This window comes from Pyrus communis, chromosome 12, assembly GCF_041283825.1.
Source record: "Pyrus communis isolate YQ-2024b chromosome 12, ASM4128382v1, whole genome shotgun sequence".
NCBI classification, from domain to species: Eukaryota; Viridiplantae; Streptophyta; class Magnoliopsida; order Rosales; family Rosaceae; genus Pyrus; species Pyrus communis.
Window position 1 is genome coordinate 3,967,173 of NC_142576.1, and position 106,221 is coordinate 4,073,393.

Genomic DNA, 106,221 nt, shown 5'->3' on the forward strand with positions numbered 1-106,221 from the left:
GATCTCTCCTTTCCTGTCAATCAAGTTTCTCAATTCATGCATGCTCCTAGGGAACAACATATGCAGGCTGCCAAACGTATTCTTCGCTTTCTCAAAGGTACTCTTACACAAGGTATCTGGTTTAAAAAGGGTTCTTTAGATCTCACTGCCTATTCTGATGCTGATTGGGCTGGTTGTACTTATGATCGGCGCTCTACCAGCGGGTTTTGTGTTTTTCTGGGTGCGAATTTACTTAGTTGGATTGCTAAAAAGCAACCAACTGTTGCCCGATCCTCAACAGAGGTTGAATACTGTTCTTTAGCTCATACTGCAGTTGAACTTACTTGGATCTGTAAGGTGTTTTCTGATATTCATCTTTCTCTGTCTAAAGTTCCTGTCATTTGGTGTGATAATATTTCTGCGATCTCTCTTGCTTCCAATCCTGTTTTCCATGCTCGGACAAAGCATGTTGAGGTAGATTATCATTATATTCGGGAACTTGTCTTGGCTCGGTTGGTTAAGGTTCTCTATGTTTGTAGCCACGATCAACTTGCTGACTTACACACCAAGTCTCTATCCAAGCACAGATTCTGTTTTCTTCGGTCCAAGCTTCCTCTTGGCACCTTTCATGCACCAAGTCTCAGCTTGAGGGGGTGTAAAGAGTCTAATAGCAGTAGCTGTATAGCTGGAGTTAGTTAGACAAGGGCAGTGTGTAATTAGTTGTAAATGTTAGGGTTATTTTTACTCTTGTATTGGTGTCTATATATATATATTGTTGTAAATGTATTATTAGTACACAATGAAATAAAAAGATATTTTTCTACTTCTCTGAGTTCCTTACAAGCTAAGCTTCTACATTCCTCATCAAAACAGAACAATCCATCAAAACATAATTCAGTAATTTCAAGACAGAAATCGATACTCGGAACAAGAAACATGTAATGGTGAGCTTCGCTCCAATAGGAAATTGTTTAAGGCATCAGAATTTAGGATTTTCTTACTAAAAACATAAACAAAACAAAAAATCATCAGTAGCAACTTTAAAAATGTGTATTTCTTTACCTACAGATTTTTGCATCAAGCTACTACAAAGATTCCTAGTAAATTGAACACATACAATTGAAACACGGCAGAGATTGGAGAACCCTAATTTTGTTGATTTGGGAATGGGCAACCAGATTCAAAATTCAGTGTCAGTTAATAAATTACAGAGAGTGAGGATATTTGCCTGACAAAGCTGAAAGGAAATTGGTAGAATCAAGCCTTTTTTTGCTGAGAGTGAGGGATCTTCCCCCTTGAAAATCAATACTATAAAAAAGTTGAGCTTGGGCTTCTCTATTTTCTGCTGTAATTTGTATCTCTTCGTTGTTGCCTTCCTATTTTGTTTGCCATTTTTTATCTTCCGTTACAAAGTGCTGGATAAAAGTCGCACACATAAGGTTGGTGGTGGATAGGAGTAGCTCAAACCGTGTTGCTCTTGTTCTTCAACTGTTACTGCCCATACTTGATAAAAGTCACACATAGTGTGTCTAAATATATAATAATTTAAAAAATAAACAAAATTGAAAAAGATAAAAAAAGAAGGAAGTGGGAGAGAGAAAGTGACGGAGTACAACTATGATTAGATGTGGGTGACCGAAAGGAAAAAAATATCTAAAGTTTAGTTTACTGGCACTTGATCCTCTTAGGAATCATAAGTAGAAATTCAACATTCTATCCATTAAGATTTCGCCAGTGATCTCTGATAAAAGTTGATCACCATTCATTGCTCATATAACAGAATTGACATGCTCAATTGATATAGACTAAACACACAATATTAGTTCCACAAAAATATATACATTGACATAAAGTGCACACTGCAACTGAGAGTTTTGACACATAAACACCTTCTTCTGCAGAATAAAATAGCTTCTCTTCTTTTTCATGTCCTTTCTTTTCCCAACTACTTTATGCGAAAGACAACTTCAGCATTGGAAATCTCCTTGCTTTTCATCAACTTGTCAAGAGAGGACTTCGCGAACTGGGGTGAATGAATAATGACCATTTTCTTCAAATTTGGAGCATGCTCGAGGATGAACCTTGAAAAGTTAACGGGGTTAGACCCATAGGATTTTCGGGAAAGCTCTACAGTTACCTCATTAAGAAGAGGAATGAAAGGAAGGTTTTGTGACTTCCAGTACTTCATATTATAACCTGAACACTGACAACGAAACAAGAGAAGAAAACAAAGTTGATCAAGTACAAACTTCAAACACATATATATATCAAGAGGCCAATAATTTCCAAGCACAACCATTTACTTCAATTTTTTGGTGGAAATCGCAATGCCAAGAAGAATTCATGTACAATGTGCTCAAATTCGGCATTCTCCTAAGAAGAGAGACCAATGCCAACACCAAGTCATCAAACAAGCCTCTGATATTGATACACAAATAGGAAACATCATCAAATGGTGGTCCCGAAATGGAACCGCCCTTGAACAAAGCCTGCATTTTTCAAAGTAAAGTAAATAGATAGTAAAATCTGTAATAAAACGTACAAGTAAGAACATATGCAGTTACTAGTAAAATCAAGTAATGCATAAATTAGTTATCACTCAAATCTAATACTTTTTTTTTTGGAAAAACAACAGAAAAAGTAAAAACAGTTAGGCGAAGAGTGGTTTCTTTACCATGATGGTCTCATAGTGTAGAGTAAGAGCTTTAACCCTGTGTATACTCCGAAGTACGTCTAATACCTTGCCGGAGTCATCGCCCTCATCTACTCCAGGCCACATCCAAATATCAGCCTTTTCTAAATGCAAAAATCTCCCCAGCTGGTTACTGATCGGATATCCAATCATTTCCAAATTTTTCAGATTTGGAGCAAAGATTTTTAATGACCTGCCGTGGAATGTAGATACATACATGTGTATATCTTCAAGTTTCTCACCAGAAATTTGAAAATGGCGAAGATTAGAATTGCCAGTATCAATACTAAATGATTTCCGGGATGCACTTTCAATGGTGATGTCCATTTTCCCATGAACATTTTGAAGATGTAATACTTTAATGCACTGGCATGACTATGAAATCCATTTGTAGAACCCCTGATCCAAAGTTACATGTGCCAACTTCAAGCATTGCAGATTAGACGAACAAGCTAATGGCGGCGTTTTGATAGTTACATAACCCTTGCTCACCGACAGAGTCCTCAAAGATCGACAAAGAAAGATGGAAGTTGGAAATTTAAAAGTCCCCTCGAAATATACTTTATCGATATCAATATAAAGCTCTTCAACTTTGCACCTTAAAGCGTTACTGAGCCACGGGAGGATTCGAATTCGCACATCATCACAAACGCAAGGGTTTGCACAAAAGAGAGGACGATGTGACCAATGAATACGAAAGTGAATTATTTTGTTATAGCCTCGAAGGCTCAAGAATCTGTCCACAGAATTGAAAAACCTTGACCACTCTTTGCGCGTTGATGTATGTTCGGCAATATAAAGTTCAGCCTCGGAGTTGACAGATAGAGTGCTCTACAGGTTTTAGATAAACTGCCGAAACAAGCGAGGTCTTTAAATGTAAGCAAGGAAAGGATTTTATGAGCAACTCCCTCCGGAAGATTACTAATCCTGTCAACCGTACACTCTGTACGAACTTTTTGACGTTTAGAACTTCCAGTGGTACGCCGCTTCCTCATTGTGTGTCCTGGTTTGCAGGATAAGCAATTGAAAGAGAAATAGAGGATTATGGCACCGAAATAGAAACTAGATGAGTTCAAAAAACATGTTAGGGGTCAGATCAGCTCCCATCGTAAATTGTTCAAAGCATCCAAACTAAAGACAAGTAGAACGGAGCTAGCATTGTTGTTGCCCGACGGATGCTGTTGGGCAAACTTTAGGCGACGAAAAGGTATTTGGCCCGATTTCCTCTAGAAAGGGTGTTTTTTTGTAGTGTGCTGTAACAGTACTATTAACATACATTAACAACAATGCATGTACTAGCAATAACACTAGCTACTACCTAGTAACTTAAAAAAAATTGGCAATTCAAACCCAAGACAAGCGTAGCACAAAAACACTTGACAACAATGATAATATGTTCAGCACAAATCACATGCATCCTCTCATTTGGAGATAATAAAGGATAAATAAGCCGCTCCAAAATAAGAAGGATAAGATAACATTACTGCAAATTATTTACATCTGATTATCCGGAGAAATTCAACAATATAAATAGAAAAGGAAACTTCACCATAGAAGCTATTTTGAAAATAGTGCAAACTTTTATTTAAATAATTGATATCATCTCATAACCTAAATGAACGTGGATGAATAAGTGTCAATGCCAAAATCAATGAGCCAAAAATTGCATCTAATTGTTCATCAATTAATATAATTCACAAATCATTAGCTTATAATTCAACTAATAATAACAAAATACAAATAGATCTGTCATGTCCCGTTCCACATAGTAAGATTTGTTTGCTTTGAGCCAAGCTAGCATGGATCTATTTTTAGGCCTTCAAACTCAAAATCCGTCTTACTATGGAGATGCATTTTTGTACATACAAGACATTTCACCCTTTATTACCCTGAAGGTGCGAGATCTAGAGCATCTCGTAGTCTACTAGCGTCTTCGCACTTGTCCACACAGAGTCACTACAAGATTTGGCTTGGATCTGATTAGAAAATGAAGGAGAGGAGAAATAGAAGAAAAGGCGTGAAAACTAAGAGAAAATGAAGAGAACACAAGCACTCAGAAAGGAAAGAGAGAGCGGAAGAGGGAGAGATGGACATGTCAAAACAATACAAGTGAGAGAGAGGACATGTCAAAACACTACAGGCAAGAGAGAGGACACGTCAAAACACTACATGCGAGAGAGGTGACACGTGAAAACACAATAGGCAAGAAAGGTGATATGTGAAAATACAATAGGCGAGGGAGGAGACATGTAAAAATGTTACAACTTCAAGATATCTATCTTTCATTTATATATTTAAAGTGGTGATTTTAACATCTCCGTTTTCTCTTTCTACGTTCCATTTTTTCAATTCCTATATATAACCTAAAACTACAAAAAAACATATATAGAGAAGTGCATGTAGAGAAAAGTGGAGTGCAAAAATCAGTATCCTAATCAAACCTCAAATAGAAAATAGTTTCAGCACAATCTTATTTTATTTTAGACTTAGTCCAACCATTTCTACAGGATTAGATTATAATCAGCCCAAACAAAAGAGAGAAGCCACATTCTCTCTCACTCTCTGTCTCTCTCTCAACCAACGAATCAACAAGGAGAAATTTGTTTTCTTCGTATCATCTGCCTTTTCTTACATCTTTCATATATATCTTCTTCCATGGCTGACTAGTGAATGCTATCTAACTAGAAGGTGGCGGATTTTAAGAAGACAGTGGAAATCTTAAGCAGGAGGTGGATGAGCTAGGGGTGTTGTGGGAGTCTATGGCTGTAAGTGGCAGTCCATGGTGGTTTTAGATTGCTCTGTAAGCAGTCTATATAGCTGAGGAAACTAAAGTTATGAAGCAGGTGGTGGAAATTAAGTCTAATTTTAGATTCCAATCATGACATTTCCCTACAAATAGATGAAGTTTGAATAGGAATTTTCATAGCAAAGTTCATTCAGTTTACTATAGAAATAGAGAGAAAAACAGCGAGAACTCTGAAGAGAAGGAAAGAGGGTTGAGTTTGAGAGGAAGGCCCAAGGGTAAGAATTTGAATTTTGGGTGTCTTGATTCATTCTTTTCAATTCGATTTATCATGTTTGCTTCTCTATTTTGATCTGCAAACAAAACTTTTCAGTGTCTATTTGATTTTCTTACGATCCTATTTGATGCTCCGGAAAATCAAAAGAATTTAAGTTGCCAAGTGTTCATAATTTTCTTGGTGCAGATTTCAGAACTTCAGTTTCGTAGTCCCTTCTTTCATCCATATTTTCTTTCATTACGAAGTTTGTTTTCCAAATCCTTTTTTAGTAGGATTGAAAAGGGATTCATAAGTTTTTAATCTAAGTATTTCTAAAGTCCCACATCGGTGGTGGGAAAGGAAACCAAGGGGTTTAAATATGTTTACCCCACTCTAACTAACGCAAAGATTTTTTATGATAAAACTGTACACCCGACGGATTGGGTAAGTGATTAAGTTGGGAACAGTAACGATCCCGTTAGAGTAGGAAGGGTCAGCGATCCAAAAATCCAACATGGTATCAAAGCTCACGGTTGCGGGACTGACAATGAGCTTGTCATCATTTGGAAGGAAACAGGTTTGAACTCTTAATATAGAGATGATCACTGAGATCCAATTAAAAACAAATGGGCTCAACGTGAGCCGACCTCTGAGTTTTATTTACCCACGGTTGCGCGGGCCTGTGCAAGCCAATGAACTTGTCACTACCGGAAAGGAAAAAAGTTTGAGTTCTTAATATAGAGACGACCGTTGAGTTCCAATTGAAAACAAGTGGGCCCAACGTGAGCTGACATCTGAGTTTCAATTACCGATGTGAGGATGTGGGAAAGGAAACCAAAGGATTTAAATATGTTTACCCCACTTGTAAAAGCCCACACCTGATAAATTAGGCAGATGGTAAAGTTGAAGATAGTCTGGGTGTCACTAGAGTAGAACGGGCGGCGATCCAAAAATCGAACAGTATTTATGCGAGATTTTCATCTAGATTTGACGGGTCAAAATCATGTTCAAAAAGGTGCTTTTAACCCGTGTAAAACCCTGGTGCAGTTTTTCTACACGTACTTGCTGTTCTGGAATGAATTTTTTTTGTGCAGTTTGCAACCGAGAGATGGAAAGTGATATTTTTGAATTGAATATGTTACGAAGGTTAGTACATGAATATAGGAGAAAATAAGTCAAACAATTACAATATACACACCTATAAACTGAAATTTTAGTAAATTAGTAAAAGTATCACCACAACCGTAAGCTTTATACAAATTCACTTGAAACAGAAAGGGAAAATGCTACGAAAACCATATTATTAGTCCGTGAGCTCACTATTAGTGTGCGAAATTCCTTTTCTGAACTTCTCCATTGATAAGTCAGAATTCTCGGACTTCAAAGAAAACTTTGGCATTCGAACTCTTGGCGCTGGTTGTTAACTTATTGAGAGACGACTTTGCACACTGGGGTGAATGAACAATAACCATTCTCTTCAGGTTCTCAGCATCCTCGAGGATAAACGTTAAAAAGTTGATCAAGTTAGACCCGCGGGAGTCCTTGCAGATCTCTACAGTCACCTCTTCAAGCTGAGAAATGAAAGGAAGGTTTCGGGATTCCCAGTATGCCGTACCGAATTTTGAACACTGAAAAGCAATAAGCATATCAATTGCAAATTTCCAAAAGATACGATGAGAGTAATAAATTGCCAAGATCAAGATTAAGGACTTAAAGATAACAATCAGATTCCAAAACTGATGAACTGTAAAATGTACTTTGAGGGGGTGAAAACGCAAACTTTTACTTACAGCAGCCTTCAACAGGTAATATTCTACTTGGTCGGTCTTGATGTACAAAGTACTCAAGTTACGCATACCCCTGAAAAGCAAGACCACTCTAGGTACTAACTCATTGCTAAAGTTGCCAAGATCAAGTTGCAAATGTGAAACATCGTCGAAGGGCGCAGGCAAGAGACCTCCTTCGAACAGATTCTGCAATAATTTTGAGGAACAAGTAAAAAAAATTTATGTGCAGTGTGTGACCAAAATAAAGCAGAATAGACGTTAATTGGACAAAGCTAAACGATATGTTGTTCTCAATTTACCTCGATCATCTCTGCGTGTAGTACAAGAGCTTTAACCCTGCGTATATTACAAAGAAACTCATATACTGTGTCAATGTCCTCTTCTTCGAAAAACAGATTAATCCTCACCTTTTCCAAACACAATAATCCCCCCAGCTGGGGCTTGAGTTCATACATATGCCCAATCCACTCCAAATATTTAAGATTGGGAGCAGTTACATTTAATGATCTGCATCGTCTAGTACTCCACCATATACGTATATCTTCAAGGTTCTTCCCAGAGATTGTAAGATTATGAAGTTCGTGAGCACCTTCAATAGTAAATGATTTCAAAGACGAGCTTTCAATGGTGATATCTCTAAGTTTCCCGCCGTGATATGATAGGCGTAGCTCCTTAATGCATTTGCAGGACGACGAGATCCATTTGAAAAACCCCTCATCTATATTCGCATGACGTAAATCCATATTCAGGTATTCCAAACAAGAGAAAGATGGTATGGGCACTTTGATGATTACTGAGTACCACATGCTCACCGAAAGTGACCTCAAAGAGCTAGACACAAAGACGGAAGATGGAAGTACAAAGGGTGTCACATCATCGATATCGATCTCAAGATGAAGAACTTCAACTTTACACCTTAATGCGCACTCGATCCACGATATCATTCTAGCTTTCTCATTATGATCACAAAAGCAAGGTGTTTCACTATGGCGAGAGAGACTCGACCAACATATACGTAATTTGTCTATCTTATTATCCTCGCGAAGATCGAAGAACCTATGCAAAGAATCCAACAACCTTAACCGTTTATCACAAGATCCGGTATTGGTATGCGAAAACTTATCGAAACCTAATGACGGAGTTGACAGAGAAAGTTCTCTACATCTTTTGGACACACAGCTGAAACGAGCAAGGTCGGTTATAGTAACAAAGGAAAGAATGTGATGAGCAACTCCCTCGGTAAGACTACTGAATCTGTCCACCTTCCTTTTACGAGCCATTAAGCTGTCTTCGCTTTTCAGAACTCCAATAAAATTGATAAATACTAGACAGAAACTAGGAACTGCAACTTAAAACATGCTAATATTGGTCATCTCCATAACTGAAATTGTTCCAAAACATGAAAAACCGTAAATTTAATATGTATTTCTTCCAAAAAACTAAAAATTAACCCTAAACCATGGATGATGATAAAGATTAAAGACTTAACATACCATCATCAACTCTACTACTTAACTAGGATTTTTGGTATTCGAAAATTAAAAATTAAATTATTATTGGAGAGAACTCAGAGAAGTATTACCTCCAAAAGAAATTGGTGGAACAGGAGGACGCAAAACTGATTTCAGCTTCCTTCCACGAGCGCCCTTTAGCAGTTTCAGTTTCTGGAAATCGATAACAGAGGTTTTCTTTCGCGCTCGATTTGTTTAAGCATGAAGAGCGGTAGCGGTGGTGCGCTAGAGTCAATCAACAGCTCATTTGCTTTTCCACTTGTTTGTTTCCAGATATGACGCGTGGCTTTTATGCAAAAGAAAAACGCATTTCAAGCTTAAACTATTTTTCAGTAACATGGAAGTAGAAAAAGAAAACACTAAGAAACAACTAATCTAGCTGTAGCAACTCTAGAGCAGTTATCCGAGAGAGTTTGAACTAAACAGGGGAGGCTCCACAAGCTTTTGAAACTCCATCTCGCTATTTAAACTTAATTTGGCTAACCCATCAGCTGCAAAATTACGCTCTCTATAAACATGTTGCGCATTACAACTCCAATTCTCTATGATCAAACTTCTGCACTCCGAGATAAGATCATAGAGCGGATGATTAATAAGGCTAGATAAACCATGGATGAGAGAGACCACCATAGCAGAATACTAGAAACACAAAACATTACAATCAAGTACAAAATACATACAGCAGTATACAGTTTAGAAACACAACACATTACAATCAAGTACAAAATACATACAGTAGTAATACAATTTTTCAGTATACTAGAAACACAATGTGTATAATAAATGTCATAATATAAGTGCTTGAATTTTTTTTTTTTTTAAAGTATGCAATAACCCAGTAGACCTAAAAAAATAAAAACAATAAATGTACTAGTATGTTTAGTACAAGTGCTCTCATTTGAAAATAAGAAGCTTTTAAGAAAGAGTAAACCTTTTTTTTTTTTTTTTTTTGTCAAATAAGAAAGAGTAAACTTGATACAAGCAATTTTGTACGTAATTATTAGGTATAGTTTAATTTTACTTGATTATTGGGTTAGATCCGTTGATTCATTGTTTACATCATCTTATTTTTATTATTGGGAATATCTTACACATCCTTTTCAATTCCGAATGTCAAGAATGACATTTTTGTAGTGTTAACAATAACTCACAATTTATATATTTATATATATATATATATATATGTTAATATTTGTGTTTTTTTATTTGTTTTATATATAAACGCTTTTGGTACTATACAATTCTTATTAAATTGCTTAATCTAAAAGCAAATCTTTAGTTTTTAGGATAATACCATACTTTGCATCACCTACGAGGAAATGCACATTTCACCCCCTTGTGAATAAGGCAAGGTATGTTCATCGTTCAAATTTCATAACAATGTTCATTTTCTTAAACCTTTAGTTAAAGATTATTTCTACAATAACCACTGAATCGGAGATCTTTAATTTCAATCAGCTTAAGAAGATTCATGGTGTATTTAATCCAAGTGAGATGTAGACCGGTTCGGTGAATGATGAACCTCAATGCCCAGAAAATAGTGTAGGCTAGGGAACCAAGATCTTTAATTCCAAATTCGCTACCAGGTACTTCAAATCAATAAAGGATGCCGTAAGGAGAGGAGAGTGAGTACAATATCATCAACATTTAACTAAGAAAAGGACTAAGAAAACAGTACAGGTTGCAACGAAATATAAAAGAAAAATAATCAAGTCTTATGGTTCAGCAACAGATTCAATTGTTTCTATTTTCTTCCCTTCATCCATTGGTGTTGTGTTTGACGTTTCGGTTTTGGTGGTGATCTGATGCTCACTTTCTTCGTTAAATCTATCCACGCTGTGCAGAAAGATTCCTATAAACCATATTAGAGCTGCTGGAAAGAAAATAGATGTTAGAATAAGAGCGGTCGCCCTCCAGTTGTTAATGGCATCCTGGAGAACTCCGACAAGAGGCGCGGAAGGTACATCCCCGAAAAGGTGAATTGCAACTGTAGAAATCGCCATAGATAGTGGCCTCATGCTAGGTTTAACACAATGGAGACAAACGTAGTTTACAGGACCCTGAGTTGCAAAGACGAGTAGTTGGCCGATTGCAAAAAGAGCCAGGAAAGCATACAAATTCTTCATCCAGAAGGCACCTAAGCAAAAGGCACCCCCAATTAACGTTACCGATGAAAGAAGCTTGAAAGCATTAGAGATAGTGCCAGTCATATAATCCAGAAGAAAGCCTCCTCCTAGTGTGCCCAATATCCCGCACGCAATTGTGACACCTCCAAATATCATATCTGCATTACTCATATGATATATGTTATAACCAGCCTTAGGCCCCCAATATGAGTATGCACCTATGACAAAGTTGTATGCTATGTAACCTAGAACATTCACAACATAAACCTTATCCCCCAAAAGCACCTTCATATCTTTCATAAACCTTGAAATTGGATTCACTTTTGAATTGGAAGGCTTTTGTATGGTAGAATCTCTGACGTCTTCCTTCATCGAAATATCTGAACCTTGAACTTCTTCAATAGCAGTTTCCACGGCTATCGGTGCTTTTTTTGATTCAGGATGAGAAAAACCTTTCATCTGCAAAGGCTTCATAACAAACCCTAGAATAGCAAATGGAAGCATAAGGATTGCCTCCCCAACAAATGCATAGCGCCACTTGGTGTGACTTCCAACCACCCCACCATAAACATAGCCAAGTGCATATCCACTTGATATGCACATGTAGAATATAGAAAGCCATGCAGTTTTCTGAGTAGCTGGGGCATTGTCGTCGATGAATGGAGCTGCAAGACTAATAAACGAAGCCTCGCCAACACCGACTAGCATGCGGAAAACAGCAATTGACCAGAAGCCGAATGAACAACCACAACCAAGTGTAGCAAAGGTCCAAACTGATAATCCAACTCCAATGAGCCTAAATGGATTTACACTCTTTGCTAATGATGCAAATATAGGAGAAGCGATAAGAAGTCCAGCCATAAAAGCTGATGACAGAATCCCATCTTGAAAGTTGTTCAAGTTAAATTCCCCTTGTATCCCGGTACCAGGCGTGCATACACCACTTTCTGTGCAAGTTTTGCGGCTCCCATTGACACCATTGCTTGCTATTGTTCCTCGGTCCACATAGTTTAACAAGTTAATCAAGCAAAAGATAACGAGTAGCCTTTTGGGCGTGAACCATGAAGGAGCTGCCAGAGCTGCGGTTGAAGCAATAATCATGGATGTCTCCGCCGGGGACGGGGGCTTGGCTTCTTCAGAAGCCTTTGCTTCCTTTTGAGCCATAGAAGTAGAGTCAGAATATACTTTTACTATTGAACTGAACGTAGTAATCCCTTTATATATACATCACTAGCTTTGGACTACAGGGAGGGATTAGGATTCCTAAATTAGGTTAAATTACAATTCTTGTGGAATAAGGAATTCTAACTAGGGTTTACTTCTCTCAAATGATGTCTTCTTGTTAACTGGAAGATATTAAGATCAACCACTTCAACCATTTCTTAGTGGCCAACCAAGAATATGCCTTTGCTTACTGAAAGAATGCTACTGGATTCACATAAGAATTCTCATCGAACCGGGTTAACCAAGAATTAATATGCCTTTGATTCATTGTGCCAACAAATTATTCCAAACCTAATTCGTGAAAATTATTATTATTATTTTCATTTCAAACTTTAAACTAAAATAGAAAGTTGTTGTTGAAAATCAGAGTGACGAAGAACAACAAACCAATAAACCGAAGAACGAATCTACCACAAATTAATAATAAAAAATGCTACTCTTACAATTTATTTGTACCATAATTTGTACCATCTCTTTAATAAAAATGAGATTCACATGAGTTGGCAGGCCCTATCTTTATTAGAGAGACGATGCAAATGATGGTACAACTAGGTAGTAAGTGTAACATTACTCATTAATAGTATACTAACTGAAGAAGATTGTCACGACGACTACATAACCCAAGAGACTACATTGTTAATGACGACGGTGACTTGTACAGCAAAAGTGATAGAAAAGACTTCTAATAATAATCCACGACGACTACATAACCTAAAAGACTACATTGTGAATTACTTATTTTTCAAACTAAATTACAAGATATATTTATAGCGACGTAAACTTAAGAAAACCTAATGCGCAAATACCAAAACTACCCTACTACAAATCAAATCAAATCTCTAATTAATTTCTTGAATAAACTAATAAATTTCAACAGTTGCTGCTCGTCCACTTCAATTTATATTTTATTTTGCACTATTTCACTGTTTGCCTTCCTCACTAGTAAGAAAGAGAGTGGAGATTAAGATATATTGATGAGAACAAGAATACAAGGGTAGTCAGTGAAAAAAATTTGAGGTTTCTTCTTAAAATCATTGATATTATGAGGTAGTCCAACTTCTTATAAGTTTATGCAAGATATCTTCTCCCATCAATATGAGATTCATTCTCACCTCAGGTGTACCGAATTTTCAAGCCTAACACGTGAACAACACAAATGAAGTAAGTATTAAGCATCTATTTCTCAACAAAATTTAACATCTGACCCAGGAAAATTGAAAATACAACAAAATCCAACAAATCTTGGTGGTTACTCATCACACCACTTATGTCCTCTCACTAAACAATCAGATCGAAGGGGGAAAAATATGGAATTATAACAAAGCAGGGAAATTGCTAACAAAGATATCACATACAAAAAATTTACGCGTGTTTCTTCCTAACACGAAGACGACGACGACGACTCGAGATTATATGGCTACAGTACATCTCCTTTGATTATTCCGTCCTATGATGATGAAGTACCGAATCGTCCAAAAATCTGTGCATGGAAACCACCCATTCTTCAACTCGAACATCCACGAATCTAGAGCAAGAGACGCTCCCATGGCTGAATTCAAAATAATGCTCCATCACTATTTTTTCCAGGTAAATAATGCTCAACCAGTCTACAGATGAGGCATCTAATCGGCTTAGTAAACATCCTGCCAGATTGCGGTGAGCGGTGAAAATCTTAGAGCACAAGCATTTCGAATCTGGCTATCTCAGTGTGAAGCAACATCTAATAAATGCCATAATTTCACAGCAGTCATTACCTCTACATTACGGATTTTGCTGGACTTGCCGGTGTACTTGTATTATCCAATCAACATAACCATTGCTTCCACCCATCTGCTCCTCAACAAGATTGGCGAGTATAAGATGGCCTTCTCGGGGCTGCTCACCTTGTCTTACAAGATGACACAACTGGTAATATGACGGATCACTTTCTCTAAGTTTCTTTAGTATCCTCATTAGCTTCTTTGACATTTCATTATCGTGCTCACGAAGGGTAACCTGATCAGCCAAAACAATAAGAATACAGTAAACGAGAGTACTAAACAATGCCAGTTCAACAAGTTACAAGATAAAAAAAAATCAGAAAAAGAGGGGAAGAAGCAAAGAATTCTTGGGCCAACGTTAGAAACTTCAAGAAAGGTTTGGACTACAAAGATCTCTCCAACAATATCTAAACCAAAGGCTGATCACAGAATAAGAATCCAATACAGTTCTTACGTAAAACCATAGAGCTAGTACTGGGTCATCCAAATGATAAAAGAAAAGAATGTGATATACTAAAGTCATATAAACTACGGAAGGAAAAGAGGGGCATTCTCAAGGCTGTTTGGGAAACATTTTAGTCAGCGGTGCATAAGCCAGCCATATTGACAATTATATGTTTCTTATAACACTCTTCTCTAATAGGGAGCTCGGGTGCATTTGAATTCCAGCATAATGCAGCAGGGACGGAGATTAAGAAATTAAACTTCAGATATCTTATATAAAACATGCATTGAAATCACAAAACAAAGAATACGCAGAAAGTAATGATGAATGTTTAGACATGATACTTCTTTTGTTCTACTTTGTCTTTATGGGGCTTTATCATACCTTTGATAACTCTGCTGCAAAGTCAGGCCCAAGTAGATTCTTAGCTATATCAGGTGGAAGAACTCTACCAAACCATAGAACATAGCGAAACCCATCATCGAATATATAAAGGCCTCTGAAATCTAAGCTCTCAGCAAGTAATGGTAACCTATTCTCTATGATTTTGACGTCATCAGCTTCAGAAGATGCCTACAAATACAAGAAGCGGAAACAAATTTAACGATTGTGAAATGACATCACTCAAGTTTTAACTTTTAAGTAAATGGCATTATATTACCTTCAAAAGATACTCATCGAGCCGTATTAAACTAGGATATAGGAGCTTCAACAATTTTTTAACTGGTAAGGTCATCATTGTGTGCCCTGCCGCACAACGTTCATCAAGTGACACGTCTGCATACCCCCCACGAAGAGGTGCTGATTTACAAAGTGCCAATCCATACAAAGGCAAGAACTTCAAAGACTCTGAGTATATCATCTTCCCTCCTAAGCGGTGTTGTACAGCATAGAGATTTCGAAATTCTTTGAGGGCTTTGACAATTCTTAGCTGCAAAGAGTTCCGAGCATCTTCCAACTTATGGGACAAAGTTTTCTCAATTGCTGCAATTTGATTCAGAAAAATAAGAACCACTGATATTCAAAACATACCACATTACTAACATAGAGTTTCAGTTACCCATACTAACATAGAGTTTCAGTTACCCACCTAGCCTGGAAAGCAAGGTGACAATGGCACCAGTATCAGCCTGCCGATACATCTCAGACAGATCTGTAACCACCGGTACTGCTGCTGTATGTACTCTAATACGCCTCTCTCCGCAGGATGCAGTGTATCTTTAAACGTTAAGGACACTTCACCATCAATAACCTTACAAATATCATTACGAAATTTCCCCCAGCACAACTTAAACTAGAGAGTATGTGTGAATAATCAAAGTATAAAGAATGAAACAACTTTATTATGCAACTGAAAAGAAAACTTAGGAAAAAGAATATCAGAAGGAAATGATTTGTGAATAATCAAAAGAAAAACAAGCACCGCAATACCATACGGGATGTCTATCTGTAGATAAAACTTAAAATCGAACATTAAGCGGAAGGATACAGCAAGGCAACTTGGAAATATACTGTCTGAATAGTCAGTAGCGTCTCTTCAAGAGATAACTGCATCGCAAATGCTTTATCACAATCTACAGCAGGAAGTGCTAATAAGTCTGTGGACCTTAGCATAAAGTTCCCATGATAAGACGTAAAGCGCACTCCTAGAAGCACAAACAAAAAAACATTAGCATATTTCCGAGCACAGGCAAAATAACATATTTATGTGAGCACAATGGGGTTGTTCTGGAGAATCATCAATGGCAGACCTTTTCCACATCTTATGCGCATCACTGCTTCCCAGGCAGTTTCCCTAGTAAGATCTCTTGCTAATTCATGTTTCAACTTATATCCGTGAATGGTAGATTGAAAATTTGGGTAATAATACACCTGACCCCCAGTATATTTTGCCAGAGTACCTACATTTGGAAGACCATAGCAGTTATACACTATACAACTTTTAGCTGTACAATAAATATAGTTCACGGGAGAGTATACAACACAATATTACACCCTGATATGGGTCTATTAATAGCTGCTGGAAACAAGAACTACAAACAAGATAATAAAAGTTTCAAATATATAAATTCAGATTCTTTCTTCAAAAATGTTCACTACAGGGAAGAAACACTACAATATTCTAGGAGAACAGTTAATGCAATAAATTGGAGAAAACCATTGCTAAAGCATATTTCCCGACAAGGGCAACAACTACAAAATTGGTGGATAATATAAGAGTTCCCAACATATGAATGTAGAGAAGTATCATCAGAAGATCCTACTATCTGTCAACATCATCTTGACCTTTGGTTCTATGAAAGTGAAACAGAATATGATTAAACTATAAACATGTACCTAATGAAGCTATATCCGTGTACTTGTCACTGAAGGCATATACATCCACCCCTATCTGGAACTTGGTAAATTCTGCAGCCATCTGCTTGTAGAAAGGATCCTCTGGTAGTCTTAGTGGATGCTCTTTATCAGAGCCATAGACACGAAGATCATCTCCACGCAACTTCAAGCGACCAACACCAAGAGATGGCAGTGTATTTTGAAAAATTAACAATTTTCCCCCAAGGTTGCTCTGCAAAAGCACACGTGTGGACATAAGTTAATGCAAAGTAAATGAACGACCAGACTCTTGGAACTGCATAATGAACTACTTAATAGCCAATTACTCAAGGAATAAAAAACTTAACACACTGCTTTTATAATTGGTGATAAATTTTATCCAAATGTAAAATTCAAATTGCTATGTGTGAAAAAAGCTCACACACCATAAGCATAAGCGAGGCCTTAAGAGCTGGACCAAAAGCAGACTCCACATTCACGTTGTCTTGAAACATAGACGGCAAGCTATCTAGGAAGCTCTCCACTACGCTTCTTGATTCAGAGAGATTAACAAGAAGATCATCTGGCAATGGAATAAATACATCATCTAGATCTGAGACCACCATCATTTGAGGCTGAGTCAAAGAAGACTGCACATAAAACTCACAGGATCTCAGCACAAATGTTGGTAGTCGGAAAAAAAATAAGAAAAGAAAATAACAAATTATGTTAACACTTAACAATGATAACAGAAAACACATACTTTCATGTTATAAAAATGTATTGTGCTGTCAAAAGTTGCAAACCCAATTTGTGTTCTGGGGAAGCCAGGAAGCTCATCCAAGCATGACTGGATAGTTTGGGCCACAACCTGCAAAGAGGTCATCAATAAATTTCAATAATTCCAACAGAGAGGCAAACGGACTTTTGGTAGTAGGTAATCAAAGATGTAATAAAAAAAACTCAAATGAAAAGACATCCCAACCATCCATGAGACTAACACTATTAAAAGTCCTTACATGAACTATTTCATAAACAAGAGAAGTTCATCTCAGAAGAACCCATTCTATCAGTGCCATGTATGAGAAAATTCCCAAAGTTAGGCATCTGAGCCAGCCTACTTTATCTTTTTCACAAAATAAAACCAGACACAGCATACCAGATATGATATTGTTTATTAATAAATCGTCTTTCATCCTAATCTGAATCCAAGAGCCTCTGACACTATACTCTCCAGGGCAACCAAGAACAATATACACTAGCACTACTGGGTGATCAATAAACCATGCAAATACTCCCAAGGGTCTGTAGTTGTATATTAGCAATAAATCATAAACCAACAGGTTTCAGAATACAAGGTTGAGTTTCTGTAAAAGCATTAGAAAAAGTATTTACCTCAATCATACCACTTCTGACAGCAGACATCGAAACGTCAATGAGGAAAAAATACAGTGGCGGCATAGGAGGCCGGACCATATATTCAGTTGGAGCAACAAATTCCACACTACCCTGTGTAAGCTCAGGTCGTTGATCCAAATCAATTCTTCTGCCAACGGCATCCAAATGAGCAAAGTAATCCCCAGGGACTGAACAAGAAAGTAAATACATTTTATCACTCAGTGCTTGACCAGAAATATTAAATAAGGTATATTTTCCCAGAATCAAACAACATCCCACTGCTCTGGTTAATTTTAGTAACCTAAAACAAGTACTATCTAGCAAGAAAACTTGATTGCATTCAGGTAAAACCAGGATTAACAATAAAGCAAAGCTGCTGTATATTCATCATGATATTAGAAACTTCGGTGCACTAGGGGAAATTACTGAGAGTTAGAAAATACCAAAAAAGTACTCTAGCATGACAGGTTGCAGTTGTAGAAAATATCTGCGTTATGAAATAAAAAATGAAATAATAACTACATTTTTTTTTTTTTTTGGAGAACATAATAACTACATTTTGGACTATAAGGCAAGCAGCAATATTACATACATATATTGCAGAATATATTACAGAAATCCTATTTGGGGAAGTATAACTAACAAACATGAATAAAATATAAGGCAAACTCAGCTGCTTAATGCTGCCCAACATGAAGAAGCATGAAGTTGAACATAGGAAAATTTTGTGTCAACATTCTGTATCCTTCCATACATTGGTTTATAATAACAAGTTAAATTTATTCTCTTAGGGGAAAAGAGAAGAGCTAGTCCATTTACCATCATTAAGTAAAGCACAAATGTTGCAACGCCACTTTCTTCCAGCATCTGTAAATGTCACATAGGGGTTCACATACGTCCGACATCTTCTACAGCGAATAATCCCGGATGAACCAAAATTAACAATTGGAACTTCCTCCTAGATAGAGAACACAGAACAAGATAATTACAGCGAATCCAACTTCAATCAATTTTGATCATTTTGAATGTTTGAGTATAGATGCACTAACCCCATCAGGTGGTTCAGCAAGTGGACAAACAACTGCTCCCAAAGGTAAATGCCACCTTGAAGACAAAGACTGAGAACTTGGTATTGCACCAGTTGTAAGCCGTAGAAATCTACGATTGCAATTCATGGGGTACATCTGAGCAAGTGATGTTGGCTCCGCGTCACCAGCCAAAGGCCTTGGCAAAGCTTTAGGGTCGAGTCCAGGTTCAATTGATCCAGGAACAGATCCAATAGATAGTGCGCTGAAGTCGTCTGTCAAGGCTTGGACGGCACCAACGGGAGGTCCAGAACCATGATGTTGCATGTGGTCCCTTGACATACCCAATGGAGCTGCACCTTGCGTAGGTGGAGCATAACCTCCTTGGTGAGCTGCAAAAGGAGAGGACACTGCTGGTGGAGCAGCTGCATAGCTTCCTTGATGAGTAAGAAATGGAGACTGAGCAGGTGGGGCTAGTGAATCTGCACTAGACTGCTTACGGGGAAATCCAGGAAGAGATGTCTGAGCATTTGGTAGGGAAGCTGGGAATGATGAATCTGATGGAGACTGAAAAGCATTCACACTTGGTGGTGCAGAATTAATGCTTTGAGGTGGGGGTCCCATTGGCACAGAAGGTATGTGCTGTTGTGGTCGTTGAAATGGTGCTTGACCAGGAGGAAGTTGAAACGGCATTTGGCCTACAGGTGGACCACGTGCAGTTGGTGCTTGCGCTGCTGGTGGATATTGTGGTGTTGGGAAACGGGAGTAAGGTCCAACACTCGGCGGGACACTTGAAGTTGGTGGAGGAGGCACAGATGGATCATGAAACCTACTTGGCAGTGTAGGCCTAAAAGGAGAGGCTTGTGGTCCAACTGCAGATCCAGATGATGAGAACGGCACATTAGTCTGTGGAGGAACTGATGGAGTAGGTCTGAAGTTAGAGGCATCTGGTCCAACCACAGGCCCAGACGATGAAAAAGGTGTCTGTTGCGTGACAGGTGGAGGAGGTCTAAAACCATATGCCTCCTGTCCACCCATGGGACCTGAAGATGAAAAAGGCATCATGTTTTGAGGAGGAGCCGCCAAAGGTGCAGTGGCAGGTCTTGCAGTAAAATTCGGACGACTAGGGTTTTCAGTCCCCATAACTTTGGTTACAAACACCTGCTAATTCAGTAGAAACAATGCTCTCATGACCTAGACCTGCTCCTACAGCCAAGAGAAGAGGTTTGAGTTATCATCCAAGAAGGACCAATATGTCACTACATCACAGCTTAGACACTCACAGTATTACAGTATGGAATCATACAAACACAAAGACATACATTTAAATTACTTTTTTTTTTCTGCATCAAACATAACAAAGAAACCGATGGAATAAGTAAATAATGTACTTGAAAATAGATCAAACCCTCTATGTCAACACTAAGCTCATCTAGTCTCACAAAATTAATAGAGCAGCCCGAGCAAGAATGTCAGATTAAATCCTTAATCTTGCATTTTTAATATTTGACTACACCCAAGCACCACTAGCAATTCATTTAAAATTCCAGTAGCAATCCTAAGTTAGACCAGTTAACAAGGTCAAAACTCATAAACCACGCAATCCTAACTCTTAACTCCTAAGGTTTACCTCTCACATGATCGAATCGTATACGGTGCACAATGGATCACGATATACCATTACTAATTAACCTATAAGGAATTAAGGACCAAACACGGCTCAACAAGATGTGATTAATTAAGCATAATTTAGCACTAAAAATATTAATTTTATGATTGCTGATACTAAAAACCATAATCCCACAACCCAAAAACTAATTACAACAAAGAGAGTGCATAATTTAGCATGCATACAGAAACAGAGTAGCAGATCTTAATCGGAAAAAATCGAAAGAAAAGCACTACCCAAATCGCAAATTTGCAACATCTAAATGGATCAAGAAAACCCAGACGAAAATTAGAGCCAAATTCGTGAGCCCGATGGAAATGATTGCAAAACCCAATGAAAAAACAGACCCGACTGAGATTGGGAGTTGAATTTTGGAAAAAAATTTAGACCAAAGGCAGGGAAAAGTGAATTATATTGGACGAAACGAGATGAAGGACTAGTTGTTGGGTTGATTTAATCGCAGACCGGCAAATCGAGATTCAGAGAGAGAGAGAGAGAGAGAGAGAGAGAGAGAGAGAGAGAGAGAGGAAGAAGCTTACCTTTGCTTCCGCCGGAGGAGAGAGAGTCTAGAGAGAGATTGAAATATGAGCAAGATGAGAGAGAGACTATTACCGGGCTAATCATTTTTCATCGACTTCTACGATGTCGTTTTGTTCTTGTATGATTAGGCCCAATAAACGTTCGGATTTACAACCCAAAACTCGTTGGGTCGGGTCAGTCTGTCATTCTATTTTCATTTTTCAATATTTTCAATTCTAGAGTCGTTAATACTTTTATTTATTTTTATCTTTTTAAATTTTTATTTAAGATCCTTTTGTTTAAAACGAAGGTTTTAACGAAATTCGTGAAAAAAATCATTGCAACTGTCAAATTTATTTAATAATTCTAATAGATTTAATCCAATGTATAATAAATGTTTTTAGTTGTTCCAAATATTTGATTTGTTGTCTTAATAAATAGACCACACAAAGAGATAATTTTTTTTAATAGAATTACACCGTATTTAACATATCTGATGGATAAAAAAAATTTACAAAATGTTAAATTGCGACATAAGCAATCAAATATCATTTTGATATTTTAAATTTGACATTTACTTTAGAAATGCTATAATTAAGCTAGGAAATAGATCATTTTTGGATCTCTTCCACTAAAACCTCCCGGATCAAGTGATCTAGACTCTTGAAATTTGATCAAACTGCTAAAAACAGAGGTTCCTTTTCAAAGTGATAATAATTTTAGCTGTTGGATCAAATTTTAAGGGCTCATATCACTTGATCCTGGAGCCTTAGTGGAACCAAAGTTTAGAAATCATTGCTCCAATTACCTCAATAAAAAAATGTTAACTTGCTTAGGTGGAAATTATTTTGTCCAGCTCAACTTCTGCAAGGCCAAAAATATGAACAGAAAGTGAAAATCAGGTCACCATTCATAACACCATCGTCATCCCTCTCTCTCTCTCTCTCTCTCTCTCTCTCTGTGTTTCCAACTCTCAATTATTATTAGTTCTTCGATTGATCCTCTCTAAACCTCTCATTTCGATCCAAATCCATCCTCCATTTCCCCCCAAAACCAGCTCACTTTTCTGTTTTGGCACCAGTTTCAGAGACCCAATTGGCAAACGAGTCCTCCATTGAATCATCCACCCGAAGCTGGTAAAGTTCAAGTTTTCAATCAATTCATGCAACTGGGTCTTGCTTTTTTCCTTCAAATTTTGAGGATTTGAATCCAAGTAGCTGGCTTTAGCTTCCGTCAATCCGATGATTATGTTTAGATTCTGCATCGAAAATTACAAAAAAATTGAAATTCTATCAGTAAATGGATGTTGTTTGTTTCTTCAGATTCTGAAACTTTGAGAAGAAAATTTAGCAACTTGGAAATAATTTTGTTAATTACGTATTGGAAATGGTTTTTATCAGGTCAGGCATGACGAATCAAGCTGGGAGCTTCATTTGGGAGATTGAGAAATTAGCTGGGAACAAGTTTTCGAAATCTTTTCGATCCATCGCTAAGTAAGTACTTAAACAAGTTTTCGATTTCAATGGTTTTGTTGTTAATTTTTTTATGGTAAGAAGTTAACTTGTATTGATATTGTTGACTGCTCCAGATGGGATCCTCTGTTTTTTTTTTTTTTTTTTGGTGTGTGATACTCTGTTTCATTCAAACTTTAGGTATGAAAAGTGGGACGAAAGATTGAAATTTCACTGTTCTTGAAGGTCGTAGTGAGAATTATACAATTTCGTAGTGCTCTTTGAGCTTAAATCTCAATGTAGGTAATAAATTTTGATGCCAAGTTCTCTAGAGTGAATGATATTTGGATTTTACATGTGCTGGTGTTAGTATGTTCTACTGGTATACTATATGAAGGAAAGCTAAATCAAGAAAAGTTTTCAGGTCAACTTTTCACTATGTGGAGAGCGGGAAGCGAACTGATAAACATTTGTTATTTCTCACAGTTTCTGCTGATCAGCACACTCAGCAGGAGCAGGCTGAATTTCCAAGGTTGTACAATCTATATCTGAAGTGTCATCAATGGCTGAGCAACGTAAGGGTAATGTCAAACCTGCAAATGGGAAGCCATCAGCAACCGCCACAGCAACCGCCAGTGCATATTCCATTGATCTCAATAACTTCAGCAAGCGGTTAAAGATGATGTATTTGCATTGGAGGGAACATCGTAGTGATCTATGGGGTGAATCTGATGCACTTGCAATAGCAACTCCTCCAACTTCTGAGGATCTGCGGTACCTGAAATCCTCCGCAATGAATATCTGGTTGCTCGGTTATGAGTTCCCAGAAACTATCATGGTTTTCTCAAAGAAGCAGATCCATGTTTTGTGTAGCCAGAAAAAGGCTTCTCTTCTTGATGTTGTGATAAAGCCTGCAAAAGAGGCTGTTGGTGTTGAAGTTGTGATGCATGTGAAACTCAAAGGCCAGGATGGAACTGGACTGATGGATAGCATATTTAGAGCTATAAATGCCCACTCGAGTTCCGATGCTCCTATTGTTGGACACATAGCAAGAGAGGCTCCTGAAGGGAAGCTTTTGGAGACTTGGAGTGAGAAGTTGAAGAATGCTAATTTTGAGTTGAGTGATGTGACCAATGGGTTCTCAGACTTGTTTGCCGTCAAAGACCTGGTTGAGCTTACATATGTGAAGAAAGCGGCATACTTGACTTCATCAGTGATGAAGACATTTGTGGTACCTAAGCTTGAGAAGGTCATTGATGAGGAAAAGAAAATTTCCCATTCTTCATTGATGGATGAAACGGAAAAGGTCATATTGGAGCCTGCAAGAATTAAGGTGAAGCTGACAGCAGCAAATGTTGATATTTGCTATCCTCCAATTTTTCAGAGTGGGGGAGAATTTGATCTGAAGCCAAGTGCTTCAAGCAATGATGAGAACCTTTGTTATGACTCTACTAGTGTGATTATATGTGCTGTTGGATCAAGGTATAAAAGCTACTGCTCAAATATTGCTCGAACCTATCTGATTGATGCAAATTCTATGCAGAGCAAGGCATATGAGGTTCTGCTTAAAGCTCAAGAAACTGCAATCAGTAATTTAAAATCTGGGAAGAAGTTAAGTGCTGCATACCAAGCTGCACTCTCAGTAGTTGAAAAGGAGGCTCCAGAGCTGACTGGAAACTTGACCAAAACAGCTGGAACTGGAATTGGCCTTGAATTTCGTGAGTCGGGGCTTAATCTTAATGCTAAGAATGATCGAGTTTTGAGACCAGGCATGGTTTTCAACGTTTCTCTGGGTTTCCAGAACGTGCAGGCAAAGACAAAAGACCCTAAGACCCAGATATTTTCACTGTTAATAGCAGATACAGTTATTGTTGGTAAAGAGACTCCAGAAGTATTGACTAATTCAAGCAAAGCTGTTAAGGATGTGGCATACTCATTCAATGATGACGATGATGAAGAAGAAGAGCGTGCAAAACCTAGATCCAGTAGTAAAGGTGCCAGGAGTGCCATGAGTAAGGCCACACTTAGATCAGACAACCATGAAATGTCTAAAGAAGAGCTACGAAGGCAGCACCAAGCCGAACTTGCCCGCCAAAAGAATGAAGAAACTGCTAGAAGGCTTGCTGGTGGGGGTTCTACAGCTAACGATAATTGTGGTGCTGGGAAGACGGTTGGTGATCTGATTGCATATAAGAATGCCAATGATCTGCCTGCTCCAAAAGAGTTGATGATTCAGGTTGACCAGAGGAATGAAGCTATCCTCTTGCCGGTTTATGGAAACATGATTCCTTTCCACATAGCCACTGTGAAGAGTGTTTCCAGCCAGCAGGACACTAACCGGAATTGCTACATCCGTATAATCTTTAATGTACCTGGTACCCCATTTAGCCCTCATGATGCAAACACCCTGAAGTTTCAAGGGTCAATTTATTTAAAGGAAGTTTCATTCCGTTCCAAGGACCCAAGGCATATAAGTGAAGTAGTACAGCAAATTAAAACTCTTCGCAGACAGGTTGCCTCAAGGGAGTCTGAAAGAGCTGAAAGGGCAACTTTAGTCACACAGGAGAAGCTGCAAATTTCAGGAGCCAAATTCAAGCCAAAAAGATTGCCAGACCTATGGATTCGTCCTGTTTTTGGGGGTCGTGGAAGAAAGCTCACTGGATCACTGGAAGCCCACGCAAATGGGTTCCGGTATTCTACTTCAAGGTCTGAAGAACGTGTCGATGTTATGTTTAGCAATATCAAACATGCATTTTTCCAGCCAGCTGAGAAGGAAATGATTACCCTGCTGCACTTTCATCTGCACGATCATATTATGGTAGGAAACAAAAAGACCAAGGACGTGCAATTTTATGCGGAGGTGATGGATGTAGTGCAGACACTGGGAGGTGGAAGGAGGTCAAACTATGATCCTGATGAGATCGAGGAAGAGCAACGTGAAAGGGAAAGAAAGAACAAAATTAATATGGAGTTCCAGAACTTTGTGAACCGAGTAAATGATTCGTGGGGGCAACCTCCATTCAAATCACTTGATCTTGAGTTTGATCAGCCCCTTAGGGAGCTTGGCTTCCATGGAGTACCTCATAAAGCCTCAGCTTACATTGTCCCGACTTCAAGCTGTCTGGTTGAGCTGATAGAGACACCTTTTGTGGTAATTACTCTGAGCGAGATTGAAATAGTAAACCTTGAGAGAGTTGGTTTAGGGCAAAAGAACTTTGATTTGACTGTTGTTTTCAAGGACTTCAAGCGAGATGTCTTCCGAATTGATTCCATTCCCTCGACATCACTAGATGGCATTAAGGAGTGGTTAGACACAACTGATCTCAAGTATTATGAGAGTAGGTTGAATCTCAACTGGCGTCCTATTCTCAAAACCATTACTGAAGACCCTGAGAAGTTCATAGAGGATGGTGGATGGGAATTTTTGAACATGGATATTAGTGATTCGGATTCTGACAATTCTCAGGAGTCTGACCGTGGGTATGTACCTTCAGATGTGCAGTCGGATTCAGGTTCAGACGAGGAGGATGATGACAGCGAGTCATTAGTGGAGTCGGAAGATGATGAGGAAGAAGAATCTGGAGAAGACTCAGAAGAGGCCGAAGGAAAGACATGGGAAGAGTTGGAGAGAGAAGCAAGCCACGCAGACAGGGAAAAAGGGAATGCGTCTGACAGTGAAGAGGAGAGGGCCAGAAGGAAGGTCAAGGCTTTTGGAAAGGCTCGAGTACCCGACAAGAGGAACCTTGGTGGCAGCCTTCCCAAGAGGCCAAAATTTAGGTGACATTGTTTTTGTCTTCAATTTTTTAAGTTTTGCAGCAGCTTAAGCAGCAGCATTAGATTGGATTGTGTGTTTTATTTTTAAGATGTTAAGAACAAGTAAAGAGTTACCAAAAGGGGAAGCGGAAGGTAAAGGGAAAGAATGCATCCGGCACAACACCAACATGAATATCCCTTGACGGATGCATGCAAGGCTTGGTTTAGTTGTATCAGGGTAAGGAAAGAATATGCATTTGAACTTGTGGATTTGGGTATATGAATTGATGGTTGGATTTTGGTATGAATCGTTAACTATTGCATTTCAAGAACCAGCATTTTACTTGAGTGCTTACTAAGCGACTCTTAAGCTGCTTCTGCATCTCCACAGTTCACGTAACAATCGATCATCGCCCCGCGTCGTTACAACAAATAACATCGTTCGATTCTCCTCTGCTTCCTGCAGAACCTCAGAAACTGCATACATTTGAATGCACATGGATAAGGAATGGTGGACGTCGGAACTACACAAAAATGAGTATCCCTTGAATGTACGCAAAACAATAATCTCCGAGGGGGGCTCGAACTCGGGAAAAACAAACCAGCGTACTGCCTTTAACCAGCTAGCCTAACTCGCATCAACATGTTTGCAAGAACAATACGTTGTTGCGAAAAGTTCATTCGCTTTTTGGGAAACAAAGAACAAAAAGAGGTGCAAAACAGAAAGCAAAATTCAGTAGTCTTCCAACACCGGAAATTAAACAAGAAGAAAAACGGGCAAGCAGAAACTAAACAAGTTAAAACCACATAAACGATGATAAAGCTCTGACTTCCAGCAAGGAGACTGATAATACTACCAATTTACAACTCTGCATCTTCAACATAAGTCTGTAGTTCAAAAAGATAACGAAACTAGTTAAAGCCAAAATAAAATTATAAGTTCCAAGCTACTACCGTCAGACAACCACTTAAAACATAACGTGTGAATGACATGAAACAATCGCACGATCTATCGCATCTTAGTCCGCTTCGGGATGCTACTAGGAGGTGGGGCTCGAGACTTCCCAAAAGCTTTCGTCTTCCTTCTCTTCCTGTCCTCCTCACTGTCATATTCGTTCCCTTTCTCCCTATCTGCATTGCTTGCTTCCCTCTCTAGCTCATCCCACGATAACCCATCCTCATCTGACTCTGCTTCTCCGTCATCATCCTCAGACTCCACAACCGACTCACTGTCAGAATCCTCATCGTCTGATTCTTCCGATTCAGCAGATTCTATATCCGATGGTTCATAACCCTGGTCTGACTCCTCCGACTGTTCAGACTCTGAATCAGACGCTTCCAAATTCAAAAATTCCCAACCTCCATCTTCAATGAAGCTCTGCGGGTCATCGGTGATTGTCTTCAGTATCTGTTTCCAGTTCAGATTCAGCCTGCTCTCATAATACTTGAGGTCAGTCGTGTCAAGCCATTCCTTGATACCATCAAGCGCTGTTGAAGGGATTGAATCAATCCGGAGAACATCCCTTTTGAAGTCCTTGAATACAATTGTCATGTCAAAATTCTTCTGCCCAAGGCCAACTCTTTCCAGATTCACAATCTCAATCTCACTTAGACTGACAACAAGGAAAGGAGTTTCTATCAGTTCAACCAAGCAGGCTGAAGTAGGGACAATAAATGCCGAGGATTTATGAGGTACACCATGGAAACCAAGCTCTCTCAGAGGTTGATCAAACTCAAGGTCCCTAAACTGTGACTGCCCCCAAAGCTCATTAACCCGATTCACAAAGCTCTGAAAATTCATATTGACTTTGTTTTTCCTATCCCTCTCTCGCTGCTCTTCTTCAATCTCATCTGGATCATAGGCAGACCTCCTGCTTCCTCCCAAGGTCTGAACTGTGTCCATCACCTCAACATAGAATTGCACGTTTTTTGTTTTCTTGTTGCCCACCATGATGTCATTGTGCAGATGAAAGTGCAGGAGAGTGATCATTTCATTCTCTGCTGGCTGGAAAAAGGCATGCTTAATATTTGCAAACATGACATCCAGGCGCTCCTCTTGCCTGGTGGTAGAATAGCGAAACCCATTTGCATGAGCTTCAAGAGTACCAGGAATCTTTCTTCCACGGCCACCAAAAACAGGTCTAATCCAAAGGTCAGACAATCTTATTGGCTTAAATCTGTTACCCGCTATTTGGAGTTTCTCCTGAGTAACCAGTGTCGCCTTCTCAGCTATCAAGGACTCCCTGGATACAACTTGCCTTCGCAGCCCTTTAATCGCCTGTACCACTTCACTTATGTGCCTTGGATCCTTGGAGCGAAATGAAACTTCTTTTAAATATATAGACCCAAGGTTTTTCAGTGAGTTGGCATCATGAGGACTGAAAGGAGTCCCAGGGACATTAAACATGATTCTGATATAACAGTTCCGATTGGTGTCCTGTTGACTGGAAACTGTCCTTATGGTGGCAACATGAAAAGGGATCATACTGCCATAAATAGGCAACAGAACAGCTTCGTTCTTCTGGTCAATCTGAATCATCAGTTGATTCAGACCTTTTGGAGGAACGACATCGTTTACATTCTTGTAGGCAACTAAATCCGTTAAAGCCTTTGCTGCAGAACGATTGTCACCCGACCCAGATCCACCACCAGCAAGTCTGCGGGCAGTTTCTTCATTTTTCTGACGGGCAAGTTCTGCCTGATGTTGCCTGCGGAGTTCCTCCTTCGAAATCTCATGATTGTCTGACCTCAGTGTTGTCTTAGACAATAAGGCCTCCTTTCCATTAGCCTCACCTTTTGGTTTTTTTGGTTCTTCAGCTTCCTCTTCATCTCCATCATTAAAGGAGTACGCCACATCCTGAAGATTCTTAGAGCTTCTACCTGTCACCACCTCTGGCTTGTCATTGCCGATAACCACAGTGTCCGCAAGCAACAAAGCATAGTTCTGGTTTTTGGGATTACTGCGACCACTCTGTAAGTTCTGAAACCCAAGCGACACATTAAAGACCATGCCTGCTTTCACCAACCGCTCATTCTTTGCATTTATATTCAACCCAGATTCACGGAACTCAAGGCCAATACCAGTCCCAGCCGATTTTGTCAAATTTGATACAAATTCAGGAGCCTCCTTCTCCACCACAGCAAGGGCAGCTTGATAAGCATCACTGACCTTTTTCCCAGGCTTCAACTCACTAATGGCTGCATTATGGGCCTTGAAGAGAACTTCATATGCCTTACTCTGACTGGAAGTAGCATCAATCAAAAAGGACCTGGCAATATTTGAGCAGTAACTCTTGTAGCGGGACCCAACTGCACATATGATCGCACTAGCAGAATCATAATAAAGCAACTCATCATTGCTAGCAGCACTGGGTCTGAGATCAAACTGTCCTCCACTCTGAAATATTGGGGGGTAACATATATCAACATTATCAGCCCGGAGCTTCACTTTAGCTTTAGAGGGTTCCATTATAGCCTTCTCTGCCTCATCCATCAAAGAAGAATGGGTGACTTTCTTCTCCTCATCAATAACAGTCTCAAGTTTTTTTACAACTACTTCGGTCATGACACTAGCAGACAAGACAGCAGCTCTCTTGATATTCAAAATCTCTTCATTGTCCTTAACAGCAAACAGGTCAGACAACCCATTTGTTACATCGCCCAACTCAAAATTTGCATCCTCAAGTTTCTTGGACCATGATTCCAAGAGGTTTCCCTCAGGGGCCTCCCTTGCAATATGTCCAACAACAGCTGTGTCATGGCCATCAGCCTTCGACTGAGCACGAATGGCACGGAAAATTGCCTCCATCAGACCACTTCCATCATCACTCCTTATCTTCTCATGCATCACAACATCAACACCCACAGCTTCCTTGGCAGACTTTTTTACAACTTCCAGCAAAGACACCTTCTTCGCACTGCACAGGAAATGAATCTGCTTCTTCATGAAAACCATAATGGTCTCCGGAAACTCATAACCCACCAACCAAATATTCAATGCTGAAGATTTAAGGTACCGCAGATCTTCTGATGCTTTTGGTGTCGCTATTGCAACAACATCAGAAGAGCCCCACAAATCAGATCGATGTTCATTCCAATGAGAATAAAGTAACTTCAACCTCTCACTGAATACTTTCAAATCAATATTATAGGCACTTCCTGCTCCGGCGGCAGTCTTCCCATTAGCGGGCTGGCTATTTCCATGTCGACGATCAGCCATTACAAACAGTTTCTACAAATGACAAACATCAACTAATCACTTTCGGCCAATTAAATATACTTTTTAAATCAAGAACAAAATTTACGCTTTCTCAATATTAAAAAATAATTTCTTTTTTGAACAATCAAAACCCTAAAAATCAAAATGGTCAATTAGGGTTTCGCACAAGTTCGTATTATTAGGATTTCGAGACGCCATCTCCACTCATAGAAAGCTAAATTATATCTGGAAAAACCCAGAAAATCATCATCTCCAACCCCCTCACTTTCCAATCACAAGTCCCCAGCTCGATAACCAAATTAGGGTTCCTATTCCCTCCCCCAAACATACAAAAGTCTTCAAAAATTACTAAATTAATCGACCAACAGCGATACAGAAACGGAAACTGTACCTTTCCAAACCTTCAGGGACGGGCTTCTGCGAACTTCTGCGGCTCCGCAATGTCGAATAGGGTTTTGGTTTGGGGCTCTAGGGCCTGGCGGCCACAAGTGCCCGATACATCAACCAAAACACAAATTTATATGGAGAGAGAGAGAGAGAGAGCGCGAGCGGGAGAGAGAAAACCTAGGGTTTCGAAGCGAGGGATGAGAGAGAATGAGAGAGAATTCGAAGGGACAACGAGAGAGAAATGGAAAAATGAAAAATCGCAGAGATGGTTTTCTTCGAATCGGAGGGAGCTCTGGAGTGGAGCGGTTGGTTTAAAGGAGCTGATTTTTCTTTGAGACGAAAAAGGACTGAGGATTGTGACGTATTACTTCTCCGTTTGGGTAGTTTCTGCGGTCATTGTGATTTTTACGAGGGTATTTTCGGGGATTGAGTCTTGTTCTGTCAGGGTGAGGGATTTTGCATCCGACGGCGTCGTTTGGTTGAGAGGGAAAAAGGAGCTGGTGTTGGGCTTGGGCGCTGCGGCGTCGTTTGAGTTAGTCGTGGCGGGAATGAGCCCGGGCTTTGTTGAAAATAAGGCGGGAAAATCATATGATTTGGTGGGATAATGTTGTTGGATGAGTGGTGAAAGCATCTGATTCTGTGATTTTTGACATTTTAATTTTGTTTTTTACATGCAATTTTATTCATAATTGTAGTAACTACTATCTAATAACCAATTGTGGTGATTGACCCCAAAAAAAAAAAAAAAAAATATTACTATATCATTCTTTTATTCATAACAAATTAATTCGATTCATACTTCATATCGTTAATGAACCAAATTTGACACTTGCATGTCTCGTTCAAGGTTTTTTGCATTTTTGAGTTTGAAATTCATGGAGCATATAAAATCTCAATTTAAACATCCAAAATCTATTATTTTCTCCAACTAGGTAAAGAGGAGACACTTCCTCTTGAATTGAGATTCTCTTTGCATCTTTATGTTTGGAGCCGGCATGGTCAGAGATCTAGCCACTCATTTTAAACTTACGGATACTATTAACCCATCTCATTGGCTCATCTCAGTTAAGGATCCATATTTTTTTCTTTTTCCCTTGAACAATCTAGATTTGGCTCCAAACTTCGAAATCCAGAGAGAAACTCGATTCCTTCCTCTTAAAACACTATAAATCTCAAAAAGTTACACAAGTGCCACATACATGATGACGCAACTGGAGCAACAAAAAAAAAATGAAGAAAACTAAAGGAGTGAAATTGTCAAAATTGACACCACAAAAACGAGTGTGGAAAATTGCTCTAACTACATGATCCAAAAAAATCAATCACCAAACAGGGTTATTTGATTTATTTCCCCAGTCTCTTACATTTCAACCAATCAGTTCATATTTTATTCATGTGAACGTTACAAACCTATTTCTTGAGTGTGAAGAAATTCTTTTTACCACCGACATTTAAGATGGCAAGTTAAACTTACTATCGAAAGCGAGGTATCACCTTACAGGATCCAACTTCTCTGAAGAAAGTTCCCTCCTCTTCTCATCTATGACAGCTGAAAGCTCCATCATTTGGCAACCAACCCCCTTCAAAAATTATCAGATGAGAGAGAGACCCACTTCGTTGTTTGGAAACAAAGTCTGTAATTTTGAGCTTGAATTTTGTGGTGATAGGTCGTCATTTGCATCACAAAATGGTAAAGAGAAAGGCACAAGTTTTTCCTTATATTTTCTCTTTTATTTATGCTCATCTTTTCGATATATTGTCGAAGAAACATTGTCTGGTGATCGTTAATTTTTCAGTTTTTATACATGCTTCCTTAGTACAATGAGGACCTCAATGATTCCAAGAGATTTCCCTCAAGCACATCCCTTGCGATATGACCAACAACAGCAGTGTCATGGCCATCAGCCTTTGATGGCACGAAAAAACTGCCTCCATCGGAGCACTGCCATAATCACTCCTTCCCTTCACATCCATCCCAACATCTACAGCCACAAGGCCACAGCCTCCTTGGCAGGTTTCTTTAAAACTTCTAGCAAAGACGCGTTCTGGCTGCACAAGAAATGAATCTGCTTCATGAAAACCATGATGGTCTCCGGGAACTCATAACCCGCCAGCCAAATATTCAATGCTGAAGATTTAAGGTACTGCAGATCTTCTGATGAATTCGGTGTTGCTATTGCAAGAACATCAGACGAACCCCACAAATCATATCGGTGTTTTTTCCCAAGGCTATATCCATTCGATGTTCAGCCGCTGAAAGCAGTTCTAGCATAGAGTCCATGCATGCATCCACTAACCTAAGACAAAAAGCCAACTAAATTCAAATTAATTTTTCAATAAAAACCCCTCAAATCCTAATTGTGTTATAGTGTTTATGTTTAGTTTTGTATTTTGATTTTACGAATTGGAAGCAAACGAAATCTGCAAGAGCTTAATTCAAATGCGAGCAAGAAGAGGAAGGAAAGAAGTAATGAGACGTTGCTCCAATTCCATTAGATTCGATTACATCTGTTGGAGTTTTGAGCTCCTTTAGTCCCACATTAGGGAACTCAAGGGAACTTGAGGTCCTTATATTAGTCATCTTTATTAGTGATTAGGCCCTGTTTGGTAGATCGGATAAAGGATCGGATAGGATTAGTTATACGGACTCGGGTGTTTGGCGTTCACTTGTACTAAATAAGCAGCGGATTAATTTAACCGGTCGGATAGGATAACACGGTATACACCCGCTTAATAAAACCAACCAAAATGCCCGGATTATTTAGTCGGGGAAGAAGAATATGGGAGAGAAAGGGAGGGAGTTTGGGGGGTGTGGCGGAGAGAGCTGGGAACAATTATTTGGGATTCTTCTGCAGTCGGGGAAGAAGAAGGGAGAGAGAGGGAGGGTCTTTGGGGGGTGCGGAGAGATCTAGGAACAAAAAAATGATTTCACTTTTTTTTTAATTTTTTTTTAAGTTTGATTCCTCCTATCTAGTATAATACCAAACACAGTATAAATAATACAGTCACTAGTCCGATACTGCACCAAACACTCGACTAATTTAGTCAGTACCATCCGGTGGCTATTTATCCTATCCGACAGAAATAGTCAGTACAGTCCGAGCTGTCAAACGAGGCCCTAGGTGTTGTACCATCTGGAATGAGGTTTGATGTCTAGGCCACTAATTGTGTGGATTAGACTTATGATTATACCATAATATTAATATTAATTAATCAAGATAAGGGCCATGGGGCCTAAGAATTAATTTCGAATTAAGTTTTTAATTAAAATTAATTAAAAACGTTTTGATTAGTAGGTGTAGCTTCAGATACATCCAAAAGATATTTGAAGAGGTATGAAAGAGCCTATATAACTGGAGTCTCAGTTCCATTGTATATCATCTTTTTCTTTTTCCCATCCTCCCATACAAAACCTTTCAGAGAGTAAACATACAAAACAATTCGCTAAAATTCTATAATCCAGTGCAGGTTGTAGAATTAGGTAGTTGTATCCTGGTCGAGCAGATGTTGTAAAACCACAAGCACAAGAGTAGGACGGAAATACTGTTCGAATGACATAGCTTTTGCGCTAGCCTCTACCTTTGATTCATTCAAGTTAGTACCATTTTAATTATGTATTTATTGTGTAATTTCATTCTGTATTGAAAGTATTTTTAAGGAATAAAGTATAAGTATTTCAAGTTCTATATTTCTGTTATTTTTGTTTCTAAATTGTTCTCCAACAACATCAACACAAGAAATGTGTGAGAGATATAATGTAGAATTATTAGAGAGACGGGCCAAATGTGTTTCAACAATATCGATATTGTCCCCAACTTGGTAACTACCACCTGCACAATCTGTCACGTTTGAGGTTTTATCATAAAATGTCTCAATATTAGTTGAATAAGGTTAAAATATTAAAACTCTTCTTTTCTTACCGATACGATCGATGTGAAATAATTTAACGTATAGCCATTGCAACTCACGCCCCGCACAACTTGGTGATGTGCACAACATACATACCACTTAAGTTACAAATCTGTTATGACAGCTGGCACAAATTCAACAATTTAACATGTTCTAATCCTAGCCGTTTGTTACAACTAAGAACACTAAGATTTTTTTTTATAGAGTTTTAACAAAACATTTTTGGTACTGTTCACTTTTAATAAAAAATCATATTTTTACCTTTATCTAGTACTATTCACTACACTTTTATTTGTTTTTTTCATTAAAACTAAAGATTTTTTGAACTTTTTGTTATTATTATTATTTTGTTTTTTAACGATTCAAGAAAAAAGTTGTAGTCCTTCGTACTTTTTGGTCAACAAAGAAAAGTTGTAATCTGTGAACAGAGAAACACTATACGAAAACGTACCTTTCTTGAACCTTCAGAAATGGCCTTCAGTAATCGATTAAGGTTTTGATTATGGACAATCGGGGGCCGATCAAAAAGAACTGGGGGATTAAGACATATGACTTTCACTTGTAGGGTGCTTCCTGTGGTCATTAAGATTTTTCATTGGGGTATTTTTGGGATTGTAATACGCCTGTGGTTTGGGTGAGTGGGGAAAGAGGTTTGGCTTTGTTGAAAGTATGGCGAGAAATCATAAATTGACAGGTTTGGGTCAGGTTGATTAAAAATTGTATTTTTAACGAGTCATCCAAACTCAACGGTTAAGATAATAGATAATTTAAACCTGACCCCTTATATTAGCAAATTAACCATTACTCATTAACAAAAAATAAATTTTATCATTTCAATCCATCTTAGGTTCTTAGCCTTGTGGATAAACGTTTTTGGATTAGCCTTGTACAACACTGGAGAATAAAGAGCTAAAACGTTTAATCTTTTGCATTTGTTAACCCGAATCGAACCATATAAGTAAGTGATCATTAACAGGTCCAACTTTTACTAGCACGAATTGGTATGCCTCCACCCAAATACTAATTTTAGCGAATGTGTTGAGTAAGATTAACGAATTGGATACAAATTGCCATCTCTGATCACTTATGTTCATTAAAAAATTTTATTTACTCAATCTAAAGACTAAAAAATAATGACACCATGAGCATGAGAAGACAATAACAAAAATAAGGGATGTATGTCTTTGTCAATACTTGCTTGGTAGTTTGCCAACTTCATTTTGAACAAGTTTTTTGCCGTTGTTTAAAAACTTGGGCTAGTTCATCACCAGTGAACTAAAATAGATGGCCTGCAATACTATGACTTTGTCAAACTACAGATATATTTTGTTGTTTTGTCATTTCAATAAGATATCAATTATTTGAAGCAGTTGCCAAATACTAAATCAACTTAAACTTATTATATGCATGTAACTCTAACAAAAGCTTGTTTCCTTTTGCAAATCTTTGTCATACAATGGCAAATTCAAGAATCTTCAATCGGGGATGCAACACGAATGTCACAGTTTCCTTAAAATATTTTGTCAAAGATCTTGCATGCATTGTAATCATCCTCGACGTGAATATCAAATAAACACTATACAGTTTTTTATGTCTCATTAGAAGGGTGGAGACAATTGCATACCCTAACTCCTATGTGGATCTGCTAGCCACAAAATTGTCTTAGTTTATATCTAAAGATCTAAAATATTTGATAACTTAACAAAACAACCAATTTAAAATTCATGAACCATTAGAAAACTTATTTTCTTGTTTTGCTTTATTAAGTTGTTAAATATTTTAAGCATTTAGACCTAAACTAACATAATCATGTGGCTAATATGCATTTAATCCTCACAGGTCCTCAAATGAGGACCTTGAGAGAGTAGGACTCAAATAAATTTTGCACACCTTCTTTCTCGTTTCTATGCACGCTCTTATTTAATTGTTCATTAGATCTCCTTTGCTTTGTTAGATCAAAAGCCAAAATAAACATGGAGTGAATAGCACCCTACCAGATCGGCCATCAACCTAATCATTTGGCATTATTTTGTGACTTTTTGTAAGTGGTGGTATGGAAGTTTCCCAAACCATCCTCTTCATTGCCAGTTGATATCTTTCAAAAATAAGATAATTAATTAGTGAAAACTTAAAACCATGAAAGTTTGCTAATGGAAATGTTCAAACTAAGACAGCTTCAAATTAGTGTGCTTAGCAGCTAGCTAAAACACGTTTTACCAAATCTACACTTTACCATTTCTCTTAACCTATAAAATGCAATTAACTTCAACTATTTCTTCCATCTCAAATCAACTTAATTTCTAATCTTCTCTATACTTGCTCAAGTCTTTAGCTGTTGAAATGGCTGCTGCCCCAGTGTTAAGATTGTGTTTGATATTCTTTTTGGCCATGTCGATGATGGTTTTCGTGTCATCGGCAGCTCCGACAGTTGGGTTTTATCGATCAAGTTGCCCTTCTGCAGAGGCAATTGTGAGAAAAGCCGTGACGAAAGCTGTGGCAAGGAATCCTGGCATAGCTGCTGGCCTCATCAGAATGCATTTCCATGATTGTTTCGTTAGGGTATGCTTACATTTTGAATTTTAATCTACATACAGATTTGTTATTAGCACTAGAAATAATAATTATACATTAGGAAAGTACGGAATGATTATTTTGAAGTGCCGATAACAGCTTTCTAATTATGTTAAAACTAATATTTAAGCACAAATAACATTCGTACGTTGCTTATTTCAGGGTTGTGATGCTTCTGTCCTACTTGATTCAACTCCCGAAAACCCATCCGAAAAAGAGCATCCAGCAAACTTTCCAAGCCTGAGAGGGTTTGAAGTGATTGATGAGGCAAAGGCAGAACTCGAAGCAAAATGTCCAAATACCGTGTCATGTGCTGACATCCTTGCATTTGCAGCACGTGACGGCGCACTTCAAGTTGGTGGAATAAACTATGCAGTGCCATCAGGTCGGCGTGATGGGAGAATCTCCCTCCGAGATGAGCCTAACGACCACCTCCCCCCACCTTCCTTCGGCGCCAACCAACTCGAGGAGAATTTCGCTCGAAAAGGCCTTAGCTTGGACGAAATGGTCACATTGTCCGGGGCACATTCTATTGGTGTGACACGCTGTTCTACCATCTTGGATCGCTTGTATTCCTTCAATGCAACTCACCCTACAGATCCTTCAATGGATCCCATATTTGCTAGAAACTTGAAGAAGAAGTGCCCTAGATCGTCTGACGATCGAAAAACTGTGCCGCTTGATGTTCTTACACCAAATGAGCTTGACAATAAGTACTACACTGATTTGAAGAACCACCAGGGTATGCTTGCATCGGATCAAACGCTTCTCACTAGCCGGTCGACGGCTGGGTTTGTAAGGAACAATGCCAGATTTGGTGCTGCATGGGCTACTAAGTTTGGAGCAGCCATGGTGAAAATGGGATCTATTGATGTCCTCACGGGAAGACAGGGTGAAATCAGGAAGAACTGCAGGGTTGTCAATTAGAATATCTGGGAATTTTATTGGCTCTAAATTTAATTGTAATTAAATTCATTATTAAATTTGTTAGTAAAATCTTTTCTGCTTGATTCCTTTCTTCACAAAACATTTTCGGAAATTATATGGATACAGGATAAATGTAGATCAAAATTCAAACAATAATATGTCACTGCATAAGTATGTATCGCATCATCGTTGATGCTACAAGTACTGACTATGATGCTGCTTTTAGGGGATTGCTCAAACATTTTTGTCACTTTTACTACAACTTTTTCATCTGTCTCACTTATCTTGTAACATGATTTTACGAGACGGCTTATTTTTACCTACTATCTCTAAAACTCGATTTCAATCTCACTGTCATTTGAAACTCAAAAGTCGTCTTGTTGCTCCTTAGAACTCGACTTTGATTCCACTTTGCCTCCTGAAACTCAAAAACCGCCACTTTATTCTCTAAAACTCAATATTCACTCAAATTTGATTTGTTTCTATATATGTATTCTGTTACATAACTATTATGTTTACTTATGTTGCATAATTAGGGCCCCTCTCCCTAATCGTTATCCATAAATTCATCCCTTTTCCCTCCATCTCCAACCACCTTATTACTAGTTCCATTAGTTTCGTTATTTCTTATGTTCTTAATGAAGGTGGGTGGTGAAAAGAGAAGATGTTTCTTTTTGTTTTTTTTTTTTACTATTCATTTATTTCGGGGAGTTTGGCATATTACCAATTTTGAGATTTGAGTAATTTTCTTGATATGATCACTTGGATTTCGAAGGGAGCAAGAAGAATAAAAAAAGAAGAAGCTAAACAGAAAGAGTCAGAGAGAATATTTCACAGCTGCAACATTCTAACCGTTACAGAATGATGCTCCACTTTCATATATTCATTCATTCCTTACATCAGTCATCATCACCATCCAAATACATAAGCCATTGTGATTATGACACATGGCAATTACAAGGCATGTGAGCCATTGAAAATGAAAATTGATCTACATTTACCGATGAAGCGGAAGCCCTTTTGAAAGAAGCTATTCAGGAACAGATGGAACGTTTTCTACTTCAGGAACAAGTATAAACAAAGTAATTACTTTGAATCTTCATCAATCTTAATTTAATTCTATTAATTCTACACTTGGCATATGAGTTCAAGCTATCTCAACAGAAAACAGTTTCACAAAATGACAAAATAGAAAATCTAAGGTAAATCATTTACTAACAAGAAATTAGTAAGCAATTTACTTTTCAACAACCAAGTATAAATTTGAATGGCATGAAAGGATGTTGAGAACTCATCTACGAGAATAGAAACTTATAAGAAAACATGAAGTTGAATATTAATTCTCATGTGGGAACTACACGAAACTGAATTTAAAAAACTTTATTAGATATGTGAGGGTTGACATAGTCCAAACTTAAGGGAAAGCATCTGTTTCCTTTCATTGGAACACTTGCAATCAAATCTTCCATCTGTCTATCTCCATACATATCAACCATGTAATCACCAAACACAAGCCAATATCCATGCTCTACCATTTGCCATACAATCAACAAATTCTCATCCAATCCAGGTACAATCATAACCTCTTTAATATATCTAGTCACACCCTTCATTTCTATAACCAAGGTACCTTTGCCTATTGACTGCATTAAATCTCCAGTAACCATTTTAACTCTACACCTCACATTTTTATCAACATCAATAAACAAAGATTCATGAGAGGTCGTATGATTACTACATGCACTGTTTACATACCATATGTTCATATTTCTTCCAATAGTAGCTGAATGACAAGCATAAAACATGGTTGTAGGTTCTGTTACCTGATTGGCAAAATTTACAAGCTTTCCAGCCTTGTTTGGTTGATCACAGTCCTTGATGAAGTGACCAAATCGATTGCAACCATGGCATTTTGGCTTCCCTTTAAATCAACACTCATCATAGTTTAGCTTATCACAATGCTTACATTTTCCCTTAGCCTGATCAGGTTTTCCTCCTTGGTCATACTTGCTACCTTGCTTAACAAGGTTCTAAGGTGTAGGGTCCCATTTCTTTCCCTTCAATTTCTAGTTCTTCTTTGGTTTAGAGTTACCAAAAGTGGAATTTGACTGAGTTCCCTTTGGATTCACACTCATACTACTGAAAACTCTCTCAGTGGTACTTTCAGCATGCCTATCAAGGTGCTGTGCAAATCCTCTCAATGCAGCAATAACCTCTTGCACCTTAATACTTTCAATGTCCTTAGTTTGTTCAACCACATAGCAAACAGGATCAAATTCTTTGGTCAAGCTTATCAGCAATTTCTGAACCAAAGACTTTCTGGGTAAATCTTCCCCATACCTTTCATTTGATTCACCAGCTCGAGAAGACAAGTGAGATACACAGACAAGGTTTCATCATCTTTCATCCTCGTGTACTTGAAATCTTGGCGTAGACCCTATAGTTTGATAGATCTCACTTGTTTACCACCACAAAATTCCTGGTGTAAAATATCCTAAGCGCCCTTTGAGGTCTCCTCATTTTAGATTCTGGGAAAAATATCCTTTGAAACAGCTCATTGGATGATACCCAACGCCTTAGCATCCTTCATTAGCTTATCAATTAGAGAACCTTTCTCTGAATCTGATGAGCCTTCATCTTCAACCTTTTTACCCTTCGATTCTGGAATTTCAAGACCCTTTTCGACTAAATCCCAGACTCCATGCAATTTGAAAATGGTTCCCATCCGGATCTTCCAAAATTCATAGTTGTCACCATTGAATATTGGAGCCCGGAGATCACCACCGCTTGATTTAACCATTTGAGACCTAAATCGATGAACTGAGCTGAAAATTTCACGTTGGATTTCCGAGCACATCCCTCACAGGTCTGATGCCCCGATTCCAGATAGAACCTAGGCTTGCGATACCATGTTGAGATTTGAGTAATTTTCCATTGATCCGATCACTTGGATTTCGAAGGGAACAAGAAGAATAAAAAAAGAAGAAGTTAGGGAGAGAGTCAGAGAGAATATTTCACAGCTACAACATTCTAACCGTTATAGAATGATGCTCCACTTTCATATATTCATTCATTCCTTACATCAGTCATCATCACCATCCAAATACATAAGCCATTGTGATTATGACACACGGCAATTACAAGGCATGTGAGTCATTGAAAATGAAAATTGATCTAAGTCCTGCACTTGGCATATGAGTTCAAGCTATCTCAACAGAAAACAGTTTCACAAAATGACAAAATAGAAAATCTAAGGTAAATCATTTACTAACAAGAAATTAGTAAGCAATTTACTTTTCAACAACCAAGTATAAATTTGAATGGCACGAGAGGAGGCTGAGAACTCATCTATGAGAACAGAAACTTACAAGAAAACATGAAGTTGAATATTAATTCTCAAGTGGGAACTACACGAAACTGAATTTAAAAAACTTTATTAGATTGTCGTGAACCGCTTATAGAGTCCGAAACTTGTTCTTGCTCTGGTTGCTATGGGATGCATCAATTGATTAAGTTTGATGGTATAAGGCTGTAGAAGAAGATGGAATCTGGAATCTGAAACCAATCCGGATGTGATAGTTGAAAATAAAACTTGGAAGTTCAATGTCTTTTAAAATGTTTTTTTCCAAGCTTGTTACTTGGATGGCTTTGTTAACTCCCTTATTATACTAATTAAGACTCCTAAATATATTTCTTGTAGATCACCGCAGCTAAGAGCGGTGCGAGTAAGGGAAAGGGATAGAAAGCATCGAATTCCAGCATTACACCGAAAAGAATCTCTCTCATTAATGGATGTATACGCAAACTTGTTATATTTGTATTAGGGTAAGGAATGAATGTGTATCTGAATTTGAACTTGGATAAATGTATTTTGATTTTAATCTGAAATGAATGGACGGATGGATGGATGATTTTTATCCACAAATACATATGGATTGATATATAGATATAGAATGTCTTCGATATAACAATTGCTAGGCATTAATTCAGAAAAAATGAAGAAGAAGAAGATTGTGATCACATGATTAACAGGATGATCATGTGTAAAATTTTCATCACAATGTGTAAAATTTGCCATCAGAATGTTTAAAATTGCATGATCAAAAGATTAAGAGTGAATGCTTGATTAAATATCTGTAACAAGCCATTAAACCAGTTAAAACTTTCTGGTCAGAGTCTTTGTTATATATCAAGGAATTTAGCAGGGGTGCAGTGTGGTAGATGTGAATTAAATCAGAACAGTAGTTAAAACTGGAAAGGTAATAAAGTGCAAGGAAAATGTCATGTACGGCGATTTAAGGCTCTTACCCATCTCAACTGGACCACCATAAATTCCACACCAATACCATAGATCCACTGTAATTACAGTTTGTACTGGAGGGATGGGTGGTGGCCGTGGCATGTCCGTCCCTTGCAAATTATTACCGTTCCAAAACAACTACTCCATTTACCAAAAGTTAATATGCTGGTTAATTAGTGTCATTTAGCATGGTTAAAAACCACCCTCTGGCTACTTAGTATTACGGCAGTGATATTCCTCTTCACTTGTAAGTGAGAGGTCTTAAATTCGATTCTCGGCAAAGGCGAATTTGAACCATATTATTACGCAGATAATTTGGATAATACATACGAGTAAAGAAAAAAACTCACTACTCTAGTTGACTGGACTAACCTCAAATCTATACATATCAGTTGAGTTTTTTCTTTGTGATTAACTAATTAACGGGGAAATTTGCCGCATACACAAGTGGTTATAAACTTTAACAACATAAAATGAAAAGAATTGAGGATACTAACTTTCTTTTGTTCAAATTGAGGATACTAATAAACGGACAAAAATAAAAAATTTTGCTAGGAGCAAAGGGCACTAATTAAACAGTCAGTAAAACACGTTTTAGTATCTTTTTAGTGTCAATTTATTGTCTGTGTTTAGTGTCTCTCTGTATTGTAAGTATACCTATTTCTAATCGAGATTTTTAAAAAGTCTTATCCACGACCACGAGTACTCTAGCTAGTTCTTCTAATTTTGATTAAAAGCTTATTACCCGTTATATTGGTGTATGTTTCCCTTAATTAACCATAACAGTAACAACTGCATTTAGCAAGGAAACCATGCATCCCTCTATAAATGGCAAGATAAAAGTGTTATTATGATCTTCATCAAATGGAAATCTTTTTCGCTATAAGAAGACTGATGTTACTTCACTTCCCAGTGTGAGTGACGTGTGAAGCTGAAAGAGAGCTTATAAACCCTAGCTTGTTCTTTACTATTCTTGAGAATCCTCTTTTTAAGATCATGGAGAGAGTGAGTAAGCTGGCGCTGCTCCTGACCGCCATCCTGGTGGTGGCTGCAATGCCGGTTGAGGGAGGCAGGATGCTCAAGAGCAACGAAAAGGGGGAGGTTGTTGCTCAGCCTCAGAACATTTACGGCGGTGTAGGTGGTATTTACCCAGGCTCACCAGGCTTTACTGGGATAGGGTTTGGGCCGTCAGGCTTCTGCTCTCTCCCTGGAGGCTGTGTACCTACAGGCGGTACAGGTTTTGGCTCAGTCCCACTCCTGCCCACCAATACCCCTGGTGTTCCTCTTGGCGGCGGTGGTATTCCTTTAGGTGCAGGTGGTGGCTCAGCTCCAGTTGTTCCATGAACTCTCAGAGACGACCAATTTGCTCCAGTGGGGTCCAGTTGGGTTTGGTTTAATGGTCTGGTTTTAAGTCCTTAATTAGAAATAATTTGTGTCTGGTTAGTTTTAATTAGTAGCAATATCGATCTCTCTCGTTGGTGTGTCTGCAGTCTGTTTAGGGTTTCCAGTGTTTGGTGGAGAAGCAAATAGCTGAGTCTATTTTGCTTGCTCTTAAAAGATTTAGACACGGTTTTAACTTGGCTGTCACGTGTTGTACTACTTCTTCGAGTATGCTATTAAATAATGTTCTTCGTTTTATTTTTAAGCATATTCACTTACGCAAACCTTGCTACGATTTTTTTTTCCTTGATGGTAAATTTCCCCTAAACTAAACATGAGAAACTCCCACTGTCTATATAGGCTCAATTCAATGAAACAAAATTTATCCTCGTGTTAATATGTTGCTCGAGGGTTTTAGCTCAGAGTGTTCAAATTATACCAGTCAAACCAACTGTGGATGCCTTGATCGAGGTTTGAACGACCCATCAGACTGGATGAAGTAAATAATAAAACCCTAATTTTGATGTCACCTTCCATACGTATAATCAAATTATAGAAGTTGAGCTGGTTTTTAAGGAGCAAGTTTCATCTAGCTAGAGTCCTTCCTTCTACTTGATAAGGGAGAGGATTAATTGCCGTTTCATATTTGCATACCAGTTTCCTTGGCAAAGTGCCACCTTGTAATTCTGTATTGAGATTTTTCCTTAGTTTATATGAAACACGTACACCACAACCGTAGCATTCCGGTTCAATAGTACATCATGTGTAAGTCTTTTTTTTTTTTTTTCTTTCACGGGAAGCTGTATTAATTATTGATTTGAAACTACATATAGTGGCGTACCGATTTGATGTAAGTCTCTCTGCTTTTGACATTGTTCAAAACTTGAAACTTGAAACATGAAACCACAATGTTGCTATCGATCTTCTCTATTGGATCTTTTCGTTCTAACTCATTGGCATTCTTTCTCATCTTGTTGTGTTGTACGATGACAAAACCGTTTAATTTTTAGTTTACTATTTAAAGATCATCTCTGCAAAAAAATAAAAATAAAATAAAAAAATAATAGTTTGAATAGCGTTGTCAAAATTTCAATATTTAAAAGAACAACATGGTTTATCTACTTATTGGATATCCATTACAATTAGATGACTAAACTATTTCGAATTTAGTTAACCTTTTGAAGTTTGACATTATAGAGTGACCTAAAAAATAGACGATTTGTAACATCATGCAAAATTACATAATAAAAGGGAAAACTGAAAAACTAGAATGATAAAGTTTATAAAAGAAGGTTGCTAGCATTCTTTTAAGTAGACATAGACCTGGTTTGGTACTGAGGTGATTCTGAAAAAAACTGGTATAAAAAAAAGTTGGGAGCTGTTTTTGTGTTTGGTAAACATTCAGCTTCAGTTTTTTTTCACAGTTTTGGGTGAAAAAAAACCAAAAACAAGAAGCTGCAAAACCCAGCTTTGAAAAATCGGTTTTTTTTCAAATCTGTTTTACATAAAAGTTTACCAAACACTATAATACTGTTTTTTTTTTTCTTTTCAAAAACACTTTTACAAAAAAGTTTACCAAACACTCTGCTGCTTTATTTCACAGCTGCTTATTCTCACAGCACAACAGAATCAACTTTTTTTCAAAGCACATCAATACCAAACCAGCCCATAATCATGTAAAAAGAATCGGCAGTTGGTCATCAACCACCAACTGGGACTATAAATGAAGCATAAAGTTTATGGTTGTAAACAAGTTTGGAGTTTGTAGTTATTAGTCTCATTCAGTGGGACTTCTTCAAGATTTCATAGCAACATAAGTATGCTCAAGTCTCAATCACCCAACAGCCTTATAATTTTGTTACCCAAAAGAAGCAAACCTAGTACTACTGTAGGATTGTGGCATTGTGCTATCAAAGCAAGGTGCATGAAAATCTCAAACCCTTGACTAATAGGTAGGTTGCCTTATCTATCCATGCACCTTAACCAAGTCTCAATCAACCTTTGTCTTTAACAATTTAGATTTAAGAAACATAAAACCACGTTGATGTGGGTTAGGTCGATTAGTTAATTAGAACTGAGTGTTCACCTACGTAGACTCGAGTTTGAATTTTTTTCCATACAAATTAGAGTAGTTTAGTTTGTCGCATTGTCATAAAAACCACATTAAGAAACCGTCTAATTTCTAGTAAGTAGTAAGTACAAAAGTGTTTTTATTATAAACATGTATATGAAGTTGGAATCATTGGGGCTAAGGGCTCATTTGGAACTCATTTGTAGTAAGCACAAAAATGAAAAGGAGAAATTAGAATCCCCTACATTTTTTCAATACATTTTAGATCAAACATTGGTTCCTTTCTAAGATTAGATCACACATTCATATCTAACAACGAGTTTTGTTACATTCTATTTAATTTACTAAAATAAATATTTTAATAAAAAAATCTTAAATCATCATAATAAGAGGCATAAAAATAGGAGGAAAAAAGGAAATGCTAACTTGAATAGACTTCTAATGAAATAAAATGAAATAAAATTAAGCACCAAAATTGTAGGGAAATTGTTTAATCAAATTTGTAAAAGGAATAGATACTTAGTTTATGACATTTAAAAACGAGGCATATATATCAAAACGTCGCAAATGAAAAAGACGTTACTTTATTCCGACTCTCCTATACGACGTCCCTTTTGGGTGGTCTTCGTCCCTTCGGCATTTGTTCCATCGACCTCTGGAAAATCGAAGGAAGATAGCCAAGAAAGTACTCACTGCGGGAGCTGGTCATAAGCAAGGGAAAAAGACTCCAAAGTTTCTCAGAAACCGCCTTGGTAGCGATGCAACAAAACTCTCTGAACTTGGTGATTGTCCTGACCTGATTTAAGAAAAAAAGGATGGAAACAAGGATCCACCAGAAGGATTGCTGGTACGTGGAGTTTGGCAAAATGGAGGTGGTCGTAAGCTCGTGAAGATGATCGTAGAAGTGAATCAAGTGATTGTCTAGTCCAAGCAAGAACCCATCCGTTTGTAATTGCACGGGTTGCCACCAGATGAACTCTCTTTTTTTGTATGAATGTGTTTCTGTGTCATATGCGGTCTGTATGTTTTCTGTAGTACTAGAAAAAAACTTGTAGCCGTTAAGGGAGTTATGACGAGTGATTATGGTTTAGAAGTAGCCTCGAAGGACCGTTTGACAACCATTTTGTTTAACAACAGAAACTAAAAAACGAAATGGTTATTGAATGGCCCGTTATATTACTTTGAATATCTGAATACTGTAACATTTATATGAAGTTTGCTCGTCGTTTATGTAGCTGTGCATATAAGGGCTGCTTATGGTGCAAGGCCGACAATTATAATTCATATGGATCATTACACCCATTCCAAATTAAGTTTGGTTTCGATTAATTTTAACGAAAATTCTAGTATGCGTTGATGTATTGCACACACTGTCAAAGAAACACTCGATCAGTGTAGTTTAATCATGTCATAAGGTCATTTCTAATCGAAGGGTCCAGAAGGTCAGAGGGCCAAAAATAACCCGAAAATCGTCTCCAACCAAGGGCTAGGCCAAAGGGCTCGTGGCATCTGAGATGGCCCCATGGAATCTGAAAGGGCCAAAGGGCTGGCCAGAAAAACATTAATCATATTGGTTATAACGGACAGAAATGCTTAAAAAGAAATTTGAATCCAACGGCTAGCTGGTGCGATTTACCGTTGGATTCATTTTTTTTTTTTTAATTCTCAAAAATTCTAATTTTTTTTCCTATAAATACCTAAACCATTCATTCACCATTCCTCACAAAATTTTCACCATTCCTACACCCTTTCAATTCTCATATTTTCTTTCCTCTTTCAAAAATCTATCCTTCAATTTTTTCAATAATTTTCAAATGTCCTTGTCTGCAATGAAAGATAGGGCTTGGGCCCAAAAAGAAGATGAAGTTCTTTGCAAGGCTTATAGATGGGTGTCGGAAGATAGTGTGAGGGGGAATTGTCAAACAAATGACGGTGTTTGGACTTGTGTGTCAAAAAAATACTTAGAGTTCTATGAAGGCACCATTCCAGTGAATATTCGAAACCACGAGAGTTGTTCTTTAAGATGGAAGAAACATCTTTAACCAAGTTTGAACAAATGACATCAAGCATTATTAGCAGCCGCAAGTACACATGAAAGCGGCACTAATTACTACAACAAAGTAAGTGTTTTCACAATTTATTTTAAATATTTAATTATATTACATTTAATTTCATAAATTAATTTCCTTTAATTTTTTTCTAGGTACGCCAAGCGGAGGAATTGTATATGGATAGCAGCTCGAAACCCTTTCAGTTTCACAGTTGTTGGGAAATTTGTAAAGGATGGGTGTTATTTGAAGATCCACCACATAGAGCTCCTATGCCGGTGTTCGGAACTGCATCCTCAGCTGCAGATATGGATGAAAATGGATCTCCAACCATTCAACAAATAAGGGTAGAAAATCCGTCTTCGGGTGAAGGTTCCATACCTAGGGCTATAGGACGAAACAAGGCTCGAAGGTTGAAGGAAAAGAGCAAGGCAAATGATGATTATGCCGCTCAACATGAAGTGGCGGCCTCATTGCGATTAATGGCGGAGCAAAATGCCCTTGAGGTGGAAGAAAGGAAAAGTAGGCATGAAGAATGGGCCAAACAAATACAAGAAGAGATGGATGATAAGAATATGAAAAGGAACACTTCGAATTACACTCCAATGAGTAAAGCCTATTTTGATAGAAAAAAAAAAAAAAAAAAAAAAATTATGATCCAGCGGCAGTTGTTTACTTCTGACTATACTCCTACAATGGCGGATGATGAAGATGATGTTGATTATGGATATTAAATTTAAGTTGTTGTAGTTTTTAAATTCAAGTTAATGTTGTTTTTAAATTTTATTTGCAATTTTTAAATTTAATTCGTCGTTTTTAAATTTAAGTTGTAGTTTTTAAATTTAAGTTGTTGTTGGATTTGAATTTAAGTTGTTGTAGTTTTTAAATTTAAATAATAAATTATATTTGGCCCTTTGGCCCTTGGTTAGAGACGGTTTTTTGTGACAGGGCTAAACGAGCCCTTTGGCCCTTAGTTGGAGACAGAGACAAATATGGCCTTATACTGTTCATTAAAATATTAATATCTTGGAGGGTCAGAGGTCTAAAACGAGTCCTCTGGCCAGCCCTTGGTTGGAGGTGGCCTAATACATTTGTCGAAATCAACTATTGGATCTTATTAAAATAATAATGTATTTAATGTTCAATGCATCAATGTCTAGAATACATTGTCAAAATCAACTAATGGTTCTTATTAAAGTTGTAATGTATCTAACTTTCAATGCTTGATCTTATTAAAATGATAATGTATTTAGTTTTCAACGCATCAATGTCTTGAATACATTGTTTAAATCAACTAATGGTTCTTATTAAAATGATAATTGATCAAATTTCCAATGCTCGTAATGTATCTGATAATCGAAGGTGACGAGTTTTCAAGTATGTGACTTTCTAGTTACCTAAAGACTCACGCATATGAGGGGCTAAGCTACATTAGTGTGTCTGACTGCTTAAATCCTAGTCTAGATTCTTTTTTCGTAAATTAAAGTAGTTTAAAAAAAAAATCTTGTCCCACAAAAAAAAAAAAAAAAAAAAAAAAAAAAAACAAAACAAAACAAAACAAAGCTGTCAGTAAAAAATCGGAACAACTGTCTACTACATGCAGGCACGCGGGGATAGCTCAGTTGGGAGAGCGTCAGACTGAAGATCTGAAGGTCAGGTGTTCGATCCACCTTCACCGCAAACTATTTTTTATTTTTAATCCTTTTTACGCCTTTCTTTGGCGATGCGTGGGGCCTAATACGACAATATCCTGTGTCGTTTCCTTCAAAGCTGAGAAACTGGAGAAGGTGAGTGTCATGAAACATGACAAAAATAAAATCACTATTTAACTTTATTTTCTTTTTTCTTTTCTTTTTTGAAAAACCAGAGAGCCATTTTCTTTTGTTAAAGCAAATTCCACATCAGCTTTGTGACATCACGCGTGCTAATAATTTTGGTAAGATTTAAGAAAATTAGCTTAATTATATGTTAATCAGCTGAGATTAGACCAACCATAATCCAACAACCGACTTGACAAATCATCAAACGGAATGATGGGTTAGGTGAGAAGAGATCTTATCCGGATCTCTTTCACTAAGATCATCAGATTAAGTGATCCGAGTCTTTAAAATTTCATCAAACGGTCAAAAATTATTATAGCTTTTAGGGAATCAAAACAGGTGGACCGTTGGATGAAATTTCAAAGATCTGGATTACTTGATTCGGTGACCTTGGTGGAAGAGATCCGAAGATGATCTCTTCTTCTAAGGTTAAGGGGAGACCATTTGCATGATGTGTATTCAACGTGGACTCCAATACTTTTACCAATAATGAAAATAAAGCTCAATCATCATAAATTTTATACTTATGCCCTTTGTGTGATTAGATGTTTTTTTTCCTTAATTTATTAATATTAAGAAGAGCGAAAAAAATTCAAAATTATTATAATAATTTTAAAATTTTAGAGTTTTCAGATTCGGAATGTACCGATAAAAATCCAATACTAAATTTACTAGAATATTAGATCACATGCCTATGTTTGGTTGATTCGAGTTCAAATGCAAAATCTAATTACCCACCTAAAAGGGTAAAAGCAAAGCAACTTTTTAAATTTGATTAGTCAATTGCTTAGCATGACAAATTATTAGTATGTGGGAGTATCAGTTGTGCAACAAGGGCGAATCCACTAAGGGACTAGATGCCTTCGAGGGGGGAAAAACTCTTTAGAGACTCTATGATAGTCATGTAGAAAATTCAGTCGTGATCACCAAGTGTTTGATGAATATGATGGGAAAAACGTCCACATGTGTCGAAGTTTCAACAAGTTTCAACATCATGGCTCCTCAGATGGTGACAAACACATTATTTCTATTGATTCCACGATATTCCCATTATTTTTGTTAATTCTTTTTTTATACTTCACATTTAAGTTTCCTAAATTATGATTATTGAATATTTCCTAAATTATGATTATTGAATACACGATGACGTAACGTGACATTACTTCCAACATGGAAAATGCCTCTTATAGTGGACAAGTGTAAACAATAACATATGATCAATCATGCAACGTGCAAGGGAGTGTGAACTACTTTATATACTTTTTCAAAGATCAACATGCTTATTTTATTTTTATCAAAAAGCATAAATCAATTCATCTCAAATTTCACATCCGGGAGTTGGTGAACCCCCAAATAACCCACCCCCATGCACTTACTCTTTGGATCTTTTCCTCCAAATTCACCAAATCAGGAAATTAGTGCTATTGAAATTTGATTTAACGACTACAAACAGGGACTCACTGTAAAAGTTATAATAATTTCAGCCGTTGGATCAAATTTCAATAGTACAGATCTCCTAATTTAATGAATTAGGAGGAAGGGATCCGGAAAGGATCTCTTTTCCACTTACAATACACTATTAATTCCAAAAAGTTAAAAAATAATAATTAATCAAAATACCAAAAGTAATCATTTAGAAAAAGAAAAGAAACTGGTGATGAGTTTCTATAAGAGTAATGTTAGGTGGATAAAATTTGTAAACTAAGCACGTTTATCAATACTTAATAATAATTCAATCATTAACTTCTATGTTATTTAGTTTGCACATCTACTCTCCATAGTATTACCCTTTCTATAAAGGCTTTTTATTCAAAATGGTTTATGAGATTGACATAATTCTTCATTTGGTCGTTGAGATATAAAATCAATAGAATTGATCCCTCATATTGTCTACTGTCAATCATTTGGTCATGGGAGTAATCTCAGTTAAATTGAGAGTAGTTTTGTCAAATCAACCCTCCCTTTGAATTAGTGGTTTTCTCAATTTAATAAATATTTTCCACAAAATGATTGACATAGGATATTGATTTTAAATCTCTGAGATCAAATGAGAAATTATGTTAATCTCATAAACTATTTTGAATAAAAAAAGGCTCTAAAAATTAGGTGTAAACAAAAAAGATACTGCAAATACATACTTACACGAACAAAGGATCAAAACCAAATCGGACGGACTGTCGCTTTATTTCACCGACTCCCTCCAATCCCAGCCCTCAATCTACCCTCATCCAACGGCCGTAATCTTCAGCCTCCCACGTCATCACCAAAAACAAAGCTTAACCGTCAATTCCCAGAGACTCCAAAAAATATGAACAAAAAAAAGCGGTGAAAAATTGAAAAACAAGTGGAGTGTAACCTGACTCTGTGTTTAAGCAACCACTATCAGAACGCTCCTCTGTCTATAAATAAAGCCCGGAGGTCTCGGATTCGGTGTGGCAAAGATTCGAGCTTTCAGGCAGCGAGACACTGGGAACAACCTGAACCTCAAGACCCAGGACTCAGATTTCCGCTTTTAGCAAGTAAGCACTTTTGAGAAGCTCAACATTTCATGCAAATGCTTTTGCTTTTCTTGTTTTTGAGTTGTATTTTCTGTTAGGTGCTGTAAGCCGTTCGGATCTCGCCCTCTGCAGTTTAAATTAATGTAAAGTAGAATATCGATTGTATTATAAGTTGAGCAGTTGGGTTTTGTTTTTTTAAGATTTGGGTTACTGGGTTTTTTTGTAAGAACTTGACTACTCAAGATGAGTATGAATTCTTATTCAAAATTCTTGATGTTTTTAATCATATAGTTATGTGTTTATGATCAAAACCGTTCATACAAGATCATATCTGAAAAAAATAAATTAAAACTAGGTCGTTTAGTTAATCTATTGTAGCAAATACATAGACGGTTTGTAATACTTTTACCAATATCATTCATTTGTTTTTAAACAATTTTACGATTAAACGACCTTAGTTTTAATTAATTTCTTGCAAAGACGATCTTTATATGGTGATTTATAATATGAACGGTTCTGATTATAAACATGAAGTTCTATAAATAGACAACGAACAATTTTGAGAAATTTTGAGCAGGAGTTCCTACTCATCTTTAATTAGCCATTGTTCTTCTTATAATTGCTTTTGTTGGGTGCGTTCAATTTGTGTTTGTAATGATGTCTATGTTTTTAGCTTCTTTAGGCTCATTTGGTGTCTAGGTATTGTTGGATTGGACAACGAACTAGATTTTGTGTATATAAGCACGAAATGGACGTTAACTTCCAAATCTTGTCCAAGTTGAAGGGAGAAGATGAATTGGTTATGAAAACAACTTATCCCTTCTGCCTTTGTAGAATTGGGAGGAATAAGTTTTCTTCGTGAATAAATCCATCTTTAAGTCGGACATGATTTGGAAGTTGACGTCCATTCTCTAAATCCGAGTTCGGATTTTCGATCATTTCTATAAGATGTGGTTAACGGAATATTCTCCGGTTGATAGAGTTCAGCTACTGCTGAATTATATGGTGAGGTACTTATTAACTCTGATTCTGTTTTTTGTTGCAGCTTGTAAGAATGGAAGACACCTTCCTGTTTACTTCGGAGTCTGTGAACGAGGGACACCCCGATAAACTCTGTGATCAGATTTCTGATGCAGTGCTCGACGCCTGCCTCGAACAAGACCCCGACAGCAAAGTTGCCTGCGAGACTTGCACCAAGACGAACATGGTCATGGTCTTCGGAGAGATTACAACCAAAGCCAAAGTGGACTACGAGAAGATTGTGCGAGATACCTGCCGTACAATTGGATTTGTTTCAGATGATGTTGGTCTTGATGCTGACAACTGCAAGGTCTTGGTTAACATCGAGCAACAGAGCCCTGATATTGCCCAGGGCGTTCACGGTCACTTGACCAAGCGGCCTGAGGAGATTGGTGCGGGTGACCAGGGTCACATGTTTGGTTATGCCACTGACGAGACCCCTGAGCTTATGCCTCTGAGCCATGTTCTTGCCACCAAGCTTGGTGCCCGTCTCACTGAAGTTCGCAAGAATGGAACCTTGCCGTGGCTGAGACCTGATGGCAAGACGCAAGTCACTGTTGAATACTACAATGACCATGGCGCTATGGTTCCAATCCGTGTCCACACGGTTCTCATTTCAACTCAGCATGACGAAACTGTTACCAACGACGAGATTGCTGCTGACCTCAAAGAGCATGTTATCAAGCCTGTTGTTCCTGAGAAGTACCTAGATGAGAAGACTATTTTCCATCTCAACCCATCAGGTCGATTTGTCATTGGTGGACCGCACGGTGATGCTGGCCTCACTGGCCGCAAAATCATCATTGACACCTACGGTGGTTGGGGAGCTCATGGTGGTGGTGCCTTCTCCGGCAAGGACCCTACCAAGGTAGACAGGAGTGGTGCCTACATTGTTAGGCAGGCTGCTAAGAGCATTGTCGCCAATGGTCTTGCTCGCAGGTGCATAGTGCAGGTCTCGTATGCCATTGGTGTTCCCGAGCCACTATCAGTGTTTGTTGACAGTTATGGCACCGGAAAGATTCCTGACAAGGAGATTCTTAAACTAGTAAAGGAGAACTTTGATTTCAGGCCCGGGATGATTGCGATTAACCTCGATCTCAAGCGGGGCAGGTACTTGAAAACGGCTGCTTACGGACACTTCGGTAGGGATGACCCTGACTTCTCATGGGAAGTGGTGAAGCCATTGAAGTGGGAAAAGCCCCAAGAGTAGAACAAGTGCTTTTCCTCTCTGCTTGCAGTTGATCAATAATCTGCTTCTTCCGAGCAGCCGGTTTTTGAAATCAAGAGTCTTGCTTTTGCTTTTTCTTGTAATTGTCTTTCCCTTATCTTTTTTTCCACTTGAAATATTTCAATTTGGCATGTTTGGATCACATTATACAAGATGTATTGAATTCTGAGTCTTGGTGTATGAAAACATATAGAAAAAAAGCTGGTTTCTTATTAGCTGCAAGGCAACTTCAATGTGTTGTTGCATTTGTTTGGTAAAAAAAGAATCAAAAGTATGATACATTATTATTAAGCTAAGGAATTAACGGATTTGAATCTTATGCGGATTTTTCATATTCTATTAATTATATCAGATTCGAATTTTTGTTACTTCTTGTGGCATTGCTTACGCTATTTTTCCTCGGCTTTTTAGCCAAAATGGTTCTTGAGATTTGCATAACATATCACTTTGGTCCTTGAGATGGAAAATCAATAGAAATGGTCTTTGAGATTGTCCACCATCCATTATTTTGGTCCTTCCGTTAAGTGTCCCAAAGCTTTTGGCCGAAAGTTTGGGCAATTTTCAAAGTTTCATAACTTAATCGTTTCTTAATCAAATTTGACCTATAATATATTAAAGTGAAGATAGGAAAGTGTAGAACAAGATTATACCATTTGGAAGCCCAATGATTGCCGGAGATAGCCGAAAAATAGCCTGAAAGGTGACTGGTCTGCGAGAAAACTGGAAAAGTCGCCGAAAACTAGGTAAAATTTAAACGTTTATGACTTCTTCTACCCAATGAAATTGAGTGATTCAAAAACGAAAATAATACTTCTCGACGAGACAAAGAGCATGGTACCTTTTTCGATGGATAAATCGTCGTGGTTTGGCCGGAAAACAACTTGAAAGTGGCTGTCTTGATCTTGAGTTAGCCACTTACACTGTTTTTTCCTCTTTGTTTGTTCTCTTCCTCGGTGAGGTTTGGTTTTACGTTCTCCTCGTATGTATTTATCTATTATAAAAGAACATAGGTGTTCCTTTGGTCATCTGATGACAAAGAAATATATGATCACTTACCATTGAATTTGACATCAAGGGTGGAGAACACATGGATTTACCTTAATTGTTTTAGTTTTGTTATAGCATCTATAATGGCCTCCAGTTTAGATGGACAGCCCGGCAAATAGACAATCTCAACTCTTGATATCAAATCTAACGGTACGTGACCATGTATTGTTCCTTACTCACAAGGCGACCAAGAAAACGAGACGGGGGCAATTTCATCCACCAAATTTGAAGAGCAAATCACTCTGTACATAAACCCCCTACTGTTTTGGGTTTTTCACAAACACCACCACTTACATGCACAAACAATATATTTCTCCATCTACAAAAAAATAACAAAAAACAAAGAAAAAAAAAAAGGAGGGGAAAAAATGAATAGATCATCCCTCTTCCCCATCAACCCCTTCTACCACATATGTCCTAATAGCATCAGCTCAGAGTCTCAGACAGACAAACCCAACAATTAAGAGTAGAAAAAAAAAAAAAATTTAAGAATTAACCTCACTTTCTATATTTCCGAGATCCTTAAACGAATCACTGGGTTATTACGTTCGTTGGTAGCCTTTGCTCTCTGATCTTGAACCCGGATAATCACTGCGATCGGTATCTGAATTTTCGCGCTGGGAATCAATGTCCGCGCTATCTCCTTCAGTTCTTCGGTGCCTTCGATCCTGAACATTGAGAAGAAAACTTGTTTTCAGAAGACATGTGATATCATCTCTTTGTATAAAAGTTAACAAAGCCTGGATCTTATGGGGATGAAAACAAAATGGTTAAGACCATGGGAGAACGAAATGTAACATGCGGAGAGAGATTTTGACAGAATATTGAGCGATTAAAACGCGCGAAAAGGGTTAAATCTTTTGCATGGGGAAAACATTTTGGTCCTTTGAATCGAAATTCAACTCGGAAGACAGCTTAAAATCCAACAGAAATTGTGTTCTAGAGATAGAATGAAAATCTAACCTCTCTTGGTATAGGATATTCCTCGGACTCAAGCATACGGACAACTTGGCTCATCTTGGGTCTTTTTTCAGAATCTGGATCAACACACCTCAAAGCAGTCAAGAGGGCTCGTTTCAGGGCTCTTGTTGATGGTCTCACCTCAATGTTTGGGTCTACCACTTCTTCGGATCTTCTGCTTCCAACCATCATTTTTAGCCAATCAACCAGATTCACCTGTGAGCATTAAGACTACATGTCAAACAAAACTCCACAAACAGCAAAATAAAATAGTGATCAAACGATTGACATTGCAACATTAAAGTTCTATTGCCATTTCTGTCTGTTGAGTATCAAAGTCAAATGTAAACCCCTACCAGATCACCCCTCGGGTAAGCTCAGCAGTTTGTCAGAAAAGTACACGAAAGTTTAGGCTTTTACAAATCCAGAACCAGGCCAAGTATATTTAATAGGAAAAAACAGAACCAAAGCGATTCAGAAGGGTCAATTTTAGGGAGGACCTATGTTGGGCTAAACAATCTGGACACTCCTAAGCATAATTAGACTGTAAAATGTCTGATAGTAACCGTTGTCATTCACTACATAATATGTATTTTCAAAAGACATTCACTACTTAGTACAAAAAATAAATCCAACCTGCATCAAACACTTATGATTCTATGTTGACAAAAATGTGGTATCTTAGGATGGTTAGAGTGCATACCTCATGAGCAGGGCGACCATAGTCCACAGGGTCCCTTCCAGTAATTGCCTCTAAGAGCAAAACCCCAAAGCTATATACATCGCTCTTTTCATTCAAAAGTCCGGTATTAGCATATTCAGGGGCCACATACCTGAAATTTTTTGGAAGCAGGGACAAGCATTACACGAGAAATAATTAATTATCAGCATCAGTTATCAACTTACTCTGCACATCTAAAACCAAAAGACACAAGATTGCTTAAGGGCCAAAACAAGTCGTGCTCAAGAAAGAATACTAACCCGAAAGTTCCCATAACACGCGTTGTCACATGACTAGTTCCTGCACCCAGCAGCTTGGCCAGCCCAAAATCAGATACCTTGGAATTGAAGTCTTCATCAATCAATATATTGCTTGATTTAATGTCTCGGTGTATAACTTTCGGTTCAATGGCCTCATGTAAATAGGCAAGACTGCAACAAGTATATCTCATTAAGTGAAACTAGAAAACCTGGAAAAAAGAAAGCACTTGTGTAGGTTATTGGACTTACGCTTTTGCGGTCCCAAGGAGAACCTTTATGCGGGCTTCCCAAGTGAGATATCCATGGTGACGCATTGCTCCGTGAAGCCACTGCTCCAAGTTTCCATTGTTGACATACTCATAGACCAAAATCCTGAAATTTTGAAATGCAAGTGAGAACAGTGATTATATACTCAACACACTTCTCAGATACCAAGGCCACAAAAAACCAATTAAAAGAAAATGGTACCTATGAGTTCCTTCGACGCAGTATCCCAGGAGGCGAACTAAATTCTTGTGGCGCACATGGCCAATTGCTTCAACTTCCACCCTGAATTCTTTCTCTGCTTGGCCTCTAAAGACATTATAACAGTTTAGGTTACAAGTTCATGAAACCAAGAATGGTGAATGGACAAACCACAATGGATTCAAGGTACATTCGTTTTTAAACTCACAGGTTGTTTAGGATCTTTTTAACTGCCACTGGAGTCCCATTGATGAGATGTCCCCTGTAAACAACTCCATATCCACCTTCACCAAGGACATTGTCCTTTGCAAACCGATTTGTTGCAAGCTCAAGGTCCCTTAATGTAAACCAGTGTCCCCAACCCAAATGCGAGAATTCAGGCAGGCCAACTAGAGGAGACGGGGTGGTTATTGGATAAGATGATGAAGGCTTATGTCCTGTAACGGTGCTGGAACTCCCCTCTTCTCCAGATTGGGACAGGACACCGTCGTTTTCTAAATGATTAAATGAACCTGACTGGCTGCTATTCTCTCCATTCTTCGATTTTCCCATATCCAGATGGACCATGATCTTATCTGATCCTTTGTCACTAGATTTGTCATGAATGGTGAGAAGAATTCCATCACGAGGAGCAAACTCCCTAGCAGATACTTGCTCAACCCGAACTTCCTTAATCTCTTTTGAGACAGTTGGGATTTGACTAAGGGGAATCTTGTCCCTAGCTTTCCTCGATTTCTTACGCCAAGTAAGACACATTGATAGCACAGTGAGGATGACTATGATAAACAGTGCAACAGCAATTCCAATTACTTCCCAGACTTTTAGATTAAAAATGGGAGTTTTCTTGGATAACTCTGATTGGAGATCAGAAGCCATTCTATCAGCTAACAACAAGCCTACACGTACACAGAAGAATCTCACATCAAAATTTATTCTGATTCATCATTCATATCACTGTAAAAAAAAATTCAAAATCTATTCTTTCAATCCATTGCAGCATCTAGAGATTGATAAAATACAAAGCTAGTAAATTTTTTCACCAATTCCACAAATATATACACACACACATATATAAACGCAATAAAGGAGTCAACCTTGACATGCTACCAGCTTAAATTTCACTACAATCATTTTACCACCAACATAAACAACAATTCACAAGTAATTGGAATTGTAAATTCACTCACTTACCTCTCTGAGATGGAACTCAAAAGAGCAATCTTGAAAAGCCAGATCTTTGAAACCCCTTCAGCATTCTTTATCCTAAAACAAGGCACAATTCCCAGATCTATAAACCAGAAAACCCAGAAACACACACCAAGAAAACCTCTCAAGGAACCCAAAAGATCCCACTTTTCAATAAAATTAATTAAAAAAATCAAATATATAACAGTAAAACTCAAATCCCTTTGTGGGTTTTCACTGTGGGCCAAAAGTGTGTCTGAATCTAAGTTGGGAAAGAGCTTTCAGGCACCAAAACTAATCCATCTCAAAAACCCACACCCAAAAGCAACCAGAAAACTCCTGCCTGTGCAAAATTGTAAAGGGTCATGAAAAAAAAAAAAAGATCTTTGTAAGTGGGTGGGGATATAAGAAGAAAGGGTGGAGTTATCAGCGGTAGGTGGTGAGTTTAGAGTTTTTAAGACTCACTCACTGCTCAGAGTTGCCTTCCAAAAACATAATACAAACAGTAAAAGGGATGCATGGAATTCTGTGATGTTAAAAGGTGCTGCGATTTTCCTGATTTGTTTTTGAAACATGACTGATTGGATTTTACCAGTAATTTACTTTGTAATTATTTTTCTCTTTTTATCATTATTATGTATTTATTTTTTATAATTTATTGTTGTATCTGTGTAGTGGATTATAAATTTATGATTGTCGAATCTCAACCGTTTACTTGGTCAAGTCAAACATGTCACCTGAGTTCAAAGGTTACAAACTTGGATATGGAACTGTTAGAATTCTTACATGCAACTCTGGGCAATTACTGAATTTTGGTTAAGTGAACTTTTCAGGATCTTTTTGTCACCTCATGTCTTTAGCATAATATTTTATAATGTTAATATGAGAATTGACGTTAAATTATTAGATGACAAAGAGGTATAAGGAGTCGCAGTTCCCTAGCGTTTCTTATTTTGAAATCTTATATAAGGCCGTCTGTCAACAGTTGTCTTCATCCTTATCACATAAAAAGTCCACATGAGCTAATTAACAAAACCTGGATCAGATATAAACTGTGGATCATCAGTGCAACTACTTGTTTTGTTTCTAATTTGCTGTGGATTGTGATTTTCCTAGGAAAATCACTTATTGTCAATCTTTTTATGTCTATCTTTCTTCTCACATGATGTATCATAGAAGGAGACAAACTAACGCTAAAAACGTACAACACATTCCATGTATGTGTTTAATTCAAAATAAGATACTGATGGCTTGGTTCTATTTAGTGACGATTTATATAGGCCAAACTAAACAAAAAAAAAATCCAGTTGATTTGATTTTTTGGCCCATTTGACATTTTAATGGTCAAAACTAAACCAAATTGTGTACCAATAAATGTGCATTTTAGACAGTTCAACTGGTTTAATGTCCACCCCTAATAACCGCGATGTAATTGATGATTTAATTAAGTCAAATTTTTGAGAAGTTCTTTCCAAGAGATTAAGAAAAAGAAAAGGTGTTCATGGATTTTGAATATAAATCTTGATGATGATTGTTAAAACTGGTTCAATGTGCCAGATCAGGGGTTGGAGCACTAATGTAACCCTAAGAACCAACATCATGTGGGTTTTAGTAAAGTCTTGGTCTTCTATAATTATATCCAACAAAACAGAAGAGAGCAAAGTCTTTTATTTGTTTAAAGCTACTATACGTTATAAATTTTGTAAATCATGTTGCCTTAAAAAAATTATCTAAACAAACTTCCAGTTGCTCAGTTGAGAATGACCGAGATAACGATGTTAGCGATGCGAACGACGACAGTGCAATTGAATATTTAATATTTTGGTAACAATGTTTATAATCAGACTAATTTTTTTATTAATATGACTTCGATCTTTACTACTAATGTCAATTTAACGTTGTTAAGATGTCGTTAATATTTGGTTGATATATCTTTGTCCGTCCATGTCAATCAACCATATTGCGCATGGGAGAAAAACTCGGGTTGTCTCACCACCCAATCTTTTTATGCATAAGCTATATTTTCTTCCTTTTTGTTGAAGTCATTTTTTTGGGGTAAAAATTGTAATCACTTTTTCAATGAGTATATATGTCGATCATAGTTGTGCCTCTCTCAAAGAAAAAGAAAAAAAACCTTGTACTAAACATTCACTTTTTGTTTGTTTGTTTGTGCCAACCAACATTCATTTGTTTAAAGAGTAGTTGAAGAAAATGAAGTATTTATTTTTCACTTACTCTAATCGAATTTAGATTACAAGAAACTATTCATAATCTGATTTTCAGATGAAATAAAAAGGAAAACACCACATGTCATCATATAATTGGAGGAACTATAAAAAAAAAAATTCCTTCAATTGTGTAATGGCACGTGGTGTTTTACCTTACAAGCACATTGAAAAATCTTTCCACGAAAGAGTTGGAAGGCTGTGTATTAATAGAGTGTAGGTCACATGGAAATGAATACTTATTAATACAAGGATAAAGACTGGGGGGAAATTAGATACAACTCCAACAACCTCACATAATAAAGAAATTGGATTAAATGCAATTATCCACAAGCAACTAAAACATTTCAGAATATATTACACATATCCAGAAATACTAGCCATCAAAATAAAAGCAATTCAAATTAAAAATGGCAGACCCAAATTAAGTGTCATCAAATCAAATTCTACCTGCAATCGGAGAAATTTGCAGAGACACAAAAGGCAGACCCGAAAACAGCAGAAAAACAAAAGGCGTACGTTTTGGTGGGTTTTGGGGGTTAGAACTAAGAAAGGCACTGCCAAAAAGAAACATAATCCAGGGAAAACTTGTCGGCTAAGAGTTATTAATTTGTACTAAAAACATATATTGAATTTGTTCACCTCATCTTTCTATATCAACTAACTTCTTTCATATCTTACTTCTTCGAAGAGATCCATCACTCTTGCTGAAGTACATTTACATGCATGGACCCCAAATTAATTTCAACATTGGTCTATCAAATTTACAGAAAATTGCTTTCTCTAATTTAGTTTTGTGATATAGAAGCAATATTCTACACTAAATTCATCTAAAACTGTGAAAATGAGAGTTCGAACTTGAGTGCAGAGAGAAACATTGCTTTAATCAACTTGACTACGTCCAAGTCTACTGTTTCCTTAATTTATTTTAACTGCAAATAAGTAGTCGAGCCCTTCGCATAGCTACCAAAGTTATGACCATGTCCAATCATATAAGCATAGAAGTAGAATATTGGTGCTTTTATTTAGGCATTAGGGTTTCCAACAAATTATATGAAGTTTTATTTCATCGATGCTACCGTAACTTTTCGTTGTCGACACTCTCGACCCTGGTTGAACAATTGTTTGTTCCTAACTTGGCAAAAGAAGCCACCTGAAACAATATATTTGGATTATGGCAGTTGTACGTATATGTTCATTTGTTAGGTGGATGCATGGTTACGTCTAAAACGTGCATGCATTGAAATCTTTGTACGTAGATACAGCATTTGCCCTAGCTAATATAACGGTGGATATAAATTTGGATTTATATATTTGGTTTCTTCTCGTGTGGGCATGAACTACATGACATTTACCTAATTAATTAGTTAAAGCTAACCATATATGTGCCAACCTTCCTTTATTTAATAGGTTTTCATCTCTGATCCCTTGATTGACATGCCAAAGTTCTTATGAGCACAATGATCATCATGATTCATCACTATAATTAATAACCACAACATTAAATTTCCATGCATTAAGTGGAACGGACTCGAAGCAGTGGCTTTGGTCCTTTGGGTGTGTTGTATCCTACCACATTCAAGGAAATTTTTATTTTTAGGTACCCTAGTTGGCCTTATCGAGACATTTTTTTAGTGTGTCAAATTCCTATTTTCACCAATGTGGAATTATTTTCAATAAATACTATGTCGTTGATTAATGAGATATATCATATATGTGAATGTAATTGCTTTCATGCAGTGATGTAAGAAGCGACGTCTCTCTAAATATTTTGCCCTAGACCACACGCAACTTGTGACTCGTATGCTGAAAAAACTACAATTACAACTTGTTTATCAGTTAATTATGATGATCCGCATGATTAATGTGTAAGTGATTTATTTGTTTTGGTCTGACCTGATAGATTGTGAAATTGCTCAGTACTATTCTATTCTACGTGTGTATATGCATGCATTAATCTCACTGTATATCCCATTTAAATTTGAATTATAAATTGTCTTTTTCCTTATTGTATAATTAAATCAAGTACAAGATGAAAGTAGTACTAAAACTAAAATTTATAAATAAACCCACATCCAATTATCAAACATTTATTATTGTGTAATCTTTGTTCAAAGTTCTTTTCTGGCTAAAACCTTAAGTGTTGTCAAAGAGAATAACAAGCTCTTTTTTAGGTGTAAGTGGTGATTTTAATTAAAGTTTTGAATCCTTCAAATAAGATATCAATCGATTTATGATATTTTTTTTATTCGATTTCATAGTACACATTCGACAAGAGTATATAAGGTACATCATTTTCTCAAAGATACCCATGGCTTCCTCGACCAGACCATGATCATAGCATTATATACGACTGCATCATCAGATCCAGGTGACTGACTGAAGGCCATCGAACTTTCAATATCCCCACATTTTGCATATCGCACTTAAAATTGCGTAAATTTTGGTTTTGTGAAGATAATTTAGGTAGTAAATTTGGGTGTAAAGATAAATTTTATATGAATGTGAGTTTAAAGAGATATTTATAGCTTGATTAAAATTAATGTAGATTTGGAGAGTAAATTGAGCGTAAATGTTACGTGAGTTCAAATAAATGAATCTAGGAAATGTAATCAAGGCACGACTTTTGGTCCACCTAAAGGCCCTTTTGTAAATTCTAAAGTTATAATTCTGTGGACAGAGATAGTAAGGAGAATCAAGCAATCCGAATCATTCAAATTGAATTGGACCTTCACTATTAACTCATTATGTTGGCCAACCTCGCGCAAACCAAGGATTTCGATCTCTCTTTCATACAAATCAAGAGGCCAAATTTTCTGATCTTTAGACTCTAGATAATAAAGTCCGAAGAGGATTCAAAATCATAATTTTGTAACCATGCATGCATGTTAACATATTTGACTAAATCATTTATTGTCCGGACAGATCCAAATTCATACTTTTGTAACCATGCATGACAAAATCACTCTACATATCATATGAATTGTTGCATATGCGTCATAGATTGCACAAAAGTATGCAGCTTTTCAACCATTTGGTTGGTCCATTGAGTAAGGTGTTGATGAAAATATATAAAATAATCATAAATTCAGGGTTTTTTTTGTTTGATATACTAACAAATTTGGAATTTACTTTATCTTCAAATTATCCAATGAGGGAGAAATCTTGCGGTATGGTACAGTTACAGTTTCAGAATGTGAGTAGCCCGTTAACTGGTTGTATGTATTGTGTCGATTTACCGACTGGTCACATCCCGTATACCCACAAAATTTCTTACATTGTAGAAAGCCCCTTGTATATTTACGTAGGAGCCTAGGAGGTGAACTTTTCTTTTGTTTGTCGCAAAATAAAAGAAAGAGACATGGCATCCAATATATTAACTTATTAAGGTGCATTAAGATACTACAAAACGAGCTATTGATGACAATTAATCCTGAGCAACTGAGAAATTATGAGAATTAATATAATATGGGTGGCTAATCAACATAATCCATAAACGTTGAAAAAGAAATCCTAACAAAAAGTGACTTGAAAGATATCGATTGGTACCCTGAAATTACAGGTTCAGCTAATCATAACACTCATCTCAATTAGTATTTTTAAATCAAATAATTAGATACATCTTGTGCCCTACCCACACCATTTTATATATAATAAAGATAACTTGCAAATTAATAAGTTGGGTATTATTCAATATAATATATAATTGTGTAGGGTTTTGTGATTGACTTAGCATGGGTGGTTAGCTGGTAGCCTGGTACCACATGCTGAAATTCTTGGAACTTTGACATATATCTAGAGCTGGAAAAAATTTCTGATAAACTCAAACCCGAACCGAAAATTACCGAACCCGAAATCGAATTATACTGAAAATGGAAAAATCGAAATTGAAAATAACTGAAAGTTTTGGTGTCATATCTGGTTTCTATTAAGGATTTGTTAGGTAATCCCCAACCTTACCGAAATAGTTTTAAATATAACTTTATATTTAATTAAACTAGTATTAACTGTTGAATTTGGTTGCAATTGAATCTCCGTTTAAACTCAACTCTTCTCTCGACCTTACCTCAGTATCTCACTCCCTCTCTCTCGACCTCCCCTCACTTTCTTCTCCGGCTGTCAAAATGCCAGCCACACCACACCACACCACTCTCCGCCCTCAATCGCACCGCAATTGCTAAAATCTCGAACCCAATCACCACCACCACTCTGTTGGTTGTCTCTCTCCCTCTCGTTATAAATGGCGGCCAGCAACCACCACTTCGTCTCTCCATCTCTCTCTCTCTTCTTCATAGTAAGTACTATTTACAAACTGTGGATAAGGATTTTGATTTCTAATAGAGAGGAGGATTCTCTCATCTCCTAATCTCTATTCTCTTCTTTCTCCTCATATTTGAACGGTCACGATTAAGCCACGTCAACATTTTATATTGATTTTTTTTTATAGAGACAATAAGACAAAAAGCAATGTGTGAGAGGAGATGAGAGAAGGGGATGAGAAAAGGAGGAGAGAGAATCCCACTCCTTCTAATAGGGGATGAATTTTAGAATTTAGAGTTTTAACTTGGGATAAATTACTAGGGCATGGAATGAATTTCAGGGTTAGAATTTGTACATGGGAATTAAGGTTTTATTTTCAAACTCGCTGTGATGAATTTCAGAATTTTTTTAATTTAGGGAATGAGTGGAATTTTAGGGTTTAAGAATTTGATGGTTGTTGTTGTTTCTTGTTTACAACTATTGGCTGTTGCTAAAATTTGAATCCTCTCTCAAGTTGAAGCAATTTGAATCCTCCTGCAATTTCTTTTTTTTTTTCCTTCTACTTTTTTGATATGCATTTACCGAACCGACTCTAAATACCAAAATTATTTAGGTTTAATTTACCGAATTTCTGAAAACCGAAAATTACGGTTTAGTATCGGTATAGATTTTCAATTTCCAAACTTGTTCGATTTGGTTTTTGGTTCGGTTATCAAGCCAAAATCAGGACTATATATATATCATATATGGTCCAATTTGATACCACTTTTAATGAAATAAAGGCATTAGTAGTTTTGAAAAAAAACATTATATGTATTTTGAATTGAAAATCAAACAAAGAGGAAAAAAACTAAAGGATTAGGTGAGTCGAACTTTTCAATACTCATAAGGCTTGGTTGTCGATATACTCTTAGCCTTATTCTCTTAACCTCAAAATGATCAGAAAGAATTAAGACCCCAAAATTTAGTCATCAATTATAAAGTGAACTACTTTCTTTCCGCTTATAGTGAGTTGAAATGACTTCCCGATACTCTATTAAAATAATTACAAGCACATACAATGAATCAAGCCAAATTGAATAAGTATTGATGAATTAAATGAATCAAATTACACATCAAGGGGTTAATAGTGATTCATAATACAACATTATCCAAAATCCACATATATATATATATATATATATATTGGTTAGGTGGCTGTGTTGTGTCTAATTGTCCCTTCCAAGTGATTCGAAATCGAATTATAAATCTTAATTAATAACAAGTGAACTTAACAAGTGAACAAAAATAAAGATTTGACGCTGATAGTGGGACAGACCGAGTGTAAATGTTTGTAAGTAAAGTTCTTGATTGATTGCTTCATGTGACACCCAAATGATTGAAATTTGAAGGGCTCTAAATTATCTCTCGTTTTTTTAATGAAATATCTGGTTCATTTTTTAGAATCTCGGCTATACGAAAAAAGTTTATTAATATAAAACAAGAAGAAATTATACCTAATCAAGGTGGTGGTTAAATATCGATATTAATTATGTTCCAAACAATTTTGAGTTTTATTTTGAACCCAAATCTTCTTTGGATTCTCAAAAACTGAGCATAATGATCAAATGATCCGGACATTTGAAATTTGATCCAACAGTTACAATTATTATAACTTTTAGAGGGACTCCCTGTTTGTAGCCTTGGATCAAATTTTAACAGCTCGGATCATTTGATCCTTAGGCTCAGTTTTTGAGAATCCGGAGAGAATCTGGGTTCTTTTATTTTACTACCATCTATATTTGCAGGATTCCAAGGGAGCAGCAACTGCTAGGAAATTACCCTTGACATTTTTGACTATTTCATGCCCTCTTGATTGGTTTTACTCTACTCCTTAAAATTTCGATCTCCCTGAGTTATATGATCATGTATATTATATTAAGCACCATACAGTCGAAACTATAAGAAAGTAACCAAACAAGAGTGAAAATGGGTAAAAACCAAAATCAACAAATAAGCGAATGAGTTGTGATGGCTGATGAGAGACAATGTGCTCTAAAACAGGAGGTACATCCTCTTTTATCTGTAACATTTACGTGACACGTGATAACTGTTGTTGATATAAAAAGATACATTCTAGTGGCACTAGAAATTATTCTATGAAATTCATGAATGATACTAAACAACAAATGCCGTGACAAAAGCACATAAGATGCCCCTTGAGGTAAATGCACAAAATTTAAGAAACAAAAAACAGAACGAAGAAATAAGTGAACAAGTAGTGCGGGAGATATATGGTGTAGAAGATATATCTTTTTGGAAGAATGTACCCCAATACCAGAGATATATCCTCTTATATTTGCAACACTCATTATGTGACACGTAATGAATGTTGTAGACACAAAAAGATATATTCCGGTGACACGATAGATTATCTCATGAATTGTTAAACAATGTTAAACAACAAATGCCATGAGAGTAGCTAACATTAACGGCGGATTAGTTTACATGATTAGCAATTTTTTTCCTAACAAAGAAAGTGATTAATTGCTACTACCAAAAGAATATACTCAAACACACAAGGAAAGTGATACATGGTTTGTTGGGCTGCTCCAAATCAAAGCCCATTTAAGAGCTAAAAGACAACACCAAATTAAAATATTTATGTTGGGCCTTTTGGAAAATGGATCTCCTTTACGGGTCAACAATAATGACAACAAAACGCACCGTTTGAACCATCTCTCTCCCATGTCTGTCTCCGTTAAACGCAACATTTCAGCTCTCTGTTCCCGCCCGAAATACGTAGCGTTCAAATCTCTCTCTCTCTCTCTCTCTCTCTCTCTCTCTCTCTCATGGACTTAGTTACAGGTACTCGGAGAAAACCCTAATTTCCTCCATTTCTCAACTCAATCTCTATTAGTGAAGCAACACATTTCAGGTGATACAGTCACCGGTCGACAGCAACAAGGCGAAGCGATTTACCGGAGAAGAAAGCTCCCAGAACCCACTCAAGATTTAGAACCCCCGTATGTACAAAACCAATCTCTTTTGGTTTTTAGAAATCGAAAAATTTTCTAAGTTTGTGCTCTCAATGCGTTTGTGATAATGTGTGTTCATAGAAAGCAATGGTGTTCGACTCGCTATGTTGGAGGAAGGGTGAGTGTGGCGGGCGGCCTTTGATGCTGCTGCTGGAGCTCTCGTCAGGAATACCAGTTGGACTCGCTCCCTTTCGGCAAGGTTCGTTTCGAATCCCCCATCTTCTCTCTTTGATTCTCCGGTTCGATTCTTCCAGGATTGCTATTGAACTTGTTGTGTGTATATGTATTGCCCTTGAATTTTGAGCTCTTGGGTTTGTGTGTATTATGAATTTATGGTTATCTTGTTGACTTTCGGCCTGATTCGAATGTTTCTGTTATTTGAGACTCTTGAGCCATTTTTTCACAGAAGTTGATACTGGTTATCTGGTATTTTGGGCTCAAGAACTATTTGACAGAAAGTGATCAACGGATGTTAATTGGCCACATCACCCAAATTTTGGGGGGGTTGATTTCATCCACTTGTTTTGTGGCTTCCATCACACACTTTCTACTGTTACTCTGGTATATGAATTTTCGTGCAAGAGGGTAATCTCTCTTCTTTGGTTCGTTGCACAGCAGCTGCACTTTTGGGTTGGTTCTGCTTTTTGGTCCCTTTTGTTTGATGGTATTAATCTCCATGTAATAGCTGCCCTTTGATCTCTTTTCTGCATTTATCTGCCAGCAAGAATCTAAGCATTGTTCTTGGATCATCTGTGTGAGAGTTGATTTGGAACCTGGGTTCTGGTTTGTTTGGGATTTGGGACCTTACAGGAATTTCTCCGTGGTCTCCGAACTGGACGTAGGCTAATGCCTAACCAGTATTGTGATTGCTTGGGTTTCTGTATTTTTCATGTTTTTGCTTCGGGGTTATGCGATTTGGGTTTGCTTAGTATGTGATTAGTGGTGAGAGGATGCCTTGGCTGGCACCCATTTGCTTGATTTCTAACAAGCTTTTAACTTCTGTAACTTTTGCTTAAGTAATATAACTACTATGTCATCCCAGATTTTGATTTGTTTTTCCAATTTTTTTTTGCATGATAGAGGAAGGACAAGTATTGCCATTGGTGCTTGCTTTGAATATCATCCTCCACAGAAGGAGCCTAAAAGAAGAGGAAAAATAAAGGAAAAAGATCTTCTTCCCAAAGTATATCTCTTTCCCTCTTTAAAGAAAATTTGTTTTTAGTTTTACATTGTTTCAAAAAACTCGTCTTGGGGCGCGCCTAGATGGCCTTGGAGGCAGGGCGGTAGTATTTTCACCCTTGTGTTGTGAGAGTCAATGAAATACTAGTCTACGCTGGGGCACATCTCAGGTGTTTGACTGGGCATCCTTTTTTTTAAGTTATAGAAATTTGGAATTTTTTGAGTTGCAGAGCTTGCCCGGTGAAGAAGATGAAGACGACTAGGGCTTTTTTTTTTTTTTTTTTCCTGAATTTTTGTTTTTGTATATTTTTATTACCCCACTTTGCTGATATTTATTTATCCCACCATCTTCCTTTCTGTTTATTTTCGTTTTTCTATTCTTTTAATTATCCCACTTTGCTCACATATGTTACCCACTTTGAGGATATTTATTTACATCACCATCTTCATTTCTATTTTCATTTTTCTATACTTTTAATTACCCACTTTGCTTACATTTATTACCCATTTTGGCGATATTTATTTACCCCACCATATTCCTTTATGTTTTACTTTCGTTTTTCTGTACTTTTAATTACCCCACTTTGCTCATATTTATTACCCACTTTGCTGATTTTATTTTTTTATTTTTTTTATTTTTATAACAAACGATATTATCTATACTAAGGAGGAGGATGTGAACTTAGTTTCACAATGGGCTAGCAATAATTTGGTTTAAATTCGCCTTTGTCGAAAATCGAACCTACGACCTCTCACTTACAAGTAACAAGGAATATCACTAAACTATAGTATTAAGTGGTGATATTTTTAAAAGGTAGATAATGACACACATTTTTAAAAGGTAGATAATGACACACCCCGACCGGAGTCGAGGTATTCTGGCCGACACCCGAATGTGACGTAACCAAAAAGAAAAGTGATGCATAAAAATATGGATAAATTTAAACCAAAGCTAACATTTATTTAAACTAATACATAGAGTGCGCAGTAGTGGAAAGAACCCATAAAATATAAATAGTCAGAGCATAGATGACAATACGACATAAGTAGAGAAGTCGAATCTAGTTAAGGTACTTATTGCATAATCGGAAATAAGCTCCTACATTTATTTAGGGATATGTCAGAACCGTTGGAGATTCCTCGTACGCCACAGAGAATTCAGCTAACTAAGTCCTGGACGGGCGAAAAAACAGAAGGTGTGAGTGGGCAAAAACAAAGGTTTATAAAATGCATTTATTTTATGAACTAACCCCTCGCTATAAAACATGTATAATTTCCAGAAAATCATACAACATATAAGTATGAAATCAAATATAAATCAACAATAATTCCATAAATACGTCGATCATAATATCTCAACTGTAGCATAAGAAAATTAGGTGCTCATCAATCTATGCTAACACATGAGTTTATGCAGAGGGATTCTAACATGAACAAGACTAGGTGAAATTATAATATACACTCTAGTACTACAATCACGTGAAGACTGACGCTAGGCACATCACATACGAGTCCTAGTTGCCTATTGCAACCTAGGGCAGGACTGGCACCTACAATGGATCCAAGGTGAGCGTGTGCTGTGATGTAAACATACACATGAAGCCTGGCCCTGACTTGGGGCGAGTACTACATCGGTGCAAGCATGCATGATGAGCAAGTATAATGTATATGAACATGCCATGACAATATATAAATCCCAACAATATAATGGCATTTTTAAAATTAAATCAAACATGGCATGATAGGCATAAAATAAATCCAAAAGCACTTGTGGAAATTATAAAACTTTATATATAATATATAAAAACAAATGCCCACTCATTGAAATGTAGTCGGATCATAGCCTCCTAACCTTACTTGTCCTCGTACCTCCTCGGGGTAGTTATGTCCTATATGTGAAACAACTATACTAATTAATTAATTAAGACATACACTAAAAGGCTAGGAAAAACCCCTATAGTTTGTTCAAATGAAGGGTTTAAATATACGAAAACATTCTACATGACGTCACGGACCTATACACGTCAACCACACACTGCTTGGAGGTTGAACACATCCCCACGCGCTGCCAGGTCGTGGCCACACGCGCGCCGACGTGCAGGCCACGCGCCTGCATGCTCTAGCAAAATCCTCAGAGAATATTCTGTTAGATTTGACAGAATATTCCGTTACATCTAACGACGTCAATTAAATACCTTAACGACATCAGAATATTCCATTAGCCTAACAAAATATTCCTTATTCTTCTTCAGTAGAGCTCTGTCGTTGTCGCGTTCGCCGGATTTTGGAAAAGAGAGGGAAGATAGAGTCTCGGCGTGAAGGAGAAAGGAAGAAGAGAGAGAAGGGTTTTCTGATTGGACAAAAGAGAGAGGGAAGCTGTTTGATTGGGTGAGAGAAATGAGGAGATTGATTGATTGGTTGGTGAGGGAGAGCAGGTCACGAGATAGATTTAAAGAGAGAAGTGATAAGATTTGGTGCACTTTAAAATTACACAATCCGGCTCACCTTATCAAAAATAGTAATTCTAACACTAAATAATTAACACACACGTGTACAATTCTACCCGTTGTTAACCCACTTTAACTAAGAGTAACTTTTTAGTTACAAATCCAATTCGGGCCTAACTCGCGCTCACGCATTCGTAACAATAAGTACTATTTTATTACGATAATAGGAAAAATAAATTAAAAGCCGAATAACTACGTCCATGTTAGGTTCCACTTTGCTAATAAGGGCATAATCGTCGTTTTACACACCCAGAAAGAAAATTACATGAAAAATTAAGGACGGGTCGTCACAGATAATCTTTTCCTTATTTTCTCATGATAGCCTAGTAGGAAAAAAGAAGATAAACATCTTTTTATTTTTATTGTTCTTTAAGTGTTATATTATTTTTTCTTAAAAGAAACATTATATTATCTTTATTTCTCTTTTTTGAGACTACCTATCCCACTCATATGTTACTCAAAACTCTCGTAAACATATTAACACTTACTTAAGAATCTAGATGTCTGACTCTATTTGTTTGATTGTTGATTAATTTGATTGCTTGGTTAAACTTGTTTTTGATGCGAGTTAAATGCACTTTTGGATGATAATGAATATTTGTTTTACAAAGTATTATATATATTAATAAATTTAGGGCCTCACGCCTCAAGGCTTCTGCCTAAGCGAGGCTTTTCATGAAACACCTCGTCCACGCCTTTGCTTACTAAAACATTGTGTTGCTGTACTGCAATGCCTCAATTTTATTTACTCTATCAGTGCATTTTAACGTTGATTTGTTTATGCTGTTTTTAATGTTCCGAATGTCTAGGGAAAGTACAATTTCGAAGAAGAGAAGGTGTACTTTCAAGAGGTTGATGCCTTTGATTTGTTGGTGGAAAGCCCCTCTCCCAAACCTACTACATGGGTTGCCGGCAAACCGGCAGATGCTGCTGCATTACCCAAATTGTGCTCACCATTAGATAAATGGTTATTCAAGAAGTTCAATTTCACTTTTGTCCCTTCTAGCACATTGTCTAAGATACTACAAACTTCAGCCATTCGACCTTTGTCCTTGGAACCCGTTGGTGGTAGGAATTTCACATCTTCAAGTTTGAAAACCCCGCAAAACTATTCTAAATTCAGTTCTCGCTTGCCCTATACACAAAGCATATTGGACTTCAGTTCGGCTGAATTAATTTTGTGTTCGTGAGAGTGGAACCAAAGAATCAATGGCCGATGCAGGCAATGATGTTTGTGAAGATATAGAAGCTTCTGTAAAGAAACTCTCTCTGGCATCATCTTCATCCGATAGTAAACAGTTGGATCCATTTGATGCACTATTAAGATTATGTGGCCAGTCAGCTCCCTTATAATTTGGGGATGTGTTCTCTACGTACTGGTAAGTTCCTTATTTGGAATGTGTATGCATTTACAAATTGATTTTTTGTTAATAATGTTTAATTTGATCCTGCTTTCATAAGCTGACAAAAGATGATCATTTCTTGAAACAGTGACCTAGAAAAGATTAACAAAATTGGTGAAGGAACATTTGGAGAAGCTTTCATGGCTCGTAGGGGAGGTGCAAAAGGTACTTAGTTCAATAATATGGTTTCTAGTGAAGGGATCTGTCGCTTTGTTGAATGATACCGTAATGTGGTTACTGTGCTCCAGACATCTAAAGAAATGCTAGAAGAGGTTATCCTTTCCCGCACTCTTAACTACTTAAGAGGACATGATAGTGATGCTCCAAATGCTTGCACTGCATTTATCGAAACAATAGAGTACGTATTTACTCTAAATTCTTCTTTTTACAACTGCTTAAGACTATTGAATTTGTATTATGCAGTAAGGTCTATAGACTTTTTTTGAAACGACTAACATCTGAACACATTTGAACAATGCGATTTGGTTTGAAAAATGAAATTATTATTAGTTTACTTGAATGATCTTTCAGTTGCAAGGTTTTTATTTTGTTGTCTTTCTGTCATCTGATTCTGAATCTCCCATAGTGCGAGAGTGCCAAGGTTCTTACGATGCTGCCTTGATCAAAACATGGAAGGACTGGGATGAGAAGTGTGGTTCGGAAAACGATCACCCCAAGGCATTTCCAGATAACCAGGTTTTTCCTTCTCTACTTTGATTCGTCGGAGTAATTTTTCATAAGATTTGGTGATCTTCTAGAGTAAAAATAAATTTTATATTATGAGGTTAATGTTACTTACGTAGGTTTATATTGCAACTCACAATTTGGCATACAGTGCTATGTCGTGTTTGTTTTAGAAAATGGTGGCGAACATCTTGAAAGCTTTGTACTTCTGAACATTGATGAAGCACGGAGTTGATTGGTCCAGGTAAATTATATGTTAAAACAGGATTCTAGAGGTGATTCCTGAAGCTTTGATTTGTTATTAAATGATTGCATAACCGTTCCAGGTTACAGCTTCCCTTGCCGTGGCTGAAGCTGCATATGAGTTGAGCACCGTGATCTTCACTGGTATGGTTATTTTTGTGTCTATGCTCTATCATAGTGACACTGGAATTGCTGGCTTGGGAATACGCATTTGTTGCAGGTGAAACATCCTTTTAAGTCGAAATGATTCTGTTACAATGCAGTTCACTCTTGAGGGAAAACGTATGTTTATTCAATCATTTGGATTGGTGGTATCAATAATCGATTCCAGTCTTTCAAGAACCAGTACCGGTAAAATTTGATTGAACTTTGTAATGTGTTCGATATGGTAGAGGATACATTTACGGTTGATGTAGCATGCTTAACAAACATCAAATATGCGTAGGTGATGACGTACTCTTTGTAGACCTATCTTCATATCCTGAACTCTTTAAGGGTCAAAAGGGAGATATACGAGTAAGGAATTGAATCTAGAGTTGTATCAGCAAATATATGCTTTCTTGTACAAAATAATAGATCGTTAATCATTTGCAGTCAGAAACATACCGGAAGATGAAGAAGGTAACAGAGGACTGCTGGGAGATATCGAATATAATATCATGTGGAGCATCTGAGAGAACATGGTGAAAATTGAAAAGCGAAGTGGAATACTTTGATACCCGCTTGAATATCTTCTTGTGAAGATTGAACTTTGATCGTCCATTTTTTTCTGTAATTTTGACAGACCGATTGCTGTGGTAAGAAAACTTGTTTGCTTAAGCTTTTTATTAGTGCTGAATCATTATTAATTGTTTATTTATTTATTTTTTTGACAGTTTCCCCAGAACAAATGTACTATGGTTGACATACCTGGTGGATATACTACTGCTAAAGAAATCATTTGTAAGTTTTTCTCAATCACTTTTAGGAAACTTCTTACTGCTGTAGTTAACGTTTGCGATAATGACAACTCCAATGGGGTAAAATTGCTAACAGTGATCGATTTTAGTTCGAATCCTTATCAAAACTATGCATCCTGAAAAGAAATGACTTTCGTTATGATTCATCCTGTTATAGGAACGTAGTTCGAAGGACGAGAGGGATTTGCGCTCGTTGAAGAAGCGTCTTGGCAAGTATCAGTCAGCCAGAGACGCACTTGTTTGTTGATCCCTCTTTCAGTCACTTGTTTGTTGATCCTCCTGGCATTTAAGTTACAACTAGGAATGACAAGATGCTATAGTGTAGGTTAGAAACCGAATATTTATGCTTCTAGGGGGTAGAAATGTTGTAAATATGTAGTGAAGCTGTAGGGTTCAGATAACATCGACGCAACAGTTTTTGCAGGTGTGGGCGTAGCCACATTGATTAGAGAGGATGTGCACCATTTTGCACCCGAGTTCGAACCCCTAACTACGTATTTTAGATTGAATTAAATGTAGAATATCTTCCTTTCAAATTGCAATAGTTTTTTTTAGCATACTTTATGAGCAACCAGACAAATCCACAAAGAAAATATTCTGTATAAAGTCCTTTTCTCCCTGAAATTAATACAGGGGTGATTGTATGACTCCCTCCCTCTCTCTGCTTTCCGCTGATGACCTAGTCAGAGAAGCTGCTTTTTGATTCATTACCTTTGAAAATTTTAGTACTGCTAAGAAAAGCACTACAGATTATTCCACATGGGAGCTTGCCCCCACTCACATTGCAATTCTATCCCGCAGAAAGGTGGTGGCTCTAATGGTATTTGTTGAATTCAAAACCCTAATTAGTAGCAGCAGATAATCATATCATAAAGCTTGTGGCTACTTTTTTACACTGTTCCTATTTCGTTTGTGATCTTTGGTTAGGTGAAAGGTCACCAATGATCTGTGTAAAAGTTACAAATCATTCGTGTAATTTACCATAATTTCTCACGTTAGACATTTTTCATCGATTTTATTGGTGTGTGTTACTTTTGTAACTAATTTTAGAACGCAAATATTCGAAGTTCCGTCATTTTGTACAGCTTGACGTCCATGTGCGTGCCGCATAGGGGCAGATCCGCATTAGGGCTAGTGAAGGCTATTGCCTTTGCCCGCCCTTTTTGCTACTTTTGTTATTCCTAAGCTTTTATGAACGCAACATAACTGCTACGAGGGCAAGCTGTTTAACAAAAGTCTACTAAAATGGTTATCGGTAGGGGATCAGGATCCTCTCCTAAGCAAATGGTGAGGATCCTCCTGATCAAGTCTATCGTGCTGGTCAAATTTTATTTAACGATTATAATTATTATAACTTTTAGAGGAGCTCTCTGTTTGTAGTCGTTGGATAAAATTTGAACGGGCCTGGTCAGGAGAATCTTCACCATTTGCCTAGAAGAGGATCCTGATCCATCGGTAGGGGAAGAAGGGGAAAAGCAGTGTGTGGTTGGACTACATCTTGCCCTTGATAGGAAAATTTCTTGAATCCGCCACGTGGAAGGTAAATATACATAATGACAAGGCCGTTTGTGATTTTTACCTAGTGAATCTATGCAAGGCAGTGGAATCTTGTGTCGATATCATGGATTTGAGAATATGATACCCTGCATCTTTTTTGGTAGCTTTCACTCATCCTTAACAGGCTGTTACAGGCACAAAATTGTGGTTCTGTTGCATCAAAGCGTACACTTTTTTTTACGGCCTAATGTGGAATGCTTAGTTCGCAGTTAAGAAGAATTCTACCGTCTAGTCGGTGATTTATCATTTGATTCTTACACGATGCAAGAGATAGAGAGGCTTAAAAACACCGACTCCACTCGAGATTTTGCTCCACGTCATGCTCACTAACCAAATACAAGATCACATGCAAGAAAGCCAGAAACAATTATCCAAGAAGAAAAGGCCGACACCTAAACGTGGGATTCTAGGCCTAATCTCCGGAATACTTTCCTCTCTAATAGCTTTTCTTCACCTTTTACTGATATTTATGCATTAATTTTTTATTTGGTTTTTTAACAAAAATAGTCTACAAGATTGACATAACTCTTTACTTTGGTCTCTAATAAGGTTTTTGAGTTTGTTCATCTCAAATCATTTTGGTCATTTCATAAAAATTTGTCAATATCCTCGTTAGGGATTGGTTTGACAAAAATACCCTGAAAAAGGGTGGTCACATGCAGTGGCGGATCATAGATTTTAACATAGGGTGGTCCCAATCAGTGTTCTAAAAATCAACCTAAGCAGCACCTAGGCGCTAGGCGGTGAAGACCCGCCCTAATTTTGGGCAAATCGTTTCGAAAAATCGGTTTAGAGCTAGGGGCGCCTAGGCGGGCTAGGCGGTCCTAAGCGGCTCTTAGGCGGAGGGCTAGGCGGCACTTAGGAGGTCCTAGGTGATTTTTTGGAATATTTTTGGAATGTGAATGGAAAATCATGATCTTTAGCTTTAAAAGGCTCCATCAATATATATGCTCTTCGGACCTCATCTCGAATATTTCGAGGATAATCCCTTTTATTTGTCTACCAAAATAAAAAATGAGTACAACTACATAATGTATAATTCTTGTCGTGAATGCAAAACTATCAAAACTCTTGAGATTTACATAGATAAACACTATGTTGATCACTTGAGTGACAAGTTCTCACAACATGAACTAATAAATAAACCAGGCTTCCCAAGAAAAACTTGCATAACCCTAATTAGGGTTTTGGCATCAAAACGAAGAATGGAAGACGTTTGCAAACCTGGAGGCTGATCCCTAATGCCAAGAAAGATACAAGCCCAATAGGCAGTACTAGTAAACAAGAAGGACAACGATGAGGAGGGTAAGTTAAAAGTTTTTTTTTTTTTTTTTTTTTTTTTCAAAAGTTAAAAGTTTATTAAATTGTTTTGTACTTTGGAATGATACAAAAGCCCATCACGTGGAGTCTAGAGGATGTCCAATCACAATGAAATGCAGGACAATGCTTTTAAATTTTTTTTTATTGGCTTGGCTCAAAACGGTGCGTTTGGCCAAGTCATTTCAAGTCATTTTAAAACCCATAAAGTCATCTTCTTTCTCCTCCTGCAACAGAACAAGCAGTACATCGACAACCATGGCAGCTGTTTTCCACCACCACAGCCCAGAGTCCCAGACTTGGGTGGTCCTTAGAGGTTTCAATAGCCCTTTTTGTGAGCTTCTGGGTGGTTTCCCTTAGTAGATCCGCCCCTGATCACATGGTTGCTCACATAATAATTTAACGAGGATATTGACAAATTTTTTAAGAAAGGATCACAAACTCAGGGACTGTTTGTATAAATTTTCATTATCAAAGATTAAAATAAAGAGTTATGCTTTGAGAGATGATCTTAACTAATATTCGATAGTTTTTTATTTAGAAAAATTAATGAAAAGTATTTGAAAATTTTGAGTTTTAATAATAAAGATAAAATAAAGAATAAAATAAATAGTACCATTATTAACTTTTTAATGTAAAAATATAATTTTTCGCTAAAATGAACAGTACTGTAAGTTTTTCGTTAAAAATTCCTTTTTATTTTTGGGTTTCACTTATCTGAGCAAAATTGACTTTTGTGCATCTCTACTTTAACATGGTCCAACCAAAACAAATCTGAAATCTTTTACAGTCCTTTAGTACAGGCTAGCTGTTGGATGCTGATCTAGTACTAGCATTTTTTAATTCATCAAATCACATAGTTGGAATTTTGGGATAGCTTTCAAGTAACAATAGTAAAGATAGTTATGTTCTCAAATAACACTACTAATGTAGTGAATCCACAATATCAATAGTATTAGCAACATACTGATACTGATTTTTTATGCGGTTCAATATTCTAATAGATAGGATGTTGAGTTTCCACTCATGTTCTTTAAAGTCCGAAATTTACCTTCTTTTAATTACTGCAATAGTTTTTCGCTCTCATCTTCCCTTAATAATAATAAATAAAAACATTGATATTGTTTTTAGGTCATATAAAGACAATTTCGAGTCATTTGTTGTTGATATAACGGGACAATATTGACACAAAAGGGAATGACGATTTTCACACACCTATTCTCTCTTATTGCAACCATGTTATTCAATTCAAAGCTATGTATATAAACGTCACTTAGTAATAGAGTCTAGTCTAGTAATATTCATTTTCACTTGCAAGTGAGATATTTTAAGTTTGAATTTCAGAAATACCACTTAGTACTACATGAATAGTGCTATTTTGAGAGCATTTCCATTAAAGTTTCTTATTATTGCCAACAACATTAATCATCATGGTGATCTTAATTAATCTTAATCTTAATTTCATCCCCCTAAATAAAAAGAAAGATTGAATTCCTAGTGGGAATGTTATGTCATAATCTATAGGTATAGTATTCTATGCTTAGGATGTGTGTGTATTTTACATTAATGACATAGAGGAAATTTTCATTGTGACGGAAACACGAGTGGTACATCACGTGTTTTTATGTAAGTAGTGAGAAATTTTATTTTTTATGTTATTAATTTTTTAACATACATATCCTACTATTTGTATAGCAACATGTGATGTACCACCTCGTATGCTGGTCACACTGAAAAATTTCTCCATGGCATGTGTGTAGTGCATATGTTTTTGCTACTTGTTAATGGAGGTGGATTGTCTACCCTCTCATTTCTATACTCTCTCCATGCCATTCTGTTTGTGTGGTCACAGTTAAGTCACGTCAATATTTTATATTAATTTTTTATAGAAATAATAAAACAAAAAGTAATAGGAATATAGAAATAATAAAACAAAAAGTAATAAGAATATAAAATATTAACGTGGTTTAATCGTGACCACACATCTTAGAAGAGCATGTGAAAAGTATGGAAATGAAAGGAGAGAAATCCACCTCCCTTGTTAATACCGACTTTATATCCAGATCTCCTCACGTCCCATATCTTCTCTTTGGGAAAAGAAAAAGAAGCACAAAGCATCACCATTTGATTCTTTCTACTGTTTTTGTAGACAATGTTTTCCAACCCCACCATACATTCTCCTCATCTCACAACACTTGGTCACAAAGCAAACTTATTTTCTTTACCGTTACAACTCACTCCTCACCCTTTCTTTTTCGCCACTCTCTTTTTTTGCCACTTTTTCTCTCCTCACTCCCTTATCTTCAAACACTTTTCTCTCTCCAAGTAGTTTAAATTCACTACAATTTTACGTGCAATGTTTTTAAAAGCAACCGCATCTTCTCTAACTCATTAGCGCATATGTTTTCTCGCTCGTTAGCGTTTTCAGTAAAGACGTTTATGAATCACGTTAAAAATCTGATTTGCTCTTTCGCTTGATTCCCATAAACACCTTGCAAAACCATGGCAATTGCAGCTTCTAAGTGCTTCTTCCTTTTCTTCCTGTCTCTCCTCTCTTGTTGTTCATCAGGTAAGTAATACATTTTTACTTTTTGACTCGTTGTCTCGATATATCATTTTTTCGGACGGAAGAAGATTGTGTATAGACTTACTCGAAATATCACTTATCAGATTCCGTTTCGACGAACTTCATAGTAACATATTTGAATTTTGGAATTGCATTTCATCTTCTGATTAGTTCTTGAGTAGTTAAAACTGGGTTTCAACCCGTTACAGCTAAAACTATCAGTTACAAGTAGTTTGAAGTTTGTCATTTTTTTTCCCCTCACAAAATACAGGAACTCTGGTGGGCTTTTCATATCATGCAAGTGGAAACACTACAACTTCATCACCAGGCAGAACAATATCATTCCTGAAGCAGAACAAGATCAACCCGTCTCAGATTCGAGTCTTTGTCGAAGATCCTAGGGTTTTAAGCACTCTGTCCAAAACCGGCGTAGCTGTTGATCTCTACTTGAGTGAGAGGCAGGTTGAAAATCTGATGAGCTCCAAATCTTCCTCAAAATCATGGCTGAGAACCCACATAATGCCCTTCTTCTCAAAAGCAGACATCAAAAGCATCATAGCAATTGGTGGCAGTGATCATACAAGAAAATCTAGGCTACCTAGGGTTTTATCCAACCTCAAAGCCCTACACAAGGCCCTCACTAGTCTTCCTTTCGACCGAAGAATTAAGGTCTCGGTAGCATTTTCTCTGTCATTTCTTGAGAATTTGAGAAGAGGAAATGGAAAAGACCTGCATAGGATCTGTAGTTTTATTAATGAAGTGAGATCTTCTGTCATAGTAGAAGCCAATATCGACGGAGAATTGAACATGGGAGATAGGTTTGTTCAGTCAATGATCGAAAAAGCCGGCCTTGCTCATTCTGTTCTTCCTTGTAATGCTGTCCCCATGGTTTTGACAATCAAGAGTCCAGCAGCTCCCAGCGCAACCCAAGTGGCTGAGTTCACAGATAAGGTTTCAAAAGCTTTAGAAAGCGAGACTCGGATTACAAGTAGGCTAGTAGGGTTATACGCAGAAGTGGATTCCATGGAAGATTTTGCACAAAAAGAGCTCAAGAGGGAAGAGGAACAGATCCTTCCTTCTTCTAGAAGAGAAATCCTAAGCGATCCCCACCCGAAAACAACGTCACATGATGCATATGGCTCACCAACAATCTTCCCTACAAATCCAACAACACCAGCAGTACCTACAACTTCTCCATACACCTCTTCCCCAACCATTGTCACTGTCCCGGCTACAAACCCGGTAACAGTAACTCCGGTTAACCCCGCTGCGCCTGTGGAAGTTCCCTCCACCACACCCATCATTCTTCCACCTTCAAACCCTGTGAGTTCATCAGTGCCAGTTACCAATCCAGCCACAACTCCACCAATAACTAACCCTGCGACAACTTACCCGCCGCCAACTGGAGGTGTACCCTCCACAACAACACCTGTCACGAATCCGGTCACACCTCCTGCAACAACTAACGCTCCTGCAGTTCCAGGGCAGAGTTGGTGTGTGGCAAAGAGTGGAGCACCACAAGCACCACTTCAGGCAGCTTTGGATTATGCATGTGGAATGGGAGGCGCAGATTGCTCACAGATCCAGCAGGGTGGGAGCTGCTACAATCCAATTTCTCTGCAAAATCATGCCTCCTTTGCCTTCAACAGCTACTATCAGAAGAATCCTGTGTCAACTAGCTGTGACTTTGGAGGGGTTGCCACAATAGTTAGTGCTAATCCAAGTAAGAAAGTATTTCATTCATTAGTACTTTTGTTTCTTCCATGTGATTTTTATATATGCTAGACATACACTTAGGCTCGTTAGCTTTTAATATTTTTATTAAAGTATATATAAATTTTTATTAAAAAATAAAAGCACTTGGAAGTGTTTCCTAGAAACTTACTTGCGATGCTTCCTAAAGGAGCACATGCAAGTGCTTGTTCAGAATGCGGTTCCACGACTGAAATTCGCTTTTAAGTTTTTTGTGCCAAACGTAGTAAGATTCAGTTTGGTTATCCGAAGCAATCTCAAAAGGCCTTAGACTTGCAGATATTGGTTAGACCAGTTGATTAAGGCAGTGTGTCCGACCTCTTATGCCCTAGTTCAAATTCCCTCTCCATAAATTATAGTAGTTTAGAATATCTACATCTGAGACTAATGAATTTTTGAATAGGCACTGGTTCCTGCATTTATGCATCATCATCCTCAACACCAACTCCAAATCCGGCATCAACAAATCCACCACCAACATCAACAATTCCACCACCAACGTCAACAATTCCACCACCAACATCAACAACTCCACCGCCAGCAATCACAACATTTCCACCACCTGGGGAAGGTGCATCAGTGTATGTATAATGTTCTATCTCACGACTCCATATACTACATTTCCAAGTTCATTACTAATCTCACCTCTACTTGCAGCTCTGGTACTCCGCCTCCGGTTTTGAACTCAAGCAACCCGGCTAATTCAGGAACCATGCCAGAACTTGGGCCCTACACCCCTCCCGGTTTCAACACAACAACAACATCCGCTTCAGCTAGCTTGCAACCGTCTTTTGGTTGCATCTTTTTCGTAGCAACCTTAGTTACAAGAAATTTTTTTCTTAACATGTGAACATGGAACTTCTCCATGAACTTAATGGGTGGTCAGATTCCACATAAACTTGTTTTCTCATCACTAATCGCGGTTGTACATAACTACGTATGCAAGCTTAGAAGCTAGAGGAAACATGATAGGTACTGTCTTGCATTAGGTTGGGGATGCAGAGTTGCTCTGGGTGAAGTGCAGGTAAGCTTTTCGACATGTAAACCCGGGCTGTTAGAAACAATTTTACTCTGAGTCTGAGGTGGAGAGTGCAGTAGAGATTTGTGATTCTGTATACCTTTTAGTTGGCTATTGTAGTTCTGCGTACTGAGCTCTTCCTAGTAGAATTAAACTTCAGATTGCTTCAGATATCAATAATAAAGTTGCACGAACAGAAAATTCTGCTATTTATCGGAGTAAAATTCACTAATCTGTGTTTTACATTTCATTACATTATCATTTACCTGAATGTTGATCGTAACATCACAGAAAGCTCTCAAGTTTTCGCCTCAAAGACGAAAAGCTATGAACATCAGAGCACCTGTTGGACTTGCACCACATTAGATTTTAAAATAACACAGGTGTGACTTACAAGAGGAGTAAAATTTAAGGTGTTCAAATTCACAGAACCTACCTGCAAATTTTGATATGACTGAACCATCAAATTAAGGTGTTCAAATTCTCAAAAATCGAACGTGAGCATCTGCCCAGGCGTGGTTAGCAGGTGAAGGTTAAACCCCGTAGAGTTGAGGGAACCAGGATATAACAAGTCCAATACAACATCAGCAGGTATGGTAGCCACAATGCCATACATAGATTCAAATTCGATATTCATAAAGTAATGTGGTTTTAACGAGAACAACAAAATTGCATTCTCTGCTATGCTCCATAACGATAACCTCTACAACTGTGGCCTATGCAGCTATTCCTAATTCCTTGACTAAAACTAAAGTTTCGTTCATGTTCTTTATACATAACAGCAGGACTTGATACTGCAACTATTTATCTCTTCGCAAACGCCACCAAGACTAACATGGACATAGAAATCATGATTTTGAAACCGGAGGTTTCCCAAAAATTTTGTCTTTCAGCAGCTGCAGCTCCACCGCCACCCCGTTGTAACTGATCTCTGAGCTCTTTCAGAGCCTTGTCTCTTCGTTCACCCATCTGCCACAACGAATATATTTCAAAGGTCAAGCTAGTCCCAAATATAATGGCAAGAGCAATTAACCACCAATTGAGAATTTTATTTGAAGTTGACAGAGTAGCAAGAAAAAATTAATGATTACCCTTTGAAGCTTTCGTGTTTGAGCACGAGCTTCCTGGAGACAAAACTCTAATTTCAATACCCTCTTTTTCAGTTCCTGATCAACTCGCCGTTGTTTCTCCAACTGTTCCAGAAAAAAGGATGAAGTTCATTAGAAATCTACTAACGAGGACTTCATACAAAAAACAGAGAAAAAGAAGGATATGATGAATGTACCTGTGATTCAAACTCCTTAGTTTTGAGCTTCCAATGAGCTGACATTACCCTGATTTCATCTTTCAGTTTTGCTATTTCTTCATCCTTAACAACTAAAAGCTTATTAATCTTCTCAATATTCTTCGGAGAAACCTCATCTAATAATTTCCTCAGCTCGCAATCCTTGTTCAACCCTGCTTTCGCTACAGCTTGCATAATGTCATTCTCAACTCTCAAAACTTCATCTTTCAGTTGCTTCTGGGAAAACTCTCTTGCCTTAAGATCCTTCTGCAGACTATCTAATTGCTCTCCTAGTCTAATTACACGATCATCTTGCTCTTTTAACGAGCAGTTCTTTTCATCTATTTCCTTCAAAAGTGCTAAACACTGAAGCTGTGCCGATTGAGCTGATGCAGCACTAATATCGGCAGTTGCTTGAGTGGCTGAAAGCTGCGATCTCAGACCATCCACTTCCGTAAGGTACTGCATTCCGTTAATAACATTATAGTCAGGGAAATGTGTCCAACAATTAAGTTCACATCCCCAACTACCAAAAACTATGATACGCAAGTAGTTATCTTGATAGCTAATAAATTGATGCGCTGTTCAAAGACAAAAACCAACAGATATGTTCCAAGAAACAGATATATGACTCAGCTAACTATTTTCCAAATCTGTTTGACGAAGCTCTTTATAGCTAACAAACAACGGTGACAAGCCAACTCAAAACTTCACAAAACAAAGATAGTAAGATGCAAACAAGCTTCGAACACCATTCTTTTGTAACTCCAATTGACTCAAGTTATTCACCTTCCACACATCTTAGGTTGATACTCTCTACTTCTTAGTGTCTAGTTAAATTAAATACATAAAAATATATTGTACCTCAGTCAGAAATTAAATAAAAAATTGAGATTGGATTTCTGCTTTCAGAACAACAGTTACATGTTATGTCGATGTGTTCTGTTTATAAATGCAACCATTATGCGCCTGCCTACACGTATATATGCAGAGGCTCGAGAAAGAAATTAGCCCATTTACCAAGTACTGAATGAAATTCTATCGTTTTACGCAGGCTGAATTATTCAATGTGTTGGCATGGAAACTGAAGACTTCTATTGGAAAAACAGTAAGGAAATCAGCTAAAGAAGACTAAAAACGAAACGGTCACCAAACTAAGGTGACCTTTTCTCCTATGGGCTCCGCCAAAAACAAAGAGGCAAAGCCAAAAGGCATCCTCAATGATAACATGTCCGGCTTTTTTGACGACTTCAAAACAACAAGATGCAGTAGAACGAAATAATCAACTCAGGAAAGACAATCATAATTAGTCAATCATGTCCTTAATTAGCCAAACAATTAAAAGCTAATCCAAAATTATGCATGATCAAGAACTAGGAAGTGAGTGGGACCTTCTCAGCCGTAGATGCTGAGGCCTCAAGCTGCTGATTTCTCTGTTGCAATCTCTTCTGCATTACGCTAATCTCCTCTTCCAAGTTTTTAGCCCTTGTCTCTGCTTCCTGTAATTAGTACAAACAAACCCGAATGACCCAACAATTCGAAAACACCGAAACAAAAGGGGAAATGATTTCCGCACTTTTTTTCTCTTTTTGCAGGCCCTGTTTATTTCCAACTCTTTTATTTTCGAGAATTGATCCTTATTTGATTTATCCAATCTAAAGGCCAAAATGGGGGTGTATTCAATCGGGATTTTGAGGGATTTTAATTCTTTTAATGAATCTAGGGGTATTCAATTAGGATTTGAAGTGATTCTCTGAAATTCAATGTATATTCAATCAGGATTTTAAGATAATTTATTAAAATTCTTAGAAATCCGGATGTATTCAATTAAAATTTTAAAGAAGTTTATAACATTCCAGATGTATTCAATTAAAATTTGAATTTAAAAAACTTGGAAAAGTTAAGGAATATGAGGGAATTTGAGAGATTTTGTAGTTTATTTTAAACATCCACAAATCTCACATTTCCCATGAAATTTCGAAGGAATTGAATCAAAATTTTATATAGAATCTCTACAATTCAGTTAAATTCTATAAAAATCTATAGATTTATAAATCTATTAAAATCTCTCAAATTCCCAATTAAATACAACTCCTAAACAAGGGCGTTTAGAAAAGAGAAAAATGTGAGTGCATAAGCACTTCCCAAGAAAATATGACTTATTTCAAGACTCAAAACATGTCATATAAAGCACAAAAAGAACCTTAAAATCAACAAAAACAACAACAACATGCCTGTCTTGTGAGGGTTTCTTTAACAAATGATCGCTCCTGAGAAGCTAACCGGCTCCGGACATCCTTTAACTCCGATGCCAACGACACCACATTCCGGCGAAAACTCTGCTTCCTCTCATCCAAATCTTTTAGCAACGGATCAAATTCGTGGACCGACATCGATGACAGTGATGAGGAAGACGAGGAAGGTGACAAAGGCAGTGATTTCTCCGAAATCGACGCCATAAATCCGAAAAAGCAATCTCACCCAAGTGAGATTGACGGTGAAGATCTAGATTGCGTGAAGGGCAGAAGATCAGAGGTCTAAAGTCCTTGCAGTGAAAGAAGTTATCTTCTTCTTCAAAGCTGCATGTGAAAGAAGCAGATGTGCATTAAATTTTTATGGCCTCCAAGAAATTTAGAATTTTAAAAACTGATTAAATTACAAAAATATTGTAGCTTTAAAAGCACCATAAATGGTTTCACGTATTTAGCTTCAAAAAATGAAAGTTGAATTAAAATAAGAAAGTTCAACCAGCATCATTTTCTTAAGCTAATCAAGTCCAAGAAAACTGCACATATACTTTTCTAAAAAAAAAAATTTAACCATGCAAATAATACACCTCCTCTCACCATCAACCAAATTAATCATGCAAAATATGGTCAACTTCAACTAATAAATAATATTGAATTTAAGAGAGAGAAATATTATTGAGATTAAGAGAGAGAAAGAGAGGAGAGAGAGAGGGGTAACAAATGGGTCTACTGAATTTGAAGAAATCTGAACTCAGAGTCTCCAACTTGAATACCTTCATCTCTAAATTTATTCAGAAAAAATTAATTAATTAATTAATAAAAAATTAACCCGAAATTCAAAAGGTTGAAGCAAATTTGAGTTCGTGACTGACCCACAAATCCAATTTCCAAAAAAAAAAATCAACTTTAAATCAAAACCATGAAAAAGTTCTAATCTTTTTGACAATTAACAAATAATTTAACCACTTTCTAACCTCTGCATGCAAATGGGTCTCCAAAACACACCCTGAAAATCCCCAAAACAGATCCAACAATCTCAGCAAACCTCAACAACATAAGAGTTCACAAAGAACGTGTTTTTCTAGAGAGAGAGAGAGAGAGAGAGAGAGAGGAGAGAGGGATACCAGGTGGCCGAGTCAGACCAAATTTGAGTGAGCAAAAACCCACTTGGGAATCTCTCCGTCTTCTTCCCAACCAAATGACAGAGACAGACAGAGAGACAAGTCCCGAGTACTCTGTTTCATCCAATGAACAGAGAAGGAATCCTACGGACGGTCACGATCCATCTTCTGAGAACCATCCGACGGCTGGATATGGAAGCCAAATTAAGCACCAATAATCCCGCAAAATTAGGGTTGCTTAGTTATAAATTTTTTGTCTTTATTAAGCGGGAGTTGCTGCGGTTTGAGCGATATGTCGACGCCCGGACAGAGGCTGGTTTGGTTCGGATCTTCCGAGCCTCGGGTTCATAAATATGACGATTCCCGAACCTATCGCTTGGTCCTCGCGGGTTTTGAGTTTTGACTCACAGCGCGGCAAATCAAAATTTTGGCCACGGCGAATGGGTTCTCGCCACGTGGGGGATCTAGGGACCCTTTGGATCTTGCTATTTTGTATTGAATAATGATGGGCTGGATTCGGATACTAACGTCGCATGATCTTTTGGGCTCTATCTACTTTTCTTTCACGGTTGACTAGTAGGTTTTACTGATTTTTTGATCAATAGGGATGCTTTTCTGCCCTCTCAGTTTCTATACACTTTCATCCTTTCTTATTTTATGTGATTAAGGTTAAGTCACGTTAATATTTATATTGATTTTTTTATAGAGATAATAAGACAAAAAACAATAGTGATATAAAATGCTGACGTGGTTTAACCGTGACCGCACAAATAGGAGGGGATGGAGTGTATGGGAATTGGGAGGCCAAAGAAGCCAAGTCCATACGGATCACCAACATTTGATTAATTTAACGGAAAAGGATCCGGATTTTAGGAATTCCATGATCGTGACTGTTTATCGTACATCGTGCGGTCATAAATCATTAGGTACTATTTATGTTTAATTTTAAATTTTGAAATGATTTCTAACCGCATGATGTACGATGAACGATCACGAGCATGGGATCCCTAGGCAAAGGATCCGGGGAAGATCCTTTTCCTAATTTAACAAAGGACAAGGATAAAAGGGCATGGTAAAGTTATGGATTACTCTAATGGTTAGGGTATTTAAAATAAAAAAAATAAAAAAAAACCCGAAAGTATAGTCTTATTCTTATGATTTGTTTAAAAGTGCTTTTTAAAATGACTGAAAGAGTTTGTAGAAAAAATATTTTTTCTAAAAGCACTTGAAATGATTCTTGCAAGAAGTACCAGTGTTTTCTGCAAGAAGCACAAGTTATGTGCTTCTTACAGGAAACACTTCAAGTGCTTTTACATGATCTAATTGCATTTTGACTAAAGAGTTGTTTAAAAAAACATTCTCACCAAAAACTTTTTTAGTCATTTTAAAAACACTTCCAAATAAATCCTTATACTAGTGAGTTCGGTTTTGCAATTAGGTTTAATTTCTATTTTTATAGTAAAGATTAGATATTTTGTTTTAATATAAAAAAATTGCTTTTGACAAATCTTATTTGTTTAGATAAATTGATCCACATAACATGTATACTTTGGTTAGAATTCTTGCTCTAGTAAATTAAATTATCTTGGTTAGTGATAACCAAATTGATGGCAACTAATAAGCTTAGGTGTTCATCAATACAAGGTCAACTTTGACCATGGGGAAAGAGGAAATCATGAAAATGAAACATACGTGTATTAGGTCAGTCGGTTTTTTATTTTATTTCACTCAAGTTTCATATTTTCTTTTTATATTAGAGTTCTTTGAGGGTTTGATTTTTATATTAGAGTTATTAAAGTTCTTTACGTGTTAAAAAAAAAATCACTTGAACTACTTTATAGATGAAGGACATGTTATATTCTTATATCATATATAGTATTTACATTTTTATTAAAAATTTCGTGGCACGTTGGCAGAAGCGATTTCCAAACATGCCCGAAGGTAGCGAATTCTTCGAAGGGAAAAATCAAGAAATAATAGGCCGATATAGGCCCAAACCCGTTCGAGATGTTGATTTGACCCGACTCCGTCGGGTCCATCTTTCGTTTTAGTTTCAGTCTAATCTCGACCGTTCAATGGAATCCAACGGTCAACAAGTGAGCATAAAGACAGAAGCAAACACCTCTCTGCGTTTTTTCTTCACGGCAGAACACAGACTCACATTCGACACAATCTCTTGTTCCTAGTCTTCTCCTAAATCCTATGATGTCAAGCTGCTTCATGTAGCTCTTTCTCCTCAGGTCAGTGATCAATCTTTCCTGAATTCTCGCTTACCCATTTGAACAATTTTTATTTTTACCGCTGTAAATAGTAAAATCTGTTTCATGACCTCTTGCAATGCTCATAAAGCTCCAGTCTTTAACATTTTCCAAGCAATGCTCATAAAGCTCCAGTCTTTAACATTTTCCAAGAGATTCCCCTTCTGGGTCTGTTCGAATGCATGCTTTGCTGCACTCTCCTGCACTAAAACCATTGAAATTTTCTCGGGAAACAATCAGGACCCGGAAAATTCATCCGACTTTGAACAAAATATCCAGTCTTTGAGGAATCAGCTTGTACCGGATAACTTAATCCGGGTTCTGGATAACACTGATGATTTGAGCTCAACAGTGAAGGTGTTCAAATGGGCTTCCCTGCAAAAACGGTTTAATCACACCGCCGATACGTATTTTCGGATTGTCTTGAAACTGGGTTTGGCTGGAAATGTTGAGGAGATGGAGGGGTTTTGTCAAAATATGGTGAAAGATCGGTGTCCCGGTGTCGAAGAGGCGCTTTTGGCACTGATTGATGTGTTTGTTAGGCATTGCAGATTACGTGAGGCAATGAGGGTGCTTGTGAATTTCAAAGCAGGTGGCTTTAGGCCCTCAATTGAGACATTTAATAGTGTATTGGGTGTCCTTGTGAAGGAAAAGAAAGATTTTCGAGATGTTTTGTTCGTCTATAAGGAGATTGTGACAGCAGGAATCGTGCCAAGTATTGATACTTTGAATTATTTGTTAGAGGCATTGTTGGAGAGCGGCCGCATTGAGTCTGCTATTGATCAGTATAGAAGAATGAAGAAGAAAGGGTGTAGTCCTAACAGTAGGACTTTTGAGATTCTCATAAGATCCTTTATTGTTAAGGACCGAGTTGATGAAGCTGTTATTGTTTTCAATGAAATGCTTGATCTTGGTTGTCAGCCTGATTTGAGTTTTTATTCCTGCATAATACCTTTGTTTTGTCAGGAAAATAAACTGGAGGAGGGAATTAGATTGTTCGAAATGATGAGAACTTCTAATTTTACGGCGGATTCATTGGTTTATGAGGTTCTGTTGCAGTCTTTATGCAAGAACCTTAGATTGGATGATGCAATAAAGGTTTTAGAAGAGATGATGGAAACTGGGTTGATGCCGCCAAATAATGTCTTTGCAGTTGTAGTATATGTGTTTTGTAAATTAGGGAAGGTAGACGACGCGATGAAGTTCTTGGAAGATGAGCAAATCATGGAAACTTCTGCCTGCAATGTACTGCTTGAAGGTTGCTGCAGTACTGGAAAATTTCTTATGGCGGAAGATTTACTTGTGAAAATGTCTGAAAGAAATGTGGCTGATTGTAATTCTTGGAATATTGTTATCAGATGGCTCTCCGAGCATGCAAGGATTAGGGAAGTGCGTGAACTTCTTGGTAGAATGGTGGTTTCTTGTTCTCTTCCTGACTGACACACATACTCGGCTCTAGTCGTTTGCCACTGCAAAATGAGCAACTACAGAAATGCTATGGATATATTTGATCATATTTGTGCCAAAAGCTGGGTTTTGGATCATACATCTTACTCTGAGCTTGTCAAAAGCCTTTGCCTAGGGGAAATGATTCATGAGGCTACTGAAGTGTTCTGTTACATGTCTAGAAATAGATGTTCGATCGAGCCTTCCTCGTTCAATATGCTGATCAAGGATTTGTGTGAGACAGGAAAGGTTGACGAAGCAATAAGGATAGAACAATTGGCCTATTATTCCGGTACTTCTTCTACCAGTTCAACTTACTCAACTATTATGCTTGGATTGTCAAAATTAGACAAGGTAAAAGATCTGTTGATAGTCCTCTCAAAAATGCTGGTGGAGGGTTGCAGTCTTGATTTGGATGCATACTGCGTGCTCATACAAAGCATGAGTGTGCAGAATCGAATGAAAGAATGCTTATTGCTTTTCAATATGATGGTCGATAAGGGTCTTATACCTGATTCCGAGAGACTATTTAATCTACTCTCTTGTATAGCCAACCATTCTCAGTTGCACATGATTTCGTGTTCAATAAATAAACTTACTTCTGATAGTAAAGTTCTAAATTCAGCAATCTACAACTTGCTGATTAATGGCTTCTGGAAAGAGGGTTATAAATGTGAGGCGTGTCGATTTTTGGATACAATGTTAGAAAAAGGTTGGGTCCCAGATGCTAAGACTCATGGATTGCTGATTGGGTCTGGTGTTAGCGAAGAAGTAGATAGGAACAGGCTGGGCTATGACAATTCTACTGTAGATACCGTTAGCAACATCCTTGCAGAGGGCTTAGATGCAACACAATGGAAACTTCCATCGCGGTAATCAGGTTATGACCTTTTGGTCGCTCGACTTCTTTTGGTGAAGTGTGATCTGGTCTCAGGTGTTCACTGTTGAAGATTTTGTCTCCATAGTCAGTCACACCTGAGCCGTTTGCAGCTATGGTTCATATTTTGTGCAATGGATCCGGGAGCTGTTGCCTGCCATGTATGATAGTTTTCTTCACCTTCACCACTGAGGTTCATGGATCTCTTCTACATATTCAAACCCTAACCAACGCCAAGAAAAGGTGCTTTGTTACACCAATATGTTTCTATAGCTTCAAATGAAATTGTTTTTTTGTGAAAATTCTGCGACGGTTATTTCTAAACAGTTAGAATGTCTCAGAATTTAACTTTATAAGTGACGTGTTTACGTCATCTTCTAAGGTTCGGACAGTTCTGTCACAATAGATTAGGTATCCTTTTACGAGAGGGTTGGAATCGCGGAGAGTCAGCCAACTGCATTCGTAAGTATTAACATGACAGGCGAGTTTTCAACATAATCAAAAGCTCAGCACTATAATCTTAGGGGATCCGTGTGGCAAGTCATAAATCCGACTGAATTTGCGTATTTAAAGGCTAGACCTGACTCGAGGCCCCCCCACCAACCACACCACCACGGCAACCACCATCAATGCCGTTCACCCCCAAGGGTTGGCATGTTTACCATACAAAGACAGCCTTTGGGACCAACGCTCAGCTTCGACCCGTGACAGTCACGGCTTTGGACATGGAAGGAGGCGGCGGTCTTGGCCGCTCAACGACAAGTAAAGGGGAATATCTTCAAGCTAAACGCTCAACTTATTTGTATAAATGAATTAAACATTGGCCAGCTGACCAAAAGGATAATTTACAAGCGATCTCAAAGTCCAAATCCAACTTCCATGGACCTTCAACTTCAAGTAACAACTCGAACGACATCTGCCTCCTATTACCGTAGTAACTTGAGGTAATTACACTCATTTACCAAGTCAAACTACCAAATATCCAGGTTAGCGATACAACTACGAAAACAAAGAATAATTTACATACGCACTTCTACAACATACATTCGGGAACACATCCCCCGCTGTCTATTTGAGCTTCTACTAGTACAGATGATGCCCTTGCCCTCGCCCTTGCTCTTGCCCTTGCCCTATCGGATGCAATCCTATTCACAGAACCAATAAAAATGGCACATCAATTGTTAAGGTATGATCAAGAAAATAATGCAACACGTCTGCCAAAAATACATTGACAAAACAAATAAAAAGATGCAAGGGGAGAGATGTTGAATGTAATCCTTAAAATTTCCCAGGGAACTCTATTTTATCGAAACCAAACGTGGTGCTAGGCAAGTTCATACAGATGACAAGACTATACAATGAAGCCATACCTAACCTACAATGCACCTGAACTTGAATATAGATCCACAGGTATACTCATCAATAAACGAGTGAAAACACGGATGCAATGAAACAAAGGGGGTTTCTACTAGCCCCTATCAAATTGAGGCACAAAATGGGTAAAACACTGATCTTTATGCACAAAAAAATGGATGATACTTACATAATGTCCAATGCTTTACAACAACTCTTTGCAAGTGGACTTGTTGTGCCCAAGACCCTTGCATCTGCTGCACTGGAGTTGACGCTTAGCCATATCTTGTGATCCATATTTCTTAGTAGTAGGCCTGCCTGGTGGACGTCGGGTGGGAGGAGGGGTTACGGTCACTAGTACTTGAGAAGAAGCCTTCATCACAGGTATGTCTACATTTGGAACAGGAAGTATTGGTTCTGAGTACGTCAGTCTATAGCTCTCGGTGGTAAAGTATCTTGAACAATAATCATATGGGCTCCTGCCCATGCAACGGATGACAGCAATTGCATGACAGCACGGTAAACCAGTTATCTGCCACCCTCTACAACTACAGTCCCAGCGATCAACATCTACAACTTCAGTGGTGTCACCATGAACCTCAAATCTGCTACCACCAGCCGACAGTAGAACTTGGAGGTTTCCAATTTTCTGAATTTCCTTTTCTAGCTTTTCCTCCATGGATGGAGTAAGCCTCATCAACCATTCATTAGATCCTTCCCTTCTTGTGTAGATCAACTCCATAATCTTACCCCTGATCACATCAACCATCTGTGTTATTGGTAACTCGTGTGCATCCGATGCCCAACTATAGAACAGCTCTCCAAAGTTCGATGTCATATGGTTATATCTAGCCCCTTGAAAGAATGAATTCGCCCACTTCTGGGGCTCAGTTTGTACGATCCAATTGTAAGCCTCCAGTGAGATGCTTTTTATGCTTTCCAGACAACTTTGAAAGTTTTCGGGCCTAGGCGCATAAGCAGCACCATAAAAATCCTCAATCATGAGCCGTTTGACCTCATGAGAAAACTGCCCTTTCAAGTCCCTGATAAGTTGCTCGGTCAAATATCGCAGGCAATAGCCATGATATGAGTCTTTAAATATTTCCGCAATTGATTCCTTCAATCCCTTCTGTCTGTCTGCCACAAATGTCACGGGACAAGAAATTGAGAATGCAGATTTCAATTGTAGTAAAAACCAATGCCAGTTATCATCAGTTTCTGCATCCACCACTGTGAACGCAACAGGGAAAACCTCATCATCCCCGTCCGCAGCTGTTGCAGCCAACAATGTGCCTTGATATTTTGATTTTAAGGGAATGCTATCCAGGAAAAGGAGAGGCCTGCAACTTTGCTGGAACCCATACAATGAGGCATGGAAAGAGACAAAGAGACGATGGAAACTGGAGTCTTCCTTGGTGGTAAAAGTAGCAACACTACCAGGGTTTGTCTCCATTATCCTGTCACAGAAAATTGGTAACTGATTATATGCCTCTTTGTACGAACCCTGAAGCTGCTCCTTTGCTATTTCTTTCCCACGCCAGGCCTGGAAGTAGTTCAGCTGTATTCCAAATTCCTTCTTTATATCGTTCACAATATCCTTGGGCTTATAGTTGGGCATATATTTTAACTTCTCCTTAATTATACTAGCCACCCAACTCCTTGTCGCCTGATGCCCTGTAGTTGCAACAGCGCCTTCGCAGGAATGCGTTGGATTCATCTTCTTAATACATATTAACTGCGTTGTCGACAACCTTGATGCATGAATTCTCCAAGGGCAGCCTTCAGCCTTACACTTGACAGTCACACGATGACTATCATTCTTCTTATACCTAAAGGCGAACTGACGCGCAATGGCATATTTGCGCAACAATTCACGAAATTCATGAACACTGCTGAATCTTTGGCCCACACCAGTAATTGCATTCTGCCACTGCTGTGCACCTTTAGCATGCTTCTCATCATTGGGGCCAACAAGAGGGAAAACGGGTGATATTTCAGAGGGTATATCAATATGTGCATCAATAGGGCTGGCATCATCAATAACATCAAGCGAGGCATTGAGTGGGATATCATGCTGGGTGGTATCACCCACAAAGTCCACAACATCGAGGGATGCATCAACTGGAACCACAGTTTCTGACAGAGTTGTTCTGCTTGACCTAAAAAATCCATGAAATTCATAAATTTCACAAAAAAGGAAATTTTTCGAAGTGGTATTTAAACTTACTAGCTTACATATTAAGAGAACTACCTACTGGCAAGCATGTTCGAGACATCAGGAGGAGCTACTTCCTCCATGATATAAACATCAATGGTTGCAAAATCACCATGGAACTTGATCATGCGATGGAGATCCTTGTCATTGGAAACAGTAATCAGGGTCTTCTTGTTGCCAGGGAGGAAGTACTTGAAGACCATGTTATTGTTGCAACCAAACATTTCTGTCACCTCCAATTTAAACTCATCAAACTCCATCTGGTCATCAATGTCAATAGCATGAGCGTCGACACTCCTATATGACAATGTACCATCTTTCTCTGTAAGGAATTCACCCCCCGACTGACATATTGCTATGACTCTCTTCACCTCCATGATCTGCCTCAGTCAAACAGAGCAAAACACATCCGTTTCAAATCATCATAGCAAATACAGTAAGCGGCATATGTCATATACTGTACACTTTATCTGTCAACTGTACAGTTAAACAGCATAGACCCTCTCACCAGACCTCAATTCACTTCACATTACAACAATAGGGGAGAATTACCAGATTAAATTTAAGCTTAAACTAATTGCGTACTAAACACAACCTGGCGGAGTTAACGTCTAGCTACGGTAGGGTTTCTGGTTACTGACAAATGCGCAAAGTAAAATTGTCAGCCCCAATTGCTCCAAATGCAAGTATTTTTCAGCTGGAGTGCACATAAATCAAAAGAGAAACACACACATGACATATATACACACAAAAATTGTTGACTCTAATATTTGAGGTCCTAACCACGCAAAGGATTAAACTTTGTTGCATATGCAAACTAAGAAAGTCAGCGACTTTCAGACACCGTCAAAGGGTTCAACAATAAACGAAAAAAGTAAGCAAATGGGTAACAAAATTTCGATCAAAACAATAGCATAAAACACCAAAAATTCAGACTTTAAGCCAACAAAAACATTCAATTCCCCAGAAAGGGGACCCTAAAAACCCTAATTTCCCCAATACCGACACATCAAATCGCGGTAAAACAATCGGAAATTGAGAAAATTACCTCTGAGAACTGAGATTGTCGTCTCAGTCTCCAATGCCCAATTCAAATTTGGGATTTTGACAGTGATTCGTTGGCTCGCAGCTCTGAAATTTGCGGATGTTCACACATACGTCTGAAACTAAACAATCCAACCCCAGGAGAGGGAGAGAGACAGAGAGACAAGAGAGAGTGGTGGTTAATACGGTTAAGGATATGGGAGAATTTTGGAAGGTAGAGTTTGTGTAGGAGTAGTGTTTACGTTACAGGTAGGTGGGGAAGTGAGAAGGGCAGAAGAGGGGTATGTGGCTTTCCCACCATACCTCTCTTTTACTTCACAATCCCAACCCAGTTTTTTTATTTTATTTCCATTTTTTTAAAATAAAAATTAGAAATTTTCACATTGTGACGAAACTTTCAACTTTGTTTATCTATTTACAACAAGGGATCATGTTCCTCTTCAAAGCAAAAGGTGACAATCCTCATGACCAAACTCATCGGCCCATTGAAATTTTATCCAATAGTTACAAACAGTTGGTTCCTCTAAAAATTATAATAATTGTAGCCGTTGGATAAAATTTTAACGGCCCGATGAGCTTGGTCAGGAGGATCCTCACCCTTTGGTCAGGAGGATCCTCACCCTTTGCTCAGGAGAGGATCCTGATCCTACTACAAGGTTTGGATTTTATACTCTTACTAGCCTTCATGCACACACTCACGCCCGTGCAGAAGACATTTTTTGAATCACGGCGTGCTACACGCGACTTACACGTTTTAAATGTATTTATATGCGTAAATTGACAAAAGAAAAGTCAAATATTTGAAGGAAATAAATAATCTTAGATCATGCTAGAAGAAACCTCTCATAAACCAATTAAAACAGCTGAATTCAAATAATAAAATCTGTTTATATAGAATTTACATGAAGAATAAAGAAAATAATATTTAATAAACAATTGATTGAATCACATTATTGCTAGTTTATTGTGAGGCTAAGCCCACCCCCTCCCCCTTAGGGCAAATAATATCGTTTGTTAAAAAAAATAATCATTCGACAACTAATTTAATCATATTATTATCCGCGTGTGAAAAATCTTTTTTATAACATGCATTACACACCTCTTAAGATATTTTGAACGTGTTTAAAAATAGAGAAAATAATATTTAATAAACAATTGATTGAATCACACTATTACTAGTTTACTGTGAAGCTAAGCCCACTCCCTCCCTTTTAGTGTATCGTTTGTTAAAAAAAAAAAATCATTTGACAACCAATTTAATCACATTATTATCTGCGTGCGAAATATTTTTTTTATAAACGGCATTACACACCTCTTAAGATGTTTTGAACGTGTTTAAAAATTGATAAATTGAATCACATTATTGCTAGCCTATTGTGAGGTACTAATTAAAAATAAATAAAAATTAATTATTAAAAAATATTGTTAAAATGACGAAAATGCCCTTACTTTATTTGATGCTTTTGAAGTTTTTAGTCTTGGGGGCATTTTTGTCCAATTAATTTTGTTGAAGCTTGGTGACACCAAATTCACTATTCAATTTTCCATTGGCTTTATATATACTAGCCTTCATGCACGTGTTCATGCGTATGCAAAAGACCTTTTTTTAATCACGATGTGCTACGCACAACTTACATGTTTTAAATGTATTTATATGCGTAAATTGACAAAAGAAAAGTCAAATATTTGAAGTAAATAAATCATTTTAGATCATGCTAGAAGTAACATCTCATAAACCAATTAAAGTAGTTGAATTCACATAATAAAATCTGTGACATCCCACATCGCCCAGGGGGTGATCCTTAAATGTATATTCCTATCCCTACCTAGCGCGAGGCCTTTTGGGAGCTCACTGGCTTCGGGTTCCGTAGGAACTCCGAAGTTAAGCGAGAAAGGGGCTAGAGCAATCCCATGATGGGTGACCCACTGGGAAGTTGCTCGTGAGTTCCCAAAAACAAAACCGTGAGGGAATGGTAAGCCCAAAGCGGATAATATCGTGCTACAGTAGTGGAGTCGGGCCAGGGAAGTGGTCCTCCCCCGGGCCAGGATGTGACAAAATCGGTCTCTATAGAATTTACATTAAGAATAGAGAAAATAATATTTAATAAATCATTGATTGAATCACATTATTGCTAGTCATTGTGAGGCTAAGTTCACCTCCTCCCATTTACTGTAGATAATATCGTTTTTTTTTTTTAAAAAAAAAAAAACAATCATTTGACAATTAATTTAATCACATTACTATTCGCGTGCAAAAGACCTTTTTTATAACTGGCATTATACACTTTCTTAGGATGTTTTGAACGTGTTTAAAAATAGAGAAAATAATATTTAATAAACAACTATTAGATCACGTTATTTGACACACCCCGACCGAGATCAGGGCGTGCTGGCCGTCACACGAAGGTGACGTAACCATGTGCGCGTGCGGAAGCTAATTAAGAAGGGAATATAAAAGTACGAATAATTAAAAACCTAATAACATACAAAGTACTAGTGTATGTGAGACACAATTCAGAGCAAGTCTACAGCAGTCAAAAAGGAAAGATACGACATATGTACACCCGGAGGTGACCCTACAATGGTGAGTGTCTGTCAGAAATGCCGGGACGCCCTCTGGGATAAACCACCGAACTTGCTAGACCACTAGAACCTGGAGGGGCGCAAAAACAAAAGCGTGAGTGGGCAAAAACAAAGTTCTTTGAAAACTCTTTAGCAAAATACATTCTAACCCCTCGCCGTAAAACCTGTATACTTCCCAGAAAATGAACATATATACGTATGTATAGATATGTCAATCATGCTTCACCATATGCCATTCATGCTCACAATATGCCATTCATGCTTGAGAATATACCACAACAGAATATCATAATCAAATATAAATGCTCAAGCGTAATTCACATCAATAACATAATCTGGCAGCCGGGAGTCACCTAACGTGACATGTACCGCTGCCTATAGAGCTCCAATCTCAACTCAACATCTGAATCTGCACACAAGTCGGAGCCACCTAACGTGGTTTGTACGACAAGACTGGGTGTAATATATATACGCTCTAGTGCTACGATCACGTGAAGACTATGCGAATAATCGCGGGTCACCTACGAGTCGGAACCACCTAATGTGGTCTGCACGACAAGGCTTGCACCTAACTTGGATCCAAGGCGAGCGTGTGGTGCTGGTGAACATACACGTGAAGGACTCTGCCCCTCTCTGGGCGGGAGCACTAACACCGGGGGTGCAGATTATGAGCTCTCTAAGCATCTCAAACTACTATTGCATAATAAACAGGAATGCATAACCACATGAATACCGCTTACCTGGCACTCACCTGTGCGTCCACAGCACCAAATACACATTTATATATATGTATGCCAATTACCAATGCACGTGATGATGCGTAAACAATATTCAAATGATGCATGGCATAAAACATATAACCTTTTCTATTCTATTTCTGGGAATTTAGAGGTATATAGGTATATACGGAAAACAAAAGCCCACTCACTGATAATTAGAAGGGTCGTAGCCCCCCTGCCTCGAGTGCGTACGCTCGTCCTCGGAAAACGAATCACCTATACGCGACAAAGTTACGAAAACATTAATTTAAAAGCACCTAAGCAACTTCTCGTAATAACTTCTCATACATTGCTCAAATTGGACATATGAATATACCAACGTGACCTACACAACCTCAGGATCACGTCCATATTTTTAGAAAAAATTTTGGACCACGCACGCGCCCCCACGCGCCTGAACAGCCACGGACCTACGCGCCCCCCACGCGCGGTCACGTGCACTGCACACTGACGGTGTCAACAGACGCCGTCAGGAATATTCCGTTAACTGACGGAATATTCCGTCAAATCTAACCAGATTCCGTCACTGCCGTTAGGAATATTCCGTTAGACTTAACGGAATATTCTCCTTTCTTCTCCGGCGAGACTCCGGCGCCGGCGACGGCGCCGGAAAACTGGGTAATTTTCAAACTAAGTTTTCTCCTTCGTTTTTCAACCATTTTTCACGTTCTTTAGACCAAAATGAAGCTTAGGACTAGTAGAACAACGTTAGACTAGTTTTAAGGCCTAAAAATCACACGATCATACCTGCAACAACGATCAAAGTTCGGCCAACTTCGAACCTAGCCTTCCCAACGTCCAAATTCACCCAACGAACCACTCCGAGGCTCCTTGGGACCTCACAAACACATCTACAAGCTTAGAAATTCCAAAAACACACTAGTTTAGGTTTGCATGAACAGTGTTTCAAATCGGCCATTGTTGAAACGACGTGAAAACGTTCGAATTCTTACCTGGAATTGGTATGGTTGTGCTCCTCACAACCTCACGAGTTCAATGGTGTAATTGGTTTCTTGTTTGGTGAAGATTTGGGTATGCTTGTATGTGTGTCCGTGTGTAGAGGAAGAAGAAGAATAATGGAACTCGGGGAAAGAGAGAGAGAGAGAGAGAAGAGAGAAGAGAGAAGAGAGAAGAGAGAAGAGAGAAGAGACAGAGTGAGGGAATGAGGGAGGGAATCCCGGAAAGAAAAGAAAAAATGTATGATTGTGTGTGGTCCCACCACCCACACAACACAAGTATACACGTAAACGAATAGATTAGGGGTAAAATTGTAATTTCAATGTACGTTTCGTTAGTTTCGGGACGGGATGTTACATTATTGCTAACATATTGTGAGGTTAAGCCCACCCCTCCCCTTAGTATAGATAATATCATTTGTTACAAAAAAAAAAAATCAATCATTTGACAATTTATTTAATCACATTATTATCCGTGTGTGAAATACCTTTTTTATAATAGGCATTACACGTTCCTTAAGTTGCTTTGAACGTGTTTAAAAATAGAGAAATTGAATCACATTATTGCTAGCCTATTGTGATGTACTAATAAAAAAAAATAAAAAAACAACATCAAAAAATTAATTATTAAAAAAATACTGTTAAAATGACGAAAATGCATCTGACTTATTTGATGCATTATTTTGGGATGCTTTTGAATTTTTTTGTCTTGGGGACATTTTTGTCCAAATCTTTGTGCTGAAGCTTGGTGACACCAACGTGACTTACACGTTTTAAATGTAAGAAGTAACTTCTCATAAACCAATTAAAGCAGCTGAATTCACATAATAAAATCGGTCTCTATAGAATTTACATTAAGAATAGAGAAAATAAAATTTAATGAACAATTGATTGAATCACATTATTGCTAGCCATTGTGAGGCCAAGCTCACCTCATCCATCTTAGTGTAGATAATATCGTTTTTTTTTTAATTTTAAAAAAGCATTTGACAATTAATTCAATCACATTATTATCCGTGTGAGAAAGATTTTTTTTATAACCAGCATTACACGCTTCTTACAATGTTTTGAACGTGTTTAAAAATAGAGAAAATAATATTTAATAAACAAATGATCGAATCACATTATTGCTAGCTCATTTTGAGGCTAAACCCACACCCTCCCCTTGGTGTAGATAATATAGTTTGTTACATAAAAAAAAAAATAATCATTTAACAACTTATTCAATCACATTATTATCTGCTTGTGAAAAACCTTTTTTATGTCATGTGAGCACCATCAACTTTGTCATTTGTTTATTATTTTTTCTCTTCCCTTTCATTTTTTTTATTCTTTACACATGAGACAAATACTTTGGTGTCACCCACTTTGACAAAAATAATTGGACCAAAATGCCCCTCAGCCAAAAAAATTCAAAACCTGCCCAAAATCATATTTCAAATTATGAAAAGGTAAATTGGTAATTTGGCTATCAAAAATCTGATCTCCACTGTGCTGCACTGTTCATCACACCTCCAACTTTATATATAATAGATAGATTCCAACCTAACCTCAACACTTGTTTAGAGCCGACATCCAAAAACGACATTTTTTTTTTTAAGTACAAAGATTATTGTACCGTTTTTTCTCGTATCGTCGAACTTCTCTCAAAAAGAAAATTTATTGATTTAAACTAAGTATAATATAAATAAGGAATTGTTATTAGCACACTAAAAATCTCATTCTACACTCCTCACAAGTGTATTTTTCTTTCTAATTATGGAAAGTTTGGAGTACCAAATGAGATTTTTGAAGTGCAAATAACAATTCCCTATAAATATGTAAAATATAAGTGGAGGAGGATTATTTTATATTGGAGAATTTTAAAGCTTGTTTGAAAGTACTTTTAAAATGACTGAAAGCTTTTTGGGGAAAATATTTTAAAAATCAATCCTTAGTGGAAATGCAAGTAAACCTTGAAAAAAACACTTAATGTACTTTCTGGAAGAAGCACATAACTGATGGTTCTTGCAGAAAGCACTTCAAGTGCTTTTTTAAAACCCAAAATTTGTTTCTTTAAAAACACTTTTAGTCATTTTAAAAGTCAACCCTTAGTAAAAATGCAAGTAAATCTTTAAAAAAAAAAAAAAACAAAAACAAAAAGCACTTAAAATGCTTCCTAGAAAAAGCACATAACTGATGTTTCTTGTAGAAAGCACTTCAAGTGCTTTTTTGAAACCCAAAATTTGTTTCTCTACAAATGTTTTTAATCATTTTAAAAATACTTCCAAACAAGACTTTAGTTATGTGATAAGCTTCGTGCATGCATACCAGAAATAGAAAGCGAGAGAATTAGCCTTTGTGTCAAAAGTTAATTTCATTTCTAACTCATATTTTTGTAACAAGATAGTATTTTATAATAAACCATTCAAATATATAGAGAAAATTTCAAGGGAACTGGTATTAGCACTCCAAAAATCTCATTCTACACTCCTGACAAATGTATTTTTCTTTCTAATTATAGAAACTTTGGAGTGCTAAATGAGATTTTTAGAGTGCTAATAACAATTCCAAATTCAAACTCAAATGTACAAAGGTTAACAAATTACTTTGCCAACTGCCTTAACCAACATTTTCATATTTTAATTAAAATCAAGCATGGATATTCAACATATTTAAAAGTACCTAAATGCAAACCCCAAAATCAAACTTTAGTATTTAAAAAATAAATAATTAAAAATCACAATCCCAAAATCACCCCAAAACTTTTCTTCAGCAGCAGTGAGAGTTGGTGAGGCCCAACAACCATTCTTATGTTCTCCGACAAAGAAAGAAATGAACAAAATCTCAGGCACTAAAAAAATCTGATTGTTGTCGACTGAGCCAGAATCTTGAAGATTTCAGTCACCTTAAAGAATATTGTGACCCGAATTGGAAATATGTTAGGTGGAGAGATCGGGTGGGAAAAAAGGTAGTCGGGTCTGAATCAGGTAGTTAGGTCGAAAACGAAAGTCGGGTCGGAACAGATTTGGATACCCTAAACCCCTAATACTACACCCTATAGCTTCAACCTAAACCCTAAACGCTAAAATCTAAACCCTAAACCCTAAACCCTAATACCTAATACCTAATACCTAATACCTAAACCCTAAATCCTACACCTTACACCCTAAACCCTAAACCTTAAACCCTAACCCTAAACCCTATACCCTAAACCCCAATCCTAAACCCTAAACCCTATAACCTAAACACTAAACTCTACACGCTAAACCCTATACCCTAAATCATCAACCATAAACCCTAAACCCTAAACCCTATAACCTATACGCTACACATTACACCATAAACGTTATACCTACTTACCCTGAACCTAAACCTTATAACCTATACGCTAACCCGATATCTTATACCCTAAACCCTAGACCCTAACCCTATATCTTATACCCTATACCCTATGCCCTAACCTTTAACCTAAATTATTTTTTAAATAACATACCACAACTCAAATTCAAAGAGTCTTCTACCTCTCTCAACCCAGACCTAACATCACTACCCACCAGCACCAAATTCACCACCTACCAGCCATATCCAATATTACCTCCATCACCATCCAATCAATTTACCACAGTCAACCAATTGAATCAATCATATCTCCTGAACTTACCAATGGCTGCTACTCATTGCTCCCAACTCCCTCATAGACTTAAACCTAACTCTTT

At 37.4% G+C, this 106,221-nt stretch overlaps 13 protein-coding genes, 1 non-coding gene and 1 pseudogene across 27 annotated transcripts; 7 read left to right on the forward strand and 8 right to left on the reverse strand.

The window, feature by feature from the left end:
- Positions 1–6,873: 6,873 nt before the first annotated feature.
- Positions 6,874–9,159, reverse strand: LOC137745519 (F-box/LRR-repeat protein At3g58900-like). The gene is made up of 4 exons (XM_068485481.2): positions 9,040–9,159; positions 7,757–8,799; positions 7,461–7,643; positions 6,874–7,298 (listed from the first exon to the last, which is right to left on the reverse strand). Exons 2-4 carry the CDS (start codon positions 8,735–8,737, stop codon positions 7,035–7,037), a joined length of 1,428 nt encoding a protein of 475 aa, XP_068341582.2. The 5' UTR covers positions 8,738–8,799; positions 9,040–9,159; the 3' UTR covers positions 6,874–7,034.
- A 1,354-nt stretch (positions 9,160–10,513) lies between these two features.
- On the reverse strand, positions 10,514–12,267 carry LOC137744172 (putative sphingolipid transporter spinster homolog 2 pseudogene; annotated as a pseudogene).
- Positions 12,268–13,462: 1,195 nt separating this feature from the next.
- On the reverse strand, positions 13,463–21,673 carry LOC137745056 (protein transport protein SEC24 A). 4 transcript variants are annotated; one of them, XM_068484920.2, is made up of 14 exons: positions 21,471–21,673; positions 19,287–20,462; positions 19,057–19,195; positions 18,235–18,425; positions 17,603–17,710; positions 17,286–17,489; positions 16,861–17,092; positions 16,275–16,424; positions 16,013–16,169; positions 15,614–15,741; positions 15,185–15,507; positions 14,908–15,096; positions 14,073–14,313; positions 13,463–13,961 (listed from the first exon to the last, which is right to left on the reverse strand). In XM_068484920.2, exons 2-13 carry the CDS (start codon positions 20,403–20,405, stop codon positions 14,080–14,082), a joined length of 3,174 nt encoding a protein of 1,057 aa, XP_068341021.2. In that variant the 5' UTR covers positions 20,406–20,462; positions 21,471–21,673; the 3' UTR covers positions 13,463–13,961; positions 14,073–14,079. The 4 variants fall into 4 exon arrangements, with proteins under 4 accessions (XP_068341021.2, XP_068341019.2, XP_068341022.2 ...); XM_068484918.2 differs by having other exon boundaries at positions 19,287–20,468; positions 21,471–21,578; XM_068484921.2 differs by having other exon boundaries at positions 21,168–21,483.
- Positions 21,674–22,330: 657 nt separating this feature from the next.
- LOC137744175 (FACT complex subunit SPT16) lies at positions 22,331–26,962 on the forward strand. Of its 5 annotated transcripts, none has more exons than XM_068484042.2 (3): positions 22,331–22,586; positions 22,851–22,943; positions 23,388–26,962. In XM_068484042.2, exon 3 carries the CDS (start codon positions 23,464–23,466, stop codon positions 26,680–26,682), a length of 3,219 nt encoding a protein of 1,072 aa, XP_068340143.2. In that variant the 5' UTR covers positions 22,331–22,586; positions 22,851–22,943; positions 23,388–23,463; the 3' UTR covers positions 26,683–26,962. The 5 variants fall into 5 exon arrangements, 4 of the variants coding, with proteins under 4 accessions (XP_068340143.2, XP_088538064.1, XP_068340144.2 ...); XR_015954363.1 differs by lacking the exon at positions 23,388–26,962 and adding an exon at positions 23,103–23,319 and having other exon boundaries at positions 22,338–22,586; XM_088681938.1 differs by having other exon boundaries at positions 22,338–22,586; positions 23,326–26,962.
- Positions 26,963–27,367: 405 nt separating this feature from the next.
- On the reverse strand, positions 27,368–31,555 carry LOC137744177 (FACT complex subunit SPT16-like). The gene is made up of 2 exons (XM_068484044.2): positions 31,265–31,555; positions 27,368–30,885 (listed from the first exon to the last, which is right to left on the reverse strand). The coding sequence occupies exon 2, from the start codon at positions 30,871–30,873 to the stop codon at positions 27,664–27,666; it is 3,210 nt and encodes a 1,069-aa protein (XP_068340145.2). The 5' UTR covers positions 30,874–30,885; positions 31,265–31,555; the 3' UTR covers positions 27,368–27,663.
- Positions 31,556–37,469: 5,914 nt separating this feature from the next.
- Positions 37,470–38,825, forward strand: LOC137744661 (peroxidase 5-like). Its single transcript, XM_068484430.2, has 2 exons — positions 37,470–37,728; positions 37,903–38,825. Exons 1-2 carry the CDS (start codon positions 37,510–37,512, stop codon positions 38,665–38,667), a joined length of 984 nt encoding a protein of 327 aa, XP_068340531.2. The 5' UTR covers positions 37,470–37,509; the 3' UTR covers positions 38,668–38,825.
- Positions 38,826–40,037: 1,212 nt separating this feature from the next.
- Positions 40,038–41,467, reverse strand: LOC137745520 (uncharacterized). Its single transcript, XM_088681641.1, has 4 exons — positions 41,243–41,467; positions 41,049–41,104; positions 40,760–41,007; positions 40,038–40,588 (listed from the first exon to the last, which is right to left on the reverse strand). The coding sequence occupies exons 1-4, from the start codon at positions 41,465–41,467 to the stop codon at positions 40,038–40,040; spliced, it is 1,080 nt and encodes a 359-aa protein (XP_088537767.1).
- Positions 41,468–50,073: 8,606 nt separating this feature from the next.
- TRNAF-GAA (transfer RNA phenylalanine (anticodon GAA)) lies at positions 50,074–50,146 on the forward strand. Its single transcript has one exon. It is a non-coding gene; the product is annotated as a tRNA-Phe (tRNA).
- Positions 50,147–52,448: 2,302 nt separating this feature from the next.
- On the forward strand, positions 52,449–55,265 carry LOC137744931 (S-adenosylmethionine synthase 2). Its single transcript, XM_068484749.2, has 2 exons — positions 52,449–52,805; positions 53,830–55,265. Exon 2 carries the CDS (start codon positions 53,839–53,841, stop codon positions 55,012–55,014), a length of 1,176 nt encoding a protein of 391 aa, XP_068340850.1. The 5' UTR covers positions 52,449–52,805; positions 53,830–53,838; the 3' UTR covers positions 55,015–55,265.
- Positions 55,266–56,282: 1,017 nt separating this feature from the next.
- On the reverse strand, positions 56,283–60,266 carry LOC137744930 (putative receptor-like protein kinase At5g18500). Its single transcript, XM_068484748.2, has 8 exons — positions 59,677–60,266; positions 58,694–59,381; positions 58,489–58,593; positions 58,270–58,392; positions 58,021–58,191; positions 57,743–57,872; positions 57,043–57,255; positions 56,283–56,747 (listed from the first exon to the last, which is right to left on the reverse strand). Exons 2-8 carry the CDS (start codon positions 59,359–59,361, stop codon positions 56,622–56,624), a joined length of 1,536 nt encoding a protein of 511 aa, XP_068340849.2. The 5' UTR covers positions 59,362–59,381; positions 59,677–60,266; the 3' UTR covers positions 56,283–56,621.
- Positions 60,267–69,259: 8,993 nt separating this feature from the next.
- On the forward strand, positions 69,260–76,394 carry LOC148692198 (serine/threonine-protein kinase haspin homolog). Its single transcript, XM_088681642.1, has 11 exons — positions 69,260–69,371; positions 69,579–69,598; positions 73,668–73,919; positions 74,510–74,619; positions 74,685–74,688; positions 74,793–74,957; positions 75,272–75,337; positions 75,452–75,539; positions 75,634–75,704; positions 76,064–76,207; positions 76,305–76,394. Exons 1-11 carry the CDS (start codon positions 69,260–69,262, stop codon positions 76,392–76,394), a joined length of 1,122 nt encoding a protein of 373 aa, XP_088537768.1.
- A 4,835-nt stretch (positions 76,395–81,229) lies between these two features.
- On the forward strand, positions 81,230–84,566 carry LOC137745079 (uncharacterized). The gene is made up of 4 exons (XM_068484953.2): positions 81,230–81,590; positions 81,859–83,310; positions 83,743–83,920; positions 83,997–84,566. Exons 1-4 carry the CDS (start codon positions 81,524–81,526, stop codon positions 84,187–84,189), a joined length of 1,890 nt encoding a protein of 629 aa, XP_068341054.2. The 5' UTR covers positions 81,230–81,523; the 3' UTR covers positions 84,190–84,566.
- A 383-nt stretch (positions 84,567–84,949) lies between these two features.
- Positions 84,950–89,223, reverse strand: LOC137745080 (myosin heavy chain, cardiac protein). 6 transcript variants are annotated; one of them, XM_088681412.1, is made up of 7 exons: positions 88,866–89,043; positions 87,877–88,221; positions 87,034–87,141; positions 86,807–86,890; positions 85,643–86,104; positions 85,449–85,550; positions 84,950–85,326 (listed from the first exon to the last, which is right to left on the reverse strand). In XM_088681412.1, the coding sequence occupies exons 2-7, from the start codon at positions 88,099–88,101 to the stop codon at positions 85,162–85,164; spliced, it is 1,146 nt and encodes a 381-aa protein (XP_088537538.1). In that variant the 5' UTR covers positions 88,102–88,221; positions 88,866–89,043; the 3' UTR covers positions 84,950–85,161. The 6 variants fall into 6 exon arrangements, with proteins under 6 accessions (XP_088537538.1, XP_088537535.1, XP_088537534.1 ...); XM_088681409.1 differs by lacking the exon at positions 86,807–86,890 and adding an exon at positions 88,610–88,672 and having other exon boundaries at positions 88,866–88,999; XM_088681408.1 differs by lacking the exon at positions 86,807–86,890 and having other exon boundaries at positions 89,016–89,223.
- Positions 89,224–91,075: 1,852 nt separating this feature from the next.
- LOC137745797 (uncharacterized) lies at positions 91,076–93,895 on the forward strand. The gene is made up of 2 exons (XM_088681496.1): positions 91,076–91,366; positions 91,406–93,895. Exons 1-2 carry the CDS (start codon positions 91,337–91,339, stop codon positions 92,708–92,710), a joined length of 1,335 nt encoding a protein of 444 aa, XP_088537622.1. The 5' UTR covers positions 91,076–91,336; the 3' UTR covers positions 92,711–93,895.
- A 475-nt stretch (positions 93,896–94,370) lies between these two features.
- Positions 94,371–98,592, reverse strand: LOC137745796 (uncharacterized). 2 transcript variants are annotated; one of them, XM_068485808.2, is made up of 4 exons: positions 98,210–98,592; positions 97,198–97,541; positions 95,137–97,105; positions 94,371–94,738 (listed from the first exon to the last, which is right to left on the reverse strand). In XM_068485808.2, exons 2-3 carry the CDS (start codon positions 97,536–97,538, stop codon positions 95,152–95,154), a joined length of 2,295 nt encoding a protein of 764 aa, XP_068341909.1. In that variant the 5' UTR covers positions 97,539–97,541; positions 98,210–98,592; the 3' UTR covers positions 94,371–94,738; positions 95,137–95,151. The 2 variants fall into 2 exon arrangements, with proteins under 2 accessions (XP_068341909.1, XP_088537621.1); XM_088681495.1 differs by having other exon boundaries at positions 97,182–97,541; positions 98,210–98,538.
- Between the last annotated feature and the right edge of the window lie 7,629 nt (positions 98,593–106,221).

Excerpts from the sequence above, each read along its gene's own strand:
- LOC137745519 (XM_068485481.2), bottom strand. The coding sequence starts at position 8,737 with ATGGCTCGTAAAAGGAAGGTGGACAGATTCAGTAGTCTTACCGAGGGA. Across the intron at positions 7,644-7,756 it reads TACACGCAGAGATGATCGAG|AATCTGTTCGAAGGAGGTCT; the intron begins GTAAATTGAGAA and ends AAATTATTGCAG. Across the intron at positions 7,299-7,460 it reads ATTACCTGTTGAAGGCTGCT|TGTTCAAAATTCGGTACGGC; the intron begins GTAAGTAAAAGT and ends ATTGCTTTTCAG.
- LOC137745056 (XM_068484920.2), bottom strand. The coding sequence starts at position 20,405 with ATGGGGACTGAAAACCCTAGTCGTCCGAATTTTACTGCAAGACCTGCC. Across the intron at positions 18,426-19,056 it reads TTGTGCTTTACTTAATGATG|TCCCTGGGGATTACTTTGCT; the intron begins GTAAATGGACTA and ends TTTCTTGTTCAG. Across the intron at positions 16,170-16,274 it reads GCGCATAAGATGTGGAAAAG|GAGTGCGCTTTACGTCTTAT; the intron begins GTCTGCCATTGA and ends TTGTGCTTCTAG.
- LOC137744175 (XM_068484042.2), top strand. The coding sequence starts at position 23,464 with ATGGCTGAGCAACGTAAGGGTAATGTCAAACCTGCAAATGGGAAGCCA.
- LOC137744177 (XM_068484044.2), bottom strand. The coding sequence starts at position 30,873 with ATGGCTGATCGTCGACATGGAAATAGCCAGCCCGCTAATGGGAAGACT.
- LOC137744661 (XM_068484430.2), top strand. The coding sequence starts at position 37,510 with ATGGCTGCTGCCCCAGTGTTAAGATTGTGTTTGATATTCTTTTTGGCC. Across the intron at positions 37,729-37,902 it reads TCCATGATTGTTTCGTTAGG|GGTTGTGATGCTTCTGTCCT; the intron begins GTATGCTTACAT and ends TGCTTATTTCAG.
- LOC137745520 (XM_088681641.1), bottom strand. The coding sequence starts at position 41,467 with ATGGTTAAATCAAGCGGTGGTGATCTCCGGGCTCCAATATTCAATGGT. Across the intron at positions 41,105-41,242 it reads AGCTAATGAAGGATGCTAAG|GGTCTACGCCAAGATTTCAA; the intron begins GCGTTGGGTATC and ends ATCAAACTATAG. Across the intron at positions 41,008-41,048 it reads GATGATGAAACCTTGTCTGT|GTATGGGGAAGATTTACCCA; the intron begins GTATCTCACTTG and ends ATCAAATGAAAG.
- LOC137744931 (XM_068484749.2), top strand. The coding sequence starts at position 53,839 with ATGGAAGACACCTTCCTGTTTACTTCGGAGTCTGTGAACGAGGGACAC.
- LOC137744930 (XM_068484748.2), bottom strand. The coding sequence starts at position 59,361 with ATGGCTTCTGATCTCCAATCAGAGTTATCCAAGAAAACTCCCATTTTT. Across the intron at positions 58,393-58,488 it reads TGCGTCGAAGGAACTCATAG|GATTTTGGTCTATGAGTATG; the intron begins GTACCATTTTCT and ends TCAAAATTTCAG. Across the intron at positions 57,256-57,742 it reads ATGGTCGCCCTGCTCATGAG|GTGAATCTGGTTGATTGGCT; the intron begins GTATGCACTCTA and ends TAATGCTCACAG.
- LOC148692198 (XM_088681642.1), top strand. The coding sequence starts at position 69,260 with ATGGTGTTCGACTCGCTATGTTGGAGGAAGGGTGAGTGTGGCGGGCGG. Across the intron at positions 75,540-75,633 it reads TCTTTCAAGAACCAGTACCG|GTGATGACGTACTCTTTGTA; the intron begins GTAAAATTTGAT and ends AAATATGCGTAG. Across the intron at positions 76,208-76,304 it reads ATAATGACAACTCCAATGGG|GAACGTAGTTCGAAGGACGA; the intron begins GTAAAATTGCTA and ends ATCCTGTTATAG.
- LOC137745079 (XM_068484953.2), top strand. The coding sequence starts at position 81,524 with ATGGCAATTGCAGCTTCTAAGTGCTTCTTCCTTTTCTTCCTGTCTCTC. Across the intron at positions 81,591-81,858 it reads CCTCTCTTGTTGTTCATCAG|GAACTCTGGTGGGCTTTTCA; the intron begins GTAAGTAATACA and ends CACAAAATACAG. Across the intron at positions 83,311-83,742 it reads AATAGTTAGTGCTAATCCAA|GCACTGGTTCCTGCATTTAT; the intron begins GTAAGAAAGTAT and ends ATTTTTGAATAG.
- LOC137745080 (XM_088681412.1), bottom strand. The coding sequence starts at position 88,101 with ATGGCGTCGATTTCGGAGAAATCACTGCCTTTGTCACCTTCCTCGTCT. Across the intron at positions 87,142-87,876 it reads AAGAAACCCTCACAAGACAG|GAAGCAGAGACAAGGGCTAA; the intron begins GCATGTTGTTGT and ends TACTAATTACAG. Across the intron at positions 85,327-85,448 it reads AAACACGAAAGCTTCAAAGG|ATGGGTGAACGAAGAGACAA; the intron begins GTAATCATTAAT and ends TCGTTGTGGCAG.
- LOC137745797 (XM_088681496.1), top strand. The coding sequence starts at position 91,337 with ATGACCTCTTGCAATGCTCATAAAGCTCCA. Across the intron at positions 91,367-91,405 it reads GCAATGCTCATAAAGCTCCA|TCTTTAACATTTTCCAAGAG; the intron begins GTCTTTAACATT and ends ATAAAGCTCCAG.
- LOC137745796 (XM_068485808.2), bottom strand. The coding sequence starts at position 97,538 with ATGGAGGTGAAGAGAGTCATAGCAATATGTCAGTCGGGGGGTGAATTC. Across the intron at positions 97,106-97,197 it reads TCGAACATGCTTGCCAGTAG|GTCAAGCAGAACAACTCTGT; the intron begins GTAGTTCTCTTA and ends TGGATTTTTTAG.